General features: G+C 44.0%; 2 protein-coding genes across 2 annotated transcripts; one reads left to right on the forward strand and one right to left on the reverse strand.

Moving 5' to 3' along the window:
* Window positions 1–25,479: 25,479 nt before the first annotated feature.
* Window positions 25,480–56,573, reverse strand: DTL (denticleless E3 ubiquitin protein ligase homolog). The gene is made up of 15 exons (XM_035111282.2): window positions 56,494–56,573; window positions 54,730–54,855; window positions 54,305–54,403; window positions 53,828–53,889; window positions 52,797–52,917; window positions 50,881–50,946; window positions 50,562–50,677; window positions 49,091–49,164; window positions 48,351–48,454; window positions 47,505–47,609; window positions 44,185–44,297; window positions 35,125–35,214; window positions 32,970–33,105; window positions 27,304–28,109; window positions 25,480–26,032 (listed from the first exon to the last, which is right to left on the reverse strand). Exons 1-15 carry the CDS (start codon window positions 56,537–56,539, stop codon window positions 25,964–25,966), a joined length of 2,133 nt encoding a protein of 710 aa, XP_034967173.1. The 5' UTR covers window positions 56,540–56,573; the 3' UTR covers window positions 25,480–25,963.
* A 387-nt stretch (window positions 56,574–56,960) lies between these two features.
* Window positions 56,961–104,827, forward strand: INTS7 (integrator complex subunit 7). Its single transcript, XM_035111281.2, has 20 exons — window positions 56,961–57,142; window positions 59,454–59,583; window positions 59,994–60,140; window positions 60,539–60,676; window positions 61,260–61,306; window positions 62,320–62,519; window positions 63,197–63,319; window positions 78,145–78,262; window positions 79,692–79,826; window positions 80,458–80,555; window positions 81,453–81,692; window positions 85,914–86,051; window positions 87,081–87,287; window positions 90,108–90,302; window positions 92,353–92,456; window positions 93,179–93,247; window positions 96,223–96,355; window positions 98,385–98,483; window positions 102,106–102,291; window positions 102,898–104,827. The coding sequence occupies exons 1-20, from the start codon at window positions 57,052–57,054 to the stop codon at window positions 103,189–103,191; spliced, it is 2,892 nt and encodes a 963-aa protein (XP_034967172.1). The 5' UTR covers window positions 56,961–57,051; the 3' UTR covers window positions 103,192–104,827.
* Window positions 104,828–134,493: the final 29,666 nt, after the last annotated feature.

Here is a 134,493-nt window from a genome sequence, read left to right on the forward strand (position 1 = left end):
CACTGCCTCTCAGCCTAACCTACCCCACAGTGTTGCTGTAATGAAAAAATGGGTAGAGGGAAAGCCATGTATGTATGCCACCTTGAGCTCCGTGGAAGAGAAGGTGCGATACAAATGCCATAAACAAACAAATAAACTTGGTGCCACATGCTGGCTGGGGGCTGATGCTAGTTGGAGGGGAAGACTGCTCTACATAGATCAGTATGAAGTCTTTCATTGTGTCTCCTTTCAGTGTTGGTCTCAAGAGGTGGTGGTTAAGCAAGGGTTGAGCAAGTCTGGACAGTTGTATGGAAGTGGGTGCTGGTGCCTAAATCTCTTGATTGCCTCTGACAAAAAATGGACTTTTTTGCTTTAGTGTCTTCTTTGGCAATCACTCGAAGCTGAGTGAGATTGTCTTCCATGAACACGGTCTTAACAGTGTGTCCGTAAGTGACTGTGGAAGCCAATTCCGGATCCACATGTACTTTCACATTGGGAACATAGGTTTCTGGGCAGGAGCTGATCTTGGTGAGGGTTTGCCAAATGTGCACATTTCTCCCTTGCGTCCTGAGTTTGAGCATCTTCAGAGTCCATTAAACCTTTGGTAAAGGCTGTTCCCGGAGTGCCTGGTGTGCTCTGGTCCATGGGGTCACGAAGAGTCAGACACGACTAAACGACTAAATAACAACAACAACAAAGGCTGTTCTCCAATTGGAGTGCTTGCAGGCCAGTGTTTCCCAATCGTGGGTGTTTAAAGATTTTTAAATATTTACCTTGAGAGAGTCTTTAAACCTCTTTTGTTGACCACCAGCATTATGCTTACCATTTTAAAGTTCGGAATAGAGTAGTTGCTTTGGAAGACGATCATCAGGCATCCGCACAACATGACCAGTCCAACAAAGTTGATGTCGAAGAATCATTGCTTCAACACTGGTGATTTTTGCTTCTTCCAGTACACTGGCATTACAGTAGTTTGCCTGTCTTCACAAGTGATATGTAATTTTTTTGAGAGACACCATTGATGGAATCTTTTGAGAGTTGGAGATGTCATTTATAAGTGGTCCATGTTTCACAAGCATACAGTAAGGCTGGTTGTACAATAGCTTTGTAAACAAGCACATTGGTTTCCCCGCGAATCTCCCGTACCTCAAACACTCTGTACTTCAATCAGGAGAAAGCTGCACTTGCAGAGCTCAGGTGATGTTGGATTTTGGCATCAATATCAGCCCTTGTGGAAAGATAACTTCCCAGGTAGGAGAAATGATGGACACTTTCCAATGTTACACCATTGAGTTGGATTTGTGGCGCTGCGCTTGTTGGTGCAGCACTTTGGATTTTTGGATGTTGAGTGATAGGCCAAGCTTTTTGTAAGCTTCTGTAAAGATATTTAGGGTGGTTTGGAGGTCATCCTCTGAGCGTGCACACACTATGTTGTCGTCAGCATACTGAAGCTCTATGATGGAAAGTCTTTGCTTTCAGCCTACTCAGATTAAAGAGCTTTCCATCTCTTTGATATATGATTTCTACCCCGGTGGGGAGTTTAGTGTATTATCTGTAGGAAAGTTATCTGTAGGAAGTACTTCCCTCATTTACTCAGTTTGTTAGAGTAAAACCTATGCCTACGTTTTCCAAATAGGCCATATGATTCTGTGGTGATTTTAATCTGTTTTTGTGTTCTCTCTACTTCAGTGCTAATAGTTATATTTTTAAAATTGAATACATCTATGATTCTGTTCTTGGATCCCTTCTGCTGTGTGGATTTATGGATCAGTGAATATATGAACATTGGACCGCCAACACCTACTCTTTTTTAGACCTGTTTCATTTCATATATGATGATCATCCAAGCTTCTCAGATAAGAAAATGTGTCCTGTTATTCATTACACCATTCTTCTGATATACTGTGTTTTGTTTTCTTTTGTTTGGTTTTAGGTCCAAAATACTACAAGAATGGTGACTGAGAAGTAATGAAGATTTGTTAGGGTGATCATGATGATTGTATTAAACATGGGGAAACACAATAAATTGGCATTGGGATGAGTTGATCAGTCAACTGTAGTCTCAAGACTGGAACTCCGTTGAGTATTGAACTGGCATCCCAAGGAATGTGGGGCAGGGATTCAGTCTGTGCCACTGTATTTGGTTGAACCACTGTGTTTGGTTCAGATTTATGTTTAATCAAGGCTTAAGATCAAGAACTTATAAGGCAACAAGCTAGCTTAAGAGGGTGCCAGACAGGCCACGTGTGGCTTGCACAGCTCTAGCATGACGCCATTGCTCTCCACCCTCCAGCATCTGCTGCCTGATGGGGGGGTTATGTTACACTTCCTAGTGGGAGATCTGGCCCTGATATGTCTTGCGATTAAACATAAAATGTACAGCCAGCCTTGCCTGAGCCACTAGGGGATGGGTGAAAATAAACTGAATCAGCATTTGATTCCCTGGCTGCTACATGTGGGAGAAAGCTAGGTTTGTCTTGCCGAGGAAATAGGTGCTATAGCTCCCTTTTGGGGGCCAATTGGTACATAGCTTATTTTTTGCTACTAGTTTTGGGTTCTAATGGATGTGTGTTATCCTTTTTTAAAATTCAAAAATACAGAATAAAAAATCCTGAACGTATGTCTGCCTTTAACACTTCCAAACCTATTTGGCTTTAAAAAACAAACTCTTTTAAACCTGGATTGTTAACCTGAGGGCCAAACCTGGCCCAACAAACCACAGGAAGTTTGTCCACTAGTCCTGAAGCTTGTTCTCCTGATCTCAATCAGACCAAATCCCTCTGCTTGTATTGGAATATAATATATATATGATAAGAATAATATTGGAGAAAACTGGATATTGAAACCTGCTTAACCTAAATCATATATCCTAGTTTTACAGCGGCCCTTTAAAGTACGCTTCACACAGAGTATATGTGTGAGCTGAGAGGGTTAATAGCTCAGCAATCGTCCTGCCGTAGGGCCTCTGTGACGTGTCCATGTAAACAGGAAGTAGTACCTGTTGCTGTTGTATACTTTGTTATATAGGACTGTATGTTTTTATACTGTCTGTTCGTGTCGCAGTTCCAGCCGAGGATGGAGTTGAACTCTCCTGGCTGTGAGCTGCCCTAAGCAATAAATCTCTTTGTTTTAATGAACAAGGGAGTGGACCGTTATTTCACAGGCATGGAGAGTCGGATAAAGTTTCCGCTGCTACGGACTGTTATCTAAACTTGGAAGGAAAAGTTTCTGGAGGTTTTTGAAACAGAGCAAAGACATTTGTGACGGAGCGTACTGGGCGAGTATTTTTTGCAAGTGTCTGCAACACAGCTAAAGTTGTTCGTAGGCAGATAGATTTCTCTGCTATCTTTCTGTCTCACAAAGCTGTGTTATTGATAATTGCCAATTAGACAATTGGACAATCTAATAATATGCAGTCAGAAGTTGACCTGGCTAAGAAAACACCACCAAGAGCGTAGGGAATTATCTCCCTTATATGAAACCCCTTACTAGCTGCACACTTGTAAAAGTATGCAGATGAAAATACAAACGGTTGGGTTTCTTTAACTGAAATACAAACTGACTCTAAAGAGACTTTAAACTAAATATAAATGCTTTCTCCCACATTCCAAACCTCCCACAAAACTCCCATTAAACTACCCAAGAATTAACAGCAAACTAGCATTATAACTAAGCAATCATACTAAGATTCAACTAAGGAATCTCTTAAACTGAGAGAGTTATCTACTTAGAGATGAATCAAACTGAAAGATCTAACTAAGAGATACAGAAGGCTTTCTGGCAGAGCCTTATATACAAGAAGCAGAGCCCACACCTGTGAGCAATTAACAGAAATCACCTGCACCTGTTTCTCTTCAACAGACAGTATTTACATTAGACCGGCTCTAAAATAACTTGACTATTCAAAAAATCCAACAGCTTGCTCTTTCTTTAGTGATTGCTCTGTGAAAATGAGTCAGAGCACCTCATAACCTGGTCTCAGTGCTGTGGTTGGTGGTCAGTACTGAGATTGGGAGATTTAAAATCTCTCTCTCTCTCTCTCTCTCTCTCTCTCTCTCTAGAATCTCTCTCTAAACAGTAAGCAGAAGGCCTTTATCTCCTGATCTCAGTGCTGAGCACCACCATAGAGAGATGTGCAGTGAAAGGCATCATTTTTCCTGTACTGCACTGGACAAGTCCTATATGTGATGGGGATGTCTTTATAAGAACTGTCGTCTTGCCAAGGAAGAGAGCAAGTGCTGTACATATGCATTCACGTGCGTATAAGAGAGTAAAAGATGTAGAAAGAGAAGGAGTGTTGTGTGCCTGTATGCTTTGCTTTAAGCTCTGAGTCATGCTAAGAAAACTTAACAACTGCTGCTGGTAGCATAATTAGTACTCCAAAATAAATTCTGAAAAAAAACACATGCACGCACACACACGTGTGATACCTACCATTTGGCTAGATGACACAGCTGTAATGAGTATACTTATAATTATCCCAAATAAATTTGGCTACAATTGTGACTATCAAAGCTATTAATAGGGGAGAAAGCCTTGGTAAGCAAATAACAAATATCAGAATCAAATCCCTTCTGTATACATTTATTCAGAATTTTGCAAAGCTTTAAAATTGGGAATGAGTCACCTTGCTAGCACTTATTCATGCATAAAGAGGATTGTGCTTCCCTTTTAAGCTCCGCAGTTTTGCACACAGTTTTGGATGCACAATACTGCTCTTTTGCACCTAGAACATTTTAAAGTCAAACTACATGGGAACAGTGGTGTGTGTGTGTATATGTGTGTGTGTGTGTGTGTGTGTGTGTGTGTGTGTGTGAGAGAGAGAGAGAGAGAGAGAGAGAGAGAGAGAGAGAGAGAGAGAGAGAGTAGTGTGACATTTTGTGCCGGCACCCACAGCACGTTTATCAAGATATGAGTACCAGCACCTCATTCTCCCACTCCCCCCAAAAGCACTGCATAGGAGACACATGCTGTGTGTGTGTGTGTGTGTGTGTGTGTGTGTTTGTGGTGTGTGAAAAACAACTGTGTAGGTTGTAATCAGGAGCAGAACAGTTAGGGAGGGGCTGGTTAACCCTCTTTCTTCCCGCTTTTGGCTCAAAATCACTCCCTTGAGGGGCAGCAAAACAAAGATTGTAAAGACCTAGTTTGAACTTAAATCATTATCAAAGTCTTGGGAAGCACAGCATTCGAGATCTCAAGCATTTATTTTGTATCTCCAGCTTGTGCGGAAACGTTGCCTCAGGAAGCAGCTAAAGATGATTCATATTCTAGTCTAGCTAGACTGTGTCTTAAAGCAATAACATTTCAACACCATTGTGGTTAACTGTTTATCATAAAGAATGAAAATTAAATTGAGCTTAATGAGGTAAATAGTTTTGAGCACCTTGTAGGTGATACCATTAAAAATATGCAATTCGTCATTCTTTCGCCTCAAGAAAAAAGTGGTGGGGAAATTCTAGGACCCTGTCAGAGCCTTGTGCTTCCTTCCTGAAACACACTTGCTCACTTAGCCAGCTCTGGGAAGGCAGCACAAAGGCTGGGAGTGGGCGTCAAATTTTGGCCTTGTTTCCTCCACCCCCACCCCCCGCATGACAATACAATGTGCGGCCTGCTGGTTCCATGTCAAAATATTCTTGCAGCCCACTTGTTATAAGAAGTTGGACTGCCCTGAGCTAGGTTAAGCAATCAGCAGGGAAGTCCTGTTGGTGATGCCCTGTGACAGGGTCTTGTTGGTGGTGGTTCACCGTTTGTGGAATAAAGACTTTTTTGTACTTTAAGAGAACATTGAGGAAGTAAAGCATGACAAGCCAGCCAGGTTAAAAGTACAGAGAAACAGGCTTTGAATCATAGCTGTCAAGTTCTCCCTTTTCTTGCGAGGAAGCCTATTCAGCATAAGGGAATTTCCCTTTAAAAAAGGGACAACTTGACAGCTATGCTTTGAATGCAAGTACTGGATTTGGACAAAGAAGGAATTTGTTTTTTGGGCAGAGACTGAAGTGTTATGAAAATGTTAGGAGGAGATTTAGAACTCTCCTGTACTCCCATGAGCCATTGGCTCCTGCAACCAGCAGCTGCGTTTCTTCAAGGGAAACACCAAGTGTTACAGAGGATGACTTGTAGAAGGATGAGCAAGATTGAATAGGGTAACTGCCTAAGGTATGTCATAGATCATCTCCTTTTTGAAGGCTGTTTCGTGAGCAAGGCAAAGGGAAGACTCAACCAAACAGAAAGCTATTCAGTGTTTTCCTTTCTTAAGTGTGGAGCTTTTACAGTTTGTGCGCATTTGGAATGCTTCCCAGTCAGATGCCATGTGCTGTGAAACCGGTTTTGGACTTCAGGCAAGAAGCACCCTGTGCAAGAGAAGGGAATTCACCCCCAACAACCCCTCATTGCCCCACTCCCTCAGGTGCAAATCTCCATTCCAATCTCATTCAGGGACTGAAGAGATAAGCCTCCCCTACCTGCATGCTGTCTTCCGAGTGATAATCTGCCCCCTAATTTGCTAAGGAGGCTCAGGGCTGGCACTACTCGGAGAGGTTTTTGTTCAAGCAGTTTGCACATTTTCCAAAGCAAATACATAAAAGATGGTGCACCCACAATCCCACTCCTCCTCTTTGCTCCTCTCCTGCCACTCCCAGCTTAACTTTCTTCTGCTTTGTTCTTGGTGAAGCGTCAACACCTAAGGATGGGTAACAAGACAGCAACTGAAGCACTGCTTTTTCAAAATTATAACGAAGAAGTAAAAGTGGATTCAGTTGTAAGCTGAAGAAGAGGATGGGGGACGCGGGTGGCGCTGTGGTCTAAACCACTGTGCCTAGGGCTTGCCGATTGGAAGATCGGTGGTTCGAATCCCTGCGACGGGGTGAGCTCCCGTTGCTCAGTCCCTGCTCCTGCCCACCTAGCAGTTCGAAAGCACATCGAGTGCAAGTAGATAAATAGGTACTGCTCCGGCAGGAAGGTAAACGGTGTTTTCGTGCGCTGCTCTGGTTCACCGGAAGCGGCTTAGTCATGCTGGCCACACGACCCGGAAGCTGTCTGCGGACAAACACCGGCTCCCTCGGCCTATAGAGCGAGATGAGTGCCGCAACCCCAGAGTCGTCCACGATTGGACCTAATGGTCATGGGTACCTTTACCTTATGCTAAAATAGGCATGGATCCACGCACCAACTCACAGTTTTTATGTGCTATGGGAATGAAGCCTTTCATAGATTAATAACATTATAATAATAACGTTATAAATTGCAGGGGTCAATCTGGATGACACACCCGAAGTTGCTTCCAAACCTGTGTCCCTGTATCAGTGAGGCAAAATGAGTGAGTGGAAACCTGTTGGACCAGCCAAACTAGCCCTTTGCAAAGGTAATGGATCTATCTAGGATCAATTGGCCTCCAGCCAGATAAGGAGGGGGGGATGCCTCCCCTCTCATTGGAGAGAACTAGCTCTTTGAGAGGCTGATGAGCAAGTAACTGACCAGCTAAAGCCATTACCTTTGAGAAGACATGGATACAGCCCTACTCAAATATTACAACTTCAACATTTCAAATTTTAAGCTACAATGAAAAATAGGGTATTAAAAGGTAATGTGAATACTCTAATATAGCCCTCCTACCTGCTACAAATGTAAAGGGACCCCTGACCATTAGGTCCAGTCGTGACCAACTCTGGGGTTGTGGCGCTCATCTCGCGTTATTGGCCGAGGGAGTCGGCGTATAGTTTCCAGGTCATGTGGCCAGCATGTCAAAGCTGCTTCTGGCGAACCAGAGCAGCACACGGAAACGCCATTTACCTTCCCGCTGTAGCGGTACCTATTTATCTACTTGCACTTTGACGTGCTTTCGAACTGCTAGGTTGGCAGGAGCTGGGACCAAGCAACGGGAGCTCACCCCGTTGTGGGGATTCGAACTGCCGACCTTCTGATCGGCAAGCCCTAGACTCTGTGGTTTAACCCACAGCGCCACCCACGTTGTGGTATATAAATGTATATAAAAAATATACAAATGTACACCTATGCAATTTATATTTGGCTTTTCTTCTTATTTAATTTTATTTACTGATGCCTGTCACTACTGCATGGTATGCACAACTGACATATCGCTAACTAACAATACTTATTACTGAATCTCTCACTTCGAATGTCCTTTCTCCTTTTAGGGAACGTATAACTAATTTTTCAGCGTGAAATTTTTCAAAGTGAGAAACACGCACACACAAACACACACTCCCCATACTTCTCTGGCTGCCACAAAGGTCATTCTGTTTAAAGTGCCCCCTTATACCTCCTCTCAGGTCAAATCAAGAGCTAATTTGCATGGAGAAGTCTCACGCTCCATTGACTTGCATGCAGCCTGCTTTTACTTTTAAGTTGTCAAAATCCCAATTAAAAACGCCAACACATTCTGCACACGAAGAACAGACCCAAGTTAGAGCAGGGATGCTAACTTCCTGCTCCAACCCCCTCAACTAGGTAACACATGCACGGAAGTGATACATTTAAATATGTCTGCATGTATGTACTACTGTATTGTGAGTTTGGGTGAGAGGGGGGTCAGGCTGCATGCTTGAGTCCCTTCTAATTCCTGGATCTGGCAAGGATTCAATTGCTGGAATACCTAGGCCAGCTTCCTGGTGAAGCAATGGCCTAAGTATGGGTAGTTAAGGTAATAGACTCCTTCCTCAACTACCTGTTAGTTAGAAGGGGGAAAGCCAGAATTCTGTGTGAGATGTGAAGCAGAGTGCAGGCCAGGAATGCCATCTCCAGGGGCCCTGGAGGCCCGGACACCCACAAAATGTTCATTGTGGGTGCCAGGGCCGGCATTCCCCCCTCACCATGGCCTTCTCCTCCTCCTCCTCTGGTGTGTACAGCGACATGCAAATGCAATTTGAAACGCAGCAGAGAAAATAACCTCACCACTAATGTGTTCTTAAGCCGTTAATGTATACATAGCCTTTGTTATGCCTACAGAATGCTGACTGATAATTGAATGGAAACTGGACAAGAGGGGCAATGCAGTGGAGTATTCTGAACAAGAGCACTCCATTTCACACTGCAACGCTTTGTTGCAGATTCCAATTTATCTCTTACATTTCAAGCTCTGTGAATCTGGGTAACTTGGTGAGAAGGAATCTGTCATCTCAGCAGAGCTTTGCAAACATAGCTATGATTATCTTCACAAAAAGCCTGTTTGACGGAGACACATCAGAAAAGCGACAGGTCAAAGGGCTGCCTCTCGACACTTGTTTACCTCAAGGGCTGTATTCAGTTGAGACACAAGTAGTCACAACTCCTCCTTAAACTGAATCAGAGATTCATTTGCCAGCAGCTGAGGCAGAATCTAACCACATATGCTGAGCATCAAAACGACTGTGCTTTCTGTTTGATTCAAAGCCAACTGTAAATAGAATTGCCACCTTATTTTATGAACAAATGGCCGTGTCAGTCTCCCAGAAGAAATACAGAAGTAAAACCAGTATGTGCAAATGAATGCATGTGCCCCCCATTATGTTTTAACTCCCACTGGGTTCTTCTTCAAGAAAAACATGATAATATTATCTAATAATACTTCTTCCTTTTTGCCACAGAAAACACTCTCAAAAATAATACTGTTTCCGATTTCTCATTTCAAGTGGTAAACAGTCTCAGGGCAACCGTTTTATTGCAGGGTCAATTGCCTTGCAAGATCAGAGCACTAGAGAATCATGGCATGCTTGGAGCATATCTGTCTAGTTACAAAACCAGAAATTGAACAGAGTGGAGAAACTGCCACACAGGCTGGCAGTACTGGAAAAAGCATCAGGCCCTTGCAGTCAGCAGGACAACCGTGCAGCTCCTTGACACTCCTTGGTAGTCGTGCAAAAATTTAAGCCCGATTGATATATAATAATGGGCTACATTCAGGTGTTACCAACCAGGAGGTGCCAGTATGGCACTTGTGTCCAAAGAGGCCTCCTGTGGCACCCAATAATGCTTGAAAGAAGCATTATTTCAAGCTCCATGCATTCAGTTGCAGAAGGTGCTTGTTTACAGGGTGAGGATAGTGCCCACAACAATTTGCAGATGTCCCCATGATCCCACAAAGGTTGGAAACCTTTGCTGTGAAGCAGGGTTCCCCGGACTTGGGTCTCCAACTGTTTTTGGGCTACAAATCCCATGATCCTTGACCACTAGCCCTGCTAGCTAGGGATGATGGGAGTTGTAGCCCAAAAACAGCTGGAAACCCAAGTTTGGGAAACTGCTCTAAAGCACAGTCTGAACGAGCGTTAGTGTCAGGAACTGCTGATCGTTGTCCCTGATGTGGTGAACTTCTCAACAGCAGCCTCTCAGTAAAGAGCCTTCTGGCTCTGAACTGACTCAGCCTGCTAGGCATAGGCTCCTCCTGGAGAGGAAGGAACGTAAGACGACTTCCTGCTTTGCTTGAGCAACAAGGCCAACCTGAACTGTGCCGTGCCTCTGTGTTTCTTTTGGTCCTGCCTCTTCTTGCCCTGATTGCCCCTTTTATCCTGACTCTGGTTCCCTTCCTGGTTCCATACTGGTGCCCACGGCTCAACCCTCAGACTAGGTGACCAACAGGCAGGGGCGAAACTAGGCTTTATACACCCGGGTCAAAGACCCAGTTTGGCAAAAAACAAACAAACCCACATTTGCACACACACACGAGGCTGGGAGCCTCAATGGTACCCCTCAGGAGGCTTCACCTGGGGCAAAAACTCCAGCTAGCCCCCACCCCATAGCTACGGCACTGCCATCAGGCATGCATTCTTGCCCCTTTCCCTAGGCTTACTCATGCCATACTAAACCATGCTTTAGCACGCCATCCAAAAAATGCAGCCGTTGGGTTTCTTCAATTGACTTGCAGGGCAGATCATAAAACTCTTATTATTGTGCTTGCGCTGCTTGGCAAGAGTGGTAATGTTGTTGCAACAAAACAAAGCAGTTATGCTAAATAAAACTATTAATGCCTTCCGTTTTGAAAAGAATGGCTGTCAAAGTGCAGGGCATTTTGTAGTGAAAGAGACTCTGTCTTGAGCAGTATCCGTAACAAGGTGTTGTGAGTCATGCTGTCCTCCTAGGGTGGGACCTGAGTAGTGTACAGTGGAGCAGTCATTAAGCTGCTCTTTCCCTAAAACCTCCTTTAAAATTCAAGAGGGGTAGCCTTGCTTATTCTGTAGCAACAAAAAGAACAAATAGTGTTCTGGCCCATTACAGACCGATAAGTTTATTGTGGCAGAAGCTTGTAAGGGCCAGAGCCACCTCTAACGACTGCATCAAGTTGAGCCTGCTTGGTATGTACCATATACCTTGAGTGCAGAGAGAAGAGCGCTGTTTCTATTTTGTTTTTGTTTCCCCCCACAAAGTAAAAGGTAATAAAGGTCAAGCAATTCAAGAGATAGCTGTAGGTAACCTGGGTCACGCCTGCCTCCAAGGTATGCTGCAGCTAAAACTGGTTTGCCCAGATCACAGGGAGTGGGGGCAAGGAGAGTTGAACAGAGTAATGTGTTTGGCAGGTGAGAGGAGAATGAATTGGTTCTTGGTTTTTGCAGGGAGAGGACAGGCCTTGCTTTGGAGACTTCCTATCTGCTTGCTTTTAAACCCCTATACCAGTGGTTTTCAACCAGGGTGCCTTGAATGATGGTCAGGGGTGCCGCAGGCAACACTGGCCTCTGTCCCTCTTCCCTTCCCTCCTCCCTCCTTCCTCCGATGCCCTCTTGCATCTCTGCTTCCAAAAGGCTTGCAGGGCCCTAGCTACAAGCTCCCCAGGTGAATGGTGCCTCTGGGGCTGGCTGGGGTCTGTGTGTGTGCTTTCCAGGCCTCTGTGGGGCAGGCCTCCTTGGGGTGGGGGTGGGATAGCTCAGAGACCAGGGGCAGCAGCAGTGGCTGCCTGGAGGACTCCTGTTATACTGTGTCTTAGGACCCCAGACATAGACCAGATGAAAACTCCCAAGGAGAGGGGAGAGGAGAGGAGGCTGAAGGAACACTCCACAAGGGAGGGTGTTCGAAAAGGAGTGAGGGGCTGTCAGTTCTGTAGGCAAAGGGTGACATAACTGGGTTCCTGAGCCCCACAGGGGTGCTGCAGAAAGAATGTAGTTGGTTGAGGGAGCCATGGACCCAAAAAGGTTGAAAGCCTCTGACCTACACTACAGTAATTGCTCAAACTATGCTTAAGAGAGCCAGTGTGGTGTATTGGTTAGAGCAGGCATCCCCAAACAGCGGCCCTCCAGGTGTTTTGGCCTACAACTCCCATGATCCCTAGCCAACAGGACCAGTGGTCAGGGATGATGGGAATTGTAGTCCAAAACATCTGGAGGGCCGAAGTTTGGGGATGCCTGGGTTAGAGTGTTGGACCAGGGAGACCAAGGTTCAAATCTACTTAGCCATGAAACTCCCTAGGTGACTTTGCTTTAGTCATTGCCTCTCAGCCTAACCTACCTCACAGGGGTGTTGTGGGAATTATATAATTGAGCTCATTGGACAAAAATATATAAATATAATAAATAACAAACTTTTATAAACAGATGATTGCAAAGACAACAGATGTTTCCAGTGCTGCATTACTGAAAGGAAAGGGTTGCTCCAAACTTTCCATAGTTTGGGAAAGGACAAACACACAGAACAATAGATTATTCCCTAATGCTATTTAATTATGCTGTGCCTAAGGATATATATCGGAAAGGAAAGAGGCTTAGAAAGTGCTGCTCAACCCTGGAGGGTAAAAAGGTATTCTACCAACTTGGAGAGCTGTTGACATGAAGCATTTGATCATAATAGATTTCATAATTTCCTTCCTTAAACTGTTCTTTAAGGTTGCTGTGCAGCCGAGAACCTTTGCAAAAGCAATGCAGGGTGGAGGAAGGGTATGAACAATATTTGCTGTGTTTTACAATGAATCCCACTGAATGAATCCATAGGGTGGCCCAGTTCAGATGCCATGAGAAGACTATGTTTTGGCCCTTTGGAACGTGCTATGGACACAGGTCCTCCTTTCTCCCATTTTCTTGGCTTCTTCTCCCTTCTTCCTGGTTTCTCCAAACCCTAATAATAATAATAATAATAATAATAATAATAATAATAATACCGCTTCAAACCATTTCCCCCAATTATGATTTGAAGGCAAACTATGGTATAAAAAGGTAACGATAAAGGACCCCTGACAGTTAGGTCCAGTTGTGAACAACTCTGGGGTTGCAGCGCTCATCTCGCTTTACTGGCCGAGGGAGACGATGTTTGTCCGCAGTTTTTCCGGGTCATGTGGCCAGCATAACTAAGCTGCTTCTGGCGAACCAGCGCAGTGCACGGAAACGCTGTTTACCTTCCCGCTGGAGCGGTACCTATTTATCTACTTGCACTTGACGTGCTTTCGAACTGCTAGGTGGGCAGGAGCTGGGACCGGACAACGGGAGCTCACCCCTTTGCGGGGATTCGAACTGCTGATCTTCCGATCGGCAAGCCCTAGGCTCTGTGGTTTAGACCACAGCGCCACCTTTGATTTTTGACTGCAAATCAAAAAGGAGAATCAGTGTATGGGAGAGGAGAAGGGGAGAGAGCACATGACCCCTGCAGTTCATTTCTAACTATGTTTTGACCACGATGTTGAAACTAAGCCTGAGAATCAGAACCTACCAGCACAGCAACACCCTAAAGATATATCTTTCAGGACAGCACTGCCATGCTGAGACCTATGGATAAAGGACGATATACAAAATTAATAAATAATAATAATAAAAGTACACAGGCAAGCTGGTTGAGCTCCAGCCAGGGTTACACTGAGATTTTTATTCAACAGAACACACAATCAAGCCTGACCATCCAGAATCTGCTTTGCATGCCTGTGGTTAACTCACTAATAAGCGCAGAGGTTCATCCTCCACAAGTCCTGACCAGTTGCACCTCCAGCCTCTCAGAGGACTCAATGAACGTTGTTTTGGTCATGCTTGACACTGCAATAAAACAGGAGGGAAGTACCTGTCAGGCTATGATACATGGCTGGTGGATGAGACTTGGCTTGGCAAGCCAGGAGTTACGCAAGTCTGGTTTCAGGCTGTGCACACGTTATTTTTTTAGTCCACTGCCAGTGTTTGCTCGCGACATTAGCCACACTCCCTATGTATCCTGAAGTGCCAGGAGCTGAGAAGGTCAGCAATAAAATACCCGGTGTCAGTGATGTTAACTCTTTATTTGAATAAACCAAAACAGCACAGGTCTAGTGATCACAGCAACTCTTCACAGGTGGTCTTGCTCCAATGAGGTAGTTGCAAGGAATTTCCTGCCTTCCTACAGCTCCCTAAGTCTCCTTCCCTGGGTCCTTCTCCATCAACCTGAGGCTCCTTCACCTTGTCTCTCTTTGTTCCACCCTCTTCATTCCTCTTCTGGTTCTGGGAGACCAAGGGGAGGGCAGCTGGAAGGGATGACTCTCTGGCTTCTTCACCAGCCTGTTTCCACTGTGCCTCCTGCCTCCGCTCCTCTCTAAACCCTGTTCTTCAGTTTGTACCTTTCCAACCACATCCATCCCAACAGACCTTTCCAGACAATCCTACAAGTCTCTTCTTTCCCTGCTGTCACCATTGTCCCCAAATATTTGTTTTCTCTTTGTGGCGAATGCTGGCATCGCACTCCCAGGTACAGTGCAATCCTACAAAGCTGTTCATGCTCAAGCATGTGCAGATGAGCAGTGCTCTTCCTTGAACCACATCAGCAGGGATGTATGACAGGCAGTGGCTAGACAAGGGCGGGGTTAGGGCAATTAGCCCCATAATTTAACCAATGACAAATTCAAACCCTTCCTTTTGTATAACCACGTCACACCAGTCAGCAGCTGGCGTAGCCCCCGAGATGAAAATCAGTGTTGGAAGAAACTCTTATTGGCTGCATACTGTATCATTAAAGGCTTGCCTACTTTGCAACAGTAGTAATTTTTTAATTCCAGAAAAAGCAGACGAGCTTGCATCACTGTCAAGCGAGCTCGGTCAGGGTATGGTGGTTCAGCGCAGCATCATTATCTTCTCGCCTGTGGTTTGGTTTGACATTCCCGTGTAACCCGCTTTGTTTTTACCCAGCTTTTGCACAGGAAGTTCATTCAGTCACGTATGCATTTGCAGATACCTTCTGCTCGTTGCATTTCCTATGTATTTCCTATCAATGTATACAATTCCTTTCAATGTATACAATTCCTATCAATGTATACAATTCCCTATTAATGTATACAATTTCCAATGTATTTCCTATCAATTTAAAAAATGGGTGTGGCACGAGCAAGTTTTTATTCTTCAAGGTTTGGCCCAGAGTATGAAGTTTTAAAACTACTGGGTCAGAGCACACAACAATATATCCCACAGAAAAGTTAGGCGCAGAATAAGAGAGTTGTGAGAAAGCGTTGGCAGATCCACTGGCAGAAATTATAATTCTTCTGAGGCAAGAGATTTAAGGCTCCCTGGGCTTCTCAAGAGTTAGCGATGGCATCAGAAATGCGTACCACTGCTCAGCTCTGAATACTGAGGTTTGTTCACCTGTACGTTGTTGGTTCTGGGCCGCTGGTTTCTGGTAGGCGACATCTTTCCTACTGTGGCCATCTCATCTGGGGGGGAAACAAATATAGGCAAACTGTAAATGCCAGTGTGAAACTTTTCCATTGCTTAGCTAGGGAGCTATTTAAAAATAAAAAAATAAAAAACAGAGCAGGAAAACACCACCTTGATATGGCCAAATGGATCTGGTTAGCAAGCTGCCAAAAGTACAAGCTGTCTGGAGGCCATTCCGTCAGCACACAACAAATAATTTGGAATGCTGCCTTCACCGACATCCAGCTCAGCAGCCAGGAAGTGTGTGGGATCCTGTTTCACTATCAGACACCTAAGGGACTTCATTGCTCTGCTCTGGTACAAAGCAACTGGGGACAAAAAAAATACCTTAGCACCATCAACAAGAGCTTTTTCACACACACACCCTCTGAAGTGGATATTTTGCCTACGGGGTGTTACAAAGATTCATTGGCAGACATTTCTTTTAAATTATAATTTGTTTTATGGGTGATCTCAATTTACTGGCGTAATTTCGCTTTTACATTTAAAACAACCAGCCCATCAATATATAAACAACGAGCAGCCTTGTACGTTGCTTATATATGGATGGGCTGATTGTTTTAAATGTAAAAGCGAAATTACGTAAAATTATGTAAAAATTATGTAAAAGCCTTGTACGTGGTGTTACTTAGGAATTGTGAGAAACCAAAAAATGGATGCAGATTTGAAACCAGGGGTTGAAACTGCAGTTTTGAAAGGTTCGGTCTGCCATCTTGATTCAAAATGGCATCCCACTATTTCTAAACATAGACAGAAACCTGCTCTTTGATCTCAGGAACCATCATGCAAAATTTGGTTATGGTATTTTGAGAAAGATGTCCAAATGCATAGTAGGATGACTTTCCAAAATATTTAGTGATATAAGTTCAATATGGCATACCTTGTTTCCCCCACCAACTGCATTATCACAACAACCCTGTTCAGACTAACTCTCTCTCAGCCTAATTGTCCCAAGGTCACCCAGTGAACTTCATGGCTCAATGTGGTGCTGAACCTGGTTCTCCCTGCTATTACCTTCAGCTCCAACCACATCACCATACTAGTATACTTGGCTAATGCAATAATGTGCAGAATATGTATATTTGATAGATACACATGTGACTATTTGCTCCCTACGTGCTTCGGAAATTCAGCGAAACTTTTTTAAAAAAACCCTACTTGTTACTGTTTGTTTTTTAATCCCAGTGGATTACATAACCAAAGTCTTTTTTAAAAAATAGAGATGCGTGCGTATTAACCTCAAGAAACGAGTAGTCAAATGGGGACAAAGTTACAAATAGACAGTGACTTTGCCAAGACTGAACTTCACACAGCGAAACTGAACCATCGCTGGATAGATAGAAAAGATAGAAACGCTGAAAAGATAGAAACAGCCAGAAACACACACTCTCAATTTCAGGCCACAGTTACCATTCAGCTGTTTCTTTTGCGTTTTACATTTTGTCACGTCATTCTCATTCGTGAGCCTACAGCCTGGCAGTTATACAAATTCCAGCCAGGAAAAACTTCTCTGTTTAAGTGACAGGAGAGGAGAACGGATGTACCACCGAGCGAACCAAGCCGACGCTTCAAATAACCAACAGGCCCTCCGTGATCCTGCAACCTGATACGCGAAAGCCTCACAATTCAACCGCTTAAGTGTTTTGATTCCATTTTAAAAATATCCCTGGGCTGGGTGCGTTGTTTCTCTCCCCCCCCCCCCCCGGGTCGCCTGAAGAAAGGAAACATTCCATTTTTAGCCAAGGTGCATGTTCTCCTAATAAGAAAAGCAGAACTGTAGAGATTGTGTAACATTTGTTCACCAAAGTACGAATGGGGTTGCCTGGCAACGAGCAGGAACTGCGCTGCAGAATGAGACAGGCCTCAGATAAAGGAAAGCCTCTTTAGGGTGAGGGAGAGAACGAGAACCCTGGCCACAAAATGCATTCCTCATGCCCATGTATGAAACTTTCTGCCTGCTCTATAGTCTCTCATTGCTGTGGGCAGGAGCTGTGCTTCCTGCTGAAGCTGCCTGCTTATCAGAATGTCATTTTATGGAATGCATATCCAACATTTCTCCGATGAAAATAGGGACGTCCCACTCCATAATGATAATTTTACTATTTATACCCCCCCCCATCTTACTGGGTTGCCCCAGCCACTCTGGGCAGCTTCCAACATATATAAAAACATAATAAAACATTAAACTTTTTTTTTAACACCTTCCCTGTACAGGGTTGCCTTCAGATGGCTCGGGGCTCAGATAACTCCACACCCTCCAACATTTCTCCATTGAAAATAGGGACATGCTAAGTTAAAGCTATGATGATGTAGTGATGTATGGAAGTGAGAGCTGGACCATAAAGAAGGCTGATCGCCAAAGAATTGATGCTTTTGAATTATGGTGCTGGAGGAGACTCTTGAGAGTCCCATGGACTGCAAGAAGATCAAACCTATCAATTCTGAAGGAAATCAGCCCTAAGTGCTCACTGGAAGGACAGATCATGAAGCTGAGGCTCCAATACTTTGGCCACCTCATGAGAAGAGAAGAATCCTTGGAAAAGACCCTGATGTTGGGAAAGATTGAGGGCACTAGGAGAAGGGGACGACAGAGGACGAGATGGTTGGACAGTGTTCTCGAAGCTACGAACATGAGTTTGACCAAACTGCAGGAGGCAGTGCAAGACAGGAGTGCCTGGCGTGCTATGGTCCATGGGGTCACGAAGAGTCGGACACGACTAAACGACTAAACAACAACAACAAAGGAAAAGTGGGACATTCTGGGATCAAATCAGAAACTGGGATGGCTTCTCTAAATTCGGACGTCCCTGGAAAATAGGGACACTTGGAGGGTCTTGGAATGTAGTAGTAATAATTTAGGGGGAAAGTTTTGGGTTGGAGAGAGCCCTAGGCTTCCTATGATTTTGCAGGGGTTCCAACCATAGAGGCTTCTTTTGAATGCATAGAAAACGAATGGAAAAGTTTCTGAAACTCTGGTTTAAGCAAATTAGATCTTCAGCCAGACCTGCTAAACAGATAAGATAAGATATATTTATTGTCATTGTCCCCTTGTGGGAACAACAAAATTACTCGGTTGCTACATCTCTTGGGAAGAGAGCAGCAGAGTGCCTGCTTAGCACCTCAGATTCTATCCCTGGTATCTCTAGCTAAAAGGATCAAGTCGTGGGGTCGATGATACAATCCTGGCCTAGATGGACAAAATAGTTTGATCTGATGTGAGGCAGCACCCTGTCCTCAGAGATCCAGCAAGTTCTAAACTCATCAAAATGAAGTTTACTTTAACCGCAACACCACTGACCTCCTTAGAAAACATAGCTTTCAAAACAACGTATGTGGGTTTACATACTCCTTAGGAAACAGTCCTTTGCTTCAGGTAATTTAAGCTACAGGCCAAAAGCAAATGTCCCGTTCTTGGGGAAGGCGTTCAAGTGAGTGGTTGTCAACTAGATCTTGGTTCTGCTGGATGAAACCAAGATCTGATTAGGTTCAGGCTTGGTTTTGGCACAGATATCACCTTGTCTGTAGGAGTGAAAAAAAGGGTGTATGAACACTTGCATATCACAAGTTCTTTAGGATGACCTATAGACACAGGGGAAGTGTGACATTGCAGGTTCTCCTTGATCTCTCAGCCAACGTAAGCATTATTATGGTATTTTTTTTTCTGGGACAGCTGTTGGAGCTAGGGTGGAGGGCAGCACTTTGCGGTTCTGCTGCTACTTGGATACTTGGTCTCAAAAGGTTGCTTAGTCCCATGGACCCTCTAAATCTGCGGTTCCACGTGGCTCTGTCTTATTATCCATGAAAATATACATGAAGCCACAGAGTGGGATCATCCTGTTCTGCCCCTTAGTATATCAGGGAACTAAGGGCAACTTTTCAACAGTAGGCCGATGATACCCAGCTCTATTTCGCTGTAACATCTGGATCAGAAGAGGCCAGGCATGCCCTGGACCAGTGCCGAGACTCAGTGGTGGACTGGATGAGGGCCAAGAAGCAGACTCCAAACCCTGGCAAGATCAAGATGATGATGATCATCATCATCATCATGATGATGTTATTATTTATACCCCACCCATCTGGCTGGGTTTCACCAGCCACTCTGGGCGACTTCCAACAAAACATTAAAATACAATAATTCCTCAGATATTAAAAGCGTCCCTAAACAGGGTTGCCTTCAGATGTCTTAAAAGTCGGGTAGTTGTTAATTTCTTTGACATCTGATGGAAGGGTGTTCCACAGGGCAGGTGCCACTACTGAGAAGGCCCTCTGCCTGGTTCCCTATAAATTTGCTTCTCACAGTGAGGGAACCGCCAGAAGACCCTCGGAGCTGGACCTCAGCTGGACAGAATGATGGGGATGGAGAAGCTCCTTCAGATCAGGGTGCTGTGGGTGAGCAGTTTCTGAGTCCAGAAATTGGTCAATTGCTTGCTTTGGATAGGGTTGTTTTTCCCTTGAAGGCACAGGTTCATGGTCTAGGCAGTGCTCCTGGATCTATCCGTCACTGGAGACCCAGCTACAGTCATCTCTGGACCAGGATTTAACCTGACAACCGTTGTCCATCCAGGATTGCCATAATGTAGAATTGCCCCTTAGGTTGGTCTGGAAGCTGTGGCTAGTGCAAAACACAGCAGCTTGAGTGCTTACCGCGCAGGCCATTGCCACGTGATGTTATAAAACTGCTGAAAGAAATACACTGCGTTCAAGATACTAAAGTATACACAGTATACAAAGCCCTACACACTTTGGGAGCAGGGTACCTAAAAAGATAGCCTTATTCCTGGTTTACTCAACCAATCACAATGCTATGAAGCAGGGGGCCTCTTGTAGATACCATCTGTACAAGGTAGGACTCAGGCCTTTAGTGTGGAAACAGCCCCTCTTTGGAACTTCCTTCATATATCAGATATATTGTCTTTTTAGACTGCTGAATGTCTTCGTTTTCCAACAAGGCTTTTATTAGAGATTTTTATCCTGGTTTATACTGGATTTGAAACTGTGTTTATTTATGGAATGTCTCAGTTTTGTCGGTGAAGTCATTTTTCATATTGCCGTTTTATTGTTAACCGCTTTGAGATCTTTCATAGGAAGTGATTCATAAATGGAACTGAATAAAGGATATTTTTTCCACTGTTGATATGGCATCGGTGCCATTAATTCCAGTCAGGTGTTCTTTTGTTTCACTACAGCAGTTATTTGAATACAAGCCCCCGTGATGTGCTTCGTTCCTGCGGTGATATTATGAGGAAAAACTTGACTTTAGCATTGTGTCCTCAAGCTTTGCCAATGAAACAATTAGCATTTGGTGCAGTGTGTATTATTCCCCAGTCCCTATTCTTTCCAAGGTTTAGGAGTTTAACCTCACAGTGAATTTGTACAATAAAAAGGGTGCTGAAAACCACACTTCTACCTAAATAACAGGGCTTAAATCACTGTTGATGACACTTCACTTGAGGGGGGAAAATAGGGCATGATGAACTCACCTACTTTTCCGCTGCCTCATTGTGAAAGAAGGCTTGCTTCCAGGTAAACACAGATAGGACCTGGCTGCAAAGCCCGAAACTATAAAAAGCACCTTGCAGTGAAACTGGATTGTGAGAAGTTCCAGAGAAGTGTCTGTATTAAGTGTGCCACAGCAAATACAAGCAAGAAGCCCGCAGCACCTGGAAAGGCTCTAATAAACTGCAGCATAAATGTTCATATAGTAGAGCTTATTTCATCAAATACACAAAGTCATGTCTTAAGTGGGTAGGTATATATACTCCAGAGAAGAAAAACAAACTCAAAAAGGTCTAGTGATGCAAAGCAGGAATAGGTGTGGCAGAGTGCCAGTGAATCGAGACTCTGGTCACAGGATATTGTAAACAAACACTCTAAAGGCGGGCAAATTACTTTCTGTGGTGATCCAGCCATTGGCAGGATTTGTTGAGATCAAGCACCACTTTGCTAAATAATCCTTTGCATTGCTTGACCCTTTGGACTCCCTTTGCTTAAATAATAATCTCCCCCTTTGTTACTCAGGTGCCTGCTCTGGCTGGCATCCCAGAGCAAGAGCTCTGAGTGTATGCTAATGCTCAACTCGGCACTTGACCTGTTTGCTAGGTGCTGGCTTCCAGCACAAGCATGTGCCTCCATTTGGCCATGAAATTTCCAACTCTGGCTGGTTCAACGAACTGCGGCCACTTTTGTACTCCACGCTCTGGGAACTTCCAGACTGGATGACTGCAACATGCTCTATGCAGAGCTGTCCTTGAAGACAACTCAAAAACATCAATTGGTTTAAAATGCAGTGGCCAGATTATTGGCTGGGTTCCACTTAGAGCTCACATAACCTGTCTGAAAACAGGTTCAGGGTGCTCATGTTAGTGTTTAAAAACTTTAAAGCCCTAAATCGCTCAGCTTTGACGACTCAGGCTCCAAATAGCTGAAATGCTGCTTTCTTCCTTACAGACATCCTTGGGTGTTAAGATCGGCAGAAAGGGTCCTCTTGGTTGTTCTACTGCCCTCAGAAGCGGAGGGTGTGGTGGCCTGGAAAAAGGCCTTCTCTGTGGCAGCCCCAAAGTTGCAGAATTTCTTCCCCACAGAGGTGTGTCTGGCACCTTCACAAAAACATTTCACTGAATGCTGAAGACATACCTCTTTAGCCTGGCATTTGACACTAGAGATATGAGTGTAAGACAACAGAGATTTCTGTGAGTGTAAATTGTTTAAAACCGATTTTTAACATTGTGTCTTAGTTGCTGTAACCTGTCTTGGGACCTAAGGGTGACAGGCAGGTTACTGATATTAATAGCAGCCCTGACAAAAACAAAGTCTTCCTCAATTAGTATTGTCCCTACCAGTCAGTAGTTGTTTATATCACTTAAGGATGGATTCACACTCAAGGCCTCTTCTAATCAGCTTGGTAGGTTTCTGGATGAAACATCAGCTCTAGATCCATTTCAGTCCGGCTTTCGCCCTGGTCATGGGACCGAGACAGCTCTAGTCGCCTTAACAGATGATCTCCGTAGACAGCTGGATCGAGGCGGGTCGGGACTGCTGATTCTTTTAGATTTGTCAGCAGCCTTCGATATGGTCGATCACGAACTTTTAGACCACCGCCTTGCCGACGTGGGGATTCAGGGCACAGTCCAACAATGGCTGCGTTCCTTTATCTCAGGTCGGGGACAGAGGGTGGCGCTAGGGAGGGAGTTGTCACTGCGGCACTCCTTGGTGTGTGGAGTCCCGCAAGGCGCAATCCTTTCCCTGATGCTTTTTAATATCTTTATGCGCCCCCTTGCCCAGATTGTCTGGAGTTTGGGGCTGGGTTGTCATCAATATGCTGATGACACCCAGATCTATCTGTTGATGGACGGCCGCCCTGCCTCGGCCCCGGACACACTGAACAAGTGCTTGGAAGCTGTGGCTGGATGGCTACGTGGGAGCCAGTTGAAGCTAAATCCTTCGAAGACAGAGGTCCTCTGGCTGGGTAGGGACGATATGGGGTTGGGGGGCCAACTCCCATCTCTTGCAGGGGCTCAATTAGTGCCAGCGCCTTCTGTCAAGCGTTTGGGTGTAACCTTCGACGCCTCCCTTTCCATGGAGGCGCAGGTTGCAGCCACAGCTAAGGTGGCATTTTTCCATCTCCGCCGTATCAAGCAGTTGGTCCCTTACCTCTCTCGCCCTGATCTGGCCACAGTGATCCATGCAACGGTCACCTCCAGGCTTGATTATTGTAACTTGCTCTACGCAGAGCTGCCCTTGAAGCTGACCCAGAAACTCCAGCGGGTGCAGAATGCCGCGGCGAGGCTCCTTACGGGGTCCCGGCTGCGGGATCACATTCATCCAGTGCTTTACGAGCTGCACTGGCTCCCGGTGGAGTACAGGATCAGCTTTAAGGTGCTGGTTTTGACCTTTAAAGCCCTGCGAGATGAGCGCGCAACCCCAGAGTCGGTCACGACTGGACCTAATGGTCAGGGGTCCCTTTACCTTTACCTATGGGACCCAGGTGGCGCTGTGGTTAAACCACTGAGCCTAGGGCTTGCTGATCAGAAGGTCGGCGGTTCGAATCCCTGTGACAGGGTGAGCTCCCGTTGCTTGGTCCCAGCTCCTGCCAACCTAGCAGTTCGAAAGCACGTCAAAATGCAAGTAGATAAATAGGAACCGCTACAGCGGGAAGGTAAACGGCGTTTCCATGTGCTGCTCTGGTTTGCCAGAAGCGGCTTTGTCATGCTGGCCACATGACCTGGAAGCTATACGCCGGCTCCCTCGGCCAGTAATGCGAGATGAGCGCGCAACCCCAGAATCGGTCACAACTGGACCTAATGGTCAGGGGTCCCTTTACCTTTGCGGCTTGGGACCCCCGTACCTACGGGACCGCCTCTCCTGGTATGCCCCGCGGAGGACCTTAAGGCCCACAAACAACAATATTCTGGAGATCCCGAGCCATAAGGTGGCTAGATTGGCCTCTACTAGGGCCAGGGCCTTTTCAGTATTGGCCCCAACTTGGTGGAACACTCTTTCACAGGAGACCAGGGCCCTGCGGGATTTGTTGTCATTCCGCAGGGCCTGCAAGACAGAGCTGTTCCGCCTGGCCTTTGGGTTGGACTTAGTCTGACCCCTGTGTTTTCCTCCCTCATGGCTGTATTTATGGACTACTTAAAATGAGGCTGCATTTTAAATTTTATTGTATTTTAATCTGTATTTTAATTAATTTTTATGTTTTATTGTAATTTTATTGGTGTGAGTCGCCCTGAGCCCAGTTCTGACTGGGGAGGGCGGGGTATAAATAAAAATTTATTATTATTATTATTATAGTCTCAGCCATTTGATTTGTGTCTCAGCTCTCAGGTGCCTGATCCTCTCAGAAGCCCAAGTTATTTTAAGTGCTTGTCCACGAAGGACCATGCTGTTCAGCCTTCCTGGGATCTCTCTCCTAAGACAGAAAGCTTCAAATGTCACTAGTTTCCCTTCCCTACCTGTTCCCTTGCCTCCTATCTGTTTTTTCCCCTCGTACTAGCCAGAGATGCTTGAGAGAATATGAAGGCATGCATTGTCCCCTTAAATCAATTTTCTATTCTAGGAACTGTACTTGGAAGGTTCTGAAAAGAACCATTCAGTGATTAAGATTACCTACAAAGGCATACTTACCTTCGGCCACTCACAATTGACATTTTCCTGGATAAACCAGACTGATTTTCAGTACCTATGGCTTGTGTTCAGCCACTCATTTATTACAGCCTGGGAGATTCCTCCCACCAGTCCCCATTCCTTATAGATCAACAGTAATATTCCTTATCTCTATCTAGATTTGTCCCTATCATAGAAACTAGTAGAGTAGAAGATGCTAGACCCAGGGAGGGTGGAGCATTGAAGGCTGTGCACACATTTTACTTGAACTAACCATTTTAATCTCTGCAACTACCGGTATGTCGCTCTAGCAATTCAACTACAATTCAGTCTTTGATCCCAATTTGGACAACTATAACAAATGAATTTCTCTTGCATCTAATTGGGACTCAGGGTTTTTTTTTTGCTAATTCATCCTAGTCATGTTTCTTATGGGACATGACTCTGAGCTCAGGTTCCTGAAGTTATTTTTGAGATGCCCACTCCATGCATTTTGTAAATCTCTTAGAGGCTGCTGTTGTGCAACCAAGCAATCTATAAATTTTGTTAAAAGAAAATAAAAACAGAGGGCTGAGAAAAGAAGTGAGTCTTTCACATGTCAGGATGTTAGGCTTTCTGCCTCACTTCTCTGAACTACGGTGACAATAATGCTCTCACTTAGGCATTCCTTCAAATGATGCTTCAAGGCATGGGTGAAGTATTTTCCCCAGTACTGTATTAAATGTTTCCCCCTCCTCCCATTCATATGAGCTCCATTAGAAAAGAAGGAAAAAGTAGCCACGGGTGTTAAGAAACTTTGCATTCATATAAAACAAGTCACATTTACACTGTTGCAACAATGAAAGAATGAGCAGCACAAAATATAGATGTCTTTCAATGGGAGTCAGAGGCTCAGCTAAATATCTAATTTTACCATTAAAGGCAGGGTGCTAATGTTGTACTTGAAACCTCCTTCCATTGAAAGCAGCATGCCAGACATAGCAAAACATATTTCCAACGAAGAAATACAAAGGTTTTGAGAAAAGGTTGATAGAAATATTACAATTAAAAACACACACCACTTTATATTTTAAAATCTATCTGTCCCTATACATTAATTGAGCAGATATCCCCCCTTAGCTGGTGTATTAACTAATTAAATGCAATAAATGGATAACAGATATTATATTTTTTTAAAAAAATAAATCAGGAAGTTAATTTTATTAAGGTCTAAAGACAACAGTGTATTTCAATGGGTGGTACAAATCCACTCACAGGAACATCAAGTATGCTACAACATTACAGAAAGTCTAGAAGAATGTTACTTGTCAGTTTTTCTGCAATTTTCGCTCAAAGTATGTGCAAATCTTCCTCATGGGAACCGAAGTAGCTACGCCCTGCGAGGGGAAAAGAAAGAAAGAAAGAGTTATGTATCAGGTCAGATACACTTATACACATTGGAGGGGGGCTCTCTCTAAAGCCATTCTAGTTCACAAATTCAAATAATGAACTTCCTCGGGATCCTCATGTAGCCAAAACAGCACCATTAATGCTGAGGTATCAGCAGTCTCTGGGGAATCCCGAGGTTTGCAGAAGTACCAAAAGGAATCTTATTTTATAATACTTTTGTGTCATTCCTCTCCCCACCAGAAAGTTCTCAAACTGGCACAATATGGTTGTCCCCCACTGCAGACAACATAGTTGTGCATGGATTTGAACCCGGACGCTATCAAGCATCATGTCAAGTCTTACACCTTACTGGCTCTTGAGAAGACAACAAACCGCAGAATGCAAGCCTTGCAGTCCACAAGTATCAAATTGATGCTGCTGAGCAAGGGCAGAACCCCCTTCTCTCAAGGAAAGGGCAGCCCTGAGACTCATTCATCATCTGAGTGAGGTAGTGTCTTCCAGGAAACATAATCAGAGAAATTAAGCAAGGTGAAGTTAGCTACCCATGAAGCAAGAGAGCCCCAATTCTGCCCTGGTCTCCAAAAAATGGCAAATGCGTTTCCCATAACCCCAAAGCAAAGTGTCCTTCCTATCACGGAACGGAATGCAGCAGTCCTGTTATAAATGTTTCCATCCCCATTACACAGCTAAGCTCCACTTCCTTGTATCTATTGCTGCAGCTTTGCCTGCTGTGACAGAGCAGGAAAAGAAACTCAGATAACAATGGATGATTTGCTTCCCGGTGCTGTTTCCCGCAGTCAGCAACAACCCTCCTCAAAGCCTTTAGATGGGATTGAAGGGAAGGCAGAAAACGCTTTAAGAAGCTGAAGCCACTCTGAGCAATAGAACAGGGTGGGGTAAACATTCACATAGGGTAAATGGGCTGCCCTACTTCGTCTATGCCTGGCATGCCCTACCTGCTCCCATTTCCCTCACTTTTGCCAGCCACATCCCTTTAACCTATCCCCATAGCACCCTCTGCATCACCCCCATCATTTCAATGCCGCACCACTTGCCATTCCAGCAACTGCAAAAATCTTTGGAAAGGGGGAAACCTCCAAAAATAGAACACACACACACACACATAAATTAAACATTGAGAGTGGCATGTAACAAGTGGAGTATCTGAGGGACTGCAGGGTCCCCTCAGGCACCACACACTGGGAACCCCAGAAGTCAACTCCAACATCAAAGATTTGGCCACGTTAAATGTACTTACAGGCCCTGGTGACACAATTCCTGTCCCAGCTTCCTGTCGCCTCGTGCTAAGATTCCGCAATGGCTGGGAGCTGCAGCCAGACCCCTTTGGAGAAGTAGGCTTGCTATTCCGTAGCTTGTCCCCTAAAGCAGACAGCCAGTTTCTTTTGTCTGGAGAACCGTTCTCCTTGTCAGTCATTTTTCCACAAGGGGCCTTGAGAGGAAGCGAAAGGTTTGAGAAGCTTGCAGGGGAACAAGGATTTCCAGGTGGGGAAGGCCCTTCCAGGCTTTCAGAGGCCTGAGCTTGACCACTGAGGGTCAGGCAGCCTTCCCCTTCCAAGTCTGCTTCCAAAGTGTCCTGCTGTGGCCTGGATTTTTTAGACACCGGGTGAAGATCAGTCACACAGTTGCAGGTTCTTAGGCAATTGCCAGGTCCTTCCTTGCTGGAGTCCAGCCTCCTCTTGGCTCGTGTCTCAAGCCTCAGACGTGGCGATTCAGAAGTGGCATTGACCTGAGGAATCTCTGCTGGGGCTTTTGGTCCCTTCACATGGGAAGATACATTTGGAGTCTTGGTAATCCACTGCTGAATGGACATAACTGAAGGAGGAGCTGGTTTGCGCACTGTGCCTGTAGTGGTTTCCTTCTGCATTGCTGGAATGTAGGCCGGTGTGGCTGAAGGTTTGATCGATGACGATGTTGGTGTGTTGGAGGGAAGAGGAAGATCTCCGGTGTAAGCTGGAGCGCAGGCTGCAGGCTGCGGCGAAGAAATAGGGGGGCTGCCCGTCAGAGAGGCTTTAGCAGGAGTCCCCTGGCTGCTGCTTTGAGTTCCTGAAGGTAAAACACAAAGCCCAGATGAGGACAAAGCAGCCCAAGTGTGAAGAAAGCAAGGGCACAAGCAGGACATACTAGCATTCCACATAGCCTAAGGGTCTCTCATTGCAAACTTCTTAGGATTGCAGCCTAAAATTATGGATGTGCATGCAAGTAAAACAAACACTGAAGCAAGACTCCTCTTCTTGAAGGATTCAAAGACTTGTACAGCGCCCTGCCTCCCAGCTTATAGCTCTGAAGTGAGAGGGAAGAAGAGCTTGCTCTATATTGCAGTCAGTTTAATAGTCTCTGCACAGCCGCAGCTTGTGCCACCCACTAGCTGGATGCATGTTTTAATCAAATAAAATAGTACCTGGTTAAGGCAACAGTGAATCGGAGTGCAAATAACTATTGTGCGCACATAGCACATGTTTGGTGCTCAAAAAGCCAAGGTATGTAGGAAATCTGCTTATGTCTGTGCGATCCTTGCACTTTCTTTCCCATTCCTGAGCTGAATAAAGAATAAGGTATAACATTTTTTCCCTAACAAGAGTCAACTTTTTGACAGTAAATATCCAGCATGGACATCACTTGTAGTTTTCAAGCTGGGAGATTTAACAACTACTTCTGTATCAATAGGAAGTTGTTGTTGTTTTTTTTAAAAAAAGTAGGTTCCCTAAGAGGACAATGACATATGCGTGTGTACATGAGATACACACAGCACGAAAGAACTGGCACATACCCTCCTATTGTTCTGCAAGTTTCCTGCGAGTGAATTCTATGTTGGCAAAACAATCCCTTTCTTCCATTTCTCTGGGTTGAAAGAAGCATTTGTGAAGGTGAAAAAATCAGCCCCCAGGTCAAAAGCAGTATCTGGGATACCCTCTCTTGTGGGTCTGGCACAGGGGTTCTTACATACCTTTTGGGTTTGCTAGGTTTATTTTTTTAGACACACTCATGGGATTTGGGATAGAATTGAAAAAGATCAAGGTATTAGGTCTGGTGCCAATAATTTGCTACACAGCTGTAGACCCATACAAAATTGCTTTAGTGCATCAATTGGGCCTTCATGAATCATAGTGGTTATTAATAGCTTGAGGTTCTAGCTCCTTGACTTGTAAAACTAAGCTGAACAGAAAGGCAAGGACTGCATGGCCTCTCGATTCAGACAGAAACAGCAGCAACTGCAATTGTTCAGGACAAATCCCTACAAACTCCTTGCTCAACACATGCCACACCTCCAACTTGCTATTCTGAACCTAGGGCAGGCTAATGCTCTCTTTTATCCTCTCCACTAATGCCCCTTTTTTCTGCAAATAAGAACAAGTAAGGAAGAACACTGTCCTGAATAATTTGCCACACTATTTCTATTTGCTCTGAATGGACTGTAGGGCAGGAAAAGTCAAGTCATAATTTAGTGGCCTGGACTGAATGCATATCCTTCCTGTTACCTCCATCTTCCCTCTGCTGCCTCCACAGGGTAGGGATCTGTCTTGCTCTCACCCTGTTAAGTGCCAAGCACACTGATAACAGTACAATAAATAGCGTAAACCTGCCTGGTAATTCTGTTCACAGTAGGATTTCTGGATTTGAGATTACAGTTTAGCAACTATGATTGTATCTGCCACTGTAGTCCCATGGATGGGCAGGATACAACCCAAGGAGGTGCTTAGGGCTGCGGACAAAGCCCAGGAGTACTGATTTTACTCAGGAAACTTTTGGGGTGGGGATGGAGGTTGTATAAACATTAGCTCTGAACCACTAGTTCAGCACTACATAACTAGAATTCTTCCTAATCCAAATATTTGTATGCCCTACCCAGAAGATTTAGATAAAGATGGTTTTATTATTATTTATACAAGCCAGGTTTAACCAGGAAATTCTATTTGTTTACATTCCTCGTGCTGCATTGTCCTAGAACAGTAATAGACACATGCACACCCCTTCCCAAGCATAGCTTGGTCAGGTAAATGAGCTTTAAAGATAACTGTAAAAACACAGCTGCTGCTGCTGCTGCTGCTGCTGCCACAATTGCATCTCATGGCTGCCCAGAATTTGATGGCTTCCAGATGTTGGACTCCAATTCCCATCAATCCCAGCTAGCATGGCCAACATGAGTTCAGCAACATCTGGAGGGCCACAGGTTCCCCACCACTGCTGTGAAAAATAGCACTGCCATGAAGAATAGGAGCTCTTTAACTTTTAACCATTTCATTAGTCTTGTAAGGCGGTGGTTCCCAATTAGCTAAGTACTGCAGACCCCATTTTTTCAAAAGTCAAGCCACGGACCCCCTACTTTTGAAAAAGTTGATCTCTGTGGCAGTTTTTGTTATGTGAATTGTGCTACTGTACCCTCCAACGTGTCCCAGCACAAAACCGGGCTGCACTCCTGTGTGAGTCATGTGACCCACACAACAGCACAGTCCCTCCAAATGGGATGTCCTGGACAACTGTTGGTTATGTGCCACGGACCCCCCTGGGAGTGTTACACAGATACCCAATTGGGAACCACTGCTGTAAGACATTTGCTCTCTAGCAGGACATCTTCCCCACAATTCAGCAATGCATGCTTGCTTACTTATTTAACTTTACTTTTTCATTGAACAAAAACCAAACACTATTTTTCCTTCAGAGCAGGTACCTCTTTCAGGATTTTTTTTATTTATGAGTTGCTAACGCGAGATGAGCGCGCAACCCCAGAGTCGGTCACGACTGGACCTAATGGTCAGGGGTCCCTTTACCTTTTTAAGAGGACTCTAGCCAGCTCCTTCTGTTTCCTGTCTGTAGATATCATCAATCTTTTTAGCAACTGGGAAAACTACTCCAAAAGCTTTTATTTTTATGTGCTGGATTAGAGGGGAAGAGCTCTCCCTGCCCTCTGGGTAAGAATACAACACAAAAGCAGCCCAGCTTTTGTCCACCTAGCCTGGCATTGTTTCACTCAGAGATATAGGTCCAAAGAAGACTTCACAGGACATGAACATGAGGTTGCCAGCATCTGACATTCCGAGATGTACTGCTTCCAGACATCAGGCTCCATTAAGGCTTATGGTTAATAGCCATGGCCAAAGCTCCTCCATGTATTACTCCAGCCCATTTTAAAGTCCTCTAATCTAGTGGCCATTATGCTTTGTGGCAGTGAATTACACATGGTAATCATGCATTTGTTTGTCTCTCTTCTGAGCCTAGAGTTCATCAATTTCATCAGCTGACCTTGGAGTTCTCATTTTATGGAGGCAGAAACTTTCCCCCTTATTGACTCATTTCATTCCTCATTATGCACATGCAGCTTCCAGGTCGCCTCCCCCACTCCAAACACTAGCCTTTCCTCAAAGGTGCCTCACCCCTTTGGCAATCTGGGCTGCCCCTTTTTCAGTGATATCCACAGAGCAAGCATGCATGTGATTGGTGCACTTCACTACAGTATGCTGTTGAATTTTTGGTATTTTCGTTTATTGACGTCTATTATACAATTCTTATGGAATTAGGGTGTGTGGCTATCTTTGCCACAAGATGGCCACTAAGTCTCCTCGGGATGAAAAGCTCTCTAACTACACATTGGGAACAGAGAAAGAATGATCCGAACACCATGAAGCGATCAGCAGCACAGGATGCTGCAACTGGATCTGAACTGAAGGAAGGAGAATGTCCTGGCACATCTCAAGAAATCTGAACTTTTGCTTTTGTTTCAGTTTACTGACTTGACTTTCTTTGCTTAAAATAGTGAAATCCCGGGGAGCACGATCCAGAAAGTATTGATGTTTTAAACTGTACCATAGGATCAGTCTATTGGCAATAATCAATGTTGTGCTAGCAAGTGGTCTATGCCACTGTATTATGTCTTAGCGTGTAAGCGTGAATTGTGTGATTCAATCACAATCCGCTGAAACAGACCTATAGTTTTACCACGTTGGTGGTTCTTTTTCTTCTTTGTTATTGAGTTGTGGGAGGAAAGGGATAGGGGAAAGTGGGGTAGAGTGTTTCCATGGGTATGCTTCAGCAATTGTGAAGTGACAGATCCACATGATCACAAAACATTTTTTTTGTATTTTTGGAAGAAAATTAAATAATCTAGAACCAATTGTTTGTGGGATAAAATGCTTAAGTCTATAATTAAAACATGAAGGGGTTAAAACCATAGAGTAAGCTGTCCTGTAAGGTTTAACTTGCCTTGGGAGGGCCTAGTCAGGCATGGCCAAACTCGGCCCTCCAGCTGTTTTGGGACTTCAATTCCCACCATCCCTGACCACTGGTCCTGTTAGCTAGGTGGGAAGGAAGGCTGCCTGATTATGACTGGTGAGCTTCAGTAATTTTCAGTTGTCTCAAGTGGGCCCTGGGAGCACAATGTCTGAGAACTGAGAACTGCACAATACAACCAATCGTAACTTTTTTTATTTGCATAATTCACAGAGAATCCTTAAAAGATAGATAAGAAAAATTATCCTTAATTCAGGGCCAACATAATCAGCTCCAGGTGACCAGCTTACTGCATTAACTTGCAGAGCTGTTTGAATGCTTCCAGTTCTTACAAATGTGTGGCAAGATTGGGTCTTACCATGCCTTTAAATTCTGTTAAGTTGGTACTCACCGAGCCACAATTTTGCCACTCTCAGAGGCACATCAAACTGATTACCTGAATCAGTCTTGTGTGCTTTTAATTACTAGTCTTCCATGAGCTATGCAGGGGGGTGGAAAAAAATCATCTTCGGGCTACACAGGTATTTCACACACTAACAGACATCAGTTTCATATAGCTGTTGCGAAAACCGTTCTCGAACCTAAGTTATGCCAGGCCTCTGCTTTATTAAAGAAATTGTCCCCAAGCTACAAATCTACTGCATGGGAGAGAACATTTGTCAGCGTCTCGGAAGTTCTTACCTGCTCCACTTTGTTCTCCCACTTTCTTCTGGCAGGCCCAACCCACTGAGCTGCTTTTGTCTAGACAGTTCTCTTCTTCGTTTCCTCGCTTTAAGCGCCAAATCTTGACGGTGTTGTCGTCTGAACACGTGGAAATCTGCAAAAGAGCACAGGGAGCCGGCTGAGAAATGCCGCACTTCGCAAACGACGGAAGATGTTGACTCTCTAACAAACAGTGGAAGAGTGGTGAGTTTTGGGAGTGGTAAATGTGACAGAGAAGGGACTTGCAGCTATCCTGCCACATTGAGAACCTCAGGCTCTCTCTTTATTAGCTGAATTTTAAGGCATGTAATGCTATATCATTTCAGATTAGAGCCTGGTAGAATTACGAGTTAGTAATTTTTTTTTTAACCACCTGTCTTATTAAGTTTAAATCAATAGATTTTTATACCACCCCTTAAAAAAAATTCAGAGCCGTTTATGGAATTAAAATATAATAAAACATAGCAAGAGAAAAAAGGTATAAAATGGGCCTTTAGGCTATAACATCTGGTTCCAATAATTGCCAAATATGTCTCTATGCTACCAATATGAGATGCTGGCTGTAGTTTTTGCATTTTCTGCTGCTGCTTTTTATAGATTATGTTTTATGTTGTTGTTTCATGCTGTAAATCCATTTAATCCATTTTTAAAAATCTTTTATTGTTTTAACAGTGATGTTGTTAGCTGTCTTTGGCAATCTATTGGCAATCTATTGGCATAGTGAGATATTCAGTTTTAAAACATGTAACTCTGTATATGATGAAACATTAAAAACCTTCTTGGGGAAAGAATTCCACAAAGAGGTCCTAGCTCTCAATTGACAGGATTTTTAAATCCACTCGAGCTTACAAATTAATAATAATAAATTTTATTTATATCCCGCCCTCCCCAGCCATAACTGGGCTCAGGGTGGCTAACATGAAAATATAAATACATTAAAACATAAAATTCAGCAATTGACTGAAATACAGCTTAAAATCGGATTAAAATCAAATAAGATCAGGAGGCAATGGGCAAATTATGACTATAGGGCAGGCATCCCCAAACTTCAGCCCTCCAGATGTTTTGGACTACAATTCCCATCTTCCCCGACCACTGGTCCGGTTAGCTAGGGATCATGGGAGTTGTAGTCCAAAACATCTGGAGGGCCGCAGTTTGGGGATGCCTGCTATAAGGGTTGGGAACCTTTGGTACTCACACATAAACACACACATAAAACATCACAAGAGGAAAAGGGATTGGGAAGAATGAGGAACTAAGAAAACACATGTTCCATGTAAAATAATATGTGAGAATAAAAAAGGGGTTGCCTGGTGCTAAGATAACCAAGCCAGACGAGGCCTTAAAAATAAATAAAATTATTGTTATTAAAGATTTACTTGGTTTACAAAAGTATGTGCATTGTCTCTTTTTTCAAGTTCTGTTTTCTACAGATCAATTACATTTGTTGTGAGACATTAGTATTGTATATAGTAGAAGGCTGGGGAAGGAAAGGTGTTGGGGTGGTAAAACCTATATTCTTTTACTTAGTGCATGTGTGGGGTTTTGTGTCAGCGTCACTTGGGAAGGTTCTCTTTCTATAATTTATTCGTTTATTACATTTCCTTGGTAGTGAGAGGGATGCGGGGGCTAGGGCATGGTTGGTTGTTTTTAGTTGGCTGTAGTGAGATTTTTTTTGCTTGTGTGTGGTGGGGGGAAGGAATTGTTGGGTCAAGCTATTGATTCATATGCCGTTGGTTGGTTCTTCTTGTTGTCTTGTTCGGCTGTGTATGTGATGAAGGGGAGTCATACCAGAGTGAAAGCATACTCTTCTATTTGTCCCCATGTCAGTTTCAGTCTATCGATTAGCTTTTCTAGTAAGGCATACAGTTTGATACCAGTGGTCCATGTATACTCCTGACAGGTCTCTCCAGTGGTCCTTCTGAGCTCCACAAATGGTGCTCTACAACCAAAAAAGGTCCTTTCATCTGCCTCATCTCACAGTGTCAGAATCAGTTGTAAAGCCAAGGGCTTAAGGCTTTCTGGGCAGGAGAAGCTACTTTTGCTTTGAAGCAAATGAAAAGAAATTATATTTAGGCTTTTGTTAGTGGAGTTTCTTCCAAAAGGCAGGCATAAGGAGAACATGTAAGCAAACCTTAGTGAAGTCAGATGGACACCAGGCAACAGAGGTGACCTCCTGCAAGTGGCCAATGAGCATCATGGGAGGAAGTTGGGGCTCAGATACCTATAGAAAGGAAGAATTGCAGAGAAAGTCAGAAAAGTGAAGACTATGGAGCATCAAAACATCTAGCTGTCAGAAGGACAAACATCAGTCTGGGATATTTTCCAGCCTGGCGCTCTCTGAATGTTTTGTACTACAACTCCCATCAGCCCCAGCCAGCACAGCTGGGGTTGATGGGAGTTGTAGTACAAAACATTCAGAGAGCGCCAGGTTAGCAAAATCTGCTCTGTTATCCACAATTACCAAACAGTGCTGCCTTTCAAACACTGCAGGTTTAAAAGGAAATTGAGAAAACAGTGGCATGCTGAGGAAATGTGTGTGTGCGCGCATGCACAAAATGTTAAAAGCCATCCAAATTCTGCATGTAAAGAAGCTGTACAAATCACGCACATTTGCAAGGCTTATTTTTCTCAGTTTGCGCCAATTGTCTCACTTGTAGCGAGGGGCAATGAACGACGCAGGACATAACCTTCACTTCCCAACCACTGGAAATGTAACTCAGCTGCCACGTCAATTCCTGGCTTCAGAGATATCAGCAGCTGTTGGCTGCACACTTTCAAGCATATGTTATTATAGAATCATATAATTGTAGAGTTGGAAGGGCCCATGAGGGTCATCTAGTCCAACCCCCCGCAACGCAAGAATCTTTCATGCAATGTGGGGTTTGAACCCACAATCCTGGGATTAAGAGTCTCATGCTCTACCGAATGAGATATCTTGTCAGACGTAAATCCCATGAGCTTCTTTTAAAAAGGGGAGCCAACATTATATATATTCCCCATCCCACCCCGTAACCTGCTCAGTGTTTTATTAAGTGACATGGTTTTAAAACAAACAAATAAGGTTGTCAGAAGTCTAAATTCTGCACTCAGAACCACCCATTCCTGCTTTTTCCTTCCCCATCTTCTCCTAGGACAGATATAGGGAAACCTGTGGCTTTCCGGATGTGGTTGGACTATGACTCCCTTATCCCTGACCTTTGGCCATTGTGGCAGAGGGGCTGGAGGGAGTTGGAGTCTGACAACATCTGGAGTGCCATAACTTCCACATCCTTGCTCTAGAATCACAGCACACACAAACCTGGCCACATACAGAGCAGGCATCATAAGCCCAGCTCAACAGCAGCGCTTACAAAATCTCCATTTCTTAACACCTTAGAGTTATATTTTGCACGGCCTTGGTATGAATGACGTCTTTCAAAAAAGAGACAAGCATTTTTAACCCAGGAAAAGTAATAGGGAATAAATTTAAGTATGCAGGTACGGAAAGCTAGAAATCCATACATATGTTGGGCACATCCTGTATTACATCAGCCAGGGTTTGGAAACCTGCGGTCCTCCAAATATTGCTGGACTCCCAATGCTTATCAGCTCCAACCAACATGGGAAATGCTCAGGGACGATGGGGGAGTTGGAGGCCAGCAATATTTGAAGGATCACAGCTTCTCTGATGCTGGCATAAAGCCAAAATCCTGTACCCTGTCAAGAACCTGCAAAATTAACAGCTATGTATGAGTCACTTCAAGTGCAATCTTTTCCATTCTCAAATAATGCAGAATATTTTGGAAATGTCTGGGGTAGCAACAAAGATTATGAGACATATGGGGTGGGGAGCAGGGGAGAGAAGAGAGAAGTACTGATTTTTTTCAGTCACCCTTGCACAGCTTGCTGTAACTCCAAAAAGCTCAGAGCAGCTTACCTCTGGTTCCCAGGCAGGCTCATACCCAGAGAGCTTATAGGGACAGATCTGCTTAGCTTCAGCAGCGTAGCATGTGCCTTCAGACTATCCTCTGGCCCATGTAGGGCACAGCACAAAAAATCCCCACCACCTCCCAAACACACACAACTCCAGCATTCCTGCTTTTCCGTTTGAGACTCCTCAGTTGATTTACCAGGACACTTTCAAATGCTTCTGCAAATCCACAAAGCAAAGTAATTTGCTCTGATGAATTAGGCTGAAGTCCTTTGGAAGCCCGGTTCTGTGTTAGATTCCCTGGCGCAGTGTGCAGACAGAACACCCATATAGGAAGCTATCTGTAAATCAGAATTCTTTTCTTGAAAGGTCAAGGCAACACCCTTCTGCTTCTCAAACAGAAACAGCCGGTTCTGTTTGACTGCCATGCATTCAGAAATCTCAGTAGGCCTTCTTGCTAGATTTGCTTGCTGCGAGTTGAAGGTGACTATGGGGTGTGGCCTTGATCCACTTTCAGGGGGCCTGAGTGCCACAGCCGACCCGGCACCTCTTCACTTGCCTGGTCCACCTCTTAGCTATGCCACGGCCTTTTGACAGGACTAATGTCATGACCAGCAGCTCCTTGCACGCTGTGTGGCAGAGGAGCTTGGGGTGTGTGTGTGTGTGTGTGTGTGTGTGTGTGTGTGTGTGAGAGAGAGAGAGAGAGAGAGAAAGAGAGAGAGAGAGAGAGAGAGAGAGAGAGAGAGAGAGAGAGAGAGAGAGAGAGAGAGAGAGAAAGAAGGCTCCTTTCTCAGAGGGGAAAGGGCCAGAGGAGATGTTGAAGAGCATCAGAAAGCAAGATAAAAGGTTAGTGTGTTATTTATTATTATATAAATAAAAAAACTAGAGATATAAAAGAATGTCTTCTCCGGTGCAGCAAATACCGCCTAAAATTGGACACCTAAGTTGTACTTGGGCTGAGCAAAGTCAAGCTTTGGAACGCCTTGCCACAAGAAAAACACTGTGGCATTCTAGCTATTTGCAAAGATGGATTAGATAAATCAGTAGAAGCTGTCAGTAACTGCCAACTGGTTCTGACAAACTCTGCCTCCGTCCGCTGTCATTTTGTGACTGGCGTGGACCCCTGACCACTGTTTTGCGACTGGTGTGACTCAGTAATTTCCAGGTGCCTCAACTGGTCCCTGGGGAGTGGACAGTTTGAAGACCCCTGTTCTACAGCTTCTTTCTGGAGAGACAACAAGAGGGACAGAGGCGACATGGCATGGAATCTCCACTTTCTGGACTTTGCATACCCACCCCATCCTGAAAGTGCCTTAGGTGTAAAAAATCTTTCAGCACAGTCCTCTATGCATAACTCCTGCTGGCTATCTGTACTGACTGAGGCAGAAAACCTAGAAGCAGCTCCTAGCAATGCCGCAGGTGAGGGAGCGATTGGGAGAAAATGCCACGCCACCTACTCTGACTCATTAGGCCGCTAATGAATAAGGAGTAACCTAAGCTAACCTCAAGCTGCAGCAGATTCTCAGATGCTCGATTCTATTTTTCAGTCGCTCTCCTTCCTGAAGCTGTGAGTCACTGTCAGCAATGTGATATTTGATGGGGATTTGCACTGATGACTAAGCGAACTTTATTAAATTCTTCACCATGTGGGTAAATGAAGCTTTGCAAGGATATATAAAAAGAAAAAAGGATGCTCCACTTTTTCTGATCTAGTTCCTTTTTATTGTTCTGGCAGCTTGAAAAGTTATCTATAAAGTTCTTAAGTAGAATACTGAGGATTGGGTTTAAGTCAGGTTGGCTCATTTTAAAGGGTTTTTGTCCCCTCTGAGTTTAGGTCAGCTTCTTGCCTATATATTTAGAAAATGCCCTGTTCAAAACCCATCCTCTTTGCCAAAGGAGGCAACAACATGGAAACCAGAGCCCTTTTAAGGAGAACAGTTAAAGCTCTTGGTAGGGAGAGTATCTGTGTTTACATCTAGCCATTTCCCCCTTCCACGGTGTGTAGCAATGTCTCACAATCCCTTATTAATGACAGCAGGCCGAAAAAAGATATACTTCTTGCTGGGTCAACATTCATAAGGAATAATAATAATAATAATAATAATAATAATAATAATAATAATAAAGCCCTAAGCAGTTGGTCCCAGTCCTATGGATTGCACTGAGGGGTAACTGACACCTTTGAGCACATCCTTCCTTGCAAATGCTCATCTTTAGATCAATGCATGATGGAGCAATAAATGGAAAAGCCCAGCTTTGGCTTAGCTCTACTATATAGTCAGGAAACACTACCCACCCCCTGCCATAAAGCTTGTGAAATTGCAACTACCCAGACGTTCTGTGGCCCGTAAGTTCAAAAACTGTTTTATGATTTTGAATTCCCTGTATACCCATTTTATTTGTTTTTAATATGCTTTTATATACCACTCCTGTTTCATGCTGCACTTCTGCTTTGATGAAAATGGTTATTTTATGTTGCGCAGCGCCAAGAGATTTACAAAACTTTAAGCAGCTTATAAATGCTCTTAAACCAAATAAACGAACAGACAATCCCAAATGCCAGCCTACAATTCAAGCCTGGCATGCTGGCAAGACGCTCCTGTCCAGAACAGCCAATCTCTGCATGGAAACAAATCTGCACTAACGGTGGAGCCAATTAATGTGCAGAAAAGGCAGAGCCCCACAGCAAATACCCAGGCCCTGCATTAGACCTGGATAGGGAACATGCAGCCCTCCAGATCTAGACTACAATTGCTGCCAACTCTGGCCACTAGCTGATGGGAGTTGGAGTTCAACTTCTGGAGGACCAAAGGTCTCTGTCCCTCGTCTAATACATGACCTAATGCTTTCACCTCCGATGGCTGCCTTCTTCCCTACCAGCTTCTTAGAATTAATCACATTTGAAGCGGTGCTGCATGTGGCATGCCTATAGTGGCCCATAAGGACAATAGATATTCTGCAGCCTCTTCTTGCCCTGGCAAGAGAAAGCAGTTTTCAGCCACAACAAAAGAAACTACTAGGATACTTTTTGTGGAGTACCGTACCACCTAGAGGTATCCCAAATGCTGAGGTAACAATAAAGTTTGCTCTTTATTACTAATGCACCTCCTTTCCTAACAGCTTACACTGCTTCCAGAGAAGGTTATGATAGCACTGAGGGAACTTTACCTCAGGCCACTACGGTGGAGCTGGAAGCAATGATATAACTCCAGTGTGCTCAATGAAGTGATAGGCGTCTTACTAAATTTCCCTCCTATTGGACGATCAGGTTGCGGGATGAGGAGTTGAAGGGTTGGGCCAGGCAGCCATGTAATACCAAGGAGGACGGCAGGAATGTCCCTTGAGAAGTTAAGCCCATGGGTTCAGCATGCAGTGCAGACAAGAAGTGAGGCAAGTTCACCCACGGAGTGATGGTTATTATCTCCATGCAGTCTTACACCTGATAGGCCACAATGAAGAACGACTTGTTATAGTGTCGCGACTGGCTACTTTGCTTGTGTGAACCTGCCCCAACTCCCAGACTTAGCTCAGAGAAATGGCCAATGGCTCAGTGGTAGAATGCATGTTTTGCATGCGCAAGATCCCAGGTCTAATTCCTAGATTGTTCAGGTAGGTTTGGGGAAAATCCCTAACCTAAAGAGCCACTGCCAGCCTGTGTTGACAGTACCAAGCAACATGGACCAGCGAAAGACTTGCTGAGAGGTGGCCCCCTATGCTCTTTTGAAGGTGGAAGAGGTTATTGCTTTGCGCAGAGACAACAGCTAATGAATAATGGTTTTGCAGTACCCAACAAGCAAGGCAATGCATAGTACATAATTTAAGATTAACAGAACACAAAACTGTATCTGCAAGATAATAATCTAAGCATACATATACTTGAGGTAAAGTAAGGAGGAAGGACATAAGGGAAGGACAGTTAAAGAACACCAGTTAAAATCTCTGTGGAACAGAGAAGGCTGGTAGATAACTGAGCATTTCAACTTTCAAAAAGGCTTTGACAGAAGTCTCTCAACCAAAGGTTCCTAAGGAAACACTGCAATCATGGGGTAAAACTGGATAAATCCTCTTATGGGCCAGAAACTGGATAAAAAACAGGAAGCGGAGAACAGAAATAAATTGACAACTCTCACAACGGAGGGATGCAAGAGGGGGGGAGATTCCCCCAAGGATCTCTGTTGGAACTGCTGCTTTTTAACTTGCCAAGAGAGAGAGACAGACAGACAAAGTATGAGACAAGAGATCTATTGTTTGGTCCAGCTAAGGATCTGGAATCAGGAGGCATATAAAGAGGGATTAAAGAAGACAGACAGGAGCAACAGAGCACACACATTTTTTTAAACAACAACAGAACTTTACTGTGAACTGAAGAGAAAGGGAGCCAGAGCAGAGAAAGAAGACAAGGAGAAATGTGGTCACATTTATGAAAAGCTGCAGAGTGTGTCTCTTCCAACTCAGAAGCTGACAACTTAAGGGCTGGACAGATATACATGTTTCTGCTGTTGCTTTGCAGCAAAAGGCTTGGCTCTCTTTTGGGGGTCTCTCTTCAGCTACCTACCTTTCTGTAGTGTACTTGATCTCTGCATATGGCACAGCAACTTGGAATGCAGTGTGGAAAAGGAGGCACTGGAAGGCAGAAGATCATTCTTTGGGGCAAGGGTTTTTTTGGGGGGGGGGTGAGGGAGATATATAGCCTTCTGTTCTTTCCAACGCTATTTTTGCTCAAAATAGGCAAAGGAATCATGTAGATGTCAGTATGGCGTGATTCAATTTCATGCTTTGTTCCTCTCTCAGAATCTGATGTGTTCCTGGTGTGGAACAGTGTGATGGAAATGAACTTGTATCCAACTTTTCGTAGCTGAGAGATGAATGAATCCGAGCGGTAACATTCCAGAATTTAGGACAGAAGTTTTAAGAATCACGCATGAGGAAAGACCGCCCATTACACAGTTTAAAAGTGCAATCACAGATTTGTACCTGCTGTGTCCAAAGTCAACCCAAGTTGACAGGGGGAGAAGTGGCCACTCTAGATTCTTATTCTGGACAGGGACAACCTAATTCAGGGGTTCCCAACAAAATTTTCTCGAGGACCCCTCATCGAGCCGCTATTGTGACAAGGACCCCCATTAATTCCTAATCCTAAAATTAAAAAGTGAGAGCCAAATTAAGAGTCTTTTTATATTTTATATTTATACATTTTTTTACAGTTGCTTGAACATCAAATGCATTATCTTCCTCTTCATCTGTAGGCCTTTGTCGTTTTAACGAACCACTTTTTAACCAACGGTCCATTTTTAACTATGTGAACTGTAGCTTCCGCGAAAAACAATGCTTTGTTTACAAACACTACTGTTTTGCAAAGAGGCAGCGCGCGCCAGGGAGGAGGGAGGGGAATGGAGAAGACAGGGTACCTGCGCAGTAGCGCACAAATGAAGCCGACGCGCGCAAAGCATCTTGGGGAGGTGAGCGTTAGTAGAATGCGCGCGCTGCCTCTTTGCAAAACAGTAGTGTTTGTAAAGCGCCACCTAACTTCATACAGCAGAACTACTGCCTCTATCTAATTCTAGTTTTGCGCTAGACTCTGCTCATGCAGGAAGCGGCCAAAACAAAAAATCTGTTATCATACAAAATATATTTAATATATTTTTTATTCTAATAGCATCTTGCGGACCCCTCTGGCATAGCTCGCGGACCCCTGGGGGTCCCCGGACCACCTGTTGGGAACCACTGGCCTAATATATGTTGTCTATGCTGTGGTAATCTCTAGGTTATATGACTGCAATGTGTTATACACAGGGCTGTCTCTGAAGACTGTTCTGAAACTTCAGCTAGTGCAGAATTTGGTGGCCAGGTTGCTCACCAGGGCAAGATGATTTGAGCATATAACACTGATCCAATGGCACTGGCTGTCAATTAGCTTCTGGGCCCAATTCAAAGTGCTGGGGTTCACCTGTAAAGCCTTAAACAGCTGAAGACCGCAATACCTCAAGGACCACCTCTTTCCATATGAATCAACCTGGACCCTGAGATCATCATCCTAGACCAGGGGTCAGCAAACTTTTTCAGCAGGGGGCCGGTCCACTGTCCCTCAGACCTTGTGGGGGGCCGGACTATATTTTGAAAAAAAATGAATTCCTATGCCCCACAAATAACCCAGAGATACATTTTAAATAAAAGGACACATTCTAATGTAAAAACATGATGATTCCCGGACCATCTGCAGGCCGGATTTAGAAGGTGATTGGGTTGCATCCGGCCCCCGGCCCTTAGTTTGGGGACCCCTGTCCTAGGCCCTTCTTTGTGTGCCTACTCCATGAGAGGTGCGGAAGGTGGCAACAAAAGAACAGGCCCTTTCTGCAGTGGCTTCCCACTTGTGGAATGCTCTACCCAGGGAGGTTTGCCTGGAGCCTTCATTATACACCTTGGCTGATTGACACCCAATGCCCTTTTAAATGTGTTGTGGGAGCGGGGTGGGGTGGGTTATTGGCTTGTTCTTGTTCTTATTTTTATTATGCATTTTGTGTTATTTTACATTGCAATTTTATGTTGTGAAACTGCCCTGAGATCTATGGACGAAGGGCGGTATTGAATATTTAATAAATAAAATTTAGCAGAAGGCATCTCTTACTGAGGTTATGGTGGACAAAAGAAAAGCCTAAATAAATAAGTGCTCTTGGGTGGAGAAATAATAATACAAAAGCCGTTTGCATTCCTCCTCACATCATCTCAGTGTGCCAGCTAAGCTTCTCAGCTGCTAGCCGGTGCTTGGGAATTTTGCTGAAAGCTCTGGCTCAGCCACCCTAATAATGCAGAGGCCTTAACTCCTGAATACTAAGGAGCTAGGAAGGTGAAAGGTGGAGCAGGAGGAGAGGAAGAAGAGAGAAAAACCTAATGAAAGAGCTTGTGAAATGGGTAAAGTGTTAGGAGAGGAGGAAAGAAAAAGAATCAAAACAAACCATTAGACTCTATTAAATATGAAGCAAGAACTTTCAGCTAGTCATAGCTGGCTGAGTAAACAGGACCGAAAAGGATTTTTAAAGGCCTATTAAAACCAGATTAAGATCAGCAACTTGAAATAAGCAGGAGCCAGGAGCCACGAGAGAAAGTAGAAGCAGGAAGTTAGCTGTTTTCTATCAGCGCTTGCATTTGGGCTTGACAGTTGTATGCTCTTGGCACGGTAATGCTAGGAGCAGCCCCCCCCCCCCCGAATGACCCTGTCTCTGCCTCCTTTCCGTGTTCACTGGGTGTGGAAGAGACCAGCCGCAAGGGTTGGGGGCTGCTTACCTTCCAGATGTAGGCATTCTGGTCACTTGAGCCGCTAATCAAGAACTGGTCATCTGGGCTGATGCTGGATTTGACATAGAAACTGGAATTTTGATGCCCACTGAAAATGGACCCTGAGATTCAATGAAGAAAACCAAACTTTCAGGATTAATCAGTAGTTATAGATGCACAGACCAATAGTGCGTCCATTTCCTGCCAGTTCACATACACTGAGGATCAGGGGCCCTTCCACACTACACATTTAAAGCAGTATCATACCACTTTTAAACAGTCATGGCTTCCGCCGAAGAATCCTAGGTACTGTCGTTTGTTAAGGTTGCCAAGAGTTGTTAGGAGACCCGTGTTCCCCTCCCAGAGCTACAGTTGCCAGAGTGGTTTAACAACAGGTCCTGCTTCCCAGGGAACTCTGGGGAATTGTAGCCCTGGATCTGAAGCTCTAGCCATCCCCGACTATTGGCTATGCTGGCTGGGGCTGATGGGAGTTCAACATCTGTAGGCTACCAGGTTGGGGAGGCTGCTAGATCCTCTTGTCCGCTGAAGAAGCATCCCTTTACAATAAAATACGAACAATAATAAATATGAGAGGTCAAATAATACTCCAGGCAGTCTTTCGTCAACCCTTCATAATACTTTGCAGCATTTAGTAAAATTTGAACGGTCGACTTCAGAAGCGACAGTATTAGAAGCTGGGCTTGTTTGGAAACAGCTGCGCTCAGTTAAGCAACAAGTGAAATGGTTGGGAAACTTGCTTCACTTGACACAGACCCTACATGGAAGAAGAGCAAAGTGGAAGTTCAGCCCAAAGCTTTTCAGAAGTCATCTTCAAAAGGCTTTCGTTTCAGGCTGGGAGGGCCTTGGCTTACGGAGGACAGGGGTGGACACACAATTAAGGGACAGCTCACACAGTCAACAGAAGCACACTATGCCCCAAGGACACACTGCCAGTGCCTTATTAACATTTCAGGGCAAGGGCAACCAACCACCACAATGCAGTTCCTAACTTTTACCCACAATGAATGCTTGTGGTAACTAAATGTTTATGTATATATGCTGGATTCTGCCTGTAAGTTCAGGCATCTCGTCTTATGGTCTACATGCTGATCAAACAGGAATCATGCTGTAAAGTGAATGCGTGTCTGCATGGCAAAAGGTGGGCAAGCTTCAGACTTGTCAGATCCACTTTGCCTTTTACTATCAGCTCCCCTCCCCCAAACTTCTACCAAGTAGAAGAGCCAGGTGCAAAAAAAAAAAAGGGTGCAAGAATTTTAAAATGAGTATGTCTGAGCACATTCTGAGTTTAGGGACATTTCCAAAACTGAACATTTCACACAAAAGTCCCCACGCCCTGGATGGCTTTCTTTATTTTTAGGAGGCTTATTTAGGTGGAAAAGGTTGTTTCGTTATTGCTACTACTGCTGAACTTTCGGGAGTCAGAAACCTGGGCCTGTCTGCAGCTCATGACCCAGAGATCGACCATTAGATCCTGATCTGCCTCCTCTCAATCCTACTGTACAGCCCAGGAGGCTCTTACTGTAGTCTGGCATTCCAAAACTGACAAGGATTTCACTAGCAGTTTATGATAAAACAAAATTATTTTGGCAAGTGATTTATACCCTGCCTTTCAAAAGGTTTCTGGTTTGGCTTACAAAAAGATAGCAATGAAACAAATCTGACCCGCTCTTCCCTTTGCCCCAGGCAGTTACCCTATGTATTCCTTGCAGTGCAGTTTTGCTCTGCTTCTCGGTCTTCAAAGCCCCCAGTTATGGCAGCTTCCTTAAACCTCTTAGCATTCAGCACTCCTTGGATAGAGAATGAAGCTCCAGCATCTGTCAGGAAAGCTGCTCCTCTCTCTCTCACTTCCTGCCTCTGGTATCCTATTTCTCAAGGAGGATATGCACCAGCTTGGTGACATGGGTCAGTGGGCTATTTTTAAGGGCTCCGTAACATCTCACCTGATCGATTACACCTTGGAACTACTGCCCCAAATAGCTACGACTCTTGGCACATCAAGAACTGGAAGTGGCTGTCACTAATGGGGAGAGTTACGTGCAGATGCCAAGAGCTCTGGGTTGACTGTGAAGGGGGAAAGGGTGCATTCCTAGCCTTAGCACAGAACGTTACCGAGGCCTCCTGAAAGAGAAACTCTTTGTGGCACCCATCATATAGACGGCAATACCATAACCTGCAGCAATAACTGACTTCAGAACAGTAAAGGTGGTAGGAGTTTCTTGGTTATGTGGATTTGACATATTGGGCTATTTGCTTCCTAACATTAAGGGAATACATACACTTGCTACCTTTGCAGTCTCCTTCCTTTAAGTACACCCAGCTGCCAGCAGCCTCTGTGTTTCTCTTATAGTGCTATCTCCCACCCCAGTTCCCTGCCAAGAAATAAAAATCCAGGTGCCACTAGAACAATGTTATTACTACAGCCGGAAATGTATATGTTTGCACAACTGCTTAATTAAAAAAATTAAGTATTTGACTATAAATGCAGGGCTCTGGATAAGGTGTTTAAAATTGCCTTTGGCGAAGTCGCCCAACACACCTAAACAAGTTCATTGGCCCCAGCCAATTTTTATTAAAATTGTACAAAATTAAATTACAGGATGTAGTATGAGCTCAGAGGCTTGGAATGTAGACAGACGTCCATGAAAAGTTTGTCTCAGACCACATTTCCTCCAAAAGGGAATGGGTGGAGAAGAAAGTTTAAGTAATTATGCTCTATAAACTCTATAGTGAAGAGACTTGAATTAGAGGAAGTACGAAAGGGAAAGCGAGCAGCACCTGCTCTTTTCCAGGCTTTCAGTATTTGCTGCTCTCTGGTGGCCTAAGAACAGATTTTGAAGAGAAGCCACTGGCTAAAGTGGCAGAGTGGAAAAAAAAACAATAAAAACAACTTCTCTCCATTATAATAGGATATGGAACTGAACATGGTAGCTATTCACAACTATGTTTCATGTGTGTTTATTTAATCATTTATAACCCATTACAAGCAGATCCTCTATGGATGTGTACAGGGTACATTATAATAATCAAGCAAATATTTTGATTTTTATGAATACAGTGGCCCTACTTCTTGGTAAATGCAGGTGGAGATAACCGTGCAGCTTTGCCAACCTGGTGCCCCCAGATGTGTTAGACTAAAATTCCCATTAGCCCCAGTCAGCAAGGAGCAAGGCTCATTGAATACTGCAGAGGTTCTTTTACAGGAAATACACATAGGATTTGACAATGTACGCACACATGCCATATTCACCTAAGTTTCATGAACGCCTAGGTTTAAGGATAATCTAGCGTGCAACATTAATCACTCTTACCTGGAGTGGTCTTTGTAGTCGACATATTGAACATGTATATATTGTCATCAGTGCAATTAGCGAATAGGCTGGTACCACTCGAGTCCAAAACAAGACTAGAATAACCTAGAAGAGAAAAAGCTCTATGTCAAATGTACGATAAACAAGTAGCTGCTTCAGAAATCTATAGACAGAGGGAATAAATGGAAACTGCAGCAAAATGGTGCAGTGTGGAATGCTCCCATCCGGAGTCCTACCCAGCTAGCTCCCTCTTTTCCATTCTAGGGTCACAGCAATACTGCAAACGTCTATTCAGCAGGCTGATCATTACCAACCCACACAAGCCACCCACCAGCAGTTCCTCCACTTTCTCTGGATTGAGTTCCAGTTGGTTAGCATTCATCCAGCCCTTCTAAACTGAATTATGTGTTAAAGGATTGGAGTTTGTTGATATCACCCTCTGTATTCCCAGATGACCCCACTCAGAGCCTCCATGTTGATGTTGAAAAGCACGGGGCGGCGGCAATATAGATGCTACGGGATGAAGCAGCAGTCCCCAGACACCATCTACTGGAATCAGTCCTCCAGTAGGAACAGAACCACCAAAGTTCGGTGCCCTTAAACCCTAATCCATGAAGCCTACCCAGAAGGACACCATGGTCAATAGTATTGAAGGCAAGTAGAAGATCCAGGAAAATTAGGACCGTACTCCCCACCCTTCTCTTGGAACAGTGCATCAAAGCTGAAGCCAGATTGACAGATCTAGATGTATCTCACCGTAAAGTGAGAAAGCAAAAGAAGACCTGCTCTTTTGTTTTGAAGGGACTCTGGCTCCCTTCAGTTCTTCAGCACAATGCTAAGACATACCAAGCTTACGAGTGCTGGTCCCAGGGTAGCTGAAAGACCTGGATGGCACTGGATCCTGTCGATATGTGGTGTAGTTCTTGCGCAGGTCCCATACCTTGATTACGCTAAAATTCAAGAGACAGGCCCTCTCAGAACTCCACAGTTCTTTCTCATTTGTAACACACATACCAAGGGGAATGGAATGTTGCAGGAGGGCAAGAGATTGGAGGCGATGCCTTTTCCTTTGGAGCCCTGTGTCAAGATAAGGCATTCCATGCCCCATTGCCTCCCCCTCCCCCACCAATGACTGCATGGGTGGATATTTGCTTAAAAATGTGATCAGCTTATATGGGCACTCACAACTGAATAGGGCAATATGCTGATCCATAGTTTGCTGTGTGTATGTACGCACCCATTCCAGGACAAGGGTAAGAATCAGCTCAACCGTATGCACGTAATCAAGAGCCACCACCTATTTCTTCCCCATCTCCTTTTATCTTATTAGGTAATTTTTTTCTTTCCTGGTAAAAAAATTAACTTGTGGTAAAATGCATCCCCACAGGGAAATGAGGGAGTTTTTGGTGTATTCCACCAAAATACAGTGTGTATTCCAAATTGGCTTTCCATCTTCGCCCTTCACCTGTAAAATATAGCTATATTTCTTACTTGTTTTTTGTTGTTTTAGTACCAGTTTGATGGGCTTGATGTGGGACAAGAGCTAAGGAGGGTTTATTAAAGAATTGCAGCAATTGCTTCCTTACCCATCAACTGCCCCAGCTGAGATTAAGGTGTGTTCATCTTGAAGTAGCACCACTGTCACACTCTGCTGAAAATCCTAGAGAAGGAAGAAATTCTGTCTGAAAACCACAGAAAAATTATGCGAGGTAGTTTCAGCCTTGATTTACCCTAAACATTCCCTGTAAACAGCTTCATTAAGCAGCTTCTCCCTGCTCCCCAATTGCTGCCCTAATATTGACAGAAGGTGGAAACCGAGGCGATGAAGTGGCATAGATGGAATATGCGTTCATGCCCTGAAGCCAGTGATATTCCTACTTATTAACTGCAAGGACTAAGTTTAAGATAGTCTGCAGAGAAGCAAGAGAAAAGGGAAGGAAGGCTATTACATCATCTCGGCTGAAAAACCAGCTGCCTTTGGCACTCCTCAATTGCCACTTAGCAGCAGCCATTCCATCAGGCTTGAACTGTTCCAACCTAGCTGGTTGTTATAAGAACTTGTGTTTGCTTATTGCCCCTCCTCCCTCCGCATTTCTTTTTCCTAATGCATCGTATCATTTTGACTGCAAGCCACAGGGCAGTGACTGTATTAACTACTTGTTGCTGGAAGCGTTTTCTGCTAAAGAGCAAAGGAAAGGTAAGGTAAAAGCAGAATGGAAATTAATGTGTGGCAATGGACTGCAGCTCAGTGGTAGAGCATTTGTTTTAAATGCAGACTGTTCGCTCCCTGGAATCGCCAGTTATGAAGGACCAGATACCTGGTGATGTAAAAGACCCCTCTCCACTGGAGATTCTGGAGAGCTGCTGCCAGCCAGAGTTGGCAATGCCAGTCTGGACAAACAAGTAGTCTGACCTGGCATAATGCATGTTCCTAGTAGGCCCAAGCAAAAACATTCCTCTTCCCCAAGACCTTTGGCTGATTAAACAACCTTTTAAAACTGTGTCGGTGTGTGTATTGTTTTGCTTGTTATTTCTGTTTTGATACTGTAATCCGCCCTGCGATCCCCAGATGAAGGGTGGCGAAGAAATTTACTAAATAAATAAATAGCAGATGGGAGAGTGCTACAAATTCAAGATATATGTATGTATATGTATACAATTGGTGTGTGATGCTCCCCGCGGGTGAATGTTCTGTAAGGTATACATGTGTGAGAAACCACTAATACACATAGGGAAAATGAAAGGAGAAAAGTTTGTACACCAGACTGTGTGGGCACTAATTTGGAGAAAAGCCTAACAGAACAGTCTGGTGAAAACAGTGGGGTTTTGTTTTTTATCTCTTGCTGGAAGCAAGGCTAGCTATTGATAGAGGCTCACGTGGACCTATTTCATTCAATTTGCTCACTCCCCGCCCCCACTCTCCAGTATTTACAACGTCCACAGTTTATTTTCAAGCCAAGGCAAAGCTCAACCTTATGCAGCAGAACATTCTATAAAGCTAGTCTCTTTTCTTTGCACAAGCGGGCGCTGAATGGCCTTCAGCTTCCAAATCCTTACCACTGAGGGAGCGAGTCCTCTCACATTCTGCTTTTTCTTCTTTAGTTTGGATGGAGTCTGCTTGTCTGCTATGTTGTGGGCCCCACTTATTTGCTTCACCTGTCTATAAAATCCATCTGAAAGGCAATTTCAAGAAACAGTATTAAAAGAACCTCTGCTACATGGCAGTTCCACACAGAGAATGAGCTCATAAATAAACTAAATTGGAAGGCTACTATCACACCGCTACAAAGAGGGGGGGGGAGTTAGCAATCATTATGAATGCTGCATACCTCAGCCCATATTAAATGAACAACACTGGAATTATAATAGGGTGTACCTTTCTTATTGCACCGTGTGTCCCAAACCATGATGTTTCCATCCCTTCCTCCAGTACAGAACACAGCTGTGGAATATACAGTGCAAAATTATTATTATTAATAATAATAATATTTCTATTCTGCCCTTCATTCAAGGATCACAGGGCAGCTGAACACATACAAAATATGTAACATTGTTGTTTAGTCGTGCCTGACTCTTTGTGACCCCATGGACCAGAGCATGCCATGTTACTATGTAACACAGGTAACAAGCAAAAGACAATATCTCCCTCCCGGTGTTTAAAATACCATTGACTGAGAAGAGAAATAGAAGAGAAACATTTTTACCAGGCACCTAAAGTTATGTAACAAAGGCATCAGGTAAGGCTCCTTGGGGAGGGCATTCTACAAGCGAAGAGCCACCGCAGAAAAGGCCAATTCTCGTGTTGCCACCCTCCAGATCTCTCACAGAGGCGGCATACAAAGATGAGCCCCAAATGATGATTGTGGGCTCCAGGTTGGTTAATATGGAGAGAGACAGTCCCGAGCCATTTAATACTCTCAGAGAGTACAAAATAGTACTCTCAGTTTGAAATTCTGAAACGTTTTTCATATGCAATCCTGCAATTTAATTTAAACTCGGTACAGTGGAACCTCTACTTACGAATTTAATCCGTTCCGAATGCACATTCGTAAGTAGAAACATTCGTAAGTCGAAATGATGTTTCCCATAGGAATGCATTGGGAATGGATTAATTCGTTCCGGAGCCTAGGAAAAATACACTTTAAAAGAGACTTTGAAGACTTTTAAGGCATGGAACCTGCACAGCAACATTACCTTGCAGTGCAGGGAGTGCGGGCGGCGGGGGCGAGGCTGCGGGAGACCGGTTAGTGGTGGCGGTGGGGGCCTGATCCAGCTGTAGGCCGGCTAGTGGCGGCGGCGGGGACCGATTCGGCTGTGGGCGGAGTGTTAGAGGCGGCGTGAGCGGTGGCGGGGCCCAATCCGGCCATGGGCTGAGAGCCAGAGGTGGCGCGAGGCCGCTGTGAGCGGCGGTGGGGCCCGATCCGGCCGCGGGCCGATTGCCAGAGGCGGCGCGAGGCTGCTGGGAGCGGAGCCCGATCCGGCCGTGGGCCGAGCTCCAGAGGCGGCGCGAGGCTGCTGGGAGCAGAGGCGGGGCCCGATTCGGCGGTGGGCCAATCGCCAGAGGCAGCGCGAGGCCGCTATTGGTGGCGGCGGGGCCCGATCCAGCCTTCGGATGTCGAAGAAATTCGCAAGCGCACCCCAATTAGTATCGTTCGTAAGTAGAATTTTTCGTAAGTAGGGTTATTCGTAAGTCGAGGTACCACTGTAATTATTTAGGAGGTATTCTGCATAACAACTTGAGGTTTAAGAAACTTGCTGTTACAAGGAATCTCTAATTCTTTTAACATCATGTTTTGGCTCTGGACTCTATGACATCTCAATTTTATATCTGTTTCTTCACCTGCACCAAGCACTGGGCAGTAGGAGTCCTATTTAGATGGCTGAGAAAGACTAAAAAAACATCCTGAGGGGCTAAGCTGGAATCACTGCCTTTTCATCCCCCAAAGCTCTGAAAAGGACACAATATCACCACAGAAGCAAAGGCATCAAAGGCTGCCAACATACCTAGATGTACCAACATGAGACTTCTACCCCATTTATGCAGGTCTAGCCACAATCTTGTCTATTCAAAGGAAAGGCAAGGATTTCCAAACTTTCCTGATAACACTGGAGCAGCTTTTGAAAAACCAGTGATAAATCTATAGAAAGACTGTAACTCAGTGGCAGAAAACAAGCTTTGCATGAAGCAAGTCTCAGGCTCATTTCCTGGCATTTCCAGCTAACAGGGTCAATTAGCAGATGACCTCAAAAGTGGCGAGATATACTGAAATATAATAAAATAGGAATATTTACCCCTTTCAAATTTAGAGAAAGCAACCGACTTGAGGCTGCACTGGTGCCCTTTGCAGACTCCCAGTAGCTCACTAGTCCGTACATCCCAGACTTTTGCAGTTTGGTCTCCTGAAGCAGTAACCTTAAAAGATGAAGAAGTTAGCTAATCATTGTAGTAAAAGAAAAAGAACAAAGGCAGAGTCCTGTTGCCCTCCAAGACTATAGCTTGTATTGACATGAGCTTTTGAAGGTAAAATATGTTTCCTTTCAGCATAAAAGACACTTTCGACACTCTCAGTGCAAACCTATGGGTGTTTACTCCAGCAAGTTCAAAGGGATTTACTCCCAAGTCTGCATATGATTGTAGCCTTAGAAGGTGGCAGAAACAATATAACTCAGATATGAAAGTGGAAATTTCAAAGGTAACAGAACCACAAATACCAGGCCCCAGTTTGTGGAGTTGTAGCCCACTAAGTTCTACTCAGAGAAGATCCATTGCAATTACTAGACCTAATTGTTAGTTATGTAAATTTCAGCAAATCTACTCTGAATGGTACTGAATGCACTGTGTAAAACATACATACATTATAAGTTGTAAATTTTATATGCAGCTGCTGGGTCAAAGCATGGGATCTAAACTACTACTGTAAAGGCGTTCTGTAAACAGAGAATCAATCCTGAATTTTAGGCAAACAGAAAGATACAGAATCGCATTCATTCATGGATACTGCCCCTTTACATTTTTTTAAAGAATGGCTAACAAAGTCAGCAGATATCCAAAAGGTTAAAAATGCCCCCTACTAATGGCCACCTTCTGTACATCTTCATCTTTAAGAATCCACTTGTGGACAATTCTTTAATAGAGAGATTGCCTCCTTTGGCCTATGAAACAATGATTTACCTGCATATCAGGTAAACCAACTTTTGAAAGTATGAGTGAGGTTACTGGGTCTACTAGTGATCTTATCATAGAAGAGACGGAAAGAACACTGGAATTTGTGACAGCACATATAAAGGGCCAGACAAGGAGGGGATAGTTTTAGCTTACTCACAATTTTATGTTCTCCAGGCACCCAAGCAAGATCAAAAACAGCGTTTGAGTGAGCCTGCCACTCTATTGGGAAAATAGAAGCCTGTGTTAGTTTCAAACAAACAGCTGTTGAAAAACACTGAAACAACTACAATTTACAGTATTGTGTGCACATAACTTTCATACAAACACAACTTCCTCTGTGGTAGAGGGGTTAGCAGGAAGAAACTCCAAGCACAGAGTGATGCATATAAGGCATGAAGGAGGTGGCAAGGAAATAATAATCCTCTCAACTTTTGACCTGCCATCAACCAAGTAAGAAAGCAGTAATGGAAGCAGACATAAGAATTACAATGAAAGGTATGCTATGCTACTTTTTAATTACTGAAGTTCTTGCTCCCAATAACTGCCAATTATTTAATCAATCAAAACACTTTTTTTGTTTACTGCCTATATCAAATAATTCAGCTCATAGTTCCCATCAAGATTTCCCTTTTACCTCTAAAAATCCCCTTGTTACTTTTTTGTGTATGGGTATCGTAGAGCCGAACAAATCCTTCTTCATTTGCAACGGCAAGCACATGCTGCGCATCTGGAGCTGAAAAACAAAGCAGTATTTGTACATCTGAAAACATTTGAAAACATTTTTAAAAGTGCTTTGGATGGTGTGCATCTGTACTGGAATTGTTATAAACATGTTTTTATTGCTATTTGTTTTACCACCTTGGGTTCATGTGGGAGGTAGAATGGAATACAAGTTTAATAAAAAATAATAATAAAAAATATAGCCTCTGCAGGTTTATATGAAAGGCCCAAACATTACAGTATAGCCTTTCTTCACAGAGGAGTTGCTCCAGGCCCTTGATCATTTTGGTTGCCCTTTTCTGCCACACATCAATGTTTACAGATAAAATTCCCCCATACCTGTAGAAAAGGTGCACCCAAAAGGAGGAACGGGCATTCCTGCTTCTCCATATGAAGCATGTTCATCTCCTTTAGTACACTGATAGCACTCCAAAAGATGGTTTAAGGAAAATCTTGGTGGGAGACCTGGAAAAAAAAGATTTTTGGAAAGATAAGCAGTGTTCGAAATTCAGATAAACAAGGTAGGAGCCAAATGGCTCCTTAAACCAGGATTACAGTCGCCAAAACGGAATGCCTGGTTACCATTTTTGTGGCCAGGTGGCTTGAAAATTGTATTTTTCAATACAATTTTTTGGTTCCTGAAATTGATTCTGATTGTGCAGATAAAATATAATGGATAGAATTGTACAGCAAAAAACTGAAAACAGTCAAGATCCAAGGATCCCCAGGCATGCATCCCCAGATGGAGATGTCAAGGTCCTGGGACCCGGGCATCTTCACTTGGTCGCAAGTGGCCGTTTGTTGCTGTTTAGTCAAGTCCGACTCTTTGTGACCCCATGGACCAAAGCACGCCAGGCACTCCTGTCTTCCACTGCATCTCACAGTTTGGTCAAACTGATGTTAGTAGCTTGTTAGTAAGTGGCCAATAACCATGTGCAAAATGCCTGACTATTTTGAATGCTGAAGGTAAGTACCAAAAACTCTGCAAACAAGTTTATAAAACTGCAGCTGACATTTATGCTGTCCTCAGAACTATCTCACTGGTTCTGAGCATCATTCAGATGGTCCATGGCACATCCACGTTAAATAAGTGTAATGATTATTAAATGTATTTTATTGCTTCTTTTATTTATTATTTCCACTGACTGACTTCTGATACTGGACACCCCGAGGTCGGTTAAACTGTTGTCTGGAATGAAATAGTGGGGGGGGGGGGAGATGAGGAATCAAGATCGCTGGATGTTAAGAGCAGATTCCCCTGCTTAGTTTTGAAGCTCACTGGGTGATCTTGTGGCAAGGCTTGCCCTGCATGGCATAAAGTATAAGAGTCCTTTGGTCATTGAAAATGGGGAATTAAAAATGGATACAACTTATGTATTAAACTGATACACTGCCTTCATCCAAAGATCACAGGGTGGTTTACAGCGTAAAAAATACATGAAAACACATAAAACAAACAAATAACAATCACATTTAAAAGGCCACAGATTGTTTAATTAGCCAAAGACCTGGGAGAAAAGGAATGTTTTTGCCTGGTGCCTAAAGATATGCAGTGAAGGCACCAGGTGAGCATCCCTGGGGAGAGCATTCCACAAACAGGGATCCACCACAGAAAAGGCCCCTTCTTGCGTTGCCACCCTCAGATCCTCTCACAGAGGAGCCACCCGAAGAAGGCCCTCAGATAACGATTGGTCGGTTCCTATGGAGAGAGGCAGACCCTGAGGTCTTGCAGTCCTGAAGCTTTGGAGTCTAAAACCCGCACCTTGAACTGGGCCCAAAAACTGGCAGCCAGTTGCTATCGGCACAGGATTGGTGTAATTTGCTCTTGCCCTAGTGAGCAACCTGGCCGTTGAATTCTGCACCAACTGAAGTTTCCCAACCGTCTTCAAGAGGCAGCCCCAATTAAAAGGGGGGCTCAAGGCAGCACTCGAATTAAAAGGGACGCAGAAGGGGCCTGACCCGCTTTCTGCAAAGGGGAAGTGCGTGGTTTGGCCAAAATTGGGGTGAGGGGGGAAGAGAGGGGCTGTATCCCCCTCCCCCCCCGCGCCATGACTCGAACGCTGGTGAAGCGGCGCAGAGGGAAACGTTGCCTCGGATACTCACCCTGCGGCCCAGCCTGGCAGCGGCGAACGAGAGAACGGCACAGCATGGTAACGACGGCCGCAGCGCACACTCCTGCTCTTTCCCCGCGCAAGGACCACCGGGAGCAGAAGAGCGGCCGGCCCCCTGCTTCGCGACGCTATCTCCCGCCAGCCCGAAGTACGCGCCAAAGTCGCCTCGCGCGTAGCCATTGGACAGCGCAGAGGAATAGACCCCGCCTCCTGCTCGCCATTGGCTTCTCCTTTCCCACCGGCAAGGGTGAGGCCACGCCTCCCGCCGGCTATGAAATTGTAATGGGACCGTTTCTTTCATCAACACGCATGCGTGATAGCGTCCCGCAAACACGTTTCATCCGACCGCTAAGGGAGCGCGACTACGACACGCCTGCGCACTAAAATAGCGGAGGGGAGGTTCCACAGCGCAGGCGCAGCTGACAGTCCGGCGTCTGCACATGCGCAGTGAATGGCCGTTAAACACTGGAAAGAGGGAAGACAAGCGCGTGTGCGCGTCTGTGTGGTGGATAAGTGCTCTCCTCCCCGCCCCCTCCGGGCCTTGGCTGTCATGGCCTCTGCTTCCAAATCCTTCCTCGCCGATGCCGGCTACGGGGAGCAGGAGTTGGACGCCAATTCCGCCCTTATGGAGCTGGATAAAGGTAAGTTGAGAAGCGGCGGCGGTGCCGCAGAGAGAGATGTGCGCATGCGCTGATAGCGGCGCGAGGAAGTCCCGCCCCTTTTGATGGACGGTGGGGAGTTTGAAGGCGGGTTTAGGTTGTGTTTAGATGGTGTCACAAGCCATGCATGGGGATCTGTGAGACTCTAAAAGCTACAGAGAGGCTTGTTGCTCTCCGTTTATCTGAAGAAGTGTGCATGCACACGAAAGCTCATACCAAAATATAAACTTAGTTGGTCTTTAAGGTGCTACTGAAGGAATTTTTTTATTTTGCTTCGACTCAGACCAACACGGCTACCTACCTGTAACTAGAACTCCGTTTAACATGTCATCCTATGCACGCCTGTGCAGAAGTAAGGCCCGTGGAGTTCACTGGGTCAAGCTAGGGATGTGTGAGATTGCAGCGTTGTATTGTGGCACCTTAGTTGGCAAATAGAAGGGGAAGAAATGGAGGCAGTGAGAGATTTTACTTTCTTGGGTTCCATGATCACTGCAGATAGTGACAACAGTCACGAAATTAAAAGACGCCTGCTTCTTGGGAGAAAAGCAATGACAAACCTAGACAGCATCTTAAAAAGCAGAGACATCACCTTGCCGACAAAGGTCCGTATAGTTAAAGCTATGGTTTTCCCAGTAGTAATGTATGGAAGTGAGAGCTGGACCATAAAGAGGGCTGATCGCCGAAGAATTGATGCTTTTGAATTATGGTGCTGGAGGAGACTCTTGAGAGTCCCATGGACTGCAAACCTAGCCATTCTGAAGGAAATCAGCCCTGAGTGCTCACTGGAAGGACAGATCCTGAAGCTGAGGCTCCAATACTTTGGCCACCTCATGAGAAGAGAAGACTCCCTGGAAAAGACCCTGTTGTTGGGAAAGATGGAGGGCACAAGGAGAAGGGACGATAGAGGACGAGATGGTTGGACACTGTTCTTGAAGCTACCAACATGAGTCTGACCAAACTGCAGGAGGCAGTGGAAGACAGGAGTGCCTGGCATGCTCTGGTCCATGGGGTCACGAAGAGTCTGACATGACTAAATGACTAAACAACAATTGTGGCACCTTAAGCTATAACAGCAACTGTTTTATTATAACGTATTTAATGATAGCCCGTTATAATCAACCTTGGTACACTCCATGGCAAAAAATTTCACAGAATTAGATGTGTAGCGGTTGTTTAAGCAGGGCTGCCGCCCACATGGTAACAATCAAGATTTCAGCCACTTACAGTAGCCATCTACAGATAAGGCACCCAAGACCTAATTATCCGAACCGAATCTTGTATTTCTTCATCCCACCTAATGCACATGCCATGAATGAGATGCCTGCTTCTTCCATGGCTGCAGAGCTCCATTTCACAGATAACACAGTCGCCCAGTGGAATTTGTTGTACTATGACAGCTGTTATGTCTGCAAAGGCATACCGGTGTGCCAGATGGGATGATACCTTCCTCCCTCTGTTCTGTTCTGCGGGTTTCCCAACACCCTCCTGAACCAATATGGGGCGGGGGGGAGGGGTGGTGGTGGGGAAAGCCCTGTTATTTAAGTGGAAACCCTTGCTCAGGGCTCCCACTGACAATGTTCGTTCAGTGAATCCTGCCCCCCTCCCAACATGGTGGATTGTTAAGCCTTTTTCACAGTATGTTTATGGCCAGCATCTTAGATGGCTTTAAAAGCAGATTCGACAAATTTATGGAGGGTACAGTTTTCAGTGGCTACTAGGCTCAGTTAGGAGGAAGGGTAGGATATATGAATTATGGTGCTGGAGGAGACTCTTGAGAGTCCCAATTAAGAAGCTATTTTTAATACTTCTTCAAGCTTAAGAGGTGGGTGTGGAACATGAGCTTGGAGAGCAGTATCGTGCCTGTTTCTTGCTAGTAGGCTTCCAATAGGTACAGTGGTACCTCTGGATATAAACGGAATCCCGTACGCATCCAGAGCAGTACTTACTCTGAAGCGCCGAATCTGTGCATGCTCCCTGCGTGATTCAGCGCTTCTGCACACGCGTGTGATGTCATTCAGCGCGCATGCACGAATTGCCAAACCCGGAAGTAACCCATTCCATTACTTCTGGGTTCGGCATATATGTATTCCGTGTCATACGCAACCTGAAGCATACGTAACTAGAGGTATGACTGTCTCTGGTTGGCCACTGTGGGAACACGATTGCTGGACTAGGTGGGTACTGGTACTTTGGTTCAGTCTAGGGGAGCTGCTTTTATATTGCTTGTCAGTTTGCTTCAGTTTTTAAAATCCATAGTTTTTAACTGCTATGGTGGTATTCTTATTTGTCACAGGTCTCCGATCTGGCAAACTGGGGGAGCAGTGTGAAGCAGTTGTACGTTTTCCCAGGCTCTTTCAGAAATACCCATTCCCAATTCTAATTAACTCGGCATTTTTAAAGCTAGCTGATGTTTTCAGAGTGGGGTAAGTAAAATTAGTTTGTTCCTGATTCTTAGTGTTCAAGAAACTGGTGTTTCAATTCAAAGTACTGGCGTTGACTATTTAAAGCCCTTTTATGGTTTAGTGCTAAGATACCTGAATTACCACTATCTCCCATATGAATGTTGCTTTCTCAGTAAGGGGGTCCTCTTGCATGTCTCAAAGATGCCCGCAGTGGATTTGGTGTTCTTTTTCCATTCTTCTTTATCATCTTTCCTGTTGCATGTTTTATTTTGCTGCTTCTGGCCCTTTATCACTGCCTTTAAATGTTATGTTGTAAATATTTGATATTGTTACGTGGTCTGTATTTATGAACTGCTAACTGCCTTAGACCTTTCTAAGAAAGGTAGGGTACAAATCTTGTAGGTAAATAAATAAAATTTGTTTTAAAACAGAAACAACTTCCTGCGGCTGTGTGTTCTGAAAGTTACTCAGCAGAGTGAGAAGCATTTGGAAAAAATCCTGAATGTGGATGAGTTTGTGAAAAGAGTTTTCTCGGTTATTCACAGCAATGATCCAGTTGCTCGAGCGATCACACTCAGGTATGCATGTTTAATGAGCAAGAACCTGCCCAAATGCTATATTCTTCAGAGTACTGTCAATGCAGTAAATGCAGGGCCAATGTACATAGGAAGTTGCCATATACCGAGTGAGGATATTGGTTTGTGTAGCCCAGTACTGTTTATTCTGGCTGCTAAAATATCTTTAGGGTTTTTTCCCCATCTCTGCTAGGGAGTGAACTAGGGACTTCCTTCACAGATGTGTTCTTTCACTGAGTTCTATCTGCCCAAGTCTCGAATTTATCTCATTTGTCATGCATAGAATGGAATGTTCACATTTTCTTTCATCTTTACAAAACACTACCTGGATGACTGCAGATTGATCTTATAGGCATCCTTTTCCTTTATAGCAGGTTCAGTCCCTCTGTTTTATTTTCCAGGATGTTGGGCAGTATGGCATCCATAATTCCAGAAAGGAAGAATGCGCATCACAGTATTCGTCAGAGCTTGGACTCACATGACAATGTAGAGGTTGAAGCTGCTATCTTTGCTGCAGCTAATTTTTCTGCCCAGTCCAAGTAAGTGAAACATCTGGTGTACTTCCATCTTTCCTGAATGTTCAGGTAGTACTTTTTAATTGCATAATGCTTTGCCTGCATTATCTTAGTAATCCTTACAGCAGTCCTATCAGGTAGGTCAGTATTATTTCCCCCATCTTGTAGCTGCGAGGGCAGCCGAACCTGCCTCAGATCACCAGTTTAGTGATTTATACATTTTCATGGTTTTAAAATATTTTTATTTCACTGTCAATCACCCTGAGAGCTAAGATGATGGAGAGGCATATATATTAAGAAAATTAATAAATAGTGAGTTCAGGAAGGGGCCAAGATATAAACTAGGGGCCTCCTGGTTTGTAGCTCAGGCTGCAATTCTGTGGACATGTAGCTGGAAGCAATCCCTACTGAATTCAGTAGAACTTGTGCTGCATATGCTTATGCTGTTAGTTTCTCAGCCATTGTGCAACTCTAGCTTTCACCTGCAACTTCTCTGTATGTGTACATTTTACATTCATTTTGCTTACCCAGATGTGTGAGTTTGTTTCTGTAGTTTGTTCAGTTTGTATGACTGATTTATCCTGCTTCCCCTTTTTGTTCTTGACAGAGATTTTGCTGGCGGGATTTGTAACAAAATCAGTGAAATGATTCAAGGTGTGTACATTTTGTCCAACAAATACCGGTAATGAAAAGCAAAAAATATTTTCTTGTTGTTGTTGTTGTTAAAGGCTATCATATCTTAAGTAACCATTCTTTTGAACTAACCATTCTTTTCTTTTAAAGAAGTGAGTCTTTTTAGTTGTTGGAAGTTGCCCTGAATTCAGTTGCTCCTGAATTCAATGCTCAATCTAAAGACTTGGTTTTAGGAATGCTTTTTCTGTCTTCTTTCCATAGGATTGGATTTTATTTTGATCTGACATGCAGTGTTTTTAATGTTGTCTGTTGGAAGCGTAGTACTTTATTTTAGGAGATGGTGCTATATGTACAGTTGAAACTTTCTTTAGCATTTTCATTTATTTTTCAAATGTTGGTTATGTGATGTGGGTAGCTATGTGGGAAAGCAGCAAGATGTTGCTGATTTGGACTTGAATACAACTAGCATTGGATATTGTTTTTTTTTAAAAAAAATGACTAGATGAGTCTGGTATTTAATTTCACACTTAAGTATTTGTATTACTTGTTAGTGCTATATGAAGTGATATCTGTGTCCATGGTGTGTGGTAGAGTGCCATAAGCAAAAACAACAGGTCTGTACTTTGAGGAGCTTATAGTCTAAATTTCAAGTGGAGTGGAAGTTTTTTTTTAAAAAAAAAACACAACACACACCAATCCAGCTGCATGGTCCTTGTTCTGTGACTCTAGTACTGAAATTAGTCATATTACAGTGGTACCTCGACTTACGAATGCCTCGACTTCTGAAGGTTTTGACTTCCGAAGTCCGCTAACCCGAAAATATTTTTGCCGCGCGTGCGTTCTGCGCACGCGCAAAATGGACACTTCGACTTCCGAAGTTTTCGACTTCCGAAGAGCGCCGCGGAATGGATCACCTTTGTAAGTCGAGGTACCACTGTATTTTTATTTGCCCCCAGAGCTATCAATATTCATATTTTATCATAGGCACAACACATGATGCTACCCCGAAAGTTATTTTTCTTTTCATGTACTAGGTTTAGCCACTCCTGTAGACTTGAAGCTGAAGTTGATCCCCATCCTGCAGCATATGCATCATGATGCTAACCTGGCCTCCAGTGCCCGTCAGTTACTCCAGCAGCTGGTGACATCCTACCCTTCTACCAAGATGGTCATTGTTACTTTACACACCTTTACCTTGCTCGCTGCCTCCTCTTTGGTTGACATTCCCAAGCAGGTAACAGCTACATTTCTGCTGAATATTTTCTTTAAAGTGCTTAGTGTACTCAAGTAAAATTGTCATGGTTCAGTTGAAGGGATCTTATTCAGCCAGACTTCATAGGCTTCATCTGGCCTTTCCCAAATATAGGTAACCCAAGGTCTACCACATTTTGTGTCCATACTTCATTTGTGTAACATTGCAAAATATCCAGATCTTGTCTGCTTAGATGGTATCATGGTGAGTTAAATCTACAGAGCCATCAAAAGCTGTATGTAATTAAGAATTTTGATTGGTTGTTGAAGTTTCTTACAGCTTTAAGGTTATCTCCAAATTTCCCATGACAGAAAGCTATTTGATCCAGCGGAGGCTTCCGTTGGTGGAAAAGTGGAGGTGATTTTCATTTATTTGCCCTTCTTTCTTTTGCTCTCCCTTGCTTATGCAAGGCATCTTTTGGAACAATATGTTGGTGGTGCAAGCAACTCCAAGAGAGGGGGGAAATTTATGAAAAATCTCCTATTCCTTTTGGTTAACTGAAGCCTCTGCTGAATCAAGGAGCTTTCTGTCAGTGGAGAGACTCAGAATCAACCCTTCATGTTCAGGCTTCTCTTTTTATTTGCTTGTACTCGCATGCATGTTGAGAAATACAAGAAAGTAGTCAAAAGTAGTTTAATTTTAAACTCGCTTTCTTACAGATACAGCTCTTGTTGCAATATTTGAAGAATGACCCAAGAGAGGCTGTGAAGAGGCTTGCTATTCAAGATCTAAAGTTACTTGCAAATAAAACCCCACATACATGGAGCAGAGAGAATATTCAGGTATTGTAAACGGTATCATGCTTGTTTTGGAACTGAACCACTAGGCCTTCTTTCAGATAAGACCTGTCAAACTCTTTGTTGTTGACTTCCAAGTAGATCTGCTTAGCATCACGCTCCAGATGTAGGTCTCTGTTCATCATTTTAGAGATGCAACTTTTCGTTTAACAGCTGATTTGCCCACCATGTTTTATAAATAATAGGAGAAGCTTCTAACATTCTGCTTGGAGAAACCTTCCATCACTGCTTCTATACCCTGTAGCATCTCTCATAAAGTGGTGACTCTTCATCACACTCCTCCCCGTGCTAAGGTAGAGAAGCTCTGTGCGAGGATTGAGGAACAAGGTGATGAGGTTTCCAAATGTTGCTGGCCTATGGCTCTCATCACCCCTGACCATGTTGAGTGGGACTGTTTTGAACCCCCCCCCCCAAAAAAAAATCATTCCAGTAGCACCTTAGAGATCAACTAAGCTTGTTATTGGTATGCGCTTTCGTGTGCATGCACACTTATTCAGTTTTGAACCCAGTAACATCTGGAGGGCCACATTCACCAAGATCACTTCACTAAGGTCATTTTTCAAGCACATAATAGACCAATCTTCCATAACAGTAAACTGAGTTTATGTTACGCTCCAGTTTTTTAAATGTATGGTTTTTATTGTATTGTATTTTGGTATTTGCTTCTCTGTCCGTTGCTTTGTGAGTCATTCAGAGAGCCCCTGTTATAGGGCAGTTATATAAAAGGGGCCAATAAATAATAAATAAAAATAATAAACCAATCATTAGCAATTGGTAGGCAGTTTAGAGTAAGGCACCCACAGATAACCACCCACTTGCCACTCAGTCAACTGTACCCTTATAGCAGATTAAAAACAGCCTTTTAGCCTTAGCCAGCCATAACTGGTTTCAGGAGTACAAGTGTTACCAGAAATGCACTTTGGCTTTGGTGTTAATTTGTGTCCCGCCTTTTGATGGGAGTCCCCCACAGGCAGCACACGGCATTAGTAAAATACAAGGGGAAGACATGTGCTTTGGTGTCTTTGCCCTGCTTCTGTCCCTCTTTGTATGTTGATTATCCGTACGTGCCAAAAATATGAACAAGGATGGCCAGATAGCAGTAATAGAAAGAGTAGAGAGATGCAGAAACCTGCCAGGATGAAACTTTTTGGAAAACCATTTCTGCAGGGAAAAGTTTACTTGGAAGAAATGAAATGAGAATTTGTGAGGATTCTGATGATTGGTTGCTTGAACTATAGAAGAAGAGTTTGGATTTGATATCCTGCTTTATCACTACCCAAAGGAGTCTCAAAGCGGCTAACATTCTCCTTTCCCTTCCTCCCCCACAAGCTTGCTTTGTCTTAAGAATCCAGGGCTCCTTTACATTGTGTGTGTGAGGCAGGGGGCGGAGGCTCAAATCTCCAGGCTATTCAGTCTTGTTCAGTTTTGCATCCTTGCCTGCTCTCTGGATCCCTGCCTTCCTTGATACCTTGCCCTTCCTAGAGTGCTGGAACCCAGGACATCAGTGTATTTTCCTGGAGTATCGTTCTATAAAGATTACAAAATTTCCTTGGAAGCACCAGCCTGTTTGTGTTGTTTTGAGAAAACCTTTGATTCTAGGGCTGGGGCCTGCCAGCATGCTCTTCACAGAACTGGATTCTGCAAGATAGAGAAGTGCTTTTAAAACGTTCCCCTGGGGCAGTGTCAGAGCCTTCTGATGCATATTGCTCACACTTAAGAAACATTAAGACATAATGTTTCTTAACATTTGCAGGGCTTGTACAGAAAGTGGGCTGGCAATATGATTGTGTGTCTGCGCTTGGAATGCTATGTGTGCTTCTGGTCGCCTCACCTCAAAAAGTTGTACAATTGGGAAAGGTTCAGAAAAGGACAACCAAGATGATCAGGAGGATAACTCCCTTCTTAGGAAAGGTTGAAGCATTTAGAGAAATGATGACTAAGAAGCGACACGATAGATTTTGAGCAAGGCATGGAGAAAGTGGGCAGAGAAAAGGTTTGCTCCTAAAAGAAGTGGTGACAGCTTTAGACAAATTCATGGAGGACAAGACTATCAATGACTACTAGCCTCAGTTATGATTTACCTCCACCGTCGGAGGCAGTACACTTCTGAATTGAGTTGCATTTGGGTCCCTCTTGCAGGCTTCTCATGTGCATCTGCTAGGCAACTGTGAAAATTGAGGGGTAGATGGGCCCTTGACCTGATCCAACAGAGCTCCTCTTCATTTTGCTGCAGATTTGCTTTGCCCAGAGGTCTCCCATATCCCGGAGTGAGGGAGACCAGTGGTCTCCTATTGTAAGGTGGATGACTGGCTTCCCAAATTGACCAGACGAAATCTCAGGCAGTTGAACAATTTTATTATTGGTTTGTCGGCAAAACAATATGGAGCAGTAGGGAAAAAACCATTCCTCATTCTGCCCGACCCATGGGCATACACAGAGTGCTTTTATACCTTTTTGACAGAGTGAAGTGAAGATCAGCCTTTCTGCAGTACTTCATCAACCAATCAAGAGAGAGCACCCCAAGATGCAAAGTCACCCGCCCAACTCTACTAGGTGGCGTTATGTATCTGGTACCTTCATACACGTGTCTATGTGGAATTTTACAGGCACAATTGTGGTTGTGCTCTACTTATAATTTGCGGTGGGCTACATCCTCTTGCTCTTGTGGTTTATGCTAGAATTTCTTAGAAGTGCTGTGTGTGGTTAGATCTTTGCATTAGATGTGCAAACATGCTGTGCCTGTGTGCAAAGTGCTGTCTGGTTTACTTTCTATCAGAGGCAGAGAGATTTAGAATTGAATATACAAAATGGAGTTCTTCTTGCTCTCCTGCGTGGCCTGACCAGGATTATTCTGGCCCTGGTCATTGCCACCCTATATTCCCTCCTCTTCAATATGGAGATGAAGAACAGGTGTGTTTCTGCATCTCCATTTGATTGACCCATCGCACTACAGTGTTTCCTGGTGTTTCCTGTTTGGCAGGGGGTTGGACTGGATGGCCCTTGTGGTCTCTTCCAACTCTATGATTCTACAGAGGAGCCAGCAGCTTCCCATGCTCCAATGTTAGGCCAAAGGATGGGCAACAGAGAGCAAAGTAAGTGAGGAAGCTTCTGCTGACTTTTCCCAGCTTGCTACTCAGCTTGTCTCAGAAGGGTTACCAGAAGCTTTTATACAGACCAAGGTTCTGCATAGGGCTAAGACAATAAGAAAGAAAATTAATATTATGAGCAGAATCTCTTTTAACTATGACCAACCTGGGAGCCAAGAACTAATCTAACTCCATACACTGGGCAGACCTTCACCGTCTAGGCTAACCTTGTGGTACAAGTCAGCCTGCTTCTTAATGTTTTTAACATCACTCTCAACACGTTTACTCTGGTTGTATACCGATGTTAGTTCCCTGATCCGTCCAATATCGGTCACCACGCGTTGAGCCTGATTGATGTACACACAGCAGGAGGAGTTCAGAAGGGCTACCTGGCCAGCTGCGTCTAGTCCTGAGAGTCTGGCCAAAACCTCATGCTTTTTTATTGAGAGACTTCAGAGCCCTCAGAAGATTGCTGGGCTTCAAAGAAGTATGTAGGGCAGAAGAAGGCTAACTGGAAGCTTGCTCAAATGTTAGGTTTTTGACTTCCAGGGAAATAGTGCAAGGCAGATAGATAACTTCGTGGTGGGGGCTGCCTTTTCTACTGAACAGTTAAAATACCTGACCAAGGCTGTTAAATGTTTCTTAGTGTCACCAGAACTAAAAAGGTTCCAGGAACCTCCGGCTGTGATCAGGAACTAGCAGTCATTAAAGACATAGTACATTGCTTTTCTTAAATCAAATAGCAAAATATTTTACAAACAGACCTAAATTTTGTTACCTGGCACATTCAGACCTTCATTTTGAAACTTCTTAACTTAAGGTATACAAGCTAGTGTTTCTAAAACTTGTGAATAACGTGCATTACTAAGCAGTTTCTTAAAAATGCTACCACACATACACATGGGGTTGGAAACTTTCCTAAGGGGGAAAGGATAATTCATTGTTAGGATAGACACCATCAGCTAATTCATAGGGCTATACACAAACTCTGAGAGCCTGTAGATTAAGGCATTCAGTCTGCAGAACTGTCAGTGTAAAATAACCATGAAAGTTTTTTTTTTCCTGCTTCAGCTTGATGCTATAAAGCAGAGTAAAAATGCTTGCTGAATTTAAGCCTGGTTCAGCTTTTGATTAATCTATTTCCATAACTCCTAAGCATTTTCTGTTGAAGTTTTTAGCCTTCGTGTTAGACCTAACAGGGAACACATATTTGCATTATACAAACATCATTTTTGTCGAAGCACAAGTGCCACTTTCTACTACATTGCATTTCCATTTGAGGCACAACAAAAAAATCGCAATACAGACTTTTGGCAACAAAGGGTTCTTTCTCTCAGGTGGGCCATGAATCTATAATGGCCACACTAGTCTTCAGAGATACTAGGATACTATAGTTGCTGGAAATCTAAAAGCCAAGGGGCTTTAGCCACTGTTTCCAAAACTTTATGTCAGCAGGAAAATACACAGTTCTCTCTCAGCTCAGTACTGGGCTTCAATGCAAATCAGTGGGTTTCAAAAGTTCCTACACAGTTCTAAAGGCCAGGAATATATATATATATATAACAATTGGAGGTTTGTCCTAGCTGAGCATTTGGCTACAGAAAGAATGGCTATTGTTCCAGTTTGCCAGAATCAGGAGAGGCTTGCATTAGATATCAGTGGGCTACCAGAAGCTTCTCCCATCATTTCCAAAGCCAGAACTGAGGGGTGCACCTGGCCAGCTCTTCCAGTTACATCCCCAACCCAGCTATAGCCCTGTATCACCTAGGGAGTTGCTGGAACCCTCCCCATATCTGTATGACCTAGGGAGTTGCTGGAACCCACCCCATGGTTCAATTTCTGAAACTGTTTTGGGTCTGTTCGCTCAAGTGAGGCAGGTACACTGCCCTTCCTTCCAAATTAAGGATACTGCTTTGGGGCAGGTAGACTTCTACTGTGGGTCCCACTCAATTGATGCCTCCCATACAAATATACATACATACATATATATATAAGGGTCTAAGATTTACTGCGTCTCCTTGTCTCCTTGATGTTTGGTGCTGCATAAGATGGACATTCCTCAACCCGTGCGTCGAGTGACAGCGTCCGGAGTGTCACAGCAGGGGCTACTTCGGTTTCCCATGCGCTGGGCGTCTTTTGCCGGTCAGACGCTGCAAGGGGAAACTGGTGCACCGTGCGCTGGGTACCCACTCCTGATTAGGTACAGCAGGGTGTGGATCCAGGGGGTCATCTCAGGCACTTTCACCAGATGGAATGGATACCTCACCACCTAGGAATGAAGAGGGTCTCGTCTCCCTTCCTTCAAGGATTCACTCAGGGACTCGCTAGCATCAGGCTGGAACCATCGTGTCAGGCTCCGCAAGGCTACACGCTGTTCGCTCGAGTGATTTCCTGTAGATAAAAAACAAAGGAGGGGGGGGGGGAGAGAGAGATTGTCCTTGTAGCTGCCGCTGCTGTTTTAGAACTTCTTGCTGGTTAGTCCACCACCAAACTCTCCGAGGTAGTGCGTCCCACGTATTGGACATTGAGGTGTGTCTGGCACACAGAAGTCATCTCTGGGATGTAGCAGCAGTTAGTTGAGAAGTCATCTCTGGGATATAGCAGCAGTGCCTTACAGCAGTCTTTGCCGAATTTCACAAGGCTTGCAACAGGATTCCACGTCTGGTCCATCTTTCAGGATCTCCCCGTGGTTTCTCTTTCCTTCCACAGAACTTCATGCATGTGCAGGGTTAAGGAGGGGTCCTTTAAATCCGTATTTGCCTCCCATCCAGCTGCCGACGGCTGAGTTCTGCTAGGATACTGAAGCCTGTTTTTCAAATTATGCAAAGTCTTGTGGTTTCTAGAAGAAGAAAAAACTTACAGCTGCTTTGTAGCAACGGGCTGTTTCCGTGAGACATAAATTTTTTTTAAAGTCAAAGCATTTAGAGCAGTAGTGTTTTTGTAAGCTGAAACGTGGACCTCCAAAGCATAACATCTTTTTCTCCCTACTTTCACAGCAACGGTCTTGGTCACACAATGTCACACAATAGAATGTCCGAAATGGCAACACCAGCCAGGCACAGCCACAGTCTCTAAGTGCAGGTTGCAGGAGAAAGCAAGTTGTGCAAATACAAATCATGCAGAATCGCTTGTGTAACCAAATAAGGGGGGTTACGCCACACATCTCTGCCGGAGGTTTGAGAGACTGCTTGAGATTTTTCGCAGCCTGTCTTCCAATGGTAGTGTTAGATTCAAACAGACAATGTCTTTACACACAAATCTCCATTCAGTATAACTTCCTTCTACCTTATCCTGAATTCTTTAGTTGATAAACATTCATTTCATTAAAATATGCAGTTCTACAAATTTTCCAACGTTGCTGTCACAAAAACATATGAAATGGGGTTGCAGGTAGGAGGGTAAAACCCTTTAAACGTAGTTTGCTTTTAGAAGGACTCAAATGTCTCTTTTTTCCCCATTCTTGTAAGTTTCCCCAAAAACTAAAGTCTGCACAGCTACAACAGGACTTGGGGAAAAGATTATAATTGTTCAAATAAAATCTATTGTCTCTTGCGTTGTGAACTACTTAAGTACATGATTTTTTTCTTTTCTTTTCTTTTGAAGCCAGCTGAAGCATATGAAAACATTTTCTGAGCACCGTTACTGGCATTTTGTCAGTTTCCTGTGGGGGGGGGAGCCTCATTTCTAGTATGGTGAATAGCATTCTAAAGGTTGCAGAGATGATTTTTCTGAACCAATCCTCCGCTGTCTGTTTGTACAGCCCTTTTAGGCATAAAATCAGTCTGATGCTTCTTTTGGTTTTTTTTTGGGGGGGGGGCTGTTTCAAGGATATTTAAAAGCAGAATACTGGGTGCCTATATTTATAACAAAGTCCAGATGCAGGTAACTCTTAAGTCACCTTGACCATGGCTCTTTGCCATGCCTGCCAAACCGACGAACTCTCTTCTGCTGGGACCCCCTTGTCCCATCTTTCTCCGAACACTCTTCCTTCCTCTTTTACATTGACCGAGACATCTCCGTCCTAGCAACTGACCTTCACCAGTGACCTTTGAACCCCTTCTGGTTCCTCACTGGTCCTTGAGCCATTATTTGTTGCTGTTTAACCACTGCCTTTCTCTTCATTTTCTTTCTCAAAATGCCTTTCTTCTCTCTGGGGGGGGGGGGAATACTGGTTTGCGCCACCCTTTTTCTCTGAACTTGTTGTTGGCAGGACTTGTAAATTAAATTTCTTTTATGACATTCTGAATTTATCTACCATGAATTCTAGGGAAATCACATTTTTCCCTCCTCTTGACCATACTCCTCCCATTTATGGCCCTGTAAAGTATCCCCTCATTCAACCAGAGCATGCACTGCAAACTTTGCCACACATACCATGCATTGGACACTTTACCACACTCTACCTCCCAGTTTTTCCTTGTTTCCTAAATGTCTATTTGTCAGGGGACCTCCTCCCTACTGACTACTAACATACACATTTTCCTCCTCCCTTTGCCTCTTACCCAAAGCGCATGGTTTTCCCAGTTGACCTCTAATTAACTGAGTACTACCAACACGCTGGAGATGTGATCAGGATCTCCCTTCCCCTCATTAAAGGGGGCCAATTCCCTTCAAGGTACCTTTTCCCTTTCTACTTACCCCAGCCGGCTTTTCCTGTTCTTCCCTTCCAACCTCGGTCCTTTTGCCTCTTTGTCCAGGGCACGGAAACTCAAGGGCCACCTCTGATCCTCCGGAAAAAGTCTGCCGGTGTGCACCAGACCAGAGGCGCCGTTAGGAATCTGCGCCCTGTCCAGTGGGGCAAAAGGGGACTGCCTCTGGTTCAGGGAAATGCCCTCATCCGAGTCACGCACGGCACCAGAAATGTAAGGTGGATGACTGGCTTCCCAAATTGACCAGACGAAATCTCAGGCAGTTGAACAATTTTATTATTGGTTTGTCGGCAAAACAATATGGAGCAGTAGGGAAAAAACCATTCCTCATTCTGCCCGACCCATGGGCATACACAGAGTGCTTTTATACCTTTTTGACAGAGTGAAGTGAAGATCAGCCTTTCTGCAGTACTTCATCAACCAATCAAGAGAGAGCACCCCAAGATGCAAAGTCACCCGCCCAACTCTACTAGGTGGCGTTATGTATCTGGTACCTTCATACACGTGTCTATGTGGAATTTTACAGGCACAATTGTGGTTGTGCTCTACTTATAATTTGCGGTGGGCTACATCCTCTTGCTCTTGTGGTTTATGCTAGAATTTCTTAGAAGTGCTGTGTGTGGTTAGATCTTTGCATTAGATGTGCAAACATGCTGTGCCTGTGTGCAAAGTGCTGTCTGGTTTACTTTCTATCAGAGGCAGAGAGATTTAGAATTGAATATACAAAATGGAGTTCTTCTTGCTCTCCTGCGTGGCCTGACCAGGATTATTCTGGCCCTGGTCATTGCCACCCTATACTATATCCTGGAGTTGCATTACAGTGCAGTGCAGCCAGCCACCTTCTCTTCCCTGGACTTATGCATTCATGGGTGCATCACTGAATTTGTCACAGGAAAGCTATTGAGCAATTTATTTTTTCTCAGAATGGAATTTTCACCTTGCTCTTAACAAATTCACCTTGTCAGTTTCTGTGTAAGTTCTGGTTCTGCCTTTATTCTGATCAGATGTTTAATAAAGAGTTTTGATGGATTGCCTAGTTAACAAATGAATCAATTTTTTTTTTCAAATGCAGCTTTTGATTAAATTTTCACTCCAGATTGACTTTTTCTTATTTGGTACATTAATGAAAAATGCAGCGAGCCATGCAAAAACATGTCAGCCGCTTCAGATGGCTTGACATCATAAATGATAGTGGGGCTTAGGCAATTTGAAGAGAGTTTAGTTGTTGTCCAAATTATCCTTTACGTGCAGCCAGCTAGAAGTGGCTGTTTCCCATTTACTTGACTATGAGCTGCCCACCCCCCACCCCAAACTATCTGCTGAGCTGCTGTATTGTCACAGCATGTTCACAACTATTCAGGAAAAAGCTGGAGCATCTTCTGTAAAGGAAGTAAAAGGTCAATTGGGCTAGAAAAATCCCACTTGGAGCTTAGAGACAGAAGGTGTTAAGTGTGTGTTTTGGGGGAGGGAGAGACTGAGACATGGGTGCTGGCAAGCATGAGGGCTTGGAAATTGTCTGAAAAAGGCCAAGGACCTGCAGAGCAGAGAGTTCAGAGGGAGAGTAGCTGAAGCAAGGGCAGAATAAGAAGTGAGCTGACAAGTAGCGTGGGGCCTACAGATGAAGGAGGCCAAGTCTGAAGTTAAATTAAGAGGGAAATGAAGAAAGGGGAAGCTTAACCTAGAAAGCTGCCTTATGCTGAGTCAGGCCATTGGTCCATCTAGCTCAGTATTGTCCACACTGACTTACAGCAACACTCCAGGATTTCAAGGCAGGGGTCTCTCTTAGCTCTACTTGGAAATGCGAGGCATTGAACTTGGGACCTTCTGCAACCCAAGCAGATGTTGTACTACTGAGCTACCAACCCTTCTCCTTCAGCTGGAGGCAAACCTTACACAGGACCCAAGGACAATGAGAGCTTTGTGGTGTTTGCATGAAAGGAATTTGGAAACTGAGGGGGTCACGGCCAGGGATCTGTACGGCAAGTTCAAGAGCTGGACTGTGCGTTTGAAGTAACTGCCCAAGTCTCTCTAGCTGTAGGCCTCTCATCTTGTAAACATTAGAGCATTTGTTGGGACAGACTAGCTGTTTAGATGAGCACTGTTTTCATTTTGCTCTATTCTTCCATGGCTAATGATGTGAAACAAAGGTACATGTCAGCTGCAATGTTCTTTAATATGGTTTTCTTCCTTTCAGCCATGCTCAGTGATGCGTTGAAACGTTCTAGCAAGAGGTGTTGTGATACAGACAGATGGTGGTATTTTAAATCTCTGCTATTTTCAGTCTAAAGTCAAAGGCTGGAGAGAGAAATAATTGGTGGTGCACCTTCTGCTGACAACCCTGTTTTGCTCTCCCTCACTCCTCACAGTATTGAATTCTGTCAGGTGCTCCTGCCCTATTCTGCAGAACATTTTGATGGCTCCTGATCCCCTGATCAGGACACAGTATAGTGTGACTTGGCTCTTGTTTCAGTTGTCGTTGATCAGAAGTGTTCTGCTAATACTATTTTGCATGTAAGCCATACTAATTCTACTCAAGATCTGTCCAGAAGAACGAGGTGGGGAACAATGTCAAAACATGTGGGCTTTTAGCACTTTGTAGAACTGTATTTGTTTGTTTAAATTTATATCTTGTTCCTTGGTCTCTGTGGTAACTTCTGTCTCTTACATCTTGGATGTTGGCAAATTGGATTTTAAAAAAGCAAAATAATATTAGAATTGGAGCTATCAGCAATGCGCAGGGGAAACTGTTTTAGTGCTCCGGAACATGACAAAGTCTTTTATATTATGGATGCTTATATCATGAATGGATGTTCTGTATTATTTTATTAATACTATTGCCTAATATGAGTTTGTCCCGGCCTTCGACTGGAACAATAAGCTTAAGAAGTCAATAGGAGTATAGCATCTAGATCTAGAGAAGTAATAGTACCACTGTATTCTGCTCTGGTCAGACCTCACCTGGAGTACTGTGTCCACTTCAGGGCACCACAGTTCAAGAAGGATACTGACAAGCTTGAACATGTCCAAAAGAGGGCAACCAAAATAGTCAAAGGCCTGGAAATGATGCCTTATGAGGAACGACTTAGGGAGCTGGGTATGTTTAGCCTGGAGAAGAGAAGGTTAAGGGGTGATATGATAGCCATGTTCAAATATATGAAAGGATGTCATATGGAGGAGAGAGAAAGATTGTTTTCTGCTGCTCCAGAGAAGCGGACACGGAGCAACGGATTCAAACTTCAAGAAAGAAGATTCCACCTAAACATTAGGAAGAACTTCTTGACAGTAAGAGCTGTTCGGCAGTGGAATTTGCTGCCAAGGAGTGTGGTGGAATCTCCTTCTTTGGAGGTCTTTAAGCAGAGGCTTGACAGTCAAGAATGCTTTGATGGTGTTTCCTGCTTGGCAGGGGGTTGGACTGGATGGCCCTTGTGGTCTCTTCCAACTCTATGATTCTATGATTCTAAGAAAGGAACAAATACTGATGCAAGTCTTGGAAAGCTGGATTTTCATTTTATTTTGGTTAATATGAAGAGTTAAAAAGGAAAGGATCATGAGAAAATGAAAACATACGAGCTGAATATGTGGGATATGACATGCTTTATTATTTGAATGTGTTTCTGAGTGCTGAATTTGAGCTGGTGTTCAAAGCTGAGCAAATATAACCAACTACCATAGATCTGGGAAGAAGGTAGGGCCTGGGCAATTTAATTTTGTATCTGTGACACGGAAAGAGGGATTCCTGCCTTTGGTCACTATTCTGAAGATTTACTAAAGATTTATATCACTCTTGCAAAATGTCAATAATGTGGTTTCCTGATAGAAAACTAGAGAAAATGCTGCAAAAATGTGAAAGATGACTGCAAGGCTTTAACTTTCTTATAAGGTGTATTCTGACTGCTGAGATCAATATAGTATGGTATTACCTATTTTAGAAGACAATGGCAAACTGATTTATTTATTTACTTTTAACACTACCGTGTTTCTCCAAAAATAAGACACCGTCTTATATTTATTTTTCCTCCCAAAAAAACCACGGTGTCTTATTTTCAGGGGGTGTCTTATTTTTTTTAATTAAGTATGGTACAGTTTAACCTACAAGGTTAAACTGCCTATCACTATGCCTTATTTTCGGGGTATGGCTTATTTTTGGGGTATGGCCTATTTTCGGTGTATGGCCTATTTTCGGAGAAACACAGTAGGGGCACAATCAAATTTCACTTTCGTTTTCTCTGTAATTTCTGGTTGTGCATGAATGCAACTCTTTTTCTTTGTGTATGGAAGTTCCAAACGGCTAGCAGAATATTGGGTGTTTTTTCTGTCCAGCTTGTTGTGATGAAAGGAACAAATGTAATTTTTTAGAGAGTTCTGTTAAGCATTGGAGCATTGTGTAGCAATGGCAAGGAAATTCATTAATGAATTGGAGGGGTTCTATTGATGGGTGTAACATGCACAGTTCCATTTAAAATAAAAACAAACCTGGTCTTTCCCCCTTGCCTTAGCTGAACACTCAGCACTTTGTTTTCTGGTATATTGAAAATCTGACTGTCTTCAGAATTCTATTTTGTTCTTAAAGCTTTCCTTTCTCATGGAGGTGGGTGAAACTTTGAAATACATAGGCGCTATCTGCTGAAAAGCCAAAATTAGAACAGATTTGTCTGTGACTTCTTTTGGCCTGCATAGTTTCTTCTCCTTCCCCATACATCTGTCTGTTCCATTAATCTTGCCACTTCCTCCTTCTGCCCTATTTTCCTTTCTTCCACATCCAATCTCTACTCAAGCATCATTAATTCTGTAAAAATCCAAAAATGACAGCTAGAATAGATTATTCTAATCTGATGCCGAAAAAGATGCTTTGCATGCTTTATTCCATGCAGATGCTATCTTATCTAGCTGCTATTTTCCCCCTTTTGTACAGAGGAGAGAAGGTCCTTCCACCATGTCTTGCATCCCCTTTTATTAGGCCACTAGTAAAAAGACCATTTTTCAGAACAAATAAACAAGTCAGTATTTAGTAAGGACTGTTGCTCTAAAAGGAAACTATTTTTTCTATGCCTGTGAAAGTTTGCTATCAGGAAAATAACTTTTGTTGTTTATCAGCAGCAGCAGCTGCTGATACTAGTTAAGGACAGGTAGAGGTGCCCTGTGCTTATTTTTGAGACTTCTATATTCCTTAGGTCAGGCATAGGCAACCTTGGCTCTCCTGATGTTTTGGAACTACAACTCCCATGGTCCCTAGCTAACAGGACCAGTGGTCAGGGATCATGGGAGTTGTAGTTCCAAAACATCTGGAGAGCCAAGGTTGCCTATGCTTGCCTTAGGTTGTGTGGGTTACCAAGACATGTCAGAGACTTTCTCCCTCCTTTCACTTTTTTACCACTGAAGGTGTGTTGCTTAAGTGAGAGAAGCGTTTTGTCAAAAGGGGGCAGGGGCTATAAATGCATTCATTTGTACCTGAACCTTAAATGATGGTGCTTGTTAGTGAATGTTGTGCATAGGATTTTATTCTGCCTCCTGCAGCAGCACAAAGAAAGCTACCAGTGTACTTCATGATGACATTTGATCTTTCCCAGTTGAGAGACATATGCTTGCTTAGAATGACACTTCCTTTCCTGGTGTGAATGAATGGGAAATATCAAGCTGGCAATTCAGCTCAAAAATCCTTGAGTTAGTGAAGTGCATAGCACACTGATTCTCATGACCAACCTCAGCTTCTATGACTGATTTCATACTGGCATGCTCATCACCCATGAGTGACTCCAGTAACAAATGTTGACTTGCATGTTTAAGGCAGCCATCGCATGTGAGAAAGACTACAGGTAAAGCTTTCCTCTCACCTCACATAACCTCAAGCAGGACCTGGCATGGTGCAGTGACTAGCCTGGAAGCCTGAAATTCAAGGGTGTTATTCAGCACACTCACTCCATCAGCTCAAGGGCTTTTGGCTGCACAGTGGGACTACCTCACTCCAGGCACCCTGTAAATCTGTTCTGGGTTCCCCCTCCCAACCTTCAAGAGTGGATTTGGAGAGGGTGGAGGCACATTGAGGGAGAAGAGGGGGAGGCAGTTCTGTTGTGCAAAAAGAAATCCTTGAGCTAATGGAATGTGCATATTGGATACCTCCCCAAATCCCATAGTGTAGAACAGGGGTCTGCAAACTTTTTCACTGTCCCTCAGACCTTGTGGGCCAGACTATATTTTTGGGGGGGAAATGAACTAATTCCTATGCCCCACAAATAACCCAGAGATGCATTTTAAATAAAAGGACACATTCTACTCATGTAAAAACACCAGGCAGGCCCCACAAATAACCCAGAGATGCATTTTAAATAATAGGACACATTCTACTCATGTAAAAACATGCTGATTCCCGGACCGTCTGGTGGGCCGGATTTAGAAGGCAATTAGGCCACATCCAGCCCCCGGGCCTTAGTTTGGGGACCCCTGGTGTAGAATCATAGAATTTAGAGCTGAAATGGCCCTTGGTGGTTATCGCTTACAAGAGAAGACATTGTTCCTGTGCCTAAATTGCTCCAGAAAATGAGAGCTGGCCACCTCCTGAGGTGGTCTTTCCCACTATCAAACAGCTCTTTGCATTAGGAAGTGTTTTTTCCTCTGATGTTTAGCTGAAATTATGTTCCTTGCCATTTCAAAACCCATTAGTTTAGGTCCTGCCCACTGGAGCAACAGAGAACAAATCTGCCTTCTCCTCATTGAGCAGCCTTAGGCAAGATGCTTTCTCTCTTTCTCAGCTCCCCAAACTATAATATGTGGATAATATTGAACAGCTTTATAGGGTTATTATTAGGACTGCTGAGATAATGTATGTGAAGAATTTTGAATACCCAGGCCTTATACAATTGCCAAGTATTTACGGTTACTAATAATCCCCCCCAATGGAGATACTTTGCATCCTCAACCAGGAATCATCAAGTTATTCTTATTTACTATTATTGTATATTACATTTCTGTTATATTAATGTTATGTATGCATGTGAATCAACCGTGATGAACACATGTTAATAATTTTTAATTCATTTTCCTTCCTTGTACTAAAATTGTCCTATCTCCTGGCTTTTAGGCACTATGTGAATGTGCTCTTCAAACTCCTTATGACAGTATGAAACTAGGCATGCTATCTGTACTTTCCACACTGTCGGGGACAATAGCCATCAAACAGTACTTCAGCATTGCTCCAGGTATGAATAGATTAGATCAGCTGAATTTTGGCACACTTTCAATTTTTCCCCAGTGTTGTTGCAGATATTAGTATAAGTGGTGCTTTTCAGTCTTTTGAACACTGTAAATAATGTTGAAAAGTGTGTTTCCTTGGAAGGCACTGAAGCAGTTCAAAAACTGCAGAGCTAATTTTAATCACATTGTAAGACTATGATAATGACCGAAATTATAAACCAAGAAACTAGTCCTGCGCTACAGTTGCCTTCCACATTAGTATTCTCTGGCACCCTTTTTCTCTGCATATGATCATTTTAAAACCTGCACTTCTCATGAATTAATATAGTTACAGGTATGTTAGACAATAAGATAGGATACATAATTTACCTTTTAAAGTTGCTTGAGTTGCCTGGTTTGCTGCTTTCGCTACACACAGCATTGCATGAACTGATTGGCACATCTGATTTAAACCATCCTCCGCTCTCCAGCTATGTCTCAGGATGGTCTCTTAAGTCAATCAGATTGTTGATGCATTCTGTGCTTTGAGTCCTGATTTGGTTTATGTGAAGGCCTATTGATTTTGGAGGAGTTTAAACCCACTTATCTTTGGTAGCTCTTTGAATCTGAATGAATGATTTGTTGTCTTCATATTCCGCTCCTTCTCCAATGAACTTGGAACAGCCTTTCAACCTTGAAACAAGCCCCCTGAAGCAAGGTAGACCGAGAAATGATGAGGATCCCAAAGCCACCCTGTAGACTATTTTTCTGCAAGGGTGTGGAGTAGCTACCATTTCACTTAAAAATAAATAAATGGAGGGGCTGATGAAAACTCGGGTTATATTGTAGTGATTCGAACTTGCATAAATTTGAGATAAGATGGATGTGGATAGTGGCCAGCTGACTGTTCTGTGTTTTGGAAGAGCAGTACAGTTCTGCACAGGTTCTACAATGTTGGCTTAGGATCCAACATTATTTGTAGTCATCTTTGGGCCCTCCCTTCTTCTGTGCATGCTGTTTCTGAAAAAATGCTCACGATAAAGCAAAAACTCGGCTCTTGGGCCCCCAACCCCCAGGACCTCTGTCATGAACAAATCACTTGGGTAGGAGGGACAGGGTCATATTTCACCCTGTGTGAGGTCTTATTTCTTATTAGAAGACATCTGAAGGCAGGCCTGTATAGGGAGTTTTTAATGTTTGATGTCTTACTGTGTTTTAATTTGTTGGAAGCCGCCCAGAGTGGCTGGGGTAACCCAGTCTGGTGGGTGGCATATTATTATTGTTATTTCAATCAATCAATCAATACCCCCTTTATAGCTTAGCTGGAGGTTAGGCAATGCTTATAACCAGACCATCTTCCTATTTTTCCCTTGCTCTTAAACTGTGGAAAAGAAAATACTGCATGTAATGAACAAGGCTTTGCTGTTTAGAAGTGTCCCACTATTTCTCCCTTAGGAGCAACACCTACAGCAACAAGATCATCTGATCTAGTCAAACTAGCACAGGAATGCTGTTACCATAATAACCAGGGGATTGCAGCTCATGGAGTCCGAGTTCTGACAAACATAGCTGCTTCATGCCAGGAAAAAGGTAATTCTAAAAGGGTGGGTGGGTGGGTGTCATAGTATATCTCCCCATGTTTGATGTAATGTGCTGTGTTTTCCTTTGGAAAGAAGTTGAACTCATGTGGTTGTTTACCTTTGATGCTAAACGTGAGAGCTCAAGTAATTGCTGTTTACTTTCACTATTTTTCCATTGCTTATGCAGTATTTTGTTGGAATGAGAGCTAAGCATGGTCATCCTAATGTAAATCAGTGCACTGCTTTTAAGTTGACTGGGTGTGAACTGCAGACATCCTGCTCATTTCTCTGCCAATGTAATGAAAGAGAAATTTTAAGATGGTGTTGCTGCCTTCCAGTTTATAGCCAAATCTAATGGTCATGTGGTTTGTTTTGTTTTTCATTTCACCATTGTCTCCTCCCTAACAACAAGAAATGCATGCAAGCTAGAACTGACAGCATTTCAGTTCTTGGTGTTTTAAAATTGATGGAATTTATTTGAAGCTCACTTGGCTGTGCTGTATTACTGCATCAAGGCATTTCTAGACCCCAGATTTCCAAATTATATTAAAGGGGAAATGTTTGTTCTCTTTCATCGCCATGAGGACGACAGTGGCTAATATTAAAACAGTTAGGAATTAAAGTTTAAATATTTGTCCTAGATCTTTTGCCGTTGGAGCAGGATGCTGTCTTTGGCCTTGAATCCCTCCTTGTTCTTTGTAGTCAAGACAGCAGTCCAGGTACTCAAGCAACCTTAAAGGTAAATAATGAATCTACCCCCACCAACCCAGTTGTCTTCCATATTCATCTGTATAAGAGCAATGCAGGTAGTTTTGGTGGGGCCACTTTTTGTGGTCTGGTTAACTACTTAAAGTAGAAATAAATGCCCAAGCACTACAGAATGCACACAGATCAAGGGCAGGACTGAATAAGTTAGCAAGTCTAGAGTAGCCCAACATTTGCCTCACTGTGCTCTTGTGAACTTGCCACCCCATAGAGTGAGGACTGACATGCAAATGAGTTAATGCCCTTTGTGGAGCAGGTAGTCAGGAAAAATACTTGGGATAGGTGAATATGTAATTTGACTCATTGTTGTTCCATACAATAAGTAGTAATATTATATGTGTTGACTGTATATACCGATAGCATGAGTCTCATCTTTGTAAAAACAGAACGGAGATGGGACTTAGAATGCTATCCTATGTTTAAACAACGTAAACCACAGTTTGATCCTGACTTCTTCCAATAAATCATAGTTTAGGCTAAACACAGTTTATCCTTTTTAGGCAGGATATAATCAGCCCAGCTTAGTTTTAAGTTTAGAAGCAGCTGATGATTCCCCAAAGGAGGAAGGGTCTGCTGTACAGAAGCATAAGGCAGTATCCAACAAAACGTTTCCATTAGTGCAAGGACTTCTGGCTCTGCAGTGTAACTTCCATTCCTTCTCCTCTCTCTGTGCTCTTCCTAAATCTGAATCCTCCCTGCATGTTCTTTAGTTTAGAGGGTTTGGTGGTTTGGCAGAATGCCTTTGTGTTTTTTGGTTTATCCTTTATTTTGCACCTTCACGGTTACATGAATGTTGTGACCAAAAACCAGTAGCATTTGACAGATTTGCGATGAATGTTGAACAAGCCTTTTTTGTTTTTCCCCAATACAGATAGCACTCACTTGCATGGTGAAGCTGGCCAAGTGCCGCCCCCACCTGAGCCAGTCCATTGTGGAGTCCTTGTTGACACAGCTGCACAGCGCTCAAGATGCTGCCAGGATTCTCATGTGCCACTGCTTGGCAGCCATTGCCATGCAGTTACCGGTCTTGGGAGATGGAATGCTGGGGGACCTGATGGATCTCTATAAAGTGATTGGACGGTCTGCATCTGATAAACAGCAAGAGCTTTTGGTAAGCAACATTGATTCCAGATATAGCAACCTGGACCTGGGTACTATTGATTGAATAATCATTTTGTAAACATGTAGTATTATATGTTGTGTAACAGTCAACTTTCCTCACTGCAGTGGAAACCATGATGCAGTTACAACATTGCTGTGTTTTTCTTTCTTTCTTTTCTTTCTTTCTTTCTTTCTTTCTTTCTTTCTTTCTTTCTTTCTTTATTTTTTGCTTTCTCTTCTCATCGTGGGGTTTCTTTCTCTTTTTTTGTATCCTTGTATCCTTTGCCATGTTTCTTCTGTCCCATTCTTTGACAGCGTTAGCATTCACATTTAAAAAACGTTTTACTTGTCTTTTCATTTTTGGTTATCAAACCTGTTGTAGAGAAATGCATAGTGGTTTTGGACAACAATTTTACATGAAAGGATTTCATTGCTTCTCGTTTCCTACCTGTGGTACTGGAGGAATGTGTCCGTGAACTCGCGAGAGAGTGAAAGCACATTATGACAAAACATTGTGTCCGACAGGTTTGAAAGCATATATCTGGGCAGATATATCTAATCTTCATCTAACCTGTGGTTGCCACTGGTCATGATGCTTTTTAAAAAAACACCCTTCATTTTCAAAGCCAACATGCTTCTGTCTAACAATTATGAGGGATTAGCATCAGAGCACTGATATTACAGTTTTAGATATCAACTGAATGTTCAGTCAGTAGAGAAGCTTGTTTGGCTACTAGATGAGGTGCTAGATAAACAGTTGGCATTTTTAATTAAATAATGATGCCACTGGACACCTTGGATTTGCATGAAGTCAGTGTGATTACTGAAAGAGCTGTGTGTGTGTGTGTGTGTTTAGATAGAGGGAAAGCAGACAGACAGACAGCCCTTGCCTTAAGGTGTGCAATATAAGAAACATAAAAAGAGGCTGCTGGATCAGGCCAGTGACCTATCTAGTCCACTGTTCTCACAGTGACCAACCAGATGTCTGAAGGAAACCTGCAAGCAAGACCTGAGCACAGGAGCCCTGTTCCCTCTTGCAGTTTCCAGCCACTGGTATTCAGAAGCACACTGCCTCTGTCTGTTGAGGCAGAGTAAAGCCTCCAGTTATGGCTAGTAACCCTTGATAGGCTTATTCTCCATGAAATTGCATCATCTTCTTTTAAAGCCATCCAAATTGATGGTTATCACTGTCTCCTGCAGGAGTGAGTCCCCCATGGTTTAACTGTGCACTGTGTGAAGAAGTATTTTATTTAATCCATCCATAGTCCTAGGTATGATAGATAACCCGCATAAAGAGAAATGGGAGTGTAGCATGCAGTTAAAATGTCTAAGAAAAGATTAGAAATACAGGATGATCACTATACAAAGCATGAGAGAAAATTCCTGTTGAAGTTTTTTGCACAGCGGAAAAGAAAGGCAATGCCAGAGATTCTGACAGATAACCAAGAAAGGAAAAGTAGAAGAAGGAGACGTACTAGAAGAGGAAGGGGACATAAAACAGAAGATGTGAAAGAAGCATGTGGATGGAACAAGTTTAAAATGAGAGCCTTTTTAATACTGTAAATGAAAAAAAACACCAATGAACTTGAGAGAACAGAGGAGTGGTATTTTAAATTGATTAACTTCTATTAAGTAAGCATTAAACAGATGTTTGTATTATTTAGTCAGGAGTCAGGAAGTTTAAGGAAACTTAAAAGTCTGCATCCCAAACCTGAAACACATCCATTTAGGAGTATACCTGCAGTTTTATTAATCTCAATCCTCCGTCAGTCCAGTAGGTGGCACTTGTTTTACATGGGTGGTCAGCTTGGCCTGGAAATGACAGCACCACTGTAAAACCTCTTACCCATTTCCACCATGGCTGTAGACTTAGGACAGCTCAAAGTGGATTTGATGCATCCTACGTCTGCATGCTTTTTGTATTGCCCACCTTATCCAAGTGGCAGCCCTTATGCACACCCCATATGATTTGAATCTTGCCCAGTCCACGGATAATGAGGGTTGGGGAGCGACTTTAGTCAACTGTGGAGGTGTTGAAGTGCATTGTTTGGGTGCGGTTTTTTTTTATAAGTGCGGTGATGTTTTGCTGGGTGCCATAATCACCCCTTCCACTACTTCCATTGGTAAGGCACTCTTTGGTGGGCTCAGGCAACACAAATGAACATATAATTAAACCTGCTTTGTGTATTGGAAAACACAGGGGGAGGGGCAGGCATTGCATGCACAAGTGAACAGATATTTGCCAACAACAGAGGTCAGGTTTCTGGACCTCAGGGAGGGTGTGCAGGTATCAGTTGAGGCAACAACTCAGCGTTTGAACACATCGCCATAAAGTACCACCCACTAGTGTGGGCGGAAAACCTGGAGACGGTTCAATTGAAAGTGCTTGTGTGTGGACAAACATGCACAAACTGCCTTGCCAATGCTAGCCAAGGCAGAGAGGAAGTTCCCTCAGCTCTCTTGCCGATGCTCAGGGAACAGGCCCAGGGAAGTGGTAGGCTTTGGGCAGAGCTGCCTGATCCCCACACACTGCTGTGTGTGAAACTGATAAAGGTGTTTCAGATATAATGGGCAGAGGGCTGAAACAGCCTGTTGTTTGCTATATGATATTTTCACGTAATTTTGTTCAAGCTATTTACTGTGACTGTGTTGTTGAATGTATTTCTCCTTTTTAATATCTTGTATGAGCCTCAAAAGCGTAACAAATGGGAAAGTGTAGAAAAGGACCACCAAAATCAAGGGGTTAGAACGCCTTCCGTACCAGAAAATGCTTTTTTGTTTAGGAAAGAACATGTCTAAAGGTTGGACATGGTAGAGGCTCATGAAATTATGTATGGTGTGGAGAAAGTAGGTTTTTTGCCCTCTCATATAAGACTAGGAATTGGATCAGTCAGTGAAATTGATTAGCAGTAGATGTAGGACAGACGAGAAGAAGCACTTCAGATAGCACATAATTTATGGAATTATGCTCATAAGATATGAAGGTGACATTAGCTTAGATGGCTTTGAAGGGCGGATTAAGCAAATTCTCACATCAATCATTAGCCATGAGGCAATGCTGAATGCAAGTTGCAAAGCAATAATGCAGAGCTGTTGTTTTAATGCCCTTCTGGTGATACCTGACAGATCACAGGTGCTGGATGCGTAGTTTGCTTTTACGAGGGCATAAAGCCATTCCACTACCATTGGTTGGATCCAGCTAAGTTGTTCTCAGAGTAGACCAGTTGAAATCAGTGGCCTTAAGCTAGACCTATGCATTAATTTCAGTGATCCAGTTGTATATAACCCCATGTTTACTTGCCAGAGCTTGCAATCCTTTTCAGACAGACCCACTTGCAAGCAATTTCCACTGAAATCCATGAGACTTTACTGGAGGTAAATGTATCCAAGCTCAAGAGTGTTGGACTGGGCACTGGAAATCGTGTCTGTGCATGCACAGATACCGGAAATCGCATCTGCCCATGTCCAGATGCCGAAAAACGCTTCTGCAGATGTGATTTCCGGCGTCATGCTGCACCGGTCTAGCCCATGGACGATCTCCGTGGGAGTGATCTGGCCCATGGCTGGTAAACCTTGCTGACCCCTGGGTTAACCTTTCAAAGAAAGTAACAGAAAACTATTCAAATGTAGCACTAAACCATGATTTAAGGTCTTCCCCTTCTGTATTTCTCCTGTTGCAGTCTTCAGAGATTGAATAAAGTACTTACCACTCCTGGTTTAGCAGCAATGCTGTTTTGTCTAAACCTAGTAAACTATGGTTTGTGTAACCCCCAGTTTCCCCACAAACCAGGACTGCATTACAGTTTGATCCTAATTTGTCATTGTGATTCTGATTGGAAGGCAAATTAACTAGTTTTTTACTAGTCAATTGTGAACCAGGAACATAACTACGGTCGTACCTCGGAAGTCAAACGGAATCCATTCCAGAAGTCTGTTCGACTTCCAAAACATTCAGAAACCAAGGCTTCCGATTGGCTGCAGGGTTCCAAAGAACGTTTCGTTTGCAAACCGGAACACTCACTTCTGGGTTTGCGGCGTTTGGGAGCCAAAACGTTTGACTCGCAAGGCGTTTGGGATTCAAGGTATGACTGTATTCATGTGCAAGTGGGAGTGGACCTGATGAGACCAAAGCTCATGCTGGTGATGGCAGACTATGATTCCACATTATTTGTGGCTAGGGTCTGTGTGATTTATTTTTTCATTCAGCTTTGCACTCTTCCTTCCTTGTTAGGTATCTCTCGCTACTGTGATATTTGTTGCCAGTCAGAAGACTTTATCCTCTGAAGTGAAAACTGTTATCAAACAACAGCTTGAAAATGTCTCCAGTGGATGGACAGCTTACAGGATAGCCAGACAAGCTTCCAGAATGGTATGTGTGATCCATAATTTATAATTCAGGTTTTCCCAATAAGTACAGTGGTGCCTCGCTTAACGAATGCCCTGCTTAACGAAATTTCCGCTTAACGAAAGGTTTTTTCTAGTGGAGGTTGCCTCGCTAGACAAATTCGTTTTATGAAAAATTCGTCTAGCGAATCGCGGTTTCCCATAGGAATGCATTGAAATTCAATTAATGTGTTCCTATGGGCAAAAAAAAATCAATGCATTCCTATGGGATTTGCTAGACAAATTTTTCGTTATAAGAAAATACCCGTGGAATGAATTAAATTCGTCTAGCGAGGCACCACTGTACTGTAAGGCTAATTGACTGAGTTGAAAGTAACTCTTTGTACTTAAATTCCCCATGAAGACTGTAACCTTTTGGGGAGATAATTGCCCCACCTATGTAATATAAAGTGGCTGCTCCCCCCCAAAGAATAAGGAGTAGGGTTAAAATATGTGAAAGCATGCTAAATTAAAACAATTCTACCTGCCAGGTTCCAGCTATTGATGGACCAGTTTCCCTCAGCTAATTTTACAACAAAAAAGTCAGCTGATTTCATTGGAGACATGGTAGGGTCTGGATACCATTTCATAGAGTCCCATTTTGGCAGCTGTTAATGGGAGCACTCATCTTGAGCAGGGGTGCTATTTTAGATTTCATTGGGAAAGACTAAGGCAGGCACCCCCAAACTGCGGCCCTCCAGATGTTTTGGCCTACAACTCCCATGATCCCTAGCTAACAGGACCAGTGGTCAGGGATGATGGGAATTGTAGTCCAAAACATCTGGAGGGCCAAAGTTTGGGGATGCCTGGACTAAGGCCTTTCAGTGGGGAGAGCAAGATTCTCAGCAAGGTACCACTTGTGGGATATATTCAAGCTTTAAATGGCAAGAACAACTTTGAAATGTTTTTGACGATTTCATATTATTCTGATCCTGTTTTATCGTTTGGTTTAAGTGCAGAGGTTTTGTTGTTGTTGTTTTCGTTCTGTAAATCTCTCTCTTGTTGCCCTGCATAGGGTAACCATGGCATGGCCAGAGAGCTGTATCAAAGCTTGCTGACTCAGGTGGCTTCAGAACACTTCTACTTCTGGCTAAACAGCTTAAAGGAGTTCTCCCATGCAGAGCAGTGCCTGACAGGGCTGCAAAAGGATGATTATAGTTCAGCACTTTCCTGTATTGCTGAGTCACTGAAATCTTACCACAAAGGAATAGCATCCTTAACGGTCAGTGTGAATTCCCCCCCCTTTACTTTTTGTGGACCTCTAGGTTAAAGCAATTGTCCTTTTTCACTACCGTTTCTGTCTTGGAAGAACAAATGTTGCGCTTACACCTACTTTCTTAAGCAGCAGTAGCTTATTTCAGCAAGAACTATAGCGTTTAAGATCTTCACCTCCTTTCTGTCTACATGGCCATCTGAGTGGATTGGGCGCCACCGAATTGGCATGTTGGCAGTGCAAGATTCCAGTAATAATTTCATCAGTAAGGTAGCTTACTCCTGTAATAATTAAACCAGTAAACTACTGCTGTTTGACAGAGTAGGTATGAACCCACTGCTTTCATGCTCACATTAACATTTATCATCACATGAGTGCACAGGAGGCAGAGACTGAACAATAGCAGTCTTGGCTGCAGTATGAACGATTTCGGATTCCTTGTGCAATCAGCCAAGAGTCACCAGAGTTCTCTTCCGTAAAACGAAGACCTTTCCTCCCTCTTTTGTTTACCTTCGGTTGCATTTGCCGGAATGGAACTGTGTTCTGCATTCTTGAAATGCTTAGCCAGGGAGAGGGACTTGCCCTGCTGCGCTGGAAATATATTATGCAGTAGAGAAACAGCAACTAATTTGTAGTTTGGTTACATGAACAACAATATCATCTTTGGATTATTTGCATTAACGTGTTGGAGGCTTGGCTTGACCTTATTATGGACCGTGTTGCATAAGCTTATCCAAGAAATTCTGGATCTACCACTTAAAATGGGTGTGGGAAGCATGAGATGTGGCCAAGTAGTGAATATGCATTTTTAAGCTTCTTCATTTTCAAAGCTTTGCTCAGTTCAGTGTGTTGTTGTGGTTAGAACATTGGATTGAATTCAGGCAGGCAGAGATAAATCCAGCCTCACCCCAGAGGTCCCTAGGTGAACTTGACTTGGTCTCTCCTTAATCTGCCTCGCAGGTTTGTAGTGAGGATAGGAATGGCCCTATATCCTCTGTCCTGATTTTCCATTGCCATGGCTATTCAAAGAGCCAGAAAGGCCGTTTTCTCCTCAGGGAAAGGGGAGAACCTGCAGAAAAGCAGGGGGATACATGTTGTGGTGAGACACAGTTTGTCCAAACTTGATCTCAAAAATTACAGGATATAAATACATTGTCTTCAAAGTGAGTCCCTTGATGTGGTAGGAAGAAGACAGGCACAAGGCTTACTTAACTTGCCAGTTCTATTGAATTGCTGCAGTCCTGTGTTGCACCACGTGCGTGTGAACATTTCTGACTCCAGAAGAAGGCAATTTGTCAGCTCAGGCAAGCAGAAATAAGATAGAGCTTGGTTTATATGGAGCAGAAAATGTATTTAATTGCTTATCGTGACAAAAATAGTGCTCATTTCAATAGAAGAACCACAGTATGAGAAAATTGATGTTTTAGGTTGCCTTTGCAATGTATGTGCCCTAGTTTGAGCCTTTTATTAACCTAGTAATTGTTTCTTATGAAGCTTTAAAAAGGCAGCTAAGTAGTTTGTTCATCTCTCTGGGCAAATACTGATTTGGTTGTTTCATGTGTCTTTTATTGTGCCCTTTGTATATGGAAATCACAGAGCTTTGTTTATTAGCTTGGACATCCTCAGAACTCTGACAAATATGTTAATTCAGAAAGTATCGCTGCTGAATGCATACAAGCTGTATATCTACATGCCATTTACAAATGTCCTCTTTGTGCATATGCTCTGTCCTTTTCTTTCTCCTCTGTCTCCCTTTACCTCTTTGGCCCTTAACTTGGGTTCTCAAGCGAATCTAGGATCAGAATATCATCCTTCACAAAGGCTGGACAAATACATATCCTTATATCCTTCCTTAGAAATCTGCTGCTATTCTGGCTGCTCATTTTTAAAATTGGCACTGGAAAACATGGCTGCTTCTCCCTTTTCTTCAGCTCTGGCCACACATTATCCTAATGCTTGCGTGATGATAAATTTTTGAAGGTGCCTGGTGCAGAGAGAAAGGAGGTATTGGAAATTAGGACCTTGCTCTACTCGGTGGAGACCTCTATTGGGGTGATTATGAGTTCGAGGGAGATGTGGCGGGGTGGAGGGATGGGGTCATTGGTTCTAGCAGGGTTACAGATAGACCATCTCTGGACTCCCCAATCCTGGGTCTTTTGCATATGAAGCTGCTCATCTGCCAGACCATCTGATTTAATTGTGGATGAGCGAACTGAACTGGCATGCATCTCCATGGTCTGAGTGAGCTAATTGGGTGGAGTGGATCTGAAGATTGACTTAGAACAGGCATCCCCAAACTGCGGCCCTCCAGATGTTTTGGCCTACAACTCCCATGATCCCTAGCTAACAGGACCAGTGGTCGGGGAAGATGGGAATTGTAGTCCAAAACATCTGGAGGGCCGAAGTTTGGGGATGCCTGACTTAGAAGACCTGAGACACTGACAGGTTGGGGATTCTGCTGTTTTTTGCATCGGACCTGGTAATTCCTGCAGTACTTGTAGGAAACAAAATAGATCTCACAGGCCTGAACTCTACCCACTCCTATTCTAAATTACATTTGCTTATTAATTTAAATCTTGTAAAAGTCTAACCCCCTGCTCCAAGCAGCAGTAGCAACTTCTGAATATCTGTGGGAGCTGTCATCCATAAAGTTCACCCATGGAATGTTCTTCTGAATACTAATAGATAATCCCACAAATATCCCACATTATCTAAACAAAGTGTTCTTCTAGGGAAATGAGTTCTAAAATTGAAAGGGCATTCTTCAATGGCTTTTGACTTGGGTCACCAGTCTCAAAGTTCTGATTCTGTGTTTTGTTTGTCTTTCAGGCTGCCAGCACGCCCCTTAACCCTTTGAGCTTTCAGTGTGGGTTTGTCAAACTCCGGATTGACCTCCTTCAGGCTTTCTCTCAGCTCATCTGCACTTGTAATAGTCTGAAGACTAGTCCTCCCCCTGCCATTGCCACAACAATTGTCATGACCTCAGGCAGTGACCTTCAGCGGTGTGGACGCATTTCCAACCAGGCATGTGCTCCAGTTTGTCCCTGTTATGAACGTGCAATTATATTTTTACTTTTATTGGTGTGCTGAGATGAAAACAATGAACAGTGACCAAAAAAGTGACCAGTAGCCGCAATTCAGCTGATCATTAAAGGATGAGACTCCTTTTGCAATGGGCAGAAGCCACAGTGTTCTCCTATAAACATGTTGAAAACGTACAGACCTTCTGCAGAAAGAATATTGTTTATTTCCTGTGCCCAAGAGCTATGAACTCCCATAATCCCTGACCACAGGTCACACTGGCAGGGAATTATGGGAGCTGGAGTCCAACAACATTTAGAAGCCTACATGTTCCCCATCTCTGATTTAGCATACAGTGGTGCCTCGCTAGACGAATTTAATTTGTTCCACGGGTCTTTTCTTATAACGTAAAATTCGTCTAGCGAATCCCATAGGAATGCATTGAATTTTTTTTTTTTGCCCATAGGAACGCATTAATTGAATTTCAATGCATTCCTATGGGAAACTGCGATTCGCTAGATGAATTTTTCATAAAACGAATTCGTCTAGCGAAGGCAACCTCCGCTCGAAAAATCCTTTCGTTAAGTGGAAATTTCGTTAAGCAGGGCATTCGTTAAGCGAGGCACTACTGTAGTAAGATCTGTTTCATGATGCCCTGCAAAAGGTTCCACCTTAAATGGAGGCCAGAAACATAGCTTTTCCAGTGAAAGGTGTTCCCAGTGGAAGTACTTAGTCTCCCCTCCTTGCTTGCCTTCTGGGGCATGTTAACACTTCCACTTCACAGAATTCATATGGCAGTTGATTTGTTAAGATGTTCCTACCGTGCTTTAGTCTTGCTTGCACCAGAGTTAATCTCTTACAGTGAATGCTCCAATCTTGTCCCCTTTGCTCCTCCCTCCTAGTGCACAGAGGAAACTAAACACAATCTCTGGCTTAGAAGAATGCCAGAACTGGGGATGGTGGTTTGTTTCAGTTCAACAAACCATTCATTATAAGTAAGCCAAAAACAAACTTCAGTGTGCATAAGATCAGAAATACATTGACCCAGTTTAGTCGTCACATCAAGCCATAGTTAGGGGTATTCACAATGACTCATTATGTTGGGCTCCTTTGACCGGTTCCCCAACATACAAACACACCCCTCATAAGGGAGGGGAAAATATACCAACTGTGGAGCTTATTTTCCCTCTATCAGCCCCCTTGACCTTCTGCTTGGGCTGGTATGAGACTGGAAAGGTTTTGGATTCTCCCTACCCCACTGAACTGCTTTGTCCCATAAATGAGTACCCTGCATTTTGGCACACAACAAGCCTCCAAAATTGCCACAAAATATACTTTGAAAATTCATAAAGCAAACTAGAGCAAATTAATAATACTAAAAAATAAAATCTAGTATCAGAGATTTCAACCTTCAGATTCTAAAAGTCTGTTGGAGTGCCATGGTTTTCATTTGCGTCTTAAAAGCAAGAATTGATATAGCCAGGCAGGTCTTGCAATAGAAAGGCCCTGCTCCTAATAGATCCTAACCTAATTTAGATGGGCAGGGTGGGGGAAAGGCAGGAACTGGATTGTGAGGCAGGATCAGGGAGAAATCTGAAGAGCAAATTGGCAGGGAGGAGGGAATTGGACGGTGCAAGAAGTGAGGCAAAGGCAACTTTCAACAGGGCTAAGAGAGAACTGATATGTTTGAGGTGGAAGTTGTAATTGGATTCTGAGCAGCTTGCCAATAATCACCTGCTGGTTCTATATGTTAGGGGCTGCTAATGGGAGCCAAAGAAAGCAGGGAAGCTCAGTTGGCTTCAGGCGAGCCTGCGTCCCAAGACAGGATGGAGAGAAGGTACAGTCTTGCCAGCTGAGCCAGTGATATGAGGGCTCAGTGCAGGGGTTCTGTGGTGTATTTGTTTGACCTTTTCCATTTATGACCTAATGGAAACAAATGAGAAAAGTGAGCATAGCAGAAGGATATACAAAGAAATAAAAATATTAGTTCAGTTCAGTGCAATCAATCATGAGTAGTGCTTTGCTTTTGTCCCCACCCCTTTTGCTGCTGCAGATGAAACTCTCCATGGAAGAATTCAGGAACCTAGCTGCAAGATACGGAGATCTCTATCAATCATCCTTTGATGCAGACTCAGCAACTTTGAGGAATGTGGAGCTGTATCCTACTTTTCAAAGCACAGAGCCTGGTTATTTTTCTCGTAAGGATATGCCTTGTAAATATGACTCCAAAGAATTTATTACTGGAGTTTAGGACGCGGGGTGAAGATAACTTTCTTACAAATTCAGCATGCCAGTTTCCTTTTAAAGCCAACGCTGAAGTTTGTTAGCCAGAATTTAGCACTTGATATCATTGTGTCAGACCATCACCCAGCTATCAAACATCATACCTAGAAGGCTGTTCTTCAGGGCCTTCTGGAAAACAACGCAATGTAGAGATTTGGCACAGGTTCAGTGGGAGGGAGCTTTGTAGCTATGATGCCACCATAGGCAAGGATCTCTCCCTCACGGTCACCCATCTTGCTGACCTGAGGGTTGGACACAGAAGGTGAGCTTCCGAAACAGGGTGGTGTTGGCAGATTAGTATGGGTGCAGGCAAACCAGGAAATAGCTTGGGTCTAAATGTTTCAAATCTCCTGTTCATGACCAAAATGTGTGTGTGTGTGTGTGTGTGTGTGTGTGTGCGTGCGTGCGCACATGAACCTGATGCCTCCCTAGGCACATTTGTAGAATCAAGTTGCTTGAATTCATGTTGTATTATGATCTCCCCAGAAATGAAGGCCATGCTGATTCTAGTAACTTACAGCCATTATTTTAATGAACCATGTAATATTGATTTGATTTTTGCCAATTTCATTTGTTCACCTTTAACATCATGTCAGACAGCAGCAAGGTTGCTTATTGGTATCGCATGCGATCGAAGCCCTGATTTTAGATCCTGAATCTGCAAGGTAAATATGATGCAGACTTGACTTTCTTCAGCCTCCTGTCACCCGGTCTTTCCATTATTTTCTAATTTAAGTAGCCATTAATCAAGGCGAAAATGTCTAGCAGTAGTTTAGCCAGGGCTCCTGTGAAATATTTTGAGTATATGGAAGAATCCATTCAAATTTACCTTTAGTTTATTTGTTCATCTGAAAGAAACTTCAGCTGCATTTCACTGAAATGCAGTGTTTCATGGGAAGCAATTCATTAACTAAATAAATAATGTAGTGCATGCTTATTGTCATTCAGAAAGTATTTTTTAAAAACCATATTAGTTCTTTAGCAACTTTGCCTTTTTCCTTGGCTCCAAAAATAAAGCTAAACTTATGCTTTTTAAAAAATTCTGTTTACTTTTTAAAATTTGACAGTGACTTCGTAGTTCATTTTTTTGATTTAAACAAAATTTTAATACAAGTATTAAAAGAAAATAAACTGTCGGCACTGTTCCATGCTGATAACGAGGTGCATGAACTAGCACATGAACTTGTCATGTGGAAGAGTAGTAATGTAAAATTCAGCAGATTATTGTTTATACTGATAGGCATCAGGACAGCAAAAATTAGAAATCTTTTGAAGGGAGTCCTGATTTCCTTAAAGTGGGTTGATGATTGGGCTAAGTCAGGGATGGGGGAACCTGTAGCCCTCTAGCTGTTATTGGACTACAATTCCTCCCGGTATCAACACCGACCATTTGCCATGCTGGCTGTGGCTGATAGGAGTTTTAAGTCAACAGCTAAATGAAGCTGGCTGGGAGTGGCAGAAAAGATTTAGAAAAAAAATACAGATTCAAGTAATATGGTTATAATATTTTAGCTAGGCAGTCCTTACTTTAAACTTCTCAGGGCTGTATCCAACTAACATGTGCCATCAGTGTAAAGATTTCAGCTTGCACAACGGGACTTCCTCTTCTCCCTCCACCCTCTCCCAGTCTGCTCTGGATGGATGGAGAAACCCACAGAACATATTTAGGGGGTGTGCAGGGGAAGGAGGCAGGACGTCCTGTTGCACAATTGGAAATTATTGTGTTGCTTGGAGACGTATTTTAGGAGAGCTTTTCTGTCATTTCTGTTCTCAGTGAGAAGCCTCCGTTAAGAGTATCCTGGCATTCTTTGAAATAGTTCATGATGAGATGTCACAAGCTCTTGTTGAAGTTAAAAATAAAATAAATGACAAATACTTCTTCCTTGTGCTTGTAAAGGGACCCCTGACCATTAGGTCCAGTCGTGACCGACTCTGGGGTTGCGGCGTTCATCTTGCTTTACTGGCCGAGGGAGCTGCCATACAGCTTCCAGGTCATGTGGCCAGCATGACAAAACCGCTTCTGGCAAACCAGAGCAGCACATGGAAATGCTGTTTACCTTCCCGCTGTAGCGGTACCTATTTATCTACTTGCACTTTGACATGCTTTCGATCTGCTAGGTTGGCAGGAGCTGGCACCGAGCAATGGGAGCTCACCCTGTCGCGGGGATTCAAACCGCCAACCTTCTGATCGGCAAGCCCTAGGCTCTGTGGTTTAACCCACAGCGCCACCCGCGTTGCTTGTATACCTGGTCCTAAATAAACTTTATTTGATGTAAGCACTAATAATTTCAATGCAACTAAATTCCAAATAAGTGTGCTTAAAAAGCCAGGGCTCCCCCCCCCCCAATACCACTGGGCTCTCTTGAATAGTCCCTGTTTTCCTCCTTAGCTTTTGAAGTCCCCTAAATTAACCAGATAATTAATCTCTGGTGTAATGCCATTGACTTTGATGAAGTCTCTCGAAGGACAAAGATAGTCATGTAAGCCTTCTTGGTGCTAGTAAAAGGTCTCCCTTTGGGCTGACTCTGATTTCTGTTGATAGAACGTAAGTTGATCAGATCCCGTGAGACTGGAAATCGGAAAGAATTGCTCAGAAGTAGTAATGGCTCATTTAAACGTGGGAATTATAGGACTGAACTGATGCCTAGTAGATCTTAATCCACATAGACAGTACACACTTTTTAAAACCATGGCCTGATTCCGATGTAACGCTAAAATTGTTGTGCACACCTTTTGGCTCCTGCATTTTTCACTTTCCTCTTCACTGCTGCTGAACAGAAATGATTGGAAGCTGTCACTTCTGCTTTCTATTAGCTGCAGTTTATCATTACATCCAAACCTGAAACGTTACCCAAGCAAAAAGGTTTCCAAGCCCTGCACTGCACTTTGTCATTCTGACGATCGGGGCTTCTGAACGCAGCATCACCTGGCAATAGTGATGCCAGACGATTAGCAGGCAGTACCTTCACCCACATGTCATATTTGGTCCAGAGGAGAAGGGAAAGAAGGATCCAGCCCACTGACCAGAAAAGGTTCCCTGCCCCTGAGGCAGAAGGTTATAACTTGATTGGCAGAACATCTAAACCACGTTTGCCAGACACAACAACCACATCATTGTTTTGGTAAACCAGCGTAGAGCATGCAGTGCTTGGAGATGGCTTCCATGTGTCCTTGCAGGCTGCTTCAGCAAAATCGAGCCATCTGCCTCTTCAGTTCAGAGGACACTTCCTGTGTATTCAATTCGGCATTGAATGCACAAGCAACTGTTTTGCAGATGTGTCACAAATTTATGCCAATGTTTATTTATTTTTTAATTGAGTAAGGAAGAAATGTTTAAGTGAGTTGGAGATGTTCAGATTAAGTGTGAAATGCTATAAAAAGATGGGGAGGGTATCCGTGGAGTACAGCATTTACAAGGACAAAGAAATCTGTCAGAGAGGCTGTGCTATTTCCAGGAAATTACTTGTTTTCCCATGAATGGTTAAGTATATATAGACAAGATGATGATTTTATAGAATCTTTATCCCACCTTCTTATCCAGCCTAGAGTCCCAAAGCACTGTGTAAAAATACCCAAGACTCTTTGGGAAGGTTAGGAAAAGGCACACATTGGGCATCACTGGAATGAATTTCTTTTTTAGCTTACAGGAATACGGCTCTGCTGGAGTGGCACATGCCACAAGTGAATATGAAAGGAGAATGATGTCTGTGTTCAGTCATGTGCTGGAGGAAGTGGAATCACTGAACAGAAAATATGCACCCGTGTCTTACATGGCAAGTAATAGCCACTTTGTCATAGAGACTTTTAAAATAGTTCTTTACATTCCTTTGAAACAAGAAGTCAAAAGATAAGTTGACCCCAGGTTTTGTATTGGTCACAAATAGCATATAACCAGAGAGATGGAATAAAATAGGTTTCTACCATAGACCAACATTGGAGATTCGTTTTATGTTTTAGAGGGCATAATTTTTAATGACTCACAGTGCCAGTTTTGTATTTCTGAGGAGACTTGTGTAGGATTGTACTGTTCAGTGGTCAAGGTGGAAGGGACAAGTCAAGACTGGGCTTCTATCTGCAAAGGAAGCTATAGGAATGGTGGAAGCAGCATTGATATTTAGGTATAATGAATTAACCAATACAAACATAGGTATAATCCAGAGATTATCATGCATATCAAAAAGCTTAAAGAACATGCAGCAGAGTAAAAAAAAAATTTTGTTTGTAATAAATCTTTACTCATTCTCAAAATACATTTTGAGCAGCTATAGCAAAATTTGCCATGCTTTTTAGTGAGTAGTGTGTTTCTTTATCCACAGCTGTTTAGATTTTGACCCTTTCACCTCTCCTAAACTTGAGAATGGAAAGCTTCAACTTGAAAAGCATTATATAAATCTTCGGTATACATCAGTAGCAACAGATGGAAATATTTGTAATTTGAAAATAATGGATGAAGCTTGTAGTGACATGCGGAGCTAAATCATTGTTCTTTGGACGGCTTATAATTTTACTCAGTTTTCTAGAAGCTGTGTTATTTAATACCTTTCTGATTCTGACGCTGTGATGGCTGTCATGCAGAAAGTTCATGTGTGGAACATCCTAGAGGCCACCTGTCATTGCTCCACCTTGGCGTCATTCATTGAAGCTGATTGTGTTTCAGTACAACTTTTCCCTGGTGCAGAGTTTCTCTTATCAGGTCAGGTCATCCGAGAACACAAGCGCTAGCTGATGTAACTCCAAACACAAGGCGGAGAACAGTTTTAAATGAACTTAATCTATCGACTACCGGTAGAACCAGGGTTTCAGATACTGACTTTAGATATCTCTGATCTCTTTGAGAGCAAGCAATCTGCTATCCTTCCATGCATGTTGAACATTATATTATATATGGACATGCATTTTTATATGAATTAAAATGTACACAGAGTCCCATATGAAAACTAAAGCAATTATTCAAATAGCAGCAGCAGGGGCAGCTATTGCCCTAATTTCTTGCTTGTGGGCTTCCCAGAATCATCTCGTTGGTCCACTGTGAGAAGCGAGATATTGAACTAGATAGAGCTTTGGCCCGATCCAGCAGGACTCTTCATATGTTAGTTTCTCGCTGGCCACATTTTTGCTCTCATTTTATTGCAGAAAGCACTGTGGGACCAGAATAGAGAACAAGCCATTCTTTGTAAGACTTCAGAATTTCCCCATATTCATGGCTTTCCTTTCTTTTTTGTAGGGACTCTCCACTGCTACCTAGTTTCTTTCAAGCCAGTACTGCCTTGCCCTGTCTTGCCACGTTTGGCTGCATTCTTCCTCCTGGTGGCCTCTGGTCTCCAGGAAGCCCCTGCCTTGAGATCTAATGTACCAGGCTGCATTGGCCACCATTTTTTCTTTCCATATATATTTGATCAAATGATGCATTTAGGAATAGGGGATGTTGGGGAAAACAACAGCTTTCCCCCAAATTCCTTTAGAGCTGCTACAGAGCTATTTTTGGAGCTATTCAATGCCTCTCTTGTTCTGATACAGAAAGGAAACTGTATTTGTTTCCACCATCTCTATAGACTATTCCAGCCTGGTGCCTGTCAGACGTTTTGGACTACAACTCCCATCAGGTCATAGAGTTGTAGTCTAAAACACCTGGAGCCCCCCAGCTGGTGAGGGCTGCACTCCTCCATATTCTTGATGATGCATTGTCTTGGCTTCCTAATAAGTGCTAGTGACTGCAACGCTAATGCACAAAGTACATTCTGTTTCCAATCCCTGCTGTAAAAAGGATTAGATCTGATCTGGCTTGGCATTGTTTTGTTCCAGCACACGGCTTGTCTATGCAACGCAGTCATTGCCTTGCTGAAAGTTCCCTTGTCATTCCAGAGGTATTTTTTCCAGAAGCTGCAGTCGACTAGCATTAAGGTAAGCTTACGGTGTCACCGAATTTTAACTGCAGTTAATGCAGAGAAATGTCTGCAATCCCTTCGCTGTCAGGCAGAGGAAGGGGAAGGAAGATTGCTGCTGGTCCAGCTCGCAAATTGCTCACTGTAGGTTAAAATGTAATTCAATTTGGACATGCAGATCCCTACACCTGCTTTGATTTTTTAATTATTGCTATTTTTCAGTGGGAGATTCTGTTCAGATCTCTCACTGCATTCTGTTCAGCCCTGGCTTTTCCATAAATGGGAGAATGGGAGCCGTTAGTGATTGTAGGGCACCCAATACAGCAGTTATTGTTTCCAAAGCTTTTATTATTTGCATTATTTATTTAAACAATGCCCACAAGCAACTCCCCATTTACACACAGTCTATTTGCATTAGTGACCTTCTGGCTCACAAGAAGACCCTCCCCAGAGCCTGAAGAGGACAGAGTCACAGCGGGGCATTGTTGAGGCTTCCCGCCTAACAGCTTCCCCATGCATCAGCTGAGCAGCCTCAACAAAGCCCCTCTGCCTGTCCAGCTCACGGAGGTCCATAACATAACCCTGTGTAAATGGAGAGTCGCAGAGGGCCTTCTCGGTAGTGACACCTGCCCTGTGGAACACCCTCCCATCAGATGTCAAGGAGATAAACAACTATCTGACTTTTAGAAGACATCTGAAGGCAGCCCTGTTTTTAATGTTTGATCTTTTATCGTGTTTTTAATATTCTGTTGGGAGCTGCCCAGAGTGGCTGGGGAAACCCAACCAAATGGGCAGTGTGTGTGTATAGTATCACTTAACTACAACCTTGTCTAAGCAGTGTACAAGAAATAGGTAAAAGTAAATAGAAAATGGAAATAGAAAAGGTAAAAACTAGTTAAAATTGTACAGTCAGACTTAAATGCCTGCTGGGATAAAAAAAAAGTCTTCAGTAGGCACCAGAGGTTCATCAGAAAGGGGGCCTGCGTTGCCTCAACTGGAAGGCAGTTCCACAAAATTGGGTCCATCATCCCCCACACATGGTTTCTGGTGATTCAAGCCATACATCAGAACCACGGAGAGCCACTAACAGTGACTGGGCAAGGGATATAAAACAGCCCTTGAGCTGTCCTGGACCTATGTTGTTAAGGGCCATGTTAATTAACACAATACTCTAGAACCTGGCTCGTTCGTATATGGGCAGCCATTGCAAGCTTTTGAGCACCAGGGTTACGGGCTAGCGATTGTCCCCATCAACAATCTAGCTGCAGCATTTTGCCACCAGCTGGAGTCTCCAGACAAGGGCCAAATATTGTCTGGCATAGAGTGTGTTGCAGTCATCAGACCTTGAGGTTACCATGGCCAGACTATCCTTGTTCAATAATGCTATAGTTGATGTATCCGCTGCAGCTGGTGAAAGGTAAAAGACAAAGATGGCTTCAGCAGCGCCCCCATTCTCTGAACCTGTTCTTTCAGAGGGAGCACAGCCCCCTACATGTAACATCTGCATTTGTCTTCCCCTTTTTATTTTACATCCCCATCGTCTCATGTATCTTTGTCATATCTTTCAAAGTCTTGTGGTCTGTTATTTCCCTGCTTCGTTTTAATGGTTCGTTTTATTGACCATTCATTTGGTGTAATATGGCTTCTGATGCTGCTACACCATTAAGTTCACATGCTGTTTATAAAATGATTAAGCTCCTGAAGGAATATACAAATATTCAGTATGGCTGAAGCATATGTTTAATCAATATTGATCACCCAGACACAGTGCCGTTCAAAGAGAATTAGCCTCTTCATTATCCAAAGCGGCGTACAGTACATGTTTTAGAGAGGTCAACACACACATGCTCACCTTATGTAGCGTAGGTATTTTACTTGTGTAGTTCCTTCGTCACAGGGACAGCACATAATCCACACAGTTATAATAACTCTTAGTTACTGTGTTGGCTTTTGCAGTAAGGAAAGACCATAGCCCAGTGGTAGAGCACATGATTTGCATGCAGAAAATAACCCTGCCAGAGATCTAAAGAACTGCTGCCCGTCAGAGTAGGCAAAACAGAGTTAAGATGGGGACATGGCCTTGCATGTGAGTAAGGCAGCTTTGTATGCCCTGACTACCATAGCTGCCAAGTCTACCGCTGAAAAATGTGGGATCAGCAGCGGCGCAGCACCGGAAGTCACTTCTACGCATGTCTGGACATGCATAGAAGCAACTTCCGGCAGCGCCCGATTTCCAGTGCCCAGACATGGGCAGCACCCGAAATGGAGCCTCTGGCAGGTAGGAAATCCGGGGGATTTCCAGGATTTTTTTCCATTTGGGAGAACAGCGGGAAACGGATTAAAATCTGGGGGTTTCCCGCGAAAAACGGGAGACTTGGCAGCTATGCCTGACTACTGGTTCATGTAATTTCATTTTCTAAGGCTTGTACCCTGGCATCTGGAAACATAACTTTTGAGATTTACAATTAAGTAAATAATAGTAAAAACAGTACTGAGATAAAGCTTGTAATTACAATATCAAGCAACAAACAAATTTGCTACCGAGTTTAATACACACACACACACAGAGAGAGAGAGAGAGAGAGAGAGAGAGAGAGAGAGAGATCTCCAGGATTGCTCTCCAAAGAGCACATACTTTGCCAGAAAGGAAGGTCTTTGCTAGCATTCTGAAACTCACCAAGAAGCCTGCCAGAAGTACCTCTCTAGAAGGGATCTCCGCAGCACAGGTACATCTGCTAAGCTGTGTTTCTCAACCAGTGTGCCTCCAGATGTTTTGGGACTACAACTCACATCATTCCTGACCACTGGTCTTGCTAGCTAGGGATGATGGGAGTTGTAGTCCCAAAACATCTGGAGGCACACTGGTTGAGAAACACTGGTTTCTCTTTACAGCAGACCCATGGAATTTCCTTCAGGGCTCCTTCGTCTAATCAGTTGCCTGTGTCAATAGCAGTCGACTTAATGTCTATTTGGAGTTGTTTAGAGTGTGTGTACTTAAGATTGTCAGAGTCAAAAGCTAAGGGCTCTTAACAAGCAAAAAAGCTTACTTAAAAGATTATCAAATGTTGAAGAATCCATGCCCCAGAGCATAAGTCAACTCTCTGGTTGGGGTAACAGGGCTCTTTAGAATATAAAAAACACAAAAATGCATAACATGGCAACAAACAAAAACAATACCCTTCTCACAATTCAAAAGACCATAGATTGTTTAATTAGCCAAAGGCTGATTTCCTGCTTGGTTTCAAACACAGTTTTTAGGCCGTCATCCAGCCTTCCGGCTGCTGCCCAAAGTGCACAGAAAGCTTTACTGCTTGATTGTACTGACATATTAAAGCTGCCCTAATATGGAGCTATTAACGACAGCATCTTGATTGTGTAAAATAATGTTCTAACAGAAAAGTTAGCTGCAATTCAGTTTAGAGAAAATGCATTTCAAATTTGGAGTGCTTGAAGACGTGTATGTATTTTCTTTTCTGACAGTGCACTACTCATGCAATGAATGCACTGATCATAAATTGTGTTGATTATATCTTGAGCACTGTAATATCTCTTGCTATCTTCCATGTGCTTCTTGTTCCAGTTGCTTTGTTTGTCTTCCCCTTAATAAATACAAACCTTTTTTTATTTTATCTGTACTTCAGCTTGCCCTGTCACCATCCCCACGCAACCCTGCTGAGCCCATTGTCGTTCAGAATAACCAGCAAATGGCATTGAAGGTAGAAGGAGTGGTTCAGCACGGCTCCAAACCTGGCCTTTTCCGCAAAATTCAGTCAATCTGTCTAAATGTATCTTCAACACTGCAGACCAAATCTGGGCAAGAGTACAAGGTAAGGAAACGTATGGAGTTGTATACTGTCAACGTTTTACAGTGTCTGAAACCTATGAAGAATTTAAATGGAGATTTCATTTTCTGCTGTTGCATGGCGAGGATTTTAATCTCAGCGGGGTGTGTGTGTGTGTGTGTGTGTGTGTGTATGTGCAGGCATTTCTGGCAGGTTCTTTGAAGATAAAACCTGTAAGTAAGATCTTGTGGTGTGTTGTGTTCATATCCCCATGGGGAAAAAGCCTGCGCCTTGTGTATCTTGGTGGGAAGGGGAAGGTGGAACAGATAATCCTTTTCCTCACTTGCTGTCTTGGCAGTAGCACTGAAAAGTCCTAACATTACAATCGACTAAGAACACACAGCTGTCTGGCAGCAGGAAGCAAATCTGCTCAAGTAAGAGAATGCTGATCACTTGGGATGGCTAATCACTTAGAGGTTCCCAAGCCCTGCTATGAACAGCTGAGCAGTTTGCAATAGCTTTAGCAGAGAGCGCTAAATGGCTTCTTACGTCCATGAGCCAAACCTTTGCTTGTATGACAGAATTGAAACCTTGGACACCCCTTAGAGAAGCTGTGGAAAATGCCATTCCTACTCCTGTTTTCTTTCCCAGATGCCCATTGACAGCCTGACAAATGAGATGGAGCAGATGGTTGAGCCTCACAACGATTACTTCAGCACACAGTTCCTCTTGAACTTTATTATTGTTGGCACCCACAGCATCACAGTGGAGTCTTCTGTTAGAGACCTCAATGGTATCATATGGAAGACAGGGCCCAAAACCACTCTGTTGATTAAGTCTCTTGAAGATCCATACTCCCAGCAAATTCGACTTCAGCAACAGCAAGGACAGCAGCCACCACAGCAGCCGCAGCCACAGCAACGAACTGCCTATACCCGTTTTTAGCACTGTTCTTATCATTCATCAGCCCAAGTAAAAGGCATTCCATTTTATTTGGACGTTGTCATTTCCCCCATCTGTTTCCCATTATGCCTTCCTTCCTTCCTTCCTTCCTTCCTTCCTTCCTTCCTTCCTTCCTTCCTTCCTTCCTTCCTTCCTTCCTTGGCAACTGCTCGGCCACTGAAACCCAACCCTCATCAGGCACACCATGTAACAAGCTGGTTGAATGAAGTGGTTCTGCTCATAGGTCCAGCTGTTTCCACCATGCCACTGAAATTGCTCTAGCAGTGGAGTGCAGAAATTTGCTAAAGCAGAACAAAGCCTTGGTTATGTACTTTAAAGCCTTTTTTCAGCTTCTTATGGCCCTGTTCATGTGATGTGGGTCACTAAGGGCCTGAGGGGGCTGAATCCATGTTGGTATGGCTTCATCACATACCCAGCTCTTCTTGCCATCATTCAGCACAGATTTTAGGATGGTGTGATGAACTGAAATCTGGCCCCACTACATGATCCATCCAATCACTGTTTTATTGTGCATTCCGCGTGCCTTGTAACCTGCATTCCACCTCGCACAATAGAAAAGCCACTTTCCAGCCTCAGATAAGAATGGGCCAAGTTGGTTTCCCATTGCATCCTTCTTGACAGCTTCCAATTGGAAGATAATGAGCAGTGAAAGGTCTGCAACAGTTTCCTGGGTTGCATCCCAACATATTGGCTGTTTGACTAATCCAGTTGCCACTTCCTGAGGAGCCTGACTTTCGATTCTACATTTAGTCTTTCAAATCACATTGGGTTTTTATGTATGCAAAACTGTGTTCCTCTGTGTTATTCAGTACATCTACAAATGCAAAAAGTTTCAACAAACGTGCAGACCTTCTGGATGATTATATGTAAATAATCACTTTGAATGCTGCTAAGTTAGAAAGAGGTTTGGATATCATTCCAAATATCTGAGTGGTGTTCTTTAATGCCTCTGAATCTTGCAGCTGCTCATATTTGTTGCTTCTCTATATAATAATGCTTGAGCTATGCCATTGTGGGGAAAGGGAGATTGTCTTCCTTTATAGGAAAAGGCATTTCAGTTTGGTTGGGATCCTTGGCCCCCTCCCAACACAGAATCCCCCAGAAAGAAATATATTCATCTTCGAAAGGTTAGAAAGTTGAAAGATCAAAAAGGGTTGTGTTATAACTGTTGTAGTATTTTAATGTTACCAGTAAGGCTTGGAAGCATTTGGTATCCTGAAAGGCAGGATAAAAATAATTTTAATACTAATAATTTCCTGCTTTATTCTGTACCAGAGTTGTGAATGGAGAACCTTCTTCCATTAAATACTCTATGGTTGGTGGAGTGCATGCCATAGCTGTCTAGGAAGAAAATGACTTTGCATTCTCTTACTGAACTTGCAATGTGTCAATTCCTCTTGCTTTCAGATGTGAGAAGTTCACTCAGCTCTTGATGATAAAGGTATGCAGGTTGAGAGTTTCTTTCATTGTAAATACTGGGAGATGGGTTTGGAGGTTACTTGCAACATGCTCCTTTTTTAGAAACTACTCAGATGTAGTTTATTACTTCATCTTACATCAAGCAGATGCCTCCTTATTATGTATAGAATATCCTAATAAACCATTTGTTTCCCATTTGTATCTGATCAGCAAAACCAGAACTTCTTGTGACCCCCCCCCAAAAAAAGACATTGGCATTCTTTAAACGCCAGTACTTGATTCACTGGCTGCCTTGAGTTTCAAAGTGTCTCTCCAATTTAACGAAGAAACATTCCACCTCTTCTGTCCCCAGCAGGTTTATTTTGCAAATTATGAATAATCTCCAGTGTTAGAAACTCAGATATATAAGCTAGGTGCCAAGTGGCTCCTTAAACCAGGGTTACAGTCTCCGAAACAGAATGCCTAGTTGCCATTTTGGGGCCAGACGATTTGAAAGTCGTATTTTTCACTATGACTTTTTTGGTTCCTGAAATTCATTCTGAATGTGCAGCTAAAAGATAATGGATAGAATTCTACAGCATGCACCTCTAGATGGTGGAGATGTCAGGCGCCAATCCTGGCACCCGGGCATCTTCACTTGGTCACAAGTGGCCTGGCAAATTTCAAATGCTGCCTCTGACAGCAAGCAGTGGGAAATGTGCTGCTTGACATACGTAGGTAGATGGAGCTTCGTGTTGATCAGTTGGCTAGCTTCACAGTTTGTTTCCCCATTTTTATCTTTAAGCCATCTTAGTCTAGCACTGACTTTGATGAAGTCAAACCTATGTAAACCCAATCCAAAGGCTTTTCACCCAAGTAACGTAGAGGTCCCTAGAGCTAGGTGTGCATACCATCAGCTGTCCATGGGGAATCCCTGAATATTTCCACCTTGTGCTGAAAAATCCAATTTCTGTCTTCTAGAAGCTGATTGAATAAGCTATTTCCCTTCAGCACTCCTCTTTCCCTAAATTTACTTACGGTAATTGAAAAAAAGTTTTGTGCCTAAAGAATACTGGACTTGTTTAGAAGCCACTTACCCCACTGCTGAAATACTGAAAGCATCGCTTTGTTTCTACATGAGACCGCTAGGGGTGATTTGGAGTTGGATATCATCAACATGCTGATGATACTTAGCTGTCTCTCCTTTCTGCCTGACTCTAGGAGGTCTTGGAAGTCTTTAATTGGGAATTATAGCTCTGTGAGGGGAATAGGGATTGCCTTACAACTCTTAGCACCCATAAAAAAATTACAGTCCCCAGGAATCTTTGGGGAAATCCATGACTGTTTAAAGTGGTATAATTCTGCTTCATGGTGTAGTATATGGTGCCCAGTTGAAATGGTAGGTGAATGGTTTTGCATAATGTCTAACTTTGCTCAAGAAGAAAACTTGTCCGTTGTGTTATTAGCCATATATGACAATCCAGTTAATGCTCATTTTTGACCATGAAAAGCAGAAGATGAAAGTGGGATACCAGGAGGAAAAAGAAGGAGCTGAAACATGGTTAGAAAATATTCTGATGTTGGTTGGCCTTTAGGGACATTGGTGAAATAAACCTGGGAAGTAGGGGGAGCAGAGATGAAGCTAGAATTTCTGCATACCAGCACGGAGGTAAATTCTGCAAGTTGGAATCATTGGAGGAAGAAAGGTATGGAGTGGTAAGCTTTTTTTAAAAAAATGTAATCCATTATCTTTAGGCAATTCCCACATACAGAATAATACATGTTGGTTCCTTCTTCCGGTGCATCAGAAATAGCCGTAGCTGGAGATGGGATTTCAAACAGAATGGACTGGCCCAAAGTCAATAGAATTCAAAGCGGGGAAGAAATTCAATATTTTCCCCTCATTTTTGTGTAGCTGCACTTTAAAAAAAGATACTAAATTCAGGGTATTATGGGCCTTATGCAGCGTGTCTGAACTTCTGAGGTTTGTGAAAACAGAGCCGTGACCGACATCAGCATCTGGAGTCCTTGGAGTCATGGCCCCAGCCTCAAGCTCGAGCCAGATATCCTGGTCAGAGGCAGCAATACTTCTGAATAGAGCTGCCTCCACTGAAAAGCATAGTGACCTGGGTCATAGGAAAATTCTTGCCTGAGTGTTTTATCTACAGTTACGACCGGCACATTATGTTCAGGGATGGGGAATCCCACAATTTGTGTTCCTTTATGGGTAACCTAGGGACGAGACTTTAGGTAAGCACATAAGTGATCATGAATTAAAGCTTTGTATGCAAGTTAGCAAGGGACGCAGGTGGCGCTGTGGTGCCGATCAGAAGGTCGGTGGTTCGAATCCCCGCGACGGGGTGAGCTCCCGTTGCTCAGTCCCAGCTCCTGCCCACCTAGCAGTTCGAAAGCACGTCCAAGTGCAAGTAGATAAATAGGTACTGCTCTGGTGGGAAGGTAAACGGCGTTTCTGTGCACTGTTCTGGTTTGCCAGAAGCGGCTTTGTCATGCTGGCCATATTACCCAGAAGCTGTATGCCGGCTCCCTCGGCCAGTAAAGCGAGATGAGCACCGCAACCCCAGAGTCGTCTGCGACTGGAGCTAACAGTCAGGGGTACCTTTACCTATACAAGTTAGGACTTACTTTCCTTGACCAAATTCTGTCATATTTATTTCATTTGTTCTCTCAGGAACTGTCAGGTCTGGGGGAAGCTATTGCACATAAGCTATACTGGATTTTAAAGACCTACTGGAAAAGTTTCTTTGCTTCATATTTCAAGCTCCTTGAAGAACTGTTTGTACTGCATAAAATCAGAATTTTACAGAATCTTAGAATTGTGATTTTATTATATAATGCATTTTGAAGGTTATCTTCGCAACACTGAAACGAGGTTGCATATTAAAAGAGGCTTGCAAAAATATTTCCCAGTAAGCAGCCATTCAGAATGCAAATGCTGATTGTCCAAAAGACGAACACATAAAAGGGAACATTCAGCATAGAGCTGCTTTCCATTTGCATAGAGAAAAAGGCAAATTATATATAGTCTACTCTGAATCTCTTTTATATCAGTGCTAGAGATTCTCTTCTTTGAGATTACTAGTGCCACCACTTCTGTAGCACATCTCATGTGAATATATATTATTTCAGTAATTTTCACAATAGCTCTGTAATGTTGGTGGATGTTACCTCCATCTTTCCAGTGGGGTAGGGGCAAGACTGAGAATTTATTGCCTGTAATTGTCTAGCAAGTTTGTGGCGAAGGAGAGACTCTGAAAGATTTCCTGCTCATACCCATAGCCACCATATGCTACAACAGCTTTACAATAGATCGTGGATGGGAGTGGACCAAGGGTGGGAAATAAGTGCCCCTCCAGTATCGTGATGCTATCAGTATTCTGATGCTATCTGTCCAGAGGGAAGAATTAACTTTTTATTGTCAAAAGTACACTTACAAGTTAGGGGAAGGCATGTTCATCAGTCCTACATCTCAGCTACTCCTAGGTGATCTAACAGCAATGGAGAATGAAAATACTAACAAGGTGTGAACCCAATGAGGCAGTTGCCACAAGAGAGAGGTCCTAACCTTGGCTTATGTATCACCCCTACCAGAGCTGTGTGCAAGCAAGAGAAGACTCTGCCTGAATGTAACTTCCTGCTCCTCCCACTTCAGTCCTCTCCTGGTCCTGGAATACAGAGGAGCAGGAGGAGGTGTGAAAGCCCTTGACCAGGCACCCCCAAACTGTGGCCCTCCAGATGTTTTGGCCTACAACTCCCATGATCCCTACCTAACAGGACCAGTGGTTGGGGAATATGGGAATTGTAGGCCAAAACATCTGGAGGGCCGAAGTTTGGGGATGCCTGCCCTTGACTCTCCACTCCCCCCCAAAAAAATCTTGCCCAGAAATATGTTCTTATACACTGTAATAAGAGCCAATAAAAGTACAGGGGTACCTTGGTAGTCAAACGCCTTAGTTGTCGAACAAATCAGCTCCCGAACGTCGCAAACCCATAAGTGAGTGTTCCGGTTTGCGTACGTTTTTCAGAAGCCGAACATCCAACATGGCTTCTTCTTGAGTGCAGGAAGCTCCTGCAGCCAATCGGAAGCCACGCCTTGGTTTTCAAACTATTTCAGGAGTCAAATGGACTCCCAGAATGGATTTGAGGCTGTAAGCGCTAAAAGGAAGTGAAGTTTACCTTGTATTTCCTAATGCACTTAAATTACAGTATTGAAAAAAAATGCTGCAAAAATGAGGCCTACTGAAAAAAGAATAGGGTGGTATTGCCGTTCTTGAGGTCACCCCAAAGTTTACAAATGACACCCCCCCACACACACACATGGATTTCACATTTATGCAAAGTGTGCCTGTTCGCTTGAAGAAAACTGAGCCATGGAACTCCTTACTTAGCACGAGGAAAATGCTGTGGCAAAGAATTTAGCAATTTCCAAAGATGGTTTAGATATTGGCAAAAAAATTATGTTGGTAATTACCAGCTGATTGCCGAATTCTGCCTCCATCTGCCACCCTTTTGTGACTGGTGGGCCTCAGCAATAATCTCAAGTGGGACTGAAAGTCTGAGCACCTCTGCCATACAGGAAAGACTTGCTAATGAGAACTCATCAAAGCCTGTATTTCTGCAGTAATAATTTTCTCTCTCTGCCCCCTCCCCCGCCCCCCAATGGATAACCATGCATACATTTGATAAATTTTCCTAATTTATTTCTGGTAGCAGAACCTGTGTGTTTGCATAATATGAAATCCTCTTACATGACGCAGACCAGCAAGGAAACGAGCCAGGAAGATGGAAAGCTAGTTCTCAAGGTGGTAAGAAGGTCGCTCAGTCTGGAAAAGCTACCTTCCAAACTTCACTCTGTTGCCTGACAACGGGAAGGAGCAGGCTTGATGCTTGGTGAGTTATTTTATAGCTGGGGTGGGGTGGGTCGTTAGGGGCAGATTGTTGACCCCACCCCCTTCAGTGTCCCTTGACTTTCTCCTGTGTTTATGAGGGCCATTCCCACCCCCACCACCCACCCCCAAATGAGGAAACATTCATAGGGAAAATCCCCTCAATTCTGGACAATGTGTTTTGGTCCTCGCAGGCAGCCCATCGGTTGTGATGGCAATCTTGCCTCTTTCCAAAAGAAACCAGTTTCCCAACATTCTGTCACAACTGTAGCACAGAGATCGCCAAAGGGTTGTCTTCTTGATGTTGGGCGCCAACTCCCATCAGCCTCAACCAGAATGGCCTGTGGTCGGGGCAGACAGAAGTTGTAGTTGAACAGCACAAAGCACGCAGCGTGTTGCCTGTTATTATTTGTGACGTTTATTTGTCGCTTACAAAAAACATCTCAAAGCAGCTTACAATTGTAATAGCATACGGGATGCAAAAATGAAAAAAAAAATCGCAAAGATAAAAGGAGCATTCATTGCCTAAATGTGCCCATCCTTCAAAAACATAAAAATAAAAAATCTTGCCCCATCCTACCATTATGGACTTGGGTGTATCATACCTTTTGATCCCCAATTAAGAGCCAAATTCCAGGGTGAGCAGAAATGTCTTTTCCTGGCTAAGAAGTTGTCAATAATAATAATAATAATAATAATAATAATAATAATAATAATAATAATAATAATTTATTATTTATACCCCGCCCATCTGGCTGGGTTTCCCCAGCCACTCTGGGCGGCTTCCAACAGAAAAATGAAATAAAACAATCTATTAAACATTAAAAGCCTCCCTAAACAGGGCTGCCTTCAGATGTCTTCTAAAGATCTGGTAGCTGTTTTTCTCTTTGACATCTGATGGGAGGGCGTTCCACAGGGCGGGCGCCACCACTGAGAAGGCCCTCTGCCTGGTTCCCTGCAACTTGGCTTCTCGCAACGAGGGAACCGCCAGAAGGCCCTCGGTACTGGACCTCAGTGTCCGGGCAGAACGATGGAGGTGGAGACGCTCCTTCAGGTATACTGGACCGAGACAAGTTGTTCATATGATGGCACCAGGCACCTTTATCTGAGGAGAGCAAGCCGCAATTAGGGAGCCACCACTGAAAAGGCCCGTTCTCGTGTTGCCACCCTCTCTCTCAGAGGTGGGACAAGAAGAAGGGCCTCAGGCGACGAACGCAGTCTAGCATAAGCAAGTTATGGAACCGGTGCCACGGTTACACCAGGCGGGGCGGACGCAATCCTTGGTGGATCCCCTTCTAAAATATTGTTTGTTGGTGAGGGCAAGACCTCCTCCCTGGATTGGAGGGAGAGGAGAACCTCAATAGAGAGGCATTCATGGAGGGGGCTGGGTCATTCCTTGGACAGAGAGTTCATAGTTCAGTGGTGGAGAACATGGTTTGCATGCATGGTTTCCATCCCTGGCATCTCTAGTTAAAAGATCAATGTAGTGACTTCCGCTTTTGAGATAGAGGCGTGAGCAGACATGCTGAGAAGCTCCGCAGCAAGAATGCAAGGAGAAGCATAAATTAAAGGTGATTAAAACCTATTTAATGATTTATGGACTGGAGGAAGGCTGTGCAGGGAACTTAAGAACAACTATTTCCTAGGTTATCGGCACTTTACCAGATGGGGAATATCAAATCTCAAAAGATGCTGAGGGCTTCTGGAGGGCCAGAAGACCAAGTCAAATAATAATACGGTCTCAAAACAAATGAAGCGAGATGCATCAGTTCTAACTCCCCCAAAAGCCACAGAAAGAAAGAAAAGCTTTGATAACAGAGCATTGGAATTGCAGGAAAACCAAATAAAAATGGCGGAGACACAGGAGATGATTCATTTATTAAGGTCTCTTAAAGAAGACATGGGGGCGCTTAAGACAGAAATTTCAGCGATTAAGCAGGATGCTTCCCAAATGAGAATTGATTTACAAGTCTTAACATCGCGTATGGATACAATTGAAAGAAATTGTTATTTAGGAGAACTGAATTTAATTCTAAATTATATTACAGAAACGTGGGAGATTTCAAGGGATCAAAAAATGGATGTACTGTGCTATATTAGAAGTAAAAAAAACAACTTGTTTTGATGAATTAGAAGAGCCGCAAAAAGATTCCATTGAGCACATGGATTGATAATATGGACAGATTAGCTACATATGAACGAATTGCATGTCAACGCAAAATAAGAATGGATACATATGAAGAAATCTGGAACGAATATTTAAGCGATAAGGCTTAAGTGGTGGGAAGTAGAGGGAGGAGAGAGAGGTGGGAAAATATTGTTCTTTTTTTAAAAAAAGGTGTAGTCATAGGTGTATTCAAATTTGAATTGTCAAATTGTGTTATTACTGTTATTATGGTTTTTGTTGTATGTGTCTTTTGTGGTTGATGTTTGTATCGAAAAATCGATTAAATAAATGTAAAAAAAAAAATCAATGTAGTAAAATTATTATTTATTAAATTTATATGCCGCCATATACCTGCAGGTCTCAAGGTGGTTTATAGAATAAAATCACAATATAAAACTATAAAATCCATATTCAAAATAAAAACAACAGCCCAATAATACTCCTCTCAAAAAAAGAAGAAACATTTTAAAAGGGCATAGGATGTTGAATCAAATCAACCAAAGGCCTGGTTAAAAAGGAACGTTTGGGCCTGGTTCCTTAAAGGATTATAATGAAGGCACCATTTGAACTTCCCTGGGGAGAGCATTCAACAGACAGGGAGCCACTGCAGAGAAGCCCCGTTCTTGTGATGCGGTCCTGAGCTATTTAATGTACGTAGCTGGTAATGAGGCAGACAAAATAGTCAGGGCTGCCAGAAGCCATTTTGTTGCCTGAGGCAAAGCATCAAATGGCAACCCTCAAGTCATAGTACCCAAATCAACCAAGATATTTTGACATCTGGGGCAGGACATCCCACAAATGGTTCTTTCCCCTTCTAGGCAGCAGGCATACATAATTGTCTGCCCTTTCATGAGGCTTAAATCGGTTGTCTGAGTCAGCCATGTCCTAATAGTTAGGACCAGTCCTGCTAGATTTCTACATTGTTTGAACCAACTCTTCATTTTGGGCTGTATGGGGAAAGTCCCAGGCTCGATCTCCGGTATCTGTAGAAAGGATCAGGTGATGGGAAAGGCCTCTCTGCCTGAGACCCCGGGAAGCAGGTCTAAATTTGCGGTAGCAGTGCTCCTCCAAAGCACCTTCCTCTCTCTAGTCCAGGGGTCTGCAACCTGCGGCTCCAGAGCCGCATGTGGCTCTTTTACACCTTTGCTGCGGCTCTGGAGCGGATACAAGGGGAGGAGGCGTCAGAGCCATGCGCCGCCTGAGCCATGCGGCGGCGCCCGCCAGACACTCGCGTGGTGCCCACCGCCACCGGAGCACACAGCTGCGGCGGTGCGCTGTGCGCCCCGCACGGTGCCCACCGGAGTCCACAACTCCGCTGTGCGCGTGCGCTGTGCAAAAAGGACGCAAGGTGATGTTAGCAGCCCGGAGAGCGTGGTCGGCCCCCTCCCTGCATCAGCCCCTCCCCGCCGCATTTCTGCAGCCAATAGGCTCACGGGGGGGTGGGGGCGGAGTTATTTATTTTTTTAAACGGGCGCGCTTCTTCCCGCCCAGCAGCAGAAAAGGCTTGCGGGCTCGGAGCGCGTGTTTGCTGCTGCTGCTCCTGCCTGCGGCCTGCCTGTGGCCTCATGCCGGCCTGGTCAGGAGATTGAGGTAGATGTATTAATCAATGGGTTGATTCAATATGAGGAAATTTTATAAGTTCACTTGATGGGAGCAACACACATGAAACCATACAGGTGTCCTAATAAGGGAGTCAGAGTTTTGCCCATTCCCAGTACTGTAATCAAGGCAGCCCAAACTCATAGGGCAGTGGTTGCTGGTGCCCATTCCCAGTAATCAAGGCAGCCCAAACTCAGTTATTTTTATAATGACGAGGATGACATTGGGCCCTCATTATTAATTATTATTTACATCAGGCACTGATTATGATTTATGGTACACTGGGGCCCTGATTAATTTTCTATGGCATTTTGGGGCATTGATTATTGGGCATAGCAAATTTTGCTATGGGGCCCTCTGATTTCTACTTACGTCCCTGTTTTGCGGCTCCCAGTTTGTTTGTTTTCTTCGGAAACGGGTCCAAGTGGCTCTTTTTGTCTTAAAGGTTGCAGACCCCTGCTCTAGTCTTTTTGCCACTCAGCCTGTTGGAATTGAGTGTTGGCTTTTCAACACTGCAGGTCAGAAACCTATTCCATCGGAGGATGAGGGAGCCGTGGTTTTGGCGTTGCTGCATCTGCCAAGTCCCAAGTGACTTCCTTGTGGCGTGTCACGATGGCTTCTTGATCCTAGTTAGTGCCATTATGTCTCCACCTCTGAAAAGGGATGCCAACTGTCATTCTAAATTTATTTTACTTTGAGTGCTTGTTATCACTGGCATATTTCCCCATGCATTCTGCTGGCAGCATTTCCCAAGAGGAAACACTGAAATTGCACATTTTTTGGGAACCAGCAAATTCCTTTATTTGTTTTTTGGGGGGAGGCCTTTTTTTAAAAAAATTATAAGTGTCAGACCTTCCATGATTCGGAGGGTGATGGAGGCACAGTCTAGCACGATCATTTCCACTCTCCATGCTTACATGTAGGTTAAACACATAAGCAGAGGGCCCAAATAGGGTTTCTGGTGTATATTTGCTTTAAAACACTGCTTTTTAGCACCATATTTTGGATCGTACAGTTTTATTGGTTTTTAAAAATCATATACTGTACAATTCCCAGAGAATGTTGGTTATTGGATGACTAAAAATGCAATAAATTAGATAGATTTACATTTATTTGTAAATATTAATATTAATCATTTGTTTATTTCATAAAATGTATCCACCACTTGATTGTAAAAAAAAACCAAAAACCCCTCAAAGCGGGCTACAAAAGACAAAACAGTGAAATAAAAAAAAATCTCAACTATACTTTAAAACACAAAAAAGTTAAAATACTAAAACAGATTAAAATTACCTCAACTTTCTGATTTTAATGTATTTAATCAAATATTGTTTATTTTCTTTCTTGGGCAGGGACTTTGGCTGTTCTGGGGTGGGAGGGAGAAGTTAAGTCTCCAAGCTGATTCAGTTAAATCCTCAACTTTTCTGAGCACAATAAAAAATACATACAGGCACTCAGTTCGATTGCAGAGTACAGGGAATAACCATGTTTGGAAATGCATTTCCTTACCACAGTGCCGCCGAGTGCCCTTCCCACAACTTCTGCTCAGGTCAAATGCAGGCCTAAAACATGTCCCTACGTATGTCAACGGCCGCAAACAATTTCCTGTGCGAAAAACTGATTTAATTTGGAAGGATAGGTTTGTCTGAGCTTGATCCCAGTCACTACCAAGCTGAACTTGATTTAAACAGCAGCTGGCTATCGGTGCAGGAGCACTGGAAATTCAGTTTGCACAGTTTAAGTTGCAGCTTTTTGGAGAACGGAAAACGTTGCCTCCTGAATTTAACCGTATTAAATTTATGGAGTCGTGCATCCGCCTTAATCCCATGGTTGGCCGTTGTAATTGCCCTGTGATGGCGAAGCTGGCCTGCCCTTGTACCCTTCCTGTGCAGCTGCCTCTGTCCATTTTGCCTGCCAAAAGAATTGCGTATCGGGCAAGCCTGCTCTCTGTGACCTTTCCCCTCCCTTTTAGTACTTCTGATCAACATCATCTATAAATGCAAAAGTGCTTCAAAGAGAATCTGGCTACTTTAATAGGTTTGCACCCTAATATTGTTCCAGTCTAACATGCATCCAGTCTGAATGTTAATTGAATTCACACAATGGGAATAACCACCAGCTTAGCCCTGAGCATAACCAACATACAGGTCTCTTTGTGTGCTGTTAGTCTGGTGATCCAATCAAGGTCAGCACAGGCCATGCCAATGCCACAGCCTTTGGATCCCAGTCGAGGTTAGATTTTGCTCAGTAGCAACCTGGGCAAACAGGGAGGAAAGCTTACAGTCCAAGAAAAACCACAGGCAATTGTGTGTGACTGAAACAAATTACTTGGTTAATATTTATTTATTTTTAATACAAAAAATATTTACGGTATATACAGTTAAATTATATTGCAGCGGTTTAGGTTTAAAAAGAAGAGAGTAAAGGGCCCCTGGATGGTTAAGTCCATGCAAAGGCGACTATGGAGTTGCAGCGCTCATCTTGCTTTTCAGGCCGAGGGAGCCAGTGTTTGTCCACAGACAGCTTTTCCAGGTCATGCAGCCAGCATGACTAAACCGCTTCTGGTGCAACGGAACACCGTGACGGAAACCAGAGCTTATGAAAATGCCATTTACCTTCCCACCACAGTGGTACCTATTTATCTACTTGCAATGGTGTGCTTTCGAACTGCTAGGTTGGGAGGAGCTGGGACAGAGCAACGGGAGCTCACCCCGTCACGTGGATTCGAACCGCCAACCTTCCGATCGGCAAGCCCAAGGGGCTCAGTGGTTTAGACCACAGTGCCACCCACGTCCCAACCATAGAACAATAACAGTAGAAAAGCATAAAGCAGGCATCCCCAAACTGCGGCCCTCCAGATGTTTAGGCCTACAACTCCCATGATCCCTAGCTAACAGGACCAGTGGTCAGGGATCATGGGAATTGTAGTCCAAAACATCTGGAGGGCCGAAGTTTGGGGATGCCTGGCATAAAGGATATACAAAGCTTAATAGAAATGGAAAATGACACTGATGTGAAATAGAGTTATGAATGATACAGAACGTGTACAGAAAATAGAATATATAAAAATCAATACAAAATTAGGTGAATGATTAAATGATTAGCTATTAGGTATGATTTGCATAAAAGGTAAAGGGACCCCTGACCATTAGGTCCGGTCGTGACCGACTCTGGGGTTGCGCGCTCATCTCGCATTATTGGCCGAGGGAGCCGGCGTATAGCTTCCAGGTCATGTGGCCAGCATGACAAAGCCGCTTCTGGCAAACCAGAGCAGCACATGGAAACGCCGTTTACCTTCCCGCTGTAGCGGTTCCTATTTATCTACTTGCATTTTGACGTGCTTTCGAACTGCTAGGTTGGCAGGAGCTGGGACCAAGCAACGGGAGCTCACCCCGTCACAGGGATTCGAACCGCCGACCTTCTGATCAGCAAGCCCTAGGCTCAGTGGTTTAACCACAGCGCCACGGATTACCAAATGGCAAGCATTGACAAAGCAATCAATCAAAGTGAATCAGGTTGTGCAGCCACAGCAGTGACCAGAGGAGGAATGAGTGCTGGGAGAAGCACACAGAAGAAACGCCATGATGCATTTGCAGCAGCACAATCAGTCACTTTCATCTTCCCCAGATGCCACAAAACACGACTCTTCCATATCAGTCTTTACAGCCACAGCAGGCTCTATAACTCTCCAATGGTTTGACTTCACCCCCAAAGACGTACTCCTCCATTGTCTCCCGAGATACCAACCAACCAAGGTGCCATTTAGTGCACAAAGCAGCTGTTAGTTAGGGTTTTATTAGCTTCCCTCCCCTATCAAGTGATATCAAATCTAGAAATAGTGGGTGGAAATGTTAAGGGCTATAGTCTGCCCAGGTGAAATGTTGATGGACCTTGGGTAGCTCAGTCGGTAGAGCACGGGACTCTTAATTTCAGGGTCGTGGGTTCGAGCCCCACATTGGGCAAAAGATTCCTGCCTGGCAGGGGTTTGGACTAGATGACCCTCGTGGTCCCTTACAATTCTATGATTCTAGAGAAGATTGACCTCCTCAAGAAAAGAGCTAAAGCAATCTCTAAGCCAAACTCGCCCCCTCCAGATGTTTTGGGACTACAATTCCCATCATCCCTGACAACTGGTCCTGTTAGCTAGGGATGATGGGAGTTGTAGTCCCCAAACATCTGGAGGGCAGAGTTTGGGGATGCCTGCTCTAAGCACAGCCCTATAGCAGAAACGTTCAAAAGAGACTATAATCTGTGGTGGCTCATTCTACATTTTTAGTCTTTGTCTATTTTTTAGTAAGTCATTGCTAACCTCGGGGCGAGATGAAACCCCAATGGGCAGATAAATAATTGTACCTGGAAATTGACCTAACTGAATACGTTTGAGCCTCTAGGCAAGGAAATCCAGCCCTTTTCTCTGCAAAAGGTTCGTGTGTGTACTTGTTAGCTGGTATGTTCAATCTTGTTGGCAAATGATCTGTCAAACTCAACAGCAAGAACAGATGCAAAGGAATGGGATCGGTGTCATATTTCCAGATAAGAGATAAATTTCCCTTTGCAGTGTTTGGATAGACAAATGATACGTCATGTTCCTGTGTTTTTCGCCACGGTGGCATTAATGGCCCGATGCATTCTGAAACCGGTCTTCTTTGTTTCACTTCAAAATTCCTCAAAACCAAGTACATAATTTATGCCCCAAGGAAGGAGCAGGCTGGGCTTTGAGTCGTGACTCATTTGTACCACGTTGCAATATTAAAGCCTGTGAGAGACATCAATGACAAACCTGGTGTACAGGTTACAGGAACCTGAGACACTCAATAGCAATACGGTCACCGAATCAGTGCCTCCGGAAACCAGATAGGAAACTGTATACAGCAATCAAATAACAGCAACACAATCTGAGCGCAAGCAGGCAACCGTTCTGTTGAACATCCAACTATCCTGGCATCTCCTGGTCGGACAGGGCATGTCTCCTGTCTGAAAACTTGAGAGCCGTGGGTTGGTTCACATGTCATGGTAAGCCAAACTATGACTAAGCATGAACGAGCAAGAGTGCTGATGCAGAACTGCTTTGTTATTCCGCTGCTTCTGGGCTACAAGTAACAAAGCAATGGTTTCGTTTTTGGGGTTTGTCTCATTCTGAACAAACAATGAGCTGCAATCAAGGTTAGTTATTGGCTTATCACTTGTCGTTTGTTTGGGAGCAGACAAACCATGATCCTGGGTTGAATCTAACACTACTTGTCTTGTCTGTTCAATCCGCCACAGTCTTATCTTCACATGCAGGGGAAATCCATAACTCACCAGGAGTTTGAGAGACATCAGCTAAAAGCCGTTTCCAAGGGTGTGGCTTCTGTTTTATGTTGACAGCTTCTAGGAGCCACAGGGCGAGAGCTGAGTGCAGGTTGGGGACCAAACTACCCCAGAAGGAGCACGACGTGTCCCCCACCAGTGGTAATACCTCTCCCCTAGCACCCCACTTGTGGATCAGGAACTGGTTAAGTAACAGGAAGTGGACGGTAGGAATTTATGGACAATGCTCCCAGTGGAGGGATGTAGAGAATGGAGTCCCCTATAATGACCGTGCTTGTTAACAAACTCTAGCTCATTGAGGAGCTAGAGGGAGGAGGAAGAGGCTTCCAGAGGGGTGTAGCTGGCACTGGGCCACACCAGGGCAAGCAGGGGATGGGGAAGGAGATGTTGGCGTAGGAAGCACTTAAAGGGGGACGGAGGGGATGGGGGTCGATGCGCAGGAGCCAGAGCAGCAGGAACCCTCCCCAAAGCCAGAGGGGCCCCTGTCTGGTGCAAGCTCTGATGCGCAGGGAATAGTGAGTGGGGCGCTCCAAGAGGCAGGGGCAGACAAGGGCCCACAGCCCAACTTACTAGTGGGCCAGGTTGGGCTCACTAGTTCTGGGAGGAGGTAAATGATTCCCCAGCTGGAGTAGGCTGGGAGCAGGTGAGGGTCACATGCCTCCTCAAGCCCAGATGCTAAAATCAGCAGGCATAGTATAAAAGGGCAGCAGAGCCGAGGTGCTGTGCCTGCTCAACTGCACTTTGACTTGGGTGCTCCTGGATGTCACGGTCCGGTCGGCGGGCGTCAGGACCAGAGGCAAGATGGTGGTGACGAAGCAGGGTCGAAGGCAGAGGCGAAGGTCCACGGGGCACGAAGCAAGGCGAAGGCAAAGCGAGGGTCCAGGAACAAGAAGTAAGGCAAAGATCCACGGGGCAAGAGCAAGGCGAAGGCGAAGCAAAGGTCCAAGGAGCAAGGAGCAAGGCGAAGGATCCAGGAACAAGAAGCAAGGCGAAGGCGAGGCAGGGGTCCAAGAAGCACGGCAGCAACAAGGCAAGGGTCCAAGGAACAGGAGGCCAGATGCAACCAGGCAGGGATAGCGTTGCTGTGGCAAAGAGCTGAAGGGAAAATGCTGGGCTTTTATCCCTCCCAGCTCCTGCCACCAGGTGCAGTGAGATCTCAAGTGGCCTCACCTGGGTGATTACTCCTTGCTTCTCCAGCACAAGCTGAGGACTTCACCTGTGTGGCCACGCCTTGCTTCTCCAGCACAAGTTGAGGCATGCCCCAGTCCTGCAAAGCACTACAGGCCCCAGAGCCTGACTCCTGCCCATACTCCTGACACTGGACCTCCATGGGACTGTACTTCGGGCTTGACGCTGGACTGTATCCTGACTTCAGACTTGGGTTGGCTCTGAACCTTGTTTCCTGACCTTCAGCCTTTGGATTTCAGACTTTGCCGGTGCTGATCGACCCTTGGCTTTTGAACTTGTGTTTGGCACACTTGAGTGGCTGCTAGGTAGGCCGGGGGACCAGGACACCAAACGTCAAAAAGGATAGAGCTGGGAAAGGTTTCTCAAAAGGCAACCAAAATGACCAAGAGGATGTAGCAGCTCCCTAAGAGGATAGGGTACACAATTTGGGCTTTTTGGTTTACAGAAAAGGCGAGTCAGAGGTCACATGATAGAAGTGTGGAAAACTCTACAAGACATGGGAAAAGTGAATGGACACGGGTTTTTCTTCCCTCTCTCATAGTGCTAGAACTCGTGGGCACCTCATGAAGCCAAATGTTGGATGGTTCAGTACAGACAATAGAAAATACTTTTTCACATAGTGCATAAACTGAGGAACTTGCTCTTGCAGGAGGATGTGAGGGTCCCCAACTTTAAAAGAGGACTAGACAGTCAGTGGCTGAATGCTTCTGGGTAGTGGTTGCTGGAAACTGTGTGATGGGGGAGCTTGTAGGCTTCCTCTAAGTCACTGGTTGGCCACTGTGAGAATAGGATGCTGGGTTGCTCCAGCAGATTCTTCTTAAGCCTTAGTGGAGTGCATGGGCTAATACAGGGGTCCCCAGACTTACCGCGCGGCGGGCCAGTGCCCGCCGCGCCGACCGCGCGGTGGGCCGGAGGGCAGGGGAGTGCGCGCGCAGCGGGCCGGAGGGCGGGGGAGTGCGCGCCCGTGCGCATGCGCACACGCACACGGGCGGGGAAAAAATCGCCGAAAATCGCTTGTGCGCATGCGTATGGGCCTCCCCCGACCCGGAAGTGCACCAGAAATGACCTCTTCCGGGTCGGGAGAGGCCCATACGCATGCGCACAAAGGATTTTCGGCGATTTTTTTGCCGATTTTTTAGATCGTCGCTGCGCCGCGCGCCGTGAGAGCGGGCGGCGGCAGCGGGCGGCGGGGGTCGTCGCGGGCCGGATTGGAAGGCCGATTGGGCCGCATCCGGCCCAGGGGCCGTAGTTTGGGGCCCCTGGGCTAATAGCTTATTTTCATTTTGGACTTGCCCATGCAAATGCAGGGAAGAGGACTCTGTCTTGGGGAGATGATACAAGTCAGTGACCTTGCACGCATTGCCCTGCATGCAAAAGGTCTCAGGTTCAATGCCTGTCATCTTCACTTTGGGCTGAGAAAGACTCCTGTCCAAGCTGGAGAGCAGCTGCCAGATAGTGTAGACAACATTAAGCTAGCTAGATCACTTGTGTAAGGCAGATTTCTATATTCCTGTTACCAAAACAAACATCCCTTTTATTAGAGCAGCAGCAGCAGCATGTCTTACCTGGGTCTTTAGGCAGGAATTGTGTTTCCTGTGGGTGCAGCAGTGTTACGCTGGTGGTTCCTCGGAAACGCATGAGGTGTAATTGGCAGGTGTGTCTCCCAGTGTGAGAGCCCCGGTTATCATTTGGCTCCCCCCAAATAACAATTCTTGCCCTGAACAGCTTCCAATGCACATTTCAACATGGGGTGGAGGAGGAAAGGAAATGACAATGACGACAAGGGATGGATGTGAGGAAAGGACATGTCCCATCTTGATAAGCACTCTTTTCCAGGTGTTCTGTATCATTTATTTTCCTATCCTGCAGGATGGCTGAGACATAGAGTCAGCCTCTGTGGATCAGAGAGCACTCCATCGTTTAAACCTCCAGCAGCGAGTGCCGCAACTGAAAGCATCAAAACTCATTCCCCCATCATTTTCCAACGCTGGTATTTGTTTCAAAAAGGAAGCGACTCAAAGCTGCGTGACCCTATAGGACAGGGGTGGGGAAGATCCTTCTTATGGCCCACATGCCGGTGATGGGCAAGGCAAACAGACCAGGGCGATGATTTCCGCTGTACAGTAATCTCCGCTGCACCCACACAAAAGTCTTGATGTTTCTACACCCACACACTTGCAAACAACACTTCTCCATTCAGGCAAGCAAGAGATGTGATCACTGTTCTTCAAGGACTCCAGCCAGCCAAAAACAACTCTGAGAGCAGGAGCAAGGACTGGTTAGAGGGGGCCGGAGGATGGTATTCAGGCCTCAGGGCTGAGGTTCTCCACCCCTGCACTATTTTCAGTCTGAGCATAGCCAAAAGGTTTCGCGCAGTATTCTACTAATTTCTCCTCCAAGCACAAGGATTACTGCATGTGCAGTGGGACATTCCCCCTTCTTCTCCATCCCTGCATGCCCTGTACCTTCCAAGGGTTTCAGGGGAACCCCTAGAATAGATTTAAGGGGTGTGCAGGGGAAATAAAGGGGGGAGTCCCATTGCACTAGCTGTAATCCTCGCACTGACGGGACCCCGACGTGGTGCTTCGTTGAACTGAACCCTTTGAGTCTGAAGCCGCCTGAACAAAATGAAACAAGCCTACAGGGCATGAAGGCAATGCCCGTTCCAAAGTTTCGATAAGCCTTGCACCTGGCATTCAGAGAGATATGCTGTCCGCAATACTGGAAGCTCAACTGGTCCAGTGGAGGCCCTTCTGCCCTGGTCCCTTCTTTCCTCTTCTCAATCTTCTACACTTTAGACTCTGAATGCCGGCTCTACCATTAGGCAGTGAAGTGGCAGCCCTAAGAGGTCATTTTGGGGTGTCTTGAAAGGCTGGGAAGTGTTAGTTATTTAATGCATTATTATTTAATGCATTGCTATTGTATTTTTAGCACAAGGAAAGGTGAGGGACATTGGTGAGACTTTCTGCCTCAAGTGTCAAAGTAACTTTAACCTGGATTTTTCTTTAAAATCTGCTTGTTTGTTTTTAGAAGCCTGTTGCCAGATTATCTCAATGACTATCTTACAGTATTAAGCTCTGATCTGGAAGCAGCTTTGGTCATTGTTTTAATTATTTGTTTTCAATTTTGTTGTTGTTTTATACCTCATTAGCCACCTGAGCAACCTGTTTTGGAGGAGAAAAGCAGGATGCAAACAAATACTAGTGTACCATTTGCTAGCATCCCATATTATGTATGAGGCATGGAAACAAGGCTGTGGTTCATTGAGCTTTCCAGATTAACAGATTAGAATTTCTTCCCAGTATGCCAAACTAAATCTGTATTTCAGAAGCCCAGTTGCTGGGTGAGGCCTTTGTGATTTATAATAATTGCAAATAATTGTAGCATTGTGGCATAGCTATTTCCTAGATGCTGACACCACTCTTCTCCCAGAAATCCTGCTAGAGAGGAGAAAGCAGCCACGTTGCTTTTGAACAGGTTGCTTCCTCTTGTTTGGTTCAGTTCGGAGCCGGCAGTGAGGTGACCACCTCAAGCAGTAGATGCTGACATGTGGAGAGCCACGGCGAAGTGTGAAATGGCAAGGGGGAAGTTGCCAGGTTATAATCTAGAGATACACTGGAGGCCTTGATAAAGTGGGAAAGTCGATATGGTGTTATTGGGTCTTGTACGATCACTTTAAAAAAGCAACAACAGGTGGATCAGGGTCTTAGTAACATCATAGTGTTAAAGTGCCCTCTCCCCACACCATGACCTTGAGCCAACTCTCCACACAACCTCCCCCCACTACAATCACAACGCACAAGGGTAATTTGATACTAAAGACATCATGTCTAGTTGGGTGGTCTTTTCAGGAGTGGCCCCTTCTATGGAATGCTCTCTGCAGGGAGGCTTGCCTGGCACTGATCTATTTTTGGCACCAGGCAAAGGCATTTCTCTTCTCCCAGGGCAAGCATTTGAATGTTTGTTTATCCTTTCCTTTCCAGCAACTGGTGGTGGATCCCTAAAGGTGGGTGGGGAATACCACCAGATGCTAGAAAGAGAAAAATGAACATAAAAATGCCAGGGAGAAGAGAAATGCCTGGTGCCCCAAAGACTGTGATGGTTAGACCTATGTTAGTGGATGTAGGGACTGTTTATATGGTTTGGTTACCTTGTATTGTGCATCATTTAAAATCACCGTGCTTTTAAAGGTTGCATACTGTATTTTTACTATTATTTGTAAGTCACCTTGAGATGCTTGTGTCAAGAAATCCTCATAAATAATAAGCAAGGTGCTAAATGTGTCATTAGAAACTACAAGCACTTCTGGACACAAGGCTTAATATTACAATATTTTTATTACAAATGGGTCATTCAGGTATTGCAAGTGGGTCATTGGTGCTTTTAAAAAAATTTTTAAAAAAACTTTCTGGATTTCAGTGGCATAGCATGAGGGACACGGGGGTGGTTGCCCCGGGTGCAACATTGTTAGGGGCACAAAATTTCAGCACTCTGGTACAGCCTCAGTACAGCTGTGTGCTTCCGTCGCTGAGCTCCAATGAAAACAGCTTTTCCATGTGAAACAGGAAGTGGCCTCTCCAGACAACAGGACAACTCTTCTTTTCATATCTCTGTGTCTGCGATCTCCTGGGTGATGCAGACGCCTTTAGGCAATTGAATGTGCATGTGTACTCCATCCGTTTCCATCCCTCCCACCCTGCCCACCCTCTGTGTGGCCCTGGGCACAGGCAACCCACACTATGCCACTGCTGAAAAGAGTAGATCTGGACTGAAGGGGGTGGAGATACAGGCTGTCATTTTGACGACAATATCATTTCTTTTCTCTCTGGCTTTTGCATTGGTTGCTGCAAAAAAACCAACCTGGCATGTCTGAGCAGCATCGATCCCACAACAAATACTGCCTGGAATTGTCCCATGTTAAGTGGTGGTATTTTAGAGCCAGTTGGGGTGGGGTTAATCAGGACAGCAGCATGCACAGATACAATATTTGATCCCTGCTTTCCCCAGTTGCGCCCACCAATAATTGCCCCATGCACTGATATTGTATTTGCCCGATAAATATCCCATTACTGCCCATGGGAGCTTTGCTTCCTAAGGCTGACAGCAGCGCATGGGAAATTTTAATCAGGATTGAGTCAGAGAATGGAACAGTTAAATCTCCCCCCTCTTGGGGTCTCAATGAAAACTCCTCCCTCCATCTCCAATGCCTGCTATTACATTTTAAAAACCTAACTTAGTTTCTAATGATCCATTTAGCATCACATGTAGTTCGGCTCTCTGAGTGCGCAGACACTAATGGCTTAAAATGCAGCAAAGTTGTTTTCCACCGCAGCGTTTCAAGCCAGTGCTGTGCACATCAAAGAGGGAGCAAGGATGTACTCCCCAATGTGCATGATCTTTCTTGTTTCCCTGCCCCTGCAACTCCCCTAGAATTCTAATTAACAAAGCTTTTGTCTGTGCATGCACACTCATTTGCACATGTGCAGTGACTGTCTCAAATATACGCACCAGGCTTAAGCACAAAGTGAATGCAGCTTAGGTTTGTGGGGGACAGAAAATGCACCAAACTCTGGTATTTGTGTAAGACTGATACAGATTGTGGCTAATGTCGCAGCTTCAAAAACTAGCCATGGGAGCACCCTGGATGCAGAGTAAGCGGAAGCCAGGCAAAACCTTATCAATCTGAAGGGAAGCCCTGATGACAAATGTCTTTCAAAATGTTCTTCAGAAATCAGATATGCATTATCCAGTCCTCATCAGCAAACTACGTTGTGATGTATTCTGGTATTAAATCAGATCATTCATAGACTGTCTTGGTCACCGTGCTGCTGAGAACGAATCACTTGGGGCAGTGGCTCTGTGCCAGCAAGCGGAACAACCGATGAGATCACCTTCTCCAAAGTTCTGAATGCGGGCCAAGACCCAACACCTGGAGCGCTGCCATTCCAACTTCCCACACCGGAGATTAGCAAAGTCGATGGCTGTTTACAGAGACCTAGGAGGAGTGTGGGCAACGCCAAGATTTGCAAGAAGCCATTCATGAAAATGTCAAGAGATGGTTGTCAGCATTCTGTGGTGAAATGAAGCTGTCCATGCTGGCGACGGAACCAGCTTTTTTTCCAGTTGGAACTCGCTGGAACTCAGTTCCAGCACCTCTCAGGTGGGCGCCATTGCCATTATAAGTGAACAAGGGTGGTGTTCGTGGTGAGTTCTGGCACCTCTTTTTCTAGAAAAAATAGCACTACAAGGAACCCTCAGAGTTTTCTGCTGTCCCAAATAAGGCAAATGTTTGTAAGATTCCCAGGACAATGATTATTTAGCGGACCCTCAGGCCATGATGACATTCTTCTATTAGGGAACAAAGACTGAACTCAAAGCCTGTCCGCCTAAGACTGGGATGGGGGATCTTTGATCATCTGGATGACCTTGGACTACGGCTCCCAATACCTCTGACTGCTGGCCATGCTGCCTGGGGCTACTGGGAGTTGTAGTCCAATGTTATCTGTATGGACACAGATGCCCATTGCTGTCTTAGAAAATGTTGTGAAAGTTTGACAGGCCAGTCAGAATGTGTGGTTGTTTAGTCGTGTCCGACTCTACGTGACCCCATGGACCAGAGCACGCCAGGCACTCCTGTCTTCCACTGCCTCCCGCAGTTTGGTCAGACTCATGTTGGCAGCTTCGAGAACACTGTCCAACCATCTCGTCCTCTGTCGTCCCCTTCTCCTAGTGCCCTCAATCTTTCCCAACATCAGGGTCTTTTCAAGGGAGTCTTCTCTTCTCAAGAGGTGGCCAAAGTATTGGAGCCTCAGCTTCAGGATCTGTCCTTCCAGTGAGCCCTCGGGGCTGATTTCCTTCAGAATGGATAGGTTTGATCTTCTTGCAGTCCATGGGACTCTCAAGAGTCTCCTCCAGCACCGTAATTCAAAAGCATCAATTCTTCGGCGATCAGCCTTCTTTATGGTCCAGCTCTCACTTCCATACATCACTACTGGGAAAACCATAGCTTTAACTATACGGACCTTTGTCAGCAATGTAATGTCTCTGCTTTTTAAGATGCTGTCTAGGTTTGTCATTGCTTTTCTCCCAAGAAGCAGGCGTCTTTTAATTTCGTGACTGCTGTCACCATCTGCAGTGATCATGGAACCCAAGAATGTGTGGTATGATCACATAAATGCCTAGAATGGGACACCAATGCCCCAAGAATTAAAATATTGTGTTAGCTGGTCTTGAACAGTATTGTGTTCAGAGGAATTATTGGAAGTATGAATCTGGATGTACGTTTAGCTTAATGAATTAAGGCTGCAATCCTATGCACACTTCTCTGGAACAAAGTCCCACTGAAGGCAAAGGGACTTAGACCTACTTCTGAGTAGATATGCATAGGATTGCAGTGTAAGGGTTTTTTAAGTTTTTTAATTGCTGGCTTTTAAATACTGTGGCATTTGATCTTTTTACCAGTGGAACTTCAAATCATTTTTAGCATTGTTAATTATTGTTGCGTATTGATTTGTTGTAAGCTGCTTTGGGAGCCTTGCCTGGTCCGTAATACTGAGATTCACTAGTGTGTGAACAAATAACAAACTGAAAAATTGTGCCAAGGTTAATATTTTAATAACTTAAAATAACACCAGCAAATAATTAACTGACTTGCGATGAGCCCTGCTGACCCATTTTGCCCCGAACTTAACAGGCCACTACCGTCCAGCAGATAAGTAGAAACTAGATTAGTCATAAAGCACTTTGTCCATGGGAGTTCCACAACATGTGGGTGAGTTTTAGATCTAATCTGCATGCAGATGAACTACTTCAGTTCTTTTTCTTCAAGCTCTTTTCTCTCTCTCCTTTTTAAAATAGATTAGCAAGCTGGAACTTGTCCTTCAGCAGCTGAACAATTAACTAGCAGTAAACACAGCTGATAATTGCTTTGTACTTGTATCTTGGTACCTGCACACAATTGATTGCGTCCTGAATGCTCAGTGTCAACTTTGATTAAAAAAAAAAAACCCTCATTGATAATCAGCCAGAGACTTCCCTGTCATAATCAGCGAGTTTGAATACACATATCTGATGAGTCACTAACATGAGTTTGACCAAAGTGCAGGAGGCAGTGGAAGACAGGAGTGCCTGGCATGCTCTGGTCCATGGGGTCACAAAGACTCGGACACGACTAAACAACAATCTGATGAGTCTATTGATGACCACCTAATTGTGGATCAATCCATGTACTCATATGCTTACAGATATTTTTTTTGTCTCATCTTCTCATCTTTATATTTTCTCTCACACCACCCCTGCGAGGTAGGTCACCAAGAGACAAGCTATGTTACCCAAAACATGGCGCAGCTGATGAAAACAGCAGCCTCATGTCAAGTCCCCCTCTTCTGCCCAACAGGATGTTGTAATTAAACTCAAGACATACCATTGCCAGATGATGTGCTCTCCTGCCTCCCCAACTCAAGTTGATGACATAAAGTGATGCCATGATGAAGGGATGCCGTGCATTCACTACTGAAATACCACATCCATCCCAACATGCCCTCTTGGGTGTTAAGATCAGCAGAGGGAGCCCTCTTAGTAGTTCTCCTGAGACGTTCAGAGTGCTGGAGATGGCATTCTCTGTGGCAGCTCCTAGGCTGTGGAATTCCCTCCTCACAGGTGTGCCTGGCATTTTCAGTACTGTATATAGTTTCCACTATATGCTGAAGACACACCTCTTTATCCTGGGCTTTTGAAACTCAAGACATGTGTTTTCAGGGCCTTCCCCCATTCCTGTGACGACAATTTGTTTTACAGAGTTTTTAACACTGAATTTTAACTTCTTGTAACCCACCTGATGGGGGAAGGGTAGGTAACAAATTAAATAAATAAGAACAAGAACAGCTTTGGGAGCAGGATGCAAAAAAGGGCCCAGGAACCAGGGGCATCTCTGGGAAAACTGGACTTCGAAAAAGGGGAATGTCTGGAAACTGGGTTGCGGCAATGTTTGGGGAGCAGGGTTTCCCTTCCTGTCTGGTGCCTGGAAATTTTGCCAGCTCTTCCGTTTTGCACTTCTCCTTATGGCCATGCAGTTGATGTGTGCAGTTGACTGCTGCGTCTCTGGAACACCTTGGCTGTATGCTTAGAAATGTGCATTAGGAGAAGGGCTGCAGCTCAGTGGCTGAGAACATGCTTTGCACGCAACAGGTTCTAGGTTCAATCCAAGGTCTCCTGGTAGTTTCATGGCCCTCAGGCATTCATGGGCTGGCAGCCCGGGAGAGGGCGTTTTTTTTCTGGCAGCCCTTAAGTTGTGGAATTTCCTCCCCACAGATGTACATCTGGCACCTTCATTATTGAAGATGCACCTCTTTCCCTGGCTTTTGACACATGGGAGATATAGATAGAGAGAGAGAAAGACAGACAGGAGGAAATACTCTATTCTTTAGACTGCAATTTTAACTGATTTTAATCATCTATTTTCAAATTGCTGTAACCTACCCTGCGATATTATGGTGAAGAGCATGTAAAAAAGGAATTTAAAAATAAACAGTAATAATTTCTGCATGTTATATGGGAGAGGAAAGGGAACTTGGTAAGTGTTGCAGGTAACCTTTGCTTCTCATTTGCAGATAGGGAGAGAAAGCATGACGTGCCCCCCCCACCATAGGGACTACCCCTCCCCTAATACCCCATACATATGTAACTGTATTTTTGTAATATTTGGTTTGTCTGTTGTTGCTTCAGTTTTTTGTTCACCACTTAGAGATACTTTTAATATATTGAGTGGCATAGAAATTTTATAATCAAACTAGTTAGTCTGGAGAAGACTTGGGAAGGTGGGGGCAGCGATAGTATCCTTCTAATACGATGGGCTGTCACACAGAATAGGGCAAAGATTTGTCTCTTGCTACCCTAGAGGACGGGACACAGGTGGCGCTGTGGGTTAAACCACAGAGTTTAGGGCTTGCTGATCAGAAGGTCGGCGGTTCGAATCCCTGCAATGGGGTGAGCTTCCGTTGCTCGTTCCCAGCTCCTGCCCACCTACGGTAGCAGTTCGAAAGCACATCAAAGTGCAAGTAGATAAATAGGGACCGCTCCGGTGGGAAGGTAAACGGCGTTTCCATGTGCAGCTCTGTCATGCTGGCCACATGACCCGGAAGCTGTCTGCGGACAAACGCTGGCTCCCTCGGCCTATAGAGCGAGATGAGCACCGCAACTCCAGAGTCGGACACGACTGGACCTGATGGCCCCTTTACCTTTTTACCCTAGAGGACAGGATTTGATTTAATGGGCTTAAATTACAGAAGGGAAGATCATAGTTCAACTTTAGGAAAAGTACCTAGATTATGGCTGCCTAATCTCTGGCCCTCCAGAGGTTGTTGGACTCCAACTCACATCTGCCCCAGCCAGCAGGGACTACGGTCAGGGATGGTGAGAGTTATAGCCTGACAACATCTGAAGGACCACAGATTTGCCAACCCTGTTTGCCGAACAGAAGCTGGGCATTTGTTGTGGATGCTTCTTAGTTGTACTATTAAATGGTGCATTCATGCCACTTCCAACACTATGATCTTTAGACTAATCTCTTAAAAAATTTGGTTGCATTCTCTCTCTCTCTCTTTTTTAAAAAATTCTGTAACTCCACAGTAAATAGCTAGGTATTGCAAGTTAAGTTTCTTCCTCTCCCCATCACTGCCACAGCGGTATTCAGTATTGCTGTGATGTGACAGCTTGATCTTTTATTATAATCAAGTGCTCTACCGGTACCTAAGGTCTTGGCAAGCACTATGTGCTAATGAGCAGACTTCAATATCATGTCTGTTTTAATGCATCTGTATCGTGGCCATCTGGATTGGATAGGGCTGCAGCCTTTGTAAGCATGTGGCAAACAGAGCATGACAAAATGCGCAGTTGTTAAGTTTTGACGACATTTAATTGGGCGTATTTAATGTTTGTTAATAATTTATGTCTTTTCCGTGTTTAAATGTTTGTGGAGATTATTCACTATGCAATTTAAACTCCTGGTATATATATCACCTTTTGAAACTTCTTGGATAAATGATAGGTAAAAATATAGATGTCAATTTGCAAATAAAAATGTTTTGTTTAAAAAAAGATAAATTTAATATCCCAAAAGGCCTAAATAATTCAACAACCGCTACTAGTATGTGAAAAATGTGACACGAGATACAGTGGATGCTTTTTGAAAATGATGCGTGTCTTCAGCTGCTCTGACTGTTCTGACACAGGAAGAGGAAGAACATTTTGAAGGGTGCTTTATTACTTCACAAATCAAAGTCTTTGTGTAGTTTACAGTGGCATCTGTGAACTGCTCTGATTTTGTATGAAGAGTTGTATATCAATGGAAATACGTGGCAAAAGACAATCAGCAGTTCACTGCTTCTACAGCTGGCTAGATCCTGAAATAAGTGCAGTGGTACCTCGGTTTATGAACACAATTGGTTCCGGAAGTCTGTTCATAAACTGAAGCGTTCATAAACTGAAGCAAACTTTCCCATTGAAAGTAATGGAAAGTGGATTAATCTGTTCGCGGAGTACTTAAACTGAAGCGTTCATAAACTGAAGCAAACTTTTCCATTGAAAGTAATGGAAAGTGGATTAATCCGTTCCAGACGGGTCCGCGGAGTACTTAAACTGAAGCGTTCATAAACTGAAGCATGGGTGTAATTGGTTCCGGAAGTCTGTTCATAAACTGAAGCGTTCATAAACTGAAGCGAACTTTCCTATTGAAAGTAATGGAAAATGAATTAATCCGTTCCAGATGGTTCCGCGCCGTTCATAAACTGAAAATTCATAAACCGAGGTGTTCATAAACCGAGGTTCCACTGTGTTTGTATCTGGGTAATCCTGTATCAGCAGCCGCCAGCCAGCTCCCCAAAGTAGCCATACTACAGTGCACTGTCTAATAATGAGACTTCCAGCCAGGTAACTGTGTGCAGTTGCATCCTAAGGCACACACCTGGAAGAAAGCCCCAGTGAATAGACATGTACAGTGCAGTGTCTCACAGCACAAGACAACAGGGAAGTCTCATGTTGTACCTTTAACAAATGAACAGTAACATGAAGTTCTGCAGCCAAGATCCTACCTCATGAATCACTGTGCACAATGCTAGCCACATGGATTACTTTTCACAGCTGGCAGTCAAGTGACTCACAGTTGGGACACCGATACAGAACAGCTCTAAAGCTTCAGTTCTATTACACTAACCTTGAATTCAATGGGAATCATTTCTGAGCGAAGTGGCATGCATGGGCTAGTGCCGTGCGTTTGGGATGGTCAAAATAGCACTATTACGGTAGTAGGCGGGAAATCGTATGCACTCAGCTGTGTCATTGTTGAGGAGTGCATTAACACCGTCCATGCCTGTGGCTTCATAGACATAATGCTGCTGTTTTTTCCTGTGACAGGAACAGAAGACGGCATCTGAAGAAGTGTGCATGCACACAAAAGCTCATACCAGTGACAAACTTACTTGGTCTTTAAGGTGCTACTGGAAGGAATTTTTTTTATTTTTTTTCAACTACAGCAGACCAACATGGCTACCTACCTGTAATAGGAACAGAAGACGTTACTATATATGGAGGCAGACCATTGGTCCAGCTCTGAGGGCCTTCTGGCGGTTCTCTCACTGCTTGTAGTGAAATTACAGCAAGTCAGGCACAGGGACTTCTTGGTAGTGGAACATCCTCCTGGCAGATGTTAAGGAAATGAACCACTATCTTTTAGAATACATCGGAAGGCAACCCTGCATAAAGAAGTTTTTTAATATCGATGTTTTATTGTGCTTTTATATCTGTCGGAAGCCACCCAGAGTGGCTGGGGCAACCCAGTCAGATGGGCGGGATATTATTATCATTATTCAAGCTCAATATTGGCAGTGGCTCTCCAAGGTATCAAATGGGAGTCTTCCCCACCCCTGGAAGTGCCAGGGATTTAGCTTCTTGCATGTAAAGCATGCCCTATGCTAATGAGCTGTAACCCTTCCCCAGATTACAGTGGTTCAAGATGAGAAGACAACCTCAAGAAATTCATGTTTCAGATGCAATTTGCATCAGAGTATTAATTGTTGAGGGAGCGACAATGGGAGAGTGTGATTGCCTTCATGTCCCGCTTGTGGACTTCATTCTGGGCCTTTTGCAGTGTGGCAGCCATTTTGTTTTCTTCTTTCATTTTTAACACACTTCCTTACCATTTCCACTGCCAGATCTTTATGTTAATTGCTCTGCAAAGCAGTGTTCTTGGCCAATTTCAGTGCCTGAAGAGGAGAGCTCACGTCTCAGAGCAGCATGACAACCGACATTTCTTCCCAAGACTACATGGAATTGAAATGTAAATTCTTATCTAATATTTAGGGTTACCATGTGTCCTCTTTTTCAGAGGTAAAATCTGAGACAAATTGCATCTATTTGCTTTGAATTGCCGTCATAGCGTTGTCTTTTTTGCTCTTCAAAATATGGCAACCCTAATCGGAGGCATTCCCTAAAACAAAATGCACATATGCAAGATCACTTAATCAGATTGTAAAGTGCTCTATTTCTGATGAGCGCTGTTGCTTATGTGACCTAACACCACAGTTCACACACTAGACAGAGATATCAGCATATTAGGTGAAACCCCCTAGGTTTGCAGAGGTACAAACAAAACCCCTAAGTAAGTGGGATCTCAAGCACACTCAGTGTTAAGGAAATGTTTTTGCGGCCGGGGGGGGGGTTATCGAAAACTGGGTGGGTGGGAGAAGAGTACTGTGGAGGCATTGCTGTATCATAATCAATGTGCTTAGAGACCAACAATCTTGGCCGTAAGTCCTGGAAGAACTGTTTCCTGCCTTGCAGGCCTTTTCCCAACTGGCCTGGGAGAGCTGGGCCCTGACTCCAGCTACAAAAACTGAGGCTACTGGGCTGGGGTATTTTGTGGGGTGTGTGTGTGTGTGTTGGATGCTGCTGCTATTAATTTTTGTACCCTTATTTTATAATTTTTTTTAGGAAATAGTTTCAATTTACTTGAGTACTTTCTTGATGTTTTGATAGAATCACAAAACTGTCCAGTTGGAAGGGACTCTTAAGGGTCCAAACCCCTGCAATGCAGGAATCTCTTACTGCTTATTGCTATGTTTGCATGTGATTCCCCCCCCCCCATGTTGTAAGCTGCCTGGAGCATAGTTTTAGCTAACGGAAAGGTGGCATACAAATAAAATGATATATGTATTTATGTACACACACACACACGGTCAAACGTTTTGAAAGTTGCATTTCCAAATTAAAACGCAGTTTTCAGACCCACTTCACTTCCCGGCCCTCCCACATCCACTCCAACCTGGCCTATCCACATCCCCCAACATATGTTTTTGCTCCTTAAACCTTGAGCAAGCAAGCTTCTCCCCCCCCCCCTTGCACCCCAACCCTCGCAGCGCATACATCTGCAGGCCCTTATGTGTGAGGCACGGCCCCGACTCCCCCCAACCCAAACCCCATAGCCCTTGCCTTAAATTCCCCTCGAATCCCCGCCTCCTCTTTGCCCATCTTTCCCCGCGCCCCGTTAGGCACGAGCATGCACACGAGTCATGTGCCCGTGTTCGTCGTGCCCGCTGCCCGCTTCGAGCCCTTCCACGCGACATTTTCCAAGCCAGGGGTCGCTTGTTAATGACAATGTAAGAGGTGGGGGGAGAGAGAAGGGCGGTGTGGGGTCTTGCATCCATCCAATCCAGCAGCTTTCTCGCT

The sequence above is a fragment of the Zootoca vivipara genome, chromosome 3 (genome assembly GCF_963506605.1).
Source record: "Zootoca vivipara chromosome 3, rZooViv1.1, whole genome shotgun sequence".
NCBI lineage: Eukaryota > Metazoa > Chordata > Lepidosauria > Squamata > Lacertidae > Zootoca > Zootoca vivipara.

Coding starts and splice junctions, on each gene's coding strand:
- INTS7 (XM_035111281.2), top strand. CDS start 57,052: ATGGCCTCTGCTTCCAAATCCTTCCTCGCCGATGCCGGCTACGGGGAG. Junction 63,320..78,144: donor GGAGCAGAGAGAATATTCAG/GTATTGTAAACG, acceptor CCTGGCTTTTAG/GCACTATGTGAATGTGCTCT. Junction 79,827..80,457: donor TGCTTCATGCCAGGAAAAAG/GTAATTCTAAAA, acceptor TATTTGTCCTAG/ATCTTTTGCCGTTGGAGCAG.
- DTL (XM_035111282.2), bottom strand. CDS start 56,539: ATGCTGTGCCGTTCTCTCGTTCGCCGCTGCCAGGCTGGGCCGCAGG. Junction 53,890..54,304: donor TAACAAGGGGATTTTTAGAG/GTAAAAGGGAAA, acceptor TTTTCCCAATAG/AGTGGCAGGCTCACTCAAAC. Junction 28,110..32,969: donor GGGAGAACAAAGTGGAGCAG/GTAAGAACTTCC, acceptor TTTTACCTTCAG/GAACTCAAAGCAGCAGCCAG.